The sequence below is a fragment of the Neolamprologus multifasciatus genome, chromosome 2 (genome assembly GCF_963576455.1).
Source record: "Neolamprologus multifasciatus chromosome 2, fNeoMul1.2, whole genome shotgun sequence".
NCBI lineage: Eukaryota > Metazoa > Chordata > Actinopteri > Cichliformes > Cichlidae > Neolamprologus > Neolamprologus multifasciatus.
Window position 1 is genome coordinate 30,008,764 of NC_140440.1, and position 142,506 is coordinate 30,151,269.

Sequence of the window (142,506 nt, forward strand, 5' to 3'; positions counted from 1 at the left end):
AGTTATGTTTCATAAATGTTTTCTACTTTGCTTTTTTCCACCTTTGTTTCCACATAACCCCCAACCTCAATTTTCTTTTTCCTTCTGCTCTTTATCATACCCCATTTGATATGTGTGTCGTGCTTTGTTTTATCTCCCTCTGGAGAATAAAGACACTGTGGCAGGCCTGCAGACTCCCCATACAGCTGCCATATAAAACCTTGATTCCTCCACCAAAGTACAGACTACAACAGGAAATGGTTAAAGCTTTCATTTTGAAGGCTTTTCTTATCTTTTTTATGTGCTCAAGCTCAACAAACCGCGCATTTAAAATCGTATCTTATTCTATTCTAGTTACAACATGAATGGTGCAGGGCAGCCTCACATTACTTGTCTTGTCAAGAGACTGTTTTCTCATTTTAACAGTCATAGGACACATGGGGGTCATAAAGGTTGGTGCTTAATGTGAACCTGTAATAGCACATGAGCCATATGACACTTTATCAAATCAATAGGTCTCCCAGGACAGACACAAGGAGAAAACTATCTGTGAAATGACCTTTGCTAACATCAGGTGATTCTGTTTCAAATGGTTTAATGACACATCATCTTCTGGCACAGGGATTACATTTAAATGTGTATATACATAAATAATCCCATTATGCTACAATAAGGGTCTGCTCTGGTTGACTTTCAGGGTGTTTATGATACAGAAACTATATTTGTAATTCTTTCCTGTAAGCTTTACACACTATCTCATGTCCCCTGGTGTGAAGATCACCTAAATATTCAAGTGAGCAGGGAAGTTTTTAGTGCATGAGGAGAGGGAAAAAAAAAAGAGCAAATCTTCAGGTGATGCTTGGAGTCATGTTTGACTTTACTTTCTGCTATCAAAAGTGATAAACTTTCAGAGGAAATGCTGGGTATTATACAGAAGTGAGAAACTCCAACAGATAAGAGTTACACCAGGAAAAATGATTGCATGATTGCAGCATTAAAAAAAAAATCTTGGAGAGAATTTTCAGCAACATTTTTTAAGCTTTATCTAAAGCTCTTCTTTGTAGGTTTTATCAGCCCATCTTTCACATATGGAATTATTAATGAGTCAGAGGTTACATATAGAAGACTGTAGTGTAAATTCCAATAGGTTCATGAATGCAGCGCCATCTGGTAGTGATAGGAAGCACTTTTCCAAGACTAGGTAATTTCTGTTGACAGTGACAAAGGAGAGACATCTGCAAGTAAAGCCCCATCTTTCACTTGTACACAGAATTATTGAAAATACAAGCTCACATAATATCAAGAACTTCATCCCACAGACAGTGAAACTGAGGAAATGCAATTTTCCATTTAAACTTTAAAACAAGATCAGTAACACACAGAAAAGTCATTTTTTTGCCATAGGAAGGGACTCGAAATTGGTTCAAAGTTATCCAATACTTCAGAACTGTATGGCTCTGTGTATCCTGGTATGCTTTTCGTGTACATTGCAAAAAACAATGACATGGCAGTGGAGGCTATTAAGGCCTGAGCCAAATAAGCTTTCTCACTTTACACACTGGTCAGATTCAAAGGTAAGAGATGTGTTAACTGCAGAAAAACAAAACAAAACAAAGGGCTACTTCTTAACCCTCTATTAATCACAACTTAGTGAGTCATGAGCGAATTGGAATAAATCTTAACATAACTATTCCTACAAGCCCCATTTAGATGCCTGCACTGCATAACTTGATTTTGGGACAAAAAACCCAAAAACAAACAAACAAACAAACAAACAGGCTCAGTCAAGCTACTTAAATCTCAATTCTACACTCCTGACCTTCAGACTAATTTCAGTGTCAATTTATTTGCCTTTAGCGTGTACACCTGTAGAACGGCTATCACACCTCATTAAACCACACTTCAAATATCAACAGTCATATGTTGATACAATATAGAAGAGAATTTTCCTTCACCATGAACAGTTTAACATCACATACAGCATTTGACCTGAGACGATCTGTAACATCTCCCTTTCTCAGTTGCCATCGCCCGCCTTGTCCTTGCTCTTGTCCCGTGGTATGCGGCCCAGGTTAAAAAATTCCAGGTTTGGCCTCATGTCTGTGAGATGGGCGAGCCTGTTAGACATGGCAAAGAAAGCAGCAATGGCGGCTATGTCCCAGGCGTCCTCGCGGTCAAAGCTCGCTTCCTCCAGAGATTTAAAGTGCTGCTCTGTGATGGTGTCGCAGCGACACACGGCCATGGCAAAGTCCAGCATGGCACGCTCCCGAGGGGCCAGGTCAGCATTTTCATAGTTCACAATGACCTGGAGAAAACAGAGCACCAATTAGACCTACAAGTGCGTTTTGCTGATTTATGGCAATTAAGAAAAACCAAACAGGAAGGTCACATGCAAACAGCATCTGTATTAGAGAGTAAAAAAGAGATGTGACAGGCAGCCTAGTTTTAATGTCGCACATCACATAATGAGTGTATATACACAAAATACCTTAAAACACCTTTGTTATAATTACTGGATTTAAGATTATACCTGATCACAGAGTGTGGGGTTCTTTGAGTAGATGCGATGCAGAGCACCGTGGGATACCACACAGTACAGACACCTGTTGTAGATACTGGTTGCCACTACAATCAGCTCACGATCTGCCTTGGTTAATCTACCTGCAAAACAATAGACATTTAAAACTATCGGAAAAATACTGAGTCAAAATTACATTTGCTGCATTTAAGGAAAAGGTGCAAACACTTCTCACAAAAGAACTTATTAATCTCACAAACATGTTCAAATAACAATCAGGTCCTGTACTAAAAGACTGAAGTGAACCTGATCTAGTTAAAGTTTTACCAATAAATCAGTACACCTGCTACTTGGACACCTGAACAATCTTAGGCGCAATCTCAACTCTGTTTAGAATTAAAGCCAATCTGCGCTCAGGCTGTGGTGCATTGTTCAGGACAGATTTTATTTTAGATGTACAGACTTGCAGACAAAAGGCTAATACAAATATGCCTACACCCGGAAAAGTTAATTTACATTGTAGCAACAAAATAGCCAAACAGTGAAAATGGCAGCGATTGTTAATGTTAGTGCTGGAATGAGCCATTTCCCACATTGCATCAAGTTTACGTCCCATCTTGAAGGCTTCTCATTAAAAAGAGAGTTTTTAACAGTGACTCTCGGGTTACACATTACCAAAATGATCTGAAATGAAAATAAACACAACTGAATTTTAAGTTAAGAAAAACAAAACAACCCCTGTTACAGGAATACTCCACAAATATATTGCAGTTGTGATTTCCTCATCAATCCCCTGCAGTGCATGCGAGTATAAAAAGAGCTCATTTTACGTGTGTTGGATATATTCATTCATACTAGGCAATATGATGCATTCTTTTTAAAGGTAGCTGCTAAGAATGCATACCAAATCTGCAGCTCTCCTTACTTTTAAAAAGCAAGGCTGGTGCACACAGACAAATAATGGCTTATGGATTCATTGAACCCAGAGTGCTATAGATATCCTGGAATGTGACAGGATTTACATGTGTAGTTTTGCAAGGGATGCAGGTTTTGAATTTTAGAAATGCTTTTCTGAAAGGAACAATTCATAAACAGGTCACGACTACATGGAGTCAGGGAATCTAACGTCCATCCATCCACACTTTGGCCAATTTAGACTCACCAATTAACCTAACCTCACTAAAAGGGTGTCTTTGAAGCCCGAGTACCCAGAGAGAACATCCAAACGCCACACAGAAAGGCCCTGGACCTCCCTGCTGTGAGGCAACAGTGCTAACCACCACACCACTGTAATGTCTGTCACACACAGTCACACACACATGACAATAAACTCCAAAGACTTTCTCATTCCTACTGAAACTACTAAAAACTCAAGTTGTGTCACCATGGTTCATGTCAGTCTGGGTGTTGTGTTTCTCAGTGGGAAGAGTGGGGCCATTACTGAAGTGTGTGTGCACCTTCCCAGAGTTTGTCCATGCCATTGAATCGCAGACAAAAACGCACCTGCTGCTAAAACAAAGACATACAGCACACAAGCACACCTGTGTCCTTGTTCATCAGTTCGTTGTAGTATGCAAAGAAGGCTCTGAACTCTGCTGGCCTGTGAGACAGAACTTTGAAGACATTAGGCAAAAATCCTCCCTGTAAGGAAATACAGGTTTAATGGGGAGCAGAATAAAGTTCAGCAGACTTAAAGACCTTGAACGCCTCATATGTAAACCTTTGATTCCACTTCCTCCATAAGCTCCACTATATCGTACGGCAGATCTTTCTGGTAAGGAATTGGGTATCGGCTGATTTTCTCTGGTGGAGAGCCACTGGAGGAAGATCTGGTGCACATCGCTGCTGCCACCTCCCCCTTCCCCCGTAACAAGCAACCTGAACGGAGAGACACCTGCAGGGCGGACAGCGCAGTCACGTAAAACCACCCATAAAGTGCGCTTTCTACAAAGTGGAAAAGTGTGGAACAACTTACAAGCTGTGTCAGATGAGGGCGGAACAGCTTCGAGACGAGGTTACTCGCCATGTCAGTCAGCAGAAACTGGAGGCTGGTGTGAGATTAATCTGATCGTCAGTCAGCTACTGCTGTATCCAGGCGGAGTGATTTTCAAGGAAGTCAGACTAATCCTTAAGAGGCACAAAGTTAGAGCTAATGTCGCTAAGTTAAGCAGGGATATTTACCTATCCAGCTTTCAGTCGACTTCACAGTGCGTCACATTACACAATAACTGAAGCAGTATTTACCATTAATCAGCTATCGTGTTAGCAAACATGTCGTTTTTGCTTCGTTTACATGTCAGATGTTAACGGTCTCGTGGAAAACAAACCAATCAAAACCCAGTATGGAGGCACGCCTGCTGCACGTCCACACCCTCACGCACTAGTCCTCCTCACCGACAGGGGTCAGTCTGTGACAGGATTGAAAAGGTTAGCCTGATTGCTGTGGGTCGTTTAAATAGTTAATTAAGCGATGCTTAGATAAGGCAGATAAAATATTTAAATTGTTATTAATATTTATTGTTTAACTTAACTTGTGATTATTACAGCTGACTTTCGTGTTTATCAAAATTAGTGAAGAAAAGAGACGCGCGTTCCTGAGAGACAGAACTGAGGGCATCAACTTCCCAATATCGACCTCTGACTCGGAAGTGACTTTGTTAGGAACAAACGAGCGGCTGGTTTTCGTTCAATACACGAAAAAACATATTTTAGAAAATATAATAAAACGATTTTTGAGTTGGGACTAAACGTAAACAGACCGAAATGTTTTACCATGTAAGTATTTGTATTGCTCTCTGTATATAATCACTAACAGCAGTCTGGTTCTGTTGTTGATACGAGTTTGGCTGGCGTGCTTGTAGCTACTGTAGCTTTGTAAAACTTTATCATACACCCTCAAAAGCTGTTATCACTGTTGCGCTTTTATAGTCGTGTGGAGATGCTACAAGTGTTTTTTCTCTTGTTTTTGAACGGCAGCAGAATAGGTTGAGCAGTGACGTTGTCCACGTCAAGCTAATTTACAAAAGCTTTCTTTTCACAGATTTCTCTGGAGCACGAAATCTTACTACATCCGAGATATTTTGGTCCAAATCTGCTGAACACCGTGAAGCAGAAGCTCTTCACAGAGGTCGAGGGGACCTGCACTGGCAAGTGAGTGACTCTTGTGTTTGACTTAAAAATAGTTTAAAACAAAGGCTAAAAAGAGGCTGAAATTTGACCAGTGGCTTCTGGAAAACAGATGGAGGTTGTTTTGCAATTTAAATAATTTGTTTAATTCTGTCTTGCAGGTATGGCTTTGTCATTGCAGTTACCACCATTGACAACATCGGTGCTGGCGTAATCCAACCAGGCAGAGGTTTTGTCCTCTATCCAGTCAAATACAAGGCCATTGTCTTCCGTCCGTTTAAAGGAGAAGTTGTGGATGCAGTGGTCACTCAGGTTAACAAGGTGAGTGGCAGGTTTAGAGTCTTAAACCACAGTTTTCATTCCACGCTGTAGGAAAGTATTTGCCCCCTTTCTGATTTCTTAGTTTTTTGGGTTTTTTTTGCATATTTGATAATCATAACAAAAAATTGTATCAGAGAGAGGGTTAATATTTAACTTGAGTAAATACAAAATGCAGTTTTAAATGAATTTATTTATTAAGGGGGGGGGGGGGGGGGGGCTATCCAAAACCTAGTTGGCCCTGTGTGAAAAATAATTCCTGCTACATTTTAAATCATATATTAAATATGACTAATCATTTTGGAATTTTTTTTTTTTTTTTTGGAAAGTTGAGTTCAGTTTCACTATCCACACCCAGGCCTGATCACTGTCAAACCTGTTGACTCAAGAACTCACTTAACTTGTTGGGGATTTCTATGTTTGTTTGTTTTGTTTTACCTTACAATATAAAGTGCCTTGAGGCAACTGTGGCACTAGATATATAAAACTGAATTGAATTGAAATAGGACTGGTCTGACAAAGTGATGTAGACTAAAAGATCTCAAAAAGCACCACACTAAAGAAACTCAAGAACAGATGATAAACAAAGTCATTGACACATGTCAGTCTGGGAAGGGTTACAAAGCCATTTAGAATAGAATAGAATAGAATTCAACTTTATTGTCATAGCACATGTCACAGGTACAGGGCAACAAAATGCAGTTTGCATCCATCCAGAAGTGCTTTAGCCATGATATAGATATATTACAATATATATTAGCAATAATATAGATATGTAAGTATATTACAGAAATGGGTCTATTACAGTATGTAATATGTACACGTATGAAGTATCTTATGAATATACTATAACTATAAGTATGTACAGGCTGTAGTGAGTACAAGCTATGTACAGGCTATGAACAGGATATAAATATGAAAAAATATTCATATTCTATACAGAATATGAGATAAAGAACTTTACAGAAATATGAGATATACAGCTATACAGAAATGGGGACTATGCAAGTTGTAAACAGTTATAGAATTAAAAATTATCGTATGATTATTTACACAGAACTATACAGTAGTCGTGTAAAATTTCTAAGGTTTTGGGACTCCACTGAACAACAGTGAGAGCGTTTAACTACAAATGGAAAAATGCATTCAGCTGTCTGTGCATTGAGGCTCTCTGTGACTTGGGTTATGCAGCAGGACAATGAGTCAAAACAAGTACACCTCTGGATGGTTAAAAAACTAAAATGAAAGTTTTGGAGTGGCATAGTGAAAGTCTGGACTTAAATCAGATTGATATGCTTTGGTATCACCTTAAACAGGCCATTCATGATTGAAAACCCTCTAATGTGGCTAAATTCAAAACAATTCCGGAAAGAGAATTGGGCCAAAATTCCTCCACAGCGATGTAAAACATTGCAAATGCATTAGTGGTACGAAAAGTTACTTTTTTACACCGTGTATTCCATCCATCCTATAAGATGTAGAAATATAAAAAAAAATTGTACTTCTGAATTTTCTGAATCATTTTAACAGCCAAACTGTTAAACTAAATGTGTCCAGTTTTAAGAATGAAGTCATGAATTGCTGAAAAGAAATAGTGTTCTGTCTTCCTTTTGAAATGTTTCTAAATATGTCTGTAATTCTTACAGGTCGGATTGTTCACAGAAATAGGTCCCATGTCCTGCTTCATCTCTCGCCACGTGAGTCAGCAAGATATTTACAATTGTGTTTAATTAGTTGTCATTTAGTGCACTTTGCAGTATTTATGTTGTTTGTAATTCAATCTCATGATACATTTCTTTTGCAGTCGATCCCCTCAGAAATGGACTTTGACCCCAATTCTAATCCACCCTGTTATAAGACAGTTGATGAGGTATTGTTTCATTGTTAAGTTGAAACAATAATTGTGTTACAGAAACATGTATTAAAATACATTTCTCTTCTTTGCCTTTTTTGGCTTTTAAAATAAAGTTAAAGTTATCATTATTATGTGTTTAAAAAAAAGTTTTCAGCAAACTCAGACATGTGTTCACATTATAGTGAAGATAAAGGTTAAAACACAAGTGTCAGTTTTGCATTTAAGGATGTTTCTTCCTCTTATTTTTAAGGACATTGTAATCCAGCAAGATGATGAGATCCGGCTGAAGATTGTGGGAACCAGAGTGGATAAGAATGACATTGTAAGTGTTTGTTCTTATTTTTTGAAGAACTACTTCACCCCAAGTTTGTTACTCTTCTTTAGTTAAGTACTTCATATAAACTTAAGCAGGAGTTAATTTCCTAGAAATATAAAAGATGTTCATAGTTACAGGCTCTGAAAAGTTAAGGCAGTGCAGAAGTGCCTTACACCTAGTTTTGGTCACAGGATTTATTGTGCCACGACCAACTCATAGTTTATGACTGGGTTGTGACTCTTCTCCTGAATTATATGTCTCACCTCAGCATCAGTGCTGGTGTGGAAACGGGAGAAATCAAAACACAAAGCAAAGTGATCGCTGAGTTTTCTCCAGAAAGTTTTGCTTTTTTCCAACTCATCCAGCATCTCCCTCTCTGTAATTGGGAAATCTCTGAGCTCCTGCACTAATATATTATTAAAATGGTGGTAAGGACTGACCTGCTTTTACCCTTGTGTCTTCAACCTGGGCTGCACAGGCTATGCCACGTGTGCCAGGTTACAAAAATCACACCTGGTTTATCAGGGCCAGTGTAATGTGTAGTTGATGGCACCATTGCGTCTTTTTGTGTATGTATTTCATTACAGACAAGCATACATCCAATGCAAAAATACCAACTGCATGTTGCAGGATGTGGATAACACTGTGTGTTGGTTGAATGCCGATTGGTTGACAAGTGGGCCAAAATGGGGAAGAGAGCGACCACAGAGTTCTCCACGAATAGGAGAAGTGTGGAAAAAAACCCTCAAAATGTCAACGATTAAAAAGTACAGCATTAAAAGTACAGACAGTAGCTGCAGTGGACACTTTTTCATTGTCTCTAGAACTCGGTTTCACTTCTTCTCATATGTTAATTTGGTCCAACTGGCTGATCAACATCGCAGGCAAGAGTTGCCCATAGACGGGTTGCACCACCCACTTTGTACTCTGTCTCCATCAACAGCAGACATTCTTTGCCAGTCGATGTGCTGTCTGCAAACTGCCAGCGCGCTACAACTGTCCTTGTTCAGGGCATACTTATTAAAGTGTATGGTTCAACAGTCAGATCACTTGTCACATCCAGTTTACAGACGCCAAGACGGTAACAGTAAAAAATCTCAGCTCAACAAATCAGTGTGGGATGCCATTGTGCCTTCATCAATCTTTTATACTTTAAACTAAATTAAAACAAAGTTTTCCTTGTTTTTCAGTTTGCCATTGGATCTCTCATGGATGATTATCTGGGTAAGTTATTAAACTACAGTACATTGTCAGATGGGTCATAGATCTGCTTTTTTTTGTTGTTGTTGGTTTAGTTTGGTTATGATTATTTGCACATAAAAACAACAAGAAAAAACAAAAATAATGGTGTATGTTTTTAAAAAAAAAAAAAATTACCATCTGTATTTTGTTTCAGGTCTTGTGAGCTGATTTTCTTCTGAGGAGCAAGAAACAGTGGGACTTTATTGCGTTGTATCTCAGTTTGTCTGTCTTAATTACTATTAAGACAGACAAATTACTATTTTTCTACTGTTCTGGTATAGAGATGGGGGCCAAGCCCTATAGGCACATCATGTTATTATGCTGTACAGCCTACATTTTTTTTAATGGAAATGTTGTAAGAGTGTTAACAAATTTACTTAAAAATTGCTAACGAATAGAAGTATCCATATTAGTAGTGTTTGTTATTTTGAATGCTCATCATTCCTACATATTTTTTGCTTTTGCGTGTGCTGTAATAAAATATTTAATTTGTTCTTACATCCTTGTGTCAGTGTATGTTTATCTCCCTGTGTTAGCTACAAATGCTATTTGTGAAGGTACTAAGTTTTTAAGTCATGTTCGGATGTTTTGAAATGTGACCAGGCAGCTTTATCCATGCCGTTCAGAAGAATTGTGAACGCGGATATTTCAAGAACGCGCACGTCACGTGGCCGTAAATACGTCAGTGAAGCGCGCCGTCGTTCTTTCTTTCTCTCGTCCTGAAGATGGCGGCAGGGGTGAGTAAGATGGAGAGATGGCCAGCTATAGTGCTTACTTTTAAGTTTCCTGCTGCAATCCGCTAAAAATCAGATGCATCTGCCCTCTTACTGAGTAGCTTTTCACACAGACATTGCTTTCTGAGTGTTTTCTAGCTTTTATAGGGGATATTTGTAAACGATACCATTCAGTATTCCTCCTAACACAGGTTAGCTGTTGCTAACGATGCATTGTAAGTGGAAGACTACGCTCTCTTAGCTCAGGGTTGTGCCACGTTACCTTACCTATTCATCACTTTGAAAACCTCCTCCTCACATCATACGCTTTTTTTTTTATTTTTTTTTTTACCTGAGGGTATCGCTAGAGTTCAGTTTATTTAGTCTCAATTCTGCCGTATATTTAAATTTATTCTCCGAAGTTAAGCGACTCGGTGTTAAGGAACAGCTTATTTGTCAAGAGCGTTTTAAGCCACGTGAAAATAATTTATTTATTTTAGATAACTGGTTAACAGAAATGCAGTCTTCCGTGCAAGTCAGCATGTATTTCAGTTTTGATGTATTTCAGCTTCATCATTCTCCATAGCCTAATCAGCCAGATTTTAATTGGTCCACCCTTTTAATTTGGATGGGATCCTTTTATTTGTGACCATAAAACAAATTAAATGCTGCCTCTTAACGGGTTGGATAGCTTGCTTACCAATTTTATCCAAGTTTGCATGCCTTAAGTAGAATTAGAAAACCGACAGAAGCCTGTTCAGGACTCAGTATATACATTAGTAAAACACCAGGCTATTTCCTGAAAGTCATTCATAGGCCAATCAAATGGTTAGACATCCAGCTTGAAAAGGTGTGGTGCATATATATGCAGTTTGCTTTTAAAAACAGTTGTCTTCCGTTCTTTCAGACTCTGTACACGTACCCAGAGAACTGGCGGGCCTTTAAGGCCCAGATTGCAGCCCAGTACAGTGGTGCTCGCCTCAAAGTTGCCACGAGTGCCCCTGCCTTCACCTTCGGGCAGACGAACCGTACTCCTGCCTTCCTCAACAACTTCCCTCTGGGCAAGGTAAGTACAGCTGGCTTAATCAATTCAATGAATCAATTCCCTTAAATATGCAATTTTGCTTTGCTTTTAGAGGCTCTCTTTTTTTTCCTTCCCACACGAATACGGTTGACTTGTTATTTGTCAAATGCAACTTATGAGCTGGGATTTAACCAGTTTGACAACACACCCTTTTATGTTTCGTAGCCAACAGATCTGCACATGCACCGCTTTGTTCTCTGACTAAAAACACATTGAATGTGTTCAAATGAGTAGTTCTGTCATTTGTGTAGGTACCTGCCTACCAGGGAGATGACGGCTTCTGTCTGTTTGAGAGTAATGCCATTGCTCACTACTGTAAGTCTCACATTTAATAATAATTAAGTGGCTTGAATTCTACACTCTTGTTTTAGAAAATTCCTCAGGGGTGCAGTTAATTCAGTCTAGTATTCGTGATGGGATACAGCACTCAATCAGCAAAACATTTAAATTCACAGGACATTTCTTGACTCAAGGGTTTATCATCATATAGATGGGTCAGACCACATTACTAGTTATATCTATACAGTTTTACCTCTAGTGTATCATTTCATTGATGTGCACAATGTATGATAATTAAGAAAATCTTAAAATGCTGAAGTTGTACTATAATTTAAAAATCAGAACGACTGTGAAACCATAACAGCAACTTTCCTTTTTAAAATCTTGTGTGCGTAGTGAGCAATGATACCCTACGCGGTTCCACTCCTCAGGCGGCAGCCCAAGTGCTGCAGTGGGTGAGCTTCGCTGACTCAGAGATCATCCCTCCTGCCAGCGCATGGGTCTTCCCCACTCTGGGAATCATGCAGTTCAACAAGCAGGTATACAGCTCAGTGTTTCTTAGCTGAAACAATGGCTTCCTAGAGGACTGCACCCTGTTGTTGCACCTTGGTACTGAAAAATAAGATTTACAGTCATTTTTCTTTCTTTTTCTTCCACTGTCCAGGCCACCGAGCAGGCCAAGGAGGATGTGAAAAAGTTCCTTGCTGTGCTGAACCAACACCTGAACACCCGTACCTTCCTTGTAGGAGAGAGGGTCACCCTTGCAGACATCACCGTGGCCTGCTCCATGCTCTGGCTCTACAAACAGGTTTGTCACAGGCGGCTGCACCTTGCGGTACCTTGGAGCCTAACGGCAACACTTCATCTCTGTAATGAAATTTGGGGAGAAAGTTGCACCAGAAGCCATTAACATCTTACTGTACCCTGTAGGTCCTGGACCCTTCTTTCCGTCAGCCCTATCCCAATGTGACCCGCTGGTTTGTCACCTGTGTCAACCAGCCACAGTTCAAGGCTGTCCTGGGAGAGGTCAAGCTGTGTGAAAAGATGGCCCAGTTTGACGGTGAGTCTCCAGCAGTTAGATCAGAAGGCATACATGTTAGACAGTATGAACTCGTAGCCCCAGTGTCTGAAATGTTTAAAAGCAAGAGAGATCTCAGAGTAGAACCCAATTTAAGAATCTATTATTACACCCAATCGTGCTGCCAAGTTTAAGGTGCACAGTGGAGTCGGGCCATACTTCACACTGACACCCCCCCCTCCAGCATTGTCTTCGAGGCTATTTGAAGTTAAGAAAAAAAAGTTTGCATATCTGATTAAATTCATGCCAATACTAACACAGCTAAAATCAGCCGTTGTTGGGCAAATGATTTGAGGGCAGGTTCCTTTCCAACGGATACAAAACCAAAGACGGAACATGACTTTCATTGTTTTGTTCCTCCAGCCAAGAAATTTGCTGAGATGCAGCCCAAGAAAGAGACTCCTTCCAAGAAAGAGAAGGGAGGAAAGGAGGCTGGCAAGCCCCAGGAGAAGAAAGAGAAGAAGAAAGAAGAGAAAAAGGAAGAGAAGAAGCCTGATCCTGAAGAGGAAATGGATGACTGTGATGCTGTTTTGGCTGCAGAGCCTAAAGCAAAGGACCCCTTTGCACACCTGCCAAAGAGGTAGATCCTTTTTCTTTTGTGTATACATTTCATCATTCAGAATTTGTTTCGCTGTAAGCTCACACTTTGTATGGTAATTAAAAATCTATAATGTGGAGTCAGTCTGCAAGTGTTGGGTGTGACCCTTTACCCCAGTAGTTTTCCCTAAATGCTTCTCTGCCTTTAAGAGTGTTAATCAGTTGGTGAAGGCCTATTTCTCTATTGTGCATCTGTAGCAGTCTTTGGCATATTGATCATTTAAAACTCGTTATGTGGTTTCACATGTTGAGTTTTGACATTCCTATGCTCTCGACTCTGTGGAAAGATGGTCCCCTATCATTTGGCAAGACTGTGCCCATTTAATGGCACCAAGTCTTAATCTAACAGGGGAAAATAAAATCAAGACCACATTCATCCCAGTCATCTCTGAATTCAGTGAGTAAAAGGCTGGTTCATGCTGTGGCCACAAACAGAATGTAGCTTTGAGATGCATAGTTGCCCTTCAGGGTTGACTTGTATATCTGTGGGTCAGCTGGCTTAGGTCTGATGAGTTTTTGGGGGGGTCACTGTGCAGACTTGTCTGCAGAGAATTTACATTACAATTTGCAAACTACGCGTATACCCCAGGCAGTGGACTTGGAGAAGTATAAAAGGAACGACTACTTGGTCACGTCGTCTCCAGCTGTCCATGTCTGCAACAGAATAGAATCAAGGCTTTATGGTATTTAAAGATTCTCTTTGAAGTAAAGATGGCAGAGTCATGTGGGTATTTATAAGCTCGGGTTATTGTCAGTGGCAAATCCTGGCTTTAAATGTCCTTTTATAGTCCTGTAGGACCCACAAAATTTATGGTTGTAGGCATTCAGTAACTGTTCCTACTTTTTTTTTTTTTTTCTTTTCTTCAGTGATCTCAACCTAATTTCTGCACCTCGTTCTCTTCACCTTGCATGTCCACGGATCACATAACTCCTGACATTTCCTTTTTTCATTTTAGCGCATTTGTTATGGATGAGTTCAAGAGAAAGTATTCCAACGAGGACACCTTGACCGTAGCCATTCCCCACTTCTGGGAGCACTTTGACCGTGAGGGCTACTCAATCTGGCACAGCCAGTACAAATATCCCGAGGAGCTCACACTTACCTTCAAGAGCTGCAACCTTATCACAGGTGAGACTCAGCAGCAGTCATTTTATAAAACGCCTTTGGTCTCATGAGTATCTAAAGTTACTTTATTATTATGGTTGTTTATTGGTTGGAAAGCAAACGCAGAAAAGGCTTTATTTTCTTCCCTGGTCTTACATCTTTGTCTTTGCTGCTTCATGTGCTGGCGTGAATTTCCTCCATCTGTTTAGGTTTGCTCCTATGGCCCGGGAACAACTTGGGATCAGAGGCAGTTCTGTGCATATGGGAATTTTTCTGAACGTCTGTAGACTTCTAAGACGGCTCTCATGTAGCCTTAAAGAGGGGATTAGAGGAGACAGTGCTGGGACTTGCTACACAGGACGGATCATTTTAAATGCATCTTAACTTGTGTTCTTGTTGACTGCAGTGGGTACTGCTGGTTTTCTCAGTCCTGGTGTAGATTTAGGTTTTAGTCTCATTTAAATCATTTGGACTGATTCTAATTCTAGGTTGGAATTTAATCTTGCAGTTTTTCAGGAAAGCTGATTACACCAGTTTTCAAAGAATGTGTAAATTGGGATAAATAAGGCTTGGCATTGCTAAAACCATGATTTGTTTTTTAAAAATAAGTGTTAAGTACCTTTTGTCAAATGTTAAATTGGTCATCTTCAGGTCTTCAGTGACGTTCTTGTAAGGAGTTTGGACATGTTTGAATCAACTTCAGAAACGGGTCTGTACTACAATTAGGAGAAAAGCAATTATTCCCCTGTCATTGGGCAAGGCAGTGTCCTGTCATGACACACAGTCTTAATCAGACGGGGGAAGAGAAACTGCAAGCCATATTCATCCCAGTCATCTCTGTTTTAAGTGAGTTTAAGGCTGGTTCATGCTGTGGTCACATTAAACAGGATCAGAATTGCCCCACAGGCATTTTTGTTTTTGTTCTACATGTAGAAAGACAGACGTTCCTTTAGATATGGATCAAATAGAAGATGTCCTTGACGTGTTGATAAAAATCAAAATGTCTCAAATCTCTGGTTGCACCTCACAGGTATGTTCCAGCGCCTGGACAAACTCAGAAAGAATGCCTTTGCCAGTGTCATCTTGTTCGGCACCAACAACGACAGCAGCATCTCTGGCATCTGGGTCTTCAGAGGCCAGGAACTGGCCTTCACTGTAAGTATTAGATTTTTAACATGCTTTGTTCAATGTTTTGATTTGATAATGTCCCCAGTGTCAAGAATGTACTGTTTCTCACATTGATTTGGGCATTTCCTCATGTGTCGAGGTGAAATGCATGGATTGCAGCTCTGTTAGGATTAACATTCCAGTCAGTGTTTTTAAATTACCCCTGTTTTTGGGCAAGGCAGTGTCCCATTATGACACGCAGTCTTAATCTAACGGGGGAAGAGAAACTCAAGACCATATTCATCCCAGTCATCTCTGGTTAAGTGAGTAAAAGGCTGGTTCATGCTGTGGCCACAAACCGTATTGCAGTTTAAGACAATTGTCCTTGAATAAAGACAGATTTGGTTGTGCAGGTATTTGTTGGTTACTGACCTAAGCTGACTTTTGAACTCTGTGGATTGTCATGTCTATTTTAGGCAGAAAAACATTGCTTTTGTGCAGTGGACATGTGCACACACCAAACTTTACTTTTAAATTTCGAACTATAATTATTGATACTGCTGTATTTAGGCTGTTGTCACAGAAAACCACTCTGTTTTATACAGTTGTTGTGAAAATGGAAAAAAAAAACATTTGAGGAATGTTGAGATCTGGCATTCATATAAAGTGTTCCGTAGCCTACATGGTCTGCATTTAAATGCATTCTGTTATGGTTCGTCTATCGCCTTGATAGGTAGGATGGAATGTGTCATCTAAAATCGGATAGTGATGTTGATGATACATTTGGATTAAAAGCTGAGGGTAATTAATTTGAATTCAACCCCCCCCCCCCCCCCCCCTTCTTTTCCTTCTTGTGACTTTCCTTCCCAGCTCTCTCAAGATTGGCAGATTGACTACGAATCATATGACTGGCGCAAGCTGGATCCAAACAGTGAAGAGTGCAAAACCATGGTAAAGGAGTACTTTGCCTGGGAGGGAGACTTCAAGCATGTGGGTAAAGCCTTCAACCAGGGCAAGATCTTCAAGTGAGAGGACACTGATAGTCAACAAAAGCACTCTGCGCTTCTGCTCTCCAACACTTAAAACCAATGGACATTGAGCCACACATGCTTACTTACCTGCAGGAATGACAGTATTTGAAGACAAGAAAGAAGTTTCTCTGTGGCCTTCAAAGTGGTTTTCTGGTTGTTTGACGTGCGAAATAAAGCATTTCCCTCAATGCTATCTCTCTCTTTAATGTCCATTGTGTGTGAATTCTATCTGAATGTATTTCTGTTAAGTTTTGTTTTGAGAATAAGCAAACAGAAATATTTAGGGTTTTCTTAACTTCAAATCATGTGTACCAAAAACAGAAAATGACCTTGCAGTCTATGGTACAACAGTGCCTGCACATGCTAATAGGCAGTGGTTAGGTTTTGAAACATGCAATGAAAAGTTCAACCAGAAGAGGGCAGTAAAACACTGCTTTTTGGCTTTATCCAATTACTTAACCTTGGGCTCAGTAGGAATCTTGTGACGCACTTCTGCAGCTGATTTTGTGACTCATCAGGTTTAATGTCTAGTTGTCTTGGAACATGTATAGGGTGTTTTTAAATTTCTAACTCTTGCAAACCATATGTGGGTTTACTATTCAAATGGTAAGCCAACTTAAAACTGTAGATTCTTCAAGTCCCTGTAGAGGGCAGGCAAAGACTTAACACTGAAGGCTATTGAATACACCACATCTGGTAGAGAAAATGGCTGGGCTGAATCTGTGGTTTGAGAAGATGGGAATGTTGTCTGCCTTAAACTATGGGTTCTTGTTTTGAAGTAGTCTGTGCTTCCCTATGGAGATGACTGAAACAATTCTTTATAAGGAACTCCTCTTGGATACACGAGGGCAAGAGCCAATCACATAAAATCTGTACTTTGTTACCATGTTTACGCCATGAAAACACCAAAACACTAAACTTGATAAGCATCAATAAAACGTGTTTCAGTTTTGGAGTCGACAGTGGTTGAAAAGGCACACTAACTCCAAAGTAAAACAATTCTTTAAGACTTAGAAGTTCAGAGCAGATTTTCACATTAAACTTGTAACTTGTTTAAAGCGCCAAATGCACATGTATATATGTAGTCTGTAAGTGGAAAATGATTGTTTGGTGTTTTTTTCTGACAATGATAAGTTTGCGTGCATGGCTGATATAAAAATGTAGAGAGAGCCACACCCCAGTCCAATGCTGAAATACCATGTTTCAGAACCTACTTCTGCAAGTTGGTATTGCTAGGGTAAAAAAAGAGGAAAAGAAAACGGGGATAACCATAATCCACAGTTTCCTGTGTGGTACATCAATTTACTTGTTCTTTTAACGTCTGCCTGAATGCCCAACTCAAAGCTAAACTCTTTCTTTTGTAATGGCAGATGCTTTGAATAAATTTTGTCTGTTGGCGTTGAACTGTGAGCACAAAGCTTTTGGCTTCATCGGACACACCCAACCATACGAAAGTTTGTTGAACACACTTGATCATTTGTTGTTGAAATTTCCCCACACCTGCTGCCTGGCGTTTCTTTGTTTGTCGCAGCATTGTCTGTTGCAGGTAAAACGGGGCACCTGGACGAGCCCGTGTAATGAATCCAGATTATTCAGGCACATATTGATTTAACTCCCCTTTAATATCAAACATGTGACACATTTAGTACGCTTGACTGTGGTTTGATCACTGTGTTGCGCATTAAACTTAAAAACTTCTCGGGTGGATGCAGGGGCTTTCTTTCTGACACACTCATCCACACACTCCTGGGAGATGCACAGGAGAGGACTCTCATCTCCGAGTGAGTCAGATGTGTGATTTTTTCCTACTTGCTAAGCGTGATTCAAGATCATTTTGGCGCAACCATCTTCCACCATGGTGTGGACTCAGGGAAGCCATTTTAGTTTGTTCTGTAGTCTCATGGAAATCAGAAAATGGAAATGTTCCCACAACAGCGAAGCACCCAAGTCCTTGAACACATGACTCACTCATCCTGTGGATCACGGTGGAAGAGGGCTGTAACTTGAGCAAATAACTTTGACTTCACTCGCACCACAGCGGCAGTTACAAAAGTGCTGAAGGATAACCCTTTGATTGCTGAAGGAGTGGCGTTACCAAAGCTGTTTTGTAAGTCAAATATGAAATGACTCTGAGCAGAACCCATGCAGCTTTAATCATTTTGAGGCAAGCTTCCTGCCAGATGGAGGCAGCATCAAGTCCACACAATATGCTGTGCCTGTTTTGTATTTAGAAGCCTCAGAGTTAAAAAACTAAACTGAAGCAAGCCACGAGAACAATGAGCTGTCTTATGCCAAAGAGCAACATTTTCTCTTCCAGTCCTGCCAACCTTCCTCCCCCTGGTCTTTATTTCTCACTTGGCCACACACTCACTACTTTTTCCTTCCTCTACTGATCCTCGTTTTCTGGACATTTTTTCTCTCTCTTCTGTGTGCTCGCATGAGGAGGGGTGGGGATTCTTGAAAGCAGTTGGATCAGCGAGGAGCCCTGTAAGGGAGGAACACAGAGAGCTGATGTATTGTTTCACCACACAAGGTCCCTGTGTGGCTGTCAGCTCGCAGTAGGAGCTCTGGGCATGGTATGCATGTGCTGAGCATCTGGTGTTGCGAGACACACATCTGGAAAAGGGTGAGGTAGTCAGTGGAGGGCTTGGAACAGCAAGGTGAAGCAATCTGACACAGTTTTCATGAAAGGAAAGCTACCACTGACGTTCCTGTTGTGTGGGTTAAGCATGTCTATGGATTATGAGTGTGTAGATTTTGTGTCTTTAAGTCATCTTTAAAGGCCTTACATGTGTCTATTTTACACATATTTATAGCTCTGCTTATTGTCACAGGCCAGCTGGCCAAAACAAGAGCACATCACTCTTGTCACAGTTGGAGAGACATCTCTGGGCGGATAGAAACAACACTCAGCCACCACATAATCCCACCCTTAGACTTTTATGGGGTTTCCCTACACTCTAGTATGTTGCTGGGTTTTAAATTCCTCTAACACACTCACACGCACACACACTAAATTTGAGCAATACAAATGAGGTCAGGAAGATGGATCCTTAGTCAGCACCCAGCGCGACTTCAAGTCAAATGTCCTCTATTTTTGAGGCAGGGCCAAGAAGGAAAATATGAAGTTTAAAGACTGCAACACTTTACAGATAGTTACACATGCATATATACATGCGGTATATCATATTATATCCTCTTAGATAAGAAACGTGACCTTGAGATCTTCTGTTTGGTGAGAGGGTCTTTTTATGGCTTTAGTGCAGTCAAAGTGTGCGAGCTGCACATTTCTCTGCAGCTCTATAGCTCTAAAACGCAGCCCTAGAATGGAATGAGGGAGGTCAAAGGTGAGAATGTTCAGGGGAAATAGCTAAAGGAGGCAGGGAAAGAAAAGATTAGATCTTTTGCAGTAGTCACCAAGCACTCCGGACAACATAACACGAAACATCCGCTGCAAGTACCAGCTTTAAGTTGAAGCAGTTATTGTCATCCGTGAAGAGATTATTAATAAGTTGTTTGTTGGTGAGTTTGTGTTGCCCTGCAACAGAGTTTGTCGGTGTGAAAGTAGAGAAGAAAGTGCGTGACACAAGTCAAGAGAGAGGTATGGAGAGAAAACAGACAGCCCCTGCACTTTTGGACATGAAACCCCAGAGTTGCTTCTGGCTCATGTTACCAGAATCTGGAGGTGGGGCGTGTTGTCAAACTAAGCCAAACTACAATAATGCACTGCCATGACTACTAAGGCAGAAATATTGCATGTTGGAAAAACATTCAAAATAAATAAAAATGTGTTCTCTTTAATAAACCTTTATAGTTGGTTCACTACCCTATAAGGGTGGAGGACGGTGCATTAGGAAATATTACTTTCAAATGTTAGTCATAATAGCTCCACAGTTGTGGTTTGGGTGTGTACTCAATGTTCAGTGTTTAAAATAGCCCTAGGCTATCTTCACACGAAAAAACAAATGTGCGTTGCTAGAAATGCAGAACTAAAAACAGGTACCACTGTTGTCTCACTTCAGTTCAAAACGTTCTGTTAAGAAAGAAGCCGTTTAGACTTGTATTAGCAGAGGGGTACCCCCCACTTCACTCATCGGTTCTTCGTGTACTGACTTGCTGGCCGTTTACATTATACTCATGTGAGTGAGCGCATCAACATTTTTAGCTATGACTGGAATGTGCAGCTTGGGATCATATCTGCCTGCACAACGGATGGAAGTGGAGCGAGAGATCAATAGCTGAAAACAGTTGATAGTGAATAGCTGTCAGACTCTGTGAAGAAAATGATCACAGTAATCTAATCAGATTCACAAAGGCGTGCGTCAGTAATGTGTCAGATCACTTGCTTAATTTTCTGGGGGCTATGTGTTACAATACACTTGACCAACATAAATTTACCGGAGGTTTCCAGGAACTTATTAAGCCTGCTGTAGGGTGGTGACAACAAGACCAAATGTGCGGAAGGCGTTCCAAGCATCGGGCTGTTTAGATGACTCTTTTGTGCAGACAAAAAGGTTTGTTCAGGCTGAAATGGAAAGACAAGACGGGAGGGGGATAATAATCTTCTTTAAAAACTGTTATAAACTTTGTGAAAAAAAGTGGGGCAGAGTTCCTTACTACATAACAAACTGCTTTTTGGGCATGTGATATTTATCCATACACACACACAGGGCATTGCTATGGAAACATCCCTGCAAGTACCTGCCCCCTTGCTTATTATGTTGCTATAGTAGCCATCCCAGAATAATCTTTTTTTTTTCTTTTTTTTTGACTCACTCCCTCGTGTTTGTGACTCATAGCTTGCAGTGGAAACCACAACTCGATCTGTCTCTTATTCCCCCTTTTTCCTGACATTCTCTTCTCTACCAAAGGAACAGCTTGTCATTCTGAGTCATCAGCATGTGCTCGTGTGTGCCCTGTAAGTCAGCATGTGCATGCGAGAGAGCAAGAACTGAGGGGAATTCCAAACAGATTACCAATAGACGAGTTACTATGGTGATAGCAAATAACAGGCAGCGTGACCTGTGTGTCGCAAGATAGTTTATCTTGAGTACTGCACATTCATGAGGCGCCAGTGATTTCTTTGTAGTTTTAATCTCCTCATAGATACACTCTGCTCTCAATGATTATTTGAGGTCCACTTTGTTTTGAGAAGCTGCAGCTTGTAGTCTACTTACCCACAGCGCTCTGGGGCTAGCGTAGCACAGAATTGCATACGTGGTAATACATTGCATCTGACGTAACAAATGGTGCATGTGGTAATTCAGTTATGGGGAAACTTCTTAATGATGGGGTGATCCGTTTTCATTCCACAGGTTTGCTAATTTGCCAGCAAGACGAAATTCAATTATCTGTGCTAATTAAATTGGTTAAATAGTTTTTTAAACAGGACTTTACCCAGTACTCAACTTGCAAAGCAATTTGAAAGGTGACATTCTACTTTTATTACAAGGATTTAAACTTCCCTGGCTTGAACAGTCTCAACACAGTTGAAGACAGTAGAGTGATTTTAGTCTTGTTGAATTGCAGATATGTTTGGAAATAATATAAGCATTAGAACAAGCCATGTACACCGTCCTTACAGAAGTAACAGCAGGCATCATCCCAGTATTCAAATATTCCCTTACAAGTACATGGTTTGTATGTAAAAGTTCTTACCACGACAATGACAGTGTGAAGGCTAACTGCAGAGCATTATTATGAAGGTACAGCCCCCTTAGCTTTATGACAGTTTAACATGAGCTCCCACTCACTGCTTACATTTTTGTTTCCTCATCGTACTGCTTTCATAGTATCATTTTCAACAGTAGCAGGCATCTGTTTCCTCAGCAATAGCCCTGTAAATGCATTCCACATTACCTGCTGTAGCCAGTCTGCAGCTCCACTACCATGGAACATTTAACAGCTAAGGACAAAACTTAAAATATTAAAATTTGTGCTGTATATCCAAAGTTCAAATACAACCCCAATTCTTAAAATGTTGGGATGCTGTGTGAAATGTAAATAAAAACAGAATGCAATGACTGTCAAATCTCATAAGCAAATTTTTTTTTTCACAATAATTCAAAGAAAGCTGAGACCATTACCGTTACCAAAAGTATTAGCTCATTTATGACCCCCATTTCAGTTGGGTTGGGGTTAACAAAAGACTGCAAAAGTAAGTGGCACTGCTGGAGGAATTTTTTGCATCTAGGTCAGTGAGATGACCTTAGAGAGGCAGAATTTTTCCCAAATAAAGATGGGCAGACGGTCAGCAATATGCAAAAAACTGTCCACTAAGTCTGGAACAATTTCAGAATAATGTTTATCAAAAATCATAAAGTGTTTAAAAAACTAATTTATGACAGTACAATAAGATCAGTAGAAAATGTTGTGCACAAGGCAAGGCAGAAAATTAGTACTGGATGCCTGTGATCCTCGTGCTCTTAAGCAGCAGGTGCCCTTAAGCAGCAGGCATGATTCTGTCATGGAAATCAGTGAATGGGCTCAAGAATACTTCCAAAAATTATTTTTTTCTGTGCAAAGATTTCACTATCCCACCTACAAATGCAGGCTAAAGCTCTGCCATGCAAAGAAGAAGCCGTAATTGAACGCAATCCCGAAACATTGCCACCTTCTCTGAGCCAAAGCTCATTCAAAATGGACTGAGGCAAAGTGGAAAACTGTTTTGTGCTCAAATGAACTGAATTTAGAAATGTATTTTCGAAAACATCGACATCACATCCTCTCGACTTAAAGAAGAGAAACAGTCATCTGGCTTGTCAATCACTACTCAAAAGCCTACATCTCTGCTGGTATGGGGATACATCAGTGCCTATGGAATTGGCAGCTTGCATCTGGAAAAGGCACCATCAATGCTGAAAGTTACATACAGGTTTTAGAGCAACTTATACTCCCATCCCATCTTTTTCAGAAAAGACCCTGCATATTTGATTTGATTTGATTTGATATACCTTTATTAGTCCCACAAGGGGAAATTTCATAAGGCTGCCGACCTATTGCACGCAATGGCGGCGCCATCTTACCCTCCGACCATACATACATTACACAAAACATCAGATGGGGAAGACAGGTCAGAGAGGTATAACAATGGAAAATGCACCACATGAGGAAAGATAAGGAAACAAAATAACTCCCCCCAGACTGAGCTCCAACAGGGAGATCAGTTTGAGAACAGAAAAAAACACCTCTGCACATAGCACATGAAAAAAAAAAACTCTTAATACACCAAAGAAACACATGACAAGCAACAGGGGTGGGTAAAGGGTGAGAGACAGCCGATTTAGACAGTACATCCGGGCCTGCAGCCTGTGCGCTGGTCTCCTTGATCCACCATCAGCATTGGAAGGGAATAAGCGTCGAAGGCGTTTGGAAAGGGAGGGAGGATGAGTGTGTGCATATCAGTGTATATGTATGTGTGTGCGTGTCCAGAGTTCAGCTGAGACAGTGTCCTCCGCCCTATCAGGCTAAGTAAACAGTCTCACCAATATTTCACCAATGCAATGCTAAACTGCACACTGCAGCTATGACAAAAAGCATAGTTTTATGGATAAAGAATCAGGCTGCTGAACTGTCCTGCGTGCATTTCCCAGTGACTCTGAAAAATTGGTTTATGCATGTATTACTTCTAGGCTGGACTACTGTAATTTGTCATTATCAGGATGCCCTAAAAACTCCCTGAAAAGCCTTCAGTTGATCCAAAATCCTGCAGCAAGAGTACTGATGGGAATAGAAAGAGAGGAAATATTTCTCCTGTCTTCATTGGCTCCCTGTTAAATCCAGAATTGAAGTTAAAATCCTGCTCCTCACATGCAAGGTCTTAAATAATCAGGGCCCATCTAATCTTAATGACCTTATGGTGCCATATCGCCCCATTAGAACTCTTCGCTCTCAGATTGCTTTTAAGATTAGGCTTAAAACTTTCCTTTTTTGCTAAAGCATGTAGTTATGGCTGGATCAGGTGGCCCTGAATCCTCCCTTAGTTACGCTGCAATACTTCTAGGCTGCTGGGGGATTCCCATGATGCATTGAGTGCTTCCTCTTTAGTCATCTTTTTCACTCACTATGTGTTTATACATCTCTCTGTATTTAATTATTTGTTATTATTAGTCTCTGTCTCTCTTCCACAGCTAGACTTTGTCCTGTCTTCCCCTCACCCCCAACCGGTTGCGGCAGATGGCTGCTCCCCCCTGAGCCTAATTCTGCTGGAGGTTTCTTCCTGTTAAAAGGGAGTTTTTCCTTCCTACTGTCACCAAAGCACTTGCTCATAAGGGGTCATATGATTGTTGGAGTTTTTTCTGTTTTCTTTGTATTTGTAATCGTTTTCTTTGTAGACTCTTTACCTTAGAATATAAAGCACCTTGAGGCAACTGTTGCTGTGATTTGGTGCTATATAAATAAAATAGAAAGACAAAGATAAACTGAGTAAATACAAAATGCGGTTTTTCATTTATTAAATGGGAAAATGCTATTCAAAAAACAACCTGGGCCTATGTGGAAAAGTAATTGCCCCTTAAAGCTAATAACTGGTTGTGCCACCCTTGGTGCCAAGAACTGCGATGTTTGCAATAACTGGTGATGAGTCTTTCACATCAATGTGAAGGAATTTTGGCCCAATCAATGATCTGTTCGATCACAAATGCCCCATTTAAGATTAGGCAGACGCATCTATTTGCTGAATCTCTAAGCAAATGAGGCCTGCTGTTCTTTGGATGTTGCCCTCGGTTCTTTTGTGACTTTCTGGATGAGTCATTGATGTGCTCTTTGAGTAATGTTGGTAGGACAGCCAATCTTGGGAAGGTTAATCAGTGTTCCCAGTTTTCTGCATTTCTGCATAATGGCTCTCACAGTGATTCCCTCAAGTCCCAAAGCCTAATAAATGGCTTTGTAAGCCTTTCCAAACTGATAGATGTCAGTCCCTTGGTGATCTGTTCTCGAGTTTCTTTAGATTGTGGTGTGATGGGTGTTTTTTTCCCCCTCAAACTTTTAGCCAACTTCACGTTGTCAAACAGGTTCTATTGAAATGATTTATTGATTCAGCAGGTCTGGCAGTAATCAAGCCCGGGTTTGGCAAGTGAAAACTGTATTCAGCTTTTAAAAAAATATGGTTAATTCATTCTCAGTTGTGGTTATTTGCATGACATCTCATTAAACATTTTGCTTTGGCTGATACTGAAAACACATTCTAGTGGGATTTCATAAGTTCAAAGCTCTGTATTTTCAGTTCAGTTCAATCCTCAATTCAGGAGTCCAGTCCATGTTAAGAAGCTAAAATTCCCAGTCTTATCACTCAGCCCGATCATTCACATTCATCTAGAGTTAAATCTGCAGCAATTCTAGCGAATCCTCCGCAGCTAAGTTCGCAGCACTTGCACCAACACATTCGAGTTAGTTTTCTCATGAATTGCATCCCACTCCTGTAAGCAGAAGGTGATGATTCCTCTCTTTAGCTCATGTGGCAGTAGTCCACATGCAATAATTTCTGACGTTTAAGTTTTTCAATACCAAGTAATATGAAACTGATCAAAGTTTATGTGTGGAATTCAGGTGAGGGGCGGAGTTGTTTTCTTTTTTCTTAATAGGGTGATATGTTTAGCTTTGATTTTTACATCTGCATAAGCCATTTGTACGGAAGTTCATTCAGTCCACTATAATGAGCCTTATATAATAAAAAAAGAAAAAAAAGAAAAAAACCCTTAGCCTCTTTCTGTTATTCCAGGAAGCTTTGGTTAGGTAAATCTCTCTTGTTGTTCACATGTTGGTGATTATCGGCTTACTGTTTCCTGTCTTGCAACTTTCAGCCTTTTGCAGGCTCTCTGCTCTCTGTCGGCCAGCCTGAGCCTCCATGCAGGCTCTTTTCTCTCCTGTCTGCGCAACTCTCAGTCTTATTGTAGGCTCTCTGCTCTCTATTGGCCAACAGCGGCTCTGAGTCTTAATGCAGGCTCTTCTCTTTCCTGCATTTTGCAACCCTTTCGTGTCTCCTAACATATTTCTGCTGCAGGTTGGCCTCCAGTGCTCCTAAGCTGGCAGCCTCTCCTCTCTGCCCTTCAATCTCTCCTGTCTCCTTTGCCAGCTCTCAGCCTTATCACTAACTCTCTGTATCTCTCCTGTCGTACCTCAGCTCTGAGCCAAATCAAAGGATCTCCGTCTCTGTCTTAGCTCTAGTCTGTCCTCATGCCTTATTACAATTTCTTTCCACCCTCCTGGCCCCCGATGGCCCTTGAGTCTTGTCGCAGGCTCAATTTCTACTCTGCTGCTTCATAAATTCATATGTTCCATTCCCTATAGATCAGATCTTCCTGCCACGGCAAGATTGCGTTCTTTTCTTTGGGTATCCTGCCCTAATCCCTAGCACTTCTGGGATTCTGTTCTGCTGTAATTGGCCATCGAAGTCTGACAGTCAAATACCTCAAATTGTATTTTCTACATCAATAAATCATGTTCAGTTCTTTCTAATGATCTCTCCTTATTGAAATGAAGCTTATGCATTAGTTCAATAAAGAAGATCTGTAGTCACACATCTGACTGCTTCCCAGGTATTGGCAGTCAAGGTGACGGTGACATCACTGGTCTACCCCAATCATCTTTCTGCCGGCCTTCTTCAGGCCAATCAGCTTTCACTCTGCGTGCTTTAAATCTTCCTGCGCATCCATCATTCTTCCTTGCAGATGCCTTTGTGCAACACACCCCTTTCCCCATCACCCTCTCTCCCTCATCACTCAGGCTCCATTCATGCCTCCATCTCCACCACCAGCGTCTAGACTCCAGTGGGTCCTGCCCTAATCAAAATCACAGCTGGGATGGCCATTGGAGTCTAACTGGCAAATACCTCAAATTTAATTCTATACATCAATAAATCATGTTTAATTCCTTCTCATGATCTCTCCTTATTAAACTAAACTTAACAAATATTGTCATTATACTTAATTATTTTTTGCGCACAGTATAATTGCAGAGGGTGCCTATATTAATAACTTTTAAAAAACGTTTATTCTTTAGCAGTGCAATGGTATACAATTCTTTTAGATTTAGTGGGTGTTTTCCTTAAAGAAGTTCTTACTTCAATTTGATTTGCTTTCAGAATTAAACCATAGAAAAAGATAAAACATCCTAAATAAGTAAATAAAAAGAAACTGGCAGCAGCTGTAGGAACATAAGACAGGTCAGTGTTTGTTCTGATTATTTTTGCAGTTAATTTGAACTCATCTTCTACAATAGTGCATTCATTCACCAAAAACACAAGTGGAATTTGTGGTGAATTTCTTTTGACATTCTCCACTACTGACAATGCCTCTTTGACAATGTTTATCTCACTCTGTCTTCAGCACTGGCTGGAAAAACACTCGACACAATATCGACAATGTTGCATTGTGTAAAAAAAATCTAATGAAGCTACAAAGAACTTCTATTTGCTCACTTTCTGCGTACTGACCGCCTGCTTTTGATAAGCTCTCTGAATGCAAACCAGGCTTTTAAAATATTTTTAGAGCAAACTTTTCAAGCAAGCAAAACTACAGAAAGTAACCTTGTCGTCAAATAGATGCGTTGAATTTCTTTTTTTCTCATTTTTTCTGGGATTACTGCCAGGGATAGTTAGTCATTACACTGAATAATCCATCCATCTTCGTCCACTTATTTAACAGAAGTTTGAAAAAATCATAACAGAAGCATTTTTACAATATCTCTAGAAATAAAAAGCATCAAACATTGAGTTATATCATAGTTTCCTTCGATATTTGTGATTTATTTTTTACAGATATACTATAAATTTTTTTCTCTTTTTCCATCATATACTACATTTTATTTGCAGCTTTCAAAGCCATTATACCATCCATTCAGTTTAAAAACCTGATATGTGGTTGGAAATCATTGATTGAGATCAGTCCATTGTGTATGATTAAGCCTGTGTTGCACAATGAGGTGTTCTACTCACACCCATCTTACCAATAGGCAGGTCCAAACAGCTGCTGAAAGAAATTTGATAGATTCAAAGTTATTTTGTCTGGTTGTTATGTTACTTTTATTCAGTCATATCACAAGTTACAGTTAGGCCAGTGGCATGTGACTTCCCTTATCCTGCGGGAGAAATTATTCATAACACGCACACAAACGATCACACGCAGACACACACAAGCACACACACATTTATTCAACCGTCCATCCCAATCTAATCCTCTGATTTTACTCATCTCTGCAGTCTGAGCTGCCCATGTTTTCATTGTAGTCATGGGCTGTGACTCATCGTGTGTCTGAGCCAAGCTATTTGCGCTGGTTCACACTGGCTGACACACCTAGAGTCAGGAAACACACCCATTCCCACATATCCTTGTATTCAAGTGAGTGACCTGCAACAAAACAGTGATACACAGAGGACATTGACTTTGCAAGAGCATGGAAGATATTTAGCACATTTCCAAATTATCCAGTTTGAACAGTCCACATTTGAGTTGTCCCAGAGCTAACTGACTGCTCTGCTTATCTTTGTCTCCCTCTGACCTGCTGCTGCGAGTTCATTTAGAATAAAAGCAGATATGTTTATAAGAAATGTATATGTGAACACCTGTATGATAGATTAACGTCATGAGTATCTGAAAAAATAACCAATGATATGATTTACTGATGAGTTATTAAATAACTGTAAACGTTTAACTCCTGCTGAAAAGTTTGTGAGCAGTGCATAGTTTTTGACAGGAGTAATGCTGATTGCTAGCAGACACATAACAGGAGTTGTCTGTCTGGAATCAGCATTTCTGGTAGCTAAGACTGTTCCTTAAAGGCCACACCCCGTTGGCAAGAAAGGGAATCAAATAGGCGCTGTACTTTGAAAGTGAGTGAAATCTTATTCTGTTAAAGTTAAAATGTTAAATTCTGTGGAAAATACTATAAGCACTAGATGATTGCTTTAGTAGTTGTGCACTCATTCACACAATATACTTTAAGCACTAAAGTAACGTTTTTCATTTTGAAACTTTTGAAAAAAAATATTTTTTTGAAACTTCCCTTGAACATTTTTAAACACTGTTCAATCCCAAAGAGTAAAGCTGTACCCCACTTTATACACAGTTCTTTAGGATCTCTGCATGTCTTGCACATGTTTGGTGTTATTTCTCCACTTTTATCTCAGTGTGCGCACAATTCCAGACATCTACACACGTCTGCGCACAAACAGCGGGCCTTCTTTTTTGTGGGAGAGCTGCACCCTGTTTTCGCAACAAAACAAAATCTGAGATCTCCTGACTCAAAGTTTCTAGTGTAGTAACGTTAAAATATGCGTGTGTGTGCGCACAAACACAAGGATGTGAGTACCACTCCCCGGTTCACTCCCCACAAAAACAACACAGTAACTTCCTCTGTATGTAATCTATTCCTTGCATGTTGCCTGCTACTTCATCTCGCTGAGTATGGATGTGGCATATTCAGAAGGACACTGCAGGAATTTCAAAGACACTAGATACTGTTGTGAGAACCGGAGATGCACATGTGTACACTTAAAACACACATGTGCATCCACAACCCACATATGAATTCTATTTTCAAAACTGGATGCACACATATATTCCCCCTAAAAAACCCAAACAAAAAATCCCATCCATCCATCCATTTTCTTCCGCTTATCTCGGGCGGGGTCGCGGGGGCAGCAGCCCAAGCAGAGAAGCCCAGACCTCCCTCTCCCCAGCCACCTCCTCCAGCTTGTCCGTGGAAACAGCAAGGTGTTCCCAGGCCAGCCGAGAGATATAATCTCTCCAACGTGTCCTGGGTCTGCCCCGGGGCCTCCACCCTGCCTCCTCTCCTCCGTGAATTGCTACATTATCGTGGTGGAGGGGTTTGTGTGTCACAGGGATCCCAGGGGCTATGCTGTCTGGGGGCTTTTGCCCCCTGGTAGGGTCTCCCATGGCAAATTGGTCCTGGGTGAGGGACCAGACAAAGAGCGATTCAGAGGGAACAGTTCACCCTCCCTGCCCTGGAGCCAGGCCTGGGGAGGGTACCCGAGGGCGAGCGTCTGGTGGCCGGGCCTTAGTCCATGAGGCCCGGCCGGGCACAGCCCGAAAAAGGGACATGGACCCATCTTCCTGCAGGCCCACCACCCGCAGGAGGCACCGTAGCCGTGCGGCGGCCAGGAGTTGAGGTCCTGACGGAGGTCCCCAGCTACCAAGACTGGCAAAAAATCCACAACCCTCCAAAATTACTGTTTGATAAAAGCATGTGGCACAAAATATCCATAGCTAGTTATGCTAGATGGTAAAAGCATCTAAGAGTAATAGCTAAAAGTCCCACGTGTGGGACTAATAAAGTCTTGTTTTGTCTAGCAGAAAGTGAACAGTGCAAAGTTATAGTTATATATAAAATTAGAGAACACTGGAATACAATAAGAATAAGATACTGTACACAACTGTACAGAATAGAATAGAATAGAATAGAATAGAATAAAATACTATATTCAATAAGATAAAAATAAAAATAATGGATAAGTGATGGTAAAGGTTAGCTTGTGGTGAGCTATGCAGACTTGAAGAAACCAGCACATAAGTTATAAATTCTGCTCTGCTAAACACTGTAGTAACAGCTTTCACACTTGCATTAGTAGCGTTAGGAACGCCCAAATAAACACTTTTCAAAACATGTCCTTGAGGGGAGTAGTTAGGTTCATTTAACAAAGCTGCTGGTGTACGCCAGGAACAAAAATGGATGGGAATACCTTCTTTTAAAACATAGTGTTAGTCATGGCTTATCAGATGTTCTCATCTATAAGCCTGTTGGTGACACAGCCATACCCATAATCCCAGTATGATCTGTCAGAGGAACCGCCCAGTGACTCTCGTAACAAGCTATCATGCCATTGCTTTGCGTGTCTCCATACCACATTGAAGCATTTCATAGCTATGATCATTTAGAATGTTTTGGTTTTAATTCATATTTGGCTTTGCAATACTTTTAATACAGTGGGATGAAAAAGAAGTACTCTGACATTAAGCTAGGACTTTAAGCTTAACATTAGCAGTTTCACTCTAAAAATAAGCTTTCATGTGACACACACAACATACAGCACACAGACAGTTACAACAATGACTACTGCAACTACAGCTTTCAGTGTATGAAAGTGAGCTAAAAAACAACAACAACCTGTGTAAAGCACAGTGAAAATGTGGAATACATTTTAATGTCCAAATTAGATGCAAAAATTATTTAATATAAATTATATTGCTACTGCAGTTCACTAGCACAGGGTGGGCCCCATTAAAGCGACAGACTTCTGTAAATCGTGTCTTGTAAATAGACACCTTGCCTTTGTGTTTAACTAAAGGCCGTCCTCCCGAACCATTTTGGTAATGATAGCTTTGTGTCAGTTTATGTGCGGCAGTGTAAATGTTTTAATAACATGTTGATGTCATTGTCTGTCATGATAACCATTTTGTGGAGTGCATCTCTTCTTCTCTGTGTACTTCATTGTTATACTGTAGAACAAAAACTGAAGTGGGCAAAAAACTGTTTTAAACAGAAAAACCATGATAAAAACAGTACAAGTTTCTTGCCTGAATAATTTGTTACATAGTGCTGATTACATTCGGATAACAAGAGTTTGAAAGCCTGACATTAAAGTGTTGAAAGTTCTTTTTTTCAAGCAGAGCTCACTTTTCCTGTTGCATGTCATTGCAACCCTCTTTGTGAAGCAGTGGGTGGTCCCATGAACACTAAGGACCACTCCCCGTACACGGGTCCCCTCCCCTGGATTCCCCTCCCTCTGCTAACCAGGAGCCCAGCCCAGCTCCCTGTCCAACCACTCTGCTCAGCCCAGAAGAGCAGCCACTCGGAAAAAAAGAGGTTAAAATCAACTCAGAGCGGTGGAGGGAGGGAGAGAGAGGGGGCAGAAAACGCCCTGGAAATCTGGTTGATCAAGAAATCGAGAAAAGACTGACAGAGTCCTAGCAGACTGCGAAGGCGTGACAGTGTGAAAGTGTTTTTCTTGGAGTGAGGAGAAGTGGAGAAGTTTTCAAGGATGCTCAAGCAGGCGTGAGGCTTCTCGGGCGCTAAGGCTGCGCACAGGTAAAGCTGCACTCTTTTTTATTTTCTTTAATTGAAGTTAAAAGTTTTTTTTGTTTTTTTTAAACTGTTCTTTCGGTTTCTGAACTTTAACAACTCTGCTGCAAGACAACAAATCAGTCGTTCCAACTTGGCCAAAGTTTAAATAACTAACTTGCAAAGGCGTCACAGTTATCTGTCCAGCATTCCTGTTCATAGCACCAGGCACTTGCAGTGAGCGTGTTTATCACTGTAAGATTATTATGAGTTGTTTTATATGACTAGAAAACTTGTCTCCAGAGTTTTTCAAGGACTTTTTATTTTCCCCTAAGGGAATGTTTTTGCATAGGAGCATCTTGGCTAAACATTGTTATTTGTTTTCACTGTAAATATGTAGAGTGGCAGTAACTTTGTTGAAAACATTCATACATGATAAATATTTAATTAAAATAGAGCAGGACAGAAGATGAGGGTGTGGGTACACACCCACCACATGAATGCAGACTAGATGCATATAAGTCATTCATGGTTATATACTTTATTGCCTTTAGATTATTTTGATCCTTCTTAGAGATAACAAATAAGAATAGCTACATTTGTGTAGTTATTTCACCTTTGTGCAGTGTGGATGTGTAGATGTACTTTGCATAGTGAGTGGGACTTTTTCTTTTGTACAGGACCTCAATAACCCACACTTTAAAGTTAAATTAAAGAGGTGCCGAAATGATTGTTGACAGTGTTGATGTTATCGCTCAGATGTCTCTCTTATCTAATCCAATGTCGTTTGCCAAGAAATGGAAGTTTAAAAAGTTACTACTACTTCCCTATGAGAGTGTACAGCAACAACTTTGGGTGTGGATCCCCCCTCTCTCCTCCCCCTTCTTTTTTTCTCTCCCTCCCTTTTTGTTTGCTGTCTCCTCACAGTGGCACACCCTTTAGTGCCAGTGAAAAAAAGGAAAACCATCCACGCTACAGGCAGTTTTTTGCAGTGGGTCTCAGCAAATTACATTTAAATGTCCTTTGTGGGATACTAAGGGTGTGCTGGCGAAGACAGAAAAGTTATGATTATGGCTTTTTCTATGTCTTTTCACTGGGTTCACTGTGTTGTTGGTTGGTTGTCTCTCTCTCCCTCTCTCTCTCTCTCTCTCTCTCTCTCTATATATATATATATATATATACATATATATATATAGAGAGAGAGATACAAAAAGTATTATATTTTTAAATGCAAACTGCTTCTGTTTATTGGCTAAATATGTATCAGCTTTTGAACAAAACCTTTTTGGTTTGTGTTGCGTAACATGAAAACTTTCACTGCTGCTTGGCTCTGAGGCATATATGCATTTCATGACTTACTTTTTAAGGTCTTGAACAGAGAAAGATTTGTCTTTGTCTATTTTACCATGGGTCTCTCAACCTGGGCTCCTGGCCAGGGCGTGCAGGGGGAGAAGAAGGGAGGAAGACAGGGAAAGAGAGTCATGGAGTGAGTTGGTGAGGGGGGATGGGCGGGGCAGGGGGTTGAGGAGGGGAGTAATGGAATGTAGTGGTTTGGAAAGACAAGCTAATTGAAACCAGGTTTGAGGCAGAGCAGGGGGGAAAGCTGAGACTTTGCACGTTTGGGGAAAAGAAAAAGAGGCATTTCTGAAACCCTAAAGTCAGGGGATTATTTTCTTGCCCATAATATATTTAAAGCCTAAAATGGCATCATTTCAGCTGTGGTTTAAAGTAGAATCACTACATTTAGTGCTGCCTATATTTTATGTGAAGTGGGTGTATAAGTTGAGAAACAGGAGTTCAGAAAGATCCTTTGTTTAATCTCACTTGGAAGTCAAATTTCATTGTGCTGTTGCGTGTCCTCTGCAGCTCCCTCCTGCCACACCCAAAAGGCACTTTAGAGGAGTGTTAGCGAGAGCTGATTTTTGCCCTGCTCTGCGTAGTCTTTTCTACAACGTGCACTTAACCCACACTGGGTGACCCACAGCTGTACATGTGTGGCATTTCTCAAATTGCTCTAGTCAAGGTGATTGATTATAACACAGGCTGCTTAAAGGGCCAAATGGCAACATAGCCCTGAAAGGTTTTGGAGTAGTGATTGTCATTTAATCGACATTATGTTTAGCCTTTTTAGCTTTACTTGGTGATAATATGGTGTGAATAACCAAACTAAACATGATATTTCAGGTGTAGAGTTTTGCTTCAAGCGAGGGTGTGGACCTTAAACATAATAAATTTGAAGCATGATTTATATTTCAGCTGCTCAAACATTCAGAGCTGCTCCTAACCGCCCCAAAGCTGAAATGCTCGTCAGTTAACAGGGCCTCATCTTGGCCTGGGGTGGATACTGTTTGTCTAAATACTTGCTCTGTCTACCAGTGCAGCAGTACAGAGGGTACATTATTTTGTCACCTAGCAATGTAGGTCACTTGGAATTCCAAAAAGCACACCTTGAAATTTTAAAGCTTCATTGATCAAATTTTTCTTTTTCTTTCACTCCGATGTTGCGGCTCTTCTCACCCATGTGACAATCAGCATCGTTAGTAGGAAGAACTGGAAGAAGAGCATGCCTCATGACAGTTTGGAGCCTTGACGGTGTTGAGATGCTTATCGCAGTTCTCTGCAGGCGCAACTGCGTATTCTCGCAGTGTTGACTGACAGCACAGGCGAGAGGAATGGTGTTACTCATATGTGCCAGTATAAAATGCAAGGAAACTGGTCTCTGGCAAGCTTCCTCTGCTATTTCCTCATGGGTTTGTTGAGCGGGTGGTTGAAGGGGTGGGGTGGGGGGTGTTCAGTAAGCTGAAAGAAAGCGTGGTGGTTTCAAACAAACTATAGCGTATCCTTTTCACACTTGGCTTAAGAAACCAAGCTGGGCTCTCAGACGCACACCCTGGATATTGGTTGGATAAAACAATGCAAAATGTATAGAGTGAGAAAATTTTCAATGAGCAACATTTTGCTTCCCTAAAGTTGCAAATAAAAATTTAACCATAGTGTGCAATTTCAGAACGTCTTTCTAGGCAATCCACCCAGCAGCCACGCCCTTCTCACTCACCCACTGCTGGAATGTTTCAGTGTGTACTCAGTATTCTCTGTGGAACGCCTATCATTAGCTTGCCTTGTTTTTGAGAAACAGTTATTTTAAATTTGCGATGATCACAACAAGTCACAAATAATTCTGTGGCAACCACGCACCTGCATGCAATTCAGACTCTTTCACTGTAGATTTTAGCAATGTGGGACCTTTCCAAGCATGGAGCTCAAAAAGGGCGTGAATCATTTCTGTCTGATAAAGCAAGAACTCGCACCAGTACTCCTCCAAACATCTCCTATATAAAAATATCAAAAGCCATCTGTTACTAAGCACTACTTGGAGATACATGCCCTAAATGTCAGGGCAACCATGCTTGGAATGTAAACTGAGAAATACATTCAACATAGTTTTTCTTTATCTGGCACAAGATATTCGAGGATGGAACTCACCATTCAACAGTCTCTCTTGCTCTAAACAATTGCGCTACTCTCCTGTGGTCTAAATAGAAGTGCGAATTGAAAGTACAATCCCGATGCTCTGTTTATGTTTCAGGTTCTTACAGCAAAGAAAGTCTCACATCTATATATACATTCTGCTATGGTTGCCACCTAACTCCTACTCATAACCTTGTCCCCTGTTCCGTGAATGGACTTGTATTTGTTCTCATTCAAGCAGCAGCTGAATATATTGGCATGTTAAACTAAGTGTGGCAATTTTTTGGCGTGACCTGTTTAATGTGTCAGTAAGCCTCTTGTGATGTTCTTTTTATATGGCTGATCTGTTCAAACTTGGCAGATCAGCCTCTTTGGTCTAACTTGTTATGCCAGTTCAAAATTTACATCCTAGCTGCTTGATAGTCATGCCACCGAAACTACTGTTGGGCATCAGCCCAGGATCACTTCTCATTTAATAGCAGAACAGATCTTAAAAAATAGTTCGAATAAGCTTTTTTTTTTTTTTTCAAATCAAATCAAGTTTTTTGTCTATAGCACAGTGTTACATATACAATCTCAAAGGCAGTTCTTGGTGTAATAATAGGAATGCAAAGGAACAGAATCTCTAAAAAACCTGTAAGAACCCTCGAGAGAGGAAATCTTAAATGTCTTGGTGTGTAATAGAGAACAAGCAGTTATGACAGAGCTGTGCAGAGCTTAAAACGTATGTGAAAATCAAGGCAAAGCTGAAGTATGCTTCAAAAGCAACCCCTCGTTTCTGATTTTTTAAGCGCAAGAGAGGAGGATTTTAAGAGTTTCTTCAATTTTTCCATTTGGTGCATGACTCCTGCCAAAGTCACAATGGTTTAATCAGAAGCAGGCCAAGTTAGCGTCAGTGGGCAGGCTTTAGTCTTATGTTGGACTTGTGGTTTGGTTCAGGGCTATGTGGACTATGGAGTGCAGAAAACAACCAATTATTTTGACTCTCGTTCCTTTTATACGCGTCACACGTGCACGTCCTATCTGCTTTTGTGAAGGAACATTGAAGGCCAGATACTGCTGCGTCTTCTTTGGTATTTTCTCGCTTTTGCTGTGTCTAAATACAATGCAGCAGGGGGGGAAAGAGAGTCTGTTTTGTTTTGACAACAAGACTGATTAGGTCACTGGTCTTCTCTCCGTCTCTGCCTTGCTGTACTGAGGTCTTTTTATCTGCTCATAATCAAATTTTATCAGAGCTCCACTCTGTGTGATACACTCTGAAATTGAGCCGTAATCATTGTCACATTGCTCCTCTTTTCTCATTACTAAATTGATTGGATTTGGCAATCAAATTGGTAGACGGACTAAAGCTGCTTTGATCAGTTTCCAGAATGTATTGACCTACTTAAGCACAGAGTATGAAAGTTAACAGTCCAGGTTTGGAGGTATCTCTTTTTAAGTGACGGGGTGATGAGCTGCCTGCTGTTTACTGCGTCAGTGAAGCACATGTTAACCCAAAAGACACAAATGTAACCTCTCAATGCACATGTGACACGCGTCTTGGGGTGCCATCACAGATGCACTGCTGACTTAACGTTGCATTTTTGCTTGTTTGAGTGGAACCTGGAGGTTGGGGGTGTGTGGTGGACTCATTGCAGGTGGGTGGGCGGCACAAAATAAAGCTAGAGTTAGTGTCAGAATGAGGACATTTCTTTGGAGTTAGTCACTGTAGGAGAGGTTGGGCTTTCTTCCAGCTGGCCTGAGGGCTCTATCAAGGAATGTGTGTGACTGGAGGCCTGGGTGGGGCTGTGCACTGTGCTACTCCCTCTGCAAGTAAAGCCGAGAGGCAAAGCGACACGATCTGTGTTTTTATTTGCTTCCTTCACTGTTTGTTGACCACATTTTATCTTCCAGAAATACCTGCAGATGTGCTATGTGTGTGTGGTCTTACCAAGACACTGAGTAAAGAAGGGTGGGGCAAACTGTCTCATATATTTTGATTTTGTTAAATCCGATATGCCTATTTCGTCATTTTCTATCATGACGTTGTAGCATAACACCTAAAAGCTTACACATATAAGAACTTTATCACTAAGGCAAACGCAGTGTCACATTTTCTTTAGTCTACCTCGTTGTATTCTGTGACATAACAGTCTGAATCAGTAACAGGGGCATGAGTACACACAGCTGCTGTGGTGCAAGTCTCACTTCACACAGGTAATGTGAACCCATTACTGGCTGGTATTTTATCTCAGCTATGTATTCTATTGGTGCAACAGAAAACAGGCCAGACTTTACTACGTTTTTTAAACTTTGCATCACTGTTAAGGGCTTTGTTACATTGCACAGGTATTAAAATCGGACTGTTCCGTCTCACAAATACAGTAATGAGCAATTTAGGTTATTGAACATAAAATGTTGGGAAGGGGGAAGTTAATGATGGGGTTGAAGAATTTTCCTGAAGGGCATGTTCCCACTGGTGCTGCATGTCTCTGTGCACATCAAGTCTGGTTCTGTTTGTACGGAGACTGACAAAAAGAGGGCTTTGTTTCACAATAACACAATAATTGGCATAAGCCCTGTAAGATGTTGGGCTAGTTACAGCATGTGTCTCACATTTTCAGCTTTGCCTTGATTTTCACAAACACAAGACTGACTTAGTGTGAAGAATGATGCTCAGAATTTAAATGATAGATTCAATTTAGGCAACAAAACTTTGCTGCTATATTTGCTATTATTGCTTTGCATTTCTGCCTTTCTGTTGTGGTTTGATATTTTTACAGTCCTCCATGAAGCAGTGAAACTAAAGCAGATCAATGCATTAGCATTTTTAATAGTATACTTCCTCTCTGAATTCCTCTATAGCCAAATTTGCTTCATTTTTAATCTTCAATTTCTAGCAAACCTACTTGTTGTAGTTTGGCTAGTTTGGAGACAAACAAGTGGTTAAATTTATTTAAAAAGACATATTTCCTTACCAGTGTCAACACTGCTTCCAGCTACTTGTTGGTTAATTATTAAAGCCTCTTAAGGTGATGATTGATCATCATCAGTAGTCTACTACATTAGACTACTTTATAAACGTATCTAAAAAGAAGTAAAGGAATGAATACCTGTGATTAAGTCTAGTCATGAAAGTAAAAAGTGCAGGGGCTTTTTTGTAAATATTTTCTTATGCATAAGTATGATAAGCTTGTAAGCTTCTAAAGTGAATCCCCACTTTTTCAGTTCTGCATTTCCCATCTCTTAATGTGTAGGCTAACATTCTATAGAACAGCTAAATTTCATCACTTAATACTGAATCCTACCACAGTGTTTGACTTTATCATTCATATGGAGATGCACCTCGTAACATAGCAGGGACTTCTATGTGGAAAAGACATGCATAGCTTTTTGTCATCTGTCAAGCATGTGACTGAAACTCAACTTTATATAGCAACATGGAATGTTATTGCAAAAGAGAGCAGCAAAGGTTTCTTTGCTGTCTTAGCAATACTTAATTTGTGTAGAAATCATACTAATTGTGTTTTTTTTTCTCAACAGAAGTCAAGAATACAAGAACAGAAGCAATAAACTGAAGCTCCTTGGCTTTGCTTGAGCAATCCAAGGTAAGTGAGTGCCCTTAGGATACAAAGAAAATATATGATAGACTACAGAAAAAGAAAATCAATTTTCTTACTACCATCACTTAGCTCAAACACTAACTAGTCAGTGTCACCACAGAGCAGCATTTATTTTATGGTCAGACTGCAAACCACTTTTGGAATGTTTGCTGCAAAGCCTCCAACGTAACTGGAAGGTCATGCTGCCGTCATTCAGCTGTGAAAGGCCTGCCTTGTGGAAACCTGATACATGGGTGCTTCTGCTCCATGTGTCTCCTTTTGGTATCCCGTCCCTCCTCCCAAAGTGACCACCTGCTTCACTCAAGTCCCTTTTCCCTTCTTGAGAAACGACCATGTCAAGAGCCCGCCAAAGATAATTTACTTCTTTTGTGTGTAGGGAAAAACTAGCAGTACTTTGACTGATTAGTGTTAAGTCTGTAGGCCAATGATACTGTATAAATGATCCATATCCAGCATTCGAGGTAACAGAAGCTTTTGTTTGTCTGGCTGGCTGCCCCCATATCTCCCCTTCTGGACAGACATACCAGGCCATAATAAAACATGACAGACAGACAAGCCCGTTGGTCTACCTTCGTATTTGGCATTGGATCAGTGGTACTCAGGCACGTTATAGAATTGAAAGAGAAAGAATAGAGAGCTGAATGACTGTCATGTACTCCTGGAGTCCCAGACTATTTGCTATGATTTCAAGAACAAGGGCTCATTCATTTGGCATATGTTTATAATCATAAGGTCTTTTTGGGTTAATTGTTAATTTTCCTAATTTAGTTTATGCTTAATTACACTATTTTCTAAGTTTATCTTAAAAGAAGCAAAGAAATTAATAATTGTGATTAAGTTGAGTAATGACAGTAAAAAGTGCAGGGACTTTTTGCAAATATTCTCTTATGCATATCTCTGAACTTGTAAGCTTCTAAAGAGAATCCCCACTTTTTCAGTTCTGCTTGAATGCCTTTCTTTAATGTTCTATAAGATAGCTTGACAACAATCCCCCCCCCCCCTTTTCAATTGCCTCAATTTAATTTTTTTTTAACTTCCTCGTTTCCTTATATCTCTTTCTGTGTGTTTCAAATTCCCCCTTGATTACTGTTGCATGCCTCAGCTTCCCCCCACAGCTTGCTGCCAGAAATATGTCAGAACGTCTAGGACACAATGGCCCAAATAGTTCAAACATGGTAAGCCTGTGTGCTAGGACAAAATCAAAATATTTATCAAAACTATATGATTATGCTTGAAAATAAACCTTTGAGGGATAAAGGGATAGTTGTGTCCCACGATTATGCGTATGAGTGAGGATGCATTCTTAACTTCTCACTCTTCTCACTCTGTTTTTGTAAACCCAATAATGTTTCTTATGCTTTCCCCTGTGAACATTTTTTCTGAACAATTATCTCATCTAGCAGTAATCTGTACAATACCAATAAGACTAGCAAAAGAGAAAAACAAGATCATGTGAAAGGTTTGTCGGTTATTTGGGTCTGTTTTTATTGACTGGATTAGGACAGGATATGGTCGGGCAAAATGAGCTGTGTTCTAGCCCATGGGGAAGACAAATTCCCTTTGATTTCTCCCAAATGCTGTGAGTGTGGGATCTGAAGGACACTTTAAAGATTTTGTAAATGGCTGCATCGGTTGGCCTGATTTGAATTTGCTCTACCCAAGATAATTAAATAAAGCTAGGTTTTTTGGTACTGTTTTTTTTACCCCTTCAGTTTTCACACATTTCAACTGATGCATATAATGTTGCAGCTTGAGGTCTTGATAGATTCGTGTTTCAAGGTACAATAAGGCCATGCGGAAAAGCACAATGTGATAGAAAGAAGGGAGGAGGACAGATGAAGCAACAAAGTGAAGATCAGGTTTTATATACCTGCAAGCGGCTGGAATCACCTTTGGAATGAGCATTATCCTATTCTCTGGCATAATCATGCTCAGTGGCTAAAGGCTACTTTTTGAAAGAATTTTAATTTTACCTCAAAGCATTGCATGCTTTCTTCAGTATTCCCAACCATGCAGATCCAGTCTATTTATTGACTTGTGTTAATTTGCAGAGGGCTTGTTATGTGACCTAGGACTGGCATCAACAGACTACAAATAACTGAGACAATAGTTCATATTACACAGAACTGTATGCACCACCTAGATCTGCAGTCTAATGGGTCACGTCTCTTAATTTGGACACTGCAGGAAACACCAGAACTGTTTTCTTCTAACGATCTCATTTGTTTGAAACACTGCATTTTAGCTGCATGGCAGGAGTGGCATATGGCTGCTGAATAAGTGATGCATATTACAAAACCTCTTAAAACTGTTGCTTCTTTAGCCTCGTCTCAGGTTCCTCTTGTTTCCAGCAACTTGTTATCTTGCAGAACAGAGAGGCAGTATCAGTGAATGAGGAAGGGATTCATGGCCTATGTGGTAACTGTGTTCTTGACTGTGGTGCAAAATTAGATAGAAAATATATTCATTTTACTGCTAATATTATTATTTCTAGTACATTGACATTAACATTAAAATATATATATTTGTAAGGTCAGACAAGATTATCAGTCTTATTTTTTTTCCCAAATTATTATTCCTTAAATCTTTGTTTTTAATCACAATCACAATAAACATAGGAAACTAATCACCAAAGTGACTCATATCCTGTTTCATTCATTGCAACTATGAATAGGCTTTTGCCATTTTCTGTTGGCCGATAGAACCTTTGATAAATCCTCCTGAATGGTTACAGTAGGCATTTGTAGTGATTGTCTCACTGAAATGACTGTGGTACTAGAGCTTTGCTACTGGCTAGTGGTGCAACATCATTAATCAAAAAGTACTTCCAATAGTGTTGTCACCAATCACATTACATTATCTCGAATTAAAAAAACAAAAAACATACAAATCCCTTTCTATTGGTAGAGACACATCATCGTGGAACAGCTTTGTATATTTCGAGGAGTGGGTGGTGGAGAGCTTGGTACTAACAAAACAATAGGTTCTGTGTTCCAAAAAGGAGAGTGGGTATTACCAGTCAGCATGTTTGTGGACACATGTCTAGTAATGTTGTCAACAAACTTTATCATTCATGTGATGATCCACATATACTTTATACATTGCAAACAGTGATAGTGACAGTTGTTGAAAAGCTAAGCATGAATTTCAGTTGGCCTAATTTAAAGTGATATAAATATGGTAAATTTGGTAATTATTTGAAGGTATAATGTATACCTTATGTACTCTGATGGCCTCACCCAACCTAATGTGTGCTACCACAGCGTAATGAGGTAGATCATTGTCATCAGCTTTTTAAAAACTTTCAGCTGTAGTCATAAAAAAATTAATAACAAATCTATGGTTAACTGCTGAAAAGGAATTCATAGCTCTTGTTATTGAACAGAACTACAAGCTTAATATGGGATCCTATACAAGGGTGCAACTGTTTTCCTATTAGATTAGTGTTTGTGGTTGTACATCTGTATTAGAGTAGTAACTCTTTTAGGTGATGTATTTGTTACCATACATTTCTCCACCTTGGTGTGTTTTTTGTTTTTTTCTTTAAATAAAGTACCCGTGACCCTCACTTTTGTTTCTATTGATGTTTGAGTTGATCTGTAGGCAGGGGATTTGGCTGTTTCCTCAGGGCAGTGAGTGCTCTGGCTTCAACCAAGTTTCCAAAACGTAGTGCTTCCTGGAGGAAAGGGAAGGCACTTATAGTTAGATAAGCTATGTTGTCTAAAGGAGTTTTAACACCATCTAGTGTTCACTTTTGGGTCTTTTAAGCCAGGCTCCTTACAAAGTGGGATGTGGATAGAATTTGTTCAAAGTCTGTCTTTTGTTTTTGCAGGAAAACAAAGGGAATTTGTGCTACAACGAGGCTTGAATTGAAGAAAACAAAAACAAGGTATTTTAGGAATTTAAGGTTTATGACTAGTATTCCATATTTTATGTTGTAAGGAGTTTTTACCAACTAACTATGATTTTTTTCTGTTGAACCTGCTATTTTTATGGCTATGTTTACAGATGGCTGACGAAGAGGAGACAAGGGAGGTACTCTTTCCAGATTGGGAAGGTGCTGACAAAACTGGCATGACCATTGAACAGACAAGTGGGGGACAGCTCTTTGTTAAGGAGGTGAAAGGAGAGTCACCAGCAGCACGGTCTGGAAAAGTATATGAAGGTAACAAATTCCGTTTTTGTTCAAATATGTAGCTTTCACCAAATGTTTAGTAAGATGTGCATGCTGACTTTTGTTCTTTTGTTTTTTTGTGCTGCTTCCACTTAAATCATAGGTGACCAAATTGTGGGTGCCACTATCTACTTTGAAAATATGAGTTCTGAAGAAACAGCAGATCTACTAAAGACACTGAACAAACACAAGGTTGGACTGAAACTACAAAACAAAGGAGACAAATCCCCTTACTACTCACCGCTGAGCACACCATGTCGTTCACCAGTCAGCACCCTTACATGGGAAGGAAAGACCCGCTTTGGAGATTCCAGTCCAGATATCATTCTTGTAAGTTCTTTTTAAAAAACAAAAAAGGGGGGAAAGCCCCCCAAACAAACAAAAGAAAAACCAACTACATTATCACTCGTATGTCTGCAGGAAAGCTAGTGTACTAAAACAGGGTGTGCTGTAACACTTGCATGTTTGTGTCATTCAATCAACAGAGTGGAGATGATGAAGATTATAAGCGAATATACACAAGAAAGATAAAACCAAGGCTGAAATCTGAAGACCTTGCAGAGGGAGTGGATGTTCGCACGGAGCGGCACAGCAGCACAAGCAGCGATGGCAGCACAATTACTACCATCACTCGTCGTATCACTACTTACACAGTAGATATGCCAAGTGGCATAAGTGAGCAACTTGAACTTTCAAGCCCAGACGTCAAAGGGCTAAGGGACGAATCTGGAGATGGATCTTCTCATATCAGAATCTCACATGGCAGCCCTTCAGGTAAAATGGGAGCAGAAGAAGGTGTTTTTGAGTCAGGCGACATAACTTACACTGGGCCAAATATCACTTCCACTGTGACACGCTGGGGCAATGGTGGGGTTCAAACTACAATGCATATAGGAGAGGAAAAAGAAAGAAGTGATCTTAGATTTAAGGTTCCTAGCTTTGGAGTAACAGGTAGTAAATGCCATGAAGGCACTGAAACTTCAAGAGGGAGTAGAGAGCAAGGAGATGAAAGTGTTCAGGATTCAGAAATAAGTGTGACACTAAGAGACAACAAAAACACTGCCGGCAGCCATGTTACAGCTGGGTCAGGGGGTGCTGGGATAATTTCAACTGACGAAAACGGAGGATCAGGTAGTCTGTCTTTACCAGGAAAAGGAATGAAAATTTTGACTGCAACCACAGAGAAAACACAGATGGGAAGTTCAGACAGTAATTTAGATGAGAGGACAAAAGTTAAGATATCTGGAATTACAATCAGTCCCCTGCAGACGAAAGGATCAGGTAGTACTGACATTCCACATATCAGAATAGGAGGATCGACAGATACTGATGCAAATTTGAAAGATGGCAGGATAGAAAAATCAACAATAACATTAGATAATGTTACCTCAGGACTTTCTTCAAAAAAATCTGAACTGGACATCAAAGGAGCCGGTGTTCAGATCAAGGGCCCCAGAGCCAACACTGAAGGGTCAGTTTTGAGTGTAAGACATTCAGAGTCTGAAAGTGACATCGGAAGTGCTGAAATCAACTCTAATATTCAAATCAAACTCCCAACAACTGATAGCAAATACAAAATGGATGTTAATGTTCCATCCATATCTGGGCTGAACAAGGTTGAGGGAAAAGGTGATTTAACTGGTGAGAGAAATGCAGCAGGACTGAAATTTGACATTAAAGGTTCAAATACAGACACTGAGAGGAAAGCGGGAACAAACGCTCATGTACAAATTCCTGAAGCTGACATTAAAGCAATAAAACCTTCTATTGACAGTAAGGATGTAAAAATTAAAGGACCCAGTGTTGATATTAAAAGAACACAAGTAAATGTCACAGTGCCTGCTGCAGAATTTGGAGTTCCAAAAGCAGAGCGTCTAGATGTTGATCTAAAACTTTCCAAATCCAAAACTGACACCAAAATACCTAAAGTTGAAAATAAAGCAGGGATAACAGGGGAGATAAAAACGCATAAGATTGATGTCAAAGGTCTAGAGATAAACCTTCCCAGGACTGGTATTGATGTTAAAGCACCTGATTTTGATATTACAGGACCACAAGTGGACACAGAAGACCTTGATGTGAATCTCAAAGGATCAAAAATAGAACTACCATCATTGTCGGGAACTAAACTGAAAGATTTGGACATGAGTGTGAAAGCTCCCAAAATGAAGGGAAATGTTGATGTACCAAAGCTTGAGAGGGATATAAAAGCTCCAAAAATGAAGATTGAAGGAAAAGAAATTGACAGTGAAGGCCAAACCAGTGGACTTATTAGGTCCAATATTAAAATGCCATCTCTTTGCATAAAAGGTCCAAAGCCTGAAGGTCAGGATGTGAATATTAACCTTTCAAAGACTGAAATTAATGTTAAAGCACCTGAAGTCGATGTATCATCATCACGGGGACCCAAATTGGAGGAGTTCAACAACACTGTAAAAGGGCCGAAACTCAAGGGAGATGTTACTGTATCAGCTCCAAAGATGGAGGGAGACCTACAAGCTCCAAAAGTGGACATTGAAGGAAGATATGTTAATATTGAGGGCCATAAAGGAGGAGTTAAAATGCCCAAAGTTGAAATGTCATCCTTTGGTGTGAAAGGTCCAAAAGTTGAAGGTCCAGATGTTGATGTCAGCGTTCCTAAAGGTGATATTGAAATCAAAGCTCCCAACGTTGATATTAAAGGAGCTGACATTGATGTTGAGGGTCCGAGTGGAAAGATCAAAGGACCACAATTCAAGATGTCAGGTATATCCGGGCCTAAAATTTCAATGCCTGATGTGGATTTCAATCTGAAAGGCCCCAAAGTTGAAGGTGAGGTGGATGTTCCAAAGATTGAAGGAAAAGTGAAAGCACCAGGAGTTGACATTGAGGGACCGAAAGTTGAAATCGAAGGTCCAAAAGGTGGATTTGAAATGCCAAAAATTAAAATGCCAAAATTTGGCTTTAAAGGTCCAAAGGTGGAGGGTCCAGATGTTGACATAAACCTTCCCAAAGCTGATGTCAATGTCAAAGCACCTGAAGTTGATATTAGAGGACCAGAAATCGAAGGCCCTGATGCCAAACTCAAAGGACCTAAATTCCAACTGCCATCACTGTCAGGACCCAGCCTACCAGATTTTGACATTAATTTGAAAGGGCCCAAACTCAAGGGAGATGTTGATGTGTCCGCTCCAAAGATTGAGGGAGACATAAAGGCACCCAAGGTGGACATTGAGGGACCAGATGTTGACATTGAAGGCCACAAAGGAGGACTTAAAATGCCAAAATTCAAAATGCCAGGCTTTGGTATGAAGGGTCCAAAAGTTGAAGGTCCAGATGTTGATGTCAGCCTTCCTAAAGGGGATATTGACATCAAAGCACCCGACGTTGACATTAAAGGAGCTGACTTTGATGTCGAGTGTCCGAGTGGAAAGATCAAAGGACCACAATTCAAGATGTCAGGTATATCCGGGCCTAAAATTTCCATGCCTGATGTGGATTTCAATCTGAAAGGCCCCAAAGTTGAAGGTGACGTGGATGTTCCAAAGATTGAAGGAAAAGTGAAAGCACCTGGAGTTGACATTGAGGGACCAAAAGTTGACATCGAAGGTCCAAAAGGTGGATTTGAAATGTCCCAAAATTAAAATGCCAACATTTGGCCTTAAAGGTCCAAAGGTGGAGGGTCCAGATGTTGACATAAACCTTCCCAAAGCTGATGTCAATGTCAAAGGACCTGAAGTTGATATTAGAGGACCAGAAATCGAAGGCCCTGATGCCAAACTCAAAGGACCCAAATTCAAACTGCCATCACTGTCAGGACCCAGCCTACCAGACTTTGACATTAATTTGAAAGGGCCCAAACTCAAGGGAGATGTTGATGTGTCAGTTCCAAAGATTGAGGGAGACATAAAGGCACCCAAGGTGGACATTGAGGGACCAGATGTTGACATTGAAGGCCATAAAGGAGGACTTAAAATGCCCAAATTCAAAATGCCATCCTTTGGTATGAAGGGTCCAAAAGTTGAAGGTCCAGATGTTGATGTCAGCCTTCCTAAAGGGGATATTGACATCAAAGCACCCGACGTTGATATTAAAGGAGCTGACTTTGATGTCGAGGGTCCAAGTGGAAAGATCAAAGGACCAAAATTCAAGATGCCAGGATTATCTGGGCCTAAAATTTCAATGCCTAATGTGGATTTCAATCTGAAAGGCCCCAAAGTTGAAGGTGAGGTGGATGTTCCAAAGATTGAAGGAAAAGTGAAAGTACCGGGAGTCGACATTGAGGGACCAAAAGTTGATATTGAAGGTCCAAAAGGTGGATTTGAAATGCCCAAAATTAAAATGCCAACATTTGACCTTAAAGGTCCAAAGTTGGAGGGTCCAGATGTTGACATAAACCTTCCCAAGGCTGATGTCAATGTCAAAGCACCTGAATTTGATATTAGTGGATCAGAAATCGAAGGCCCTGATGGCAAACTCAAAGGACCCAAATTCAAACTGCCATCAATGTCAGGACCCAGCCTACCAGACTTTGACATTAATTTGAAAGGGCCCAAACTCAAGGGAGATGTTGATGTGTCAGTTCCAAAGATTGAGGGAGACATAAAGGCACCCAAGGTGGACATTGAGGGACCAGATGTTGACATTGAAGGCCACAAAGGAGGACTTAAAATGCCCAAATTCAAAATGCCAGGCTTTGGTATGAAGGGTCCAAAAGTTGAAGGTCCAGATGTTGATGTCAGCCTTCCTAAAGGGGATATTGACATCAAGGCACCCGACGTTGATATTAAAGGAGCTGACATTGATGTCGAGGGTCCGAGTGGAAAGATCAAAGGACCAAAATTCAAGATGCCTGGATTATCTGGGCCTAAAATTTCAATGCCTGATGTGGATTTCAATCTGAAAGGCCCCAAAGTTGAAGGTGAGGTGGATATTCCAAAGATTGAAGGAAAAGTGAAAGCACCGGGAGTTGACATTGAGGGACCAAAAGTTGACATCGAAGGTCCAAAAGGTGGATTTGAAATGCCCAAAATTAAAATGCCAACATTTGGCTTTAAAGGTCCAAAGCTGGAGGGTCCAGATGTTGACATAAACCTTCCCAAAGCTGATGTCAAAGTCAAAGGACCTGAAGTTGATATTAGTGGACCAGAAATCGAAGGCCCTGATGCCAAACTCAAAGGACCCAAATTCCAACTTCCATCATTGTCAGGACCCAGCCTACCAGACGTTGACATTAATTTGAAAGGGCCCAAACTCAAGGGAGATGTTGATGTGTCAGTTCCAAAGATTGAGGGAGACATAAAGGCACCCAAGGTGGACATTGAGGGACCAGATGTTGACATTGAGGGCCACAAAGGAGGACTTAAAATGCTCAAATTCAAAATGCCATCCTTTGGTATGAAGGGTCCAAAAGTTGAAGGTCCAGATGTTGATGTCAGCCTTCCTAAAGGGGATATTGACGTCAAAGCACCCGACATTGACATTAAACGAGCTGACATTGATGTTGAGGGTCCGAGTGGAAAGATCAAAGGACCAAAATTCAAGATGCCAGGAATATCTGGGCCTAAAATATCAAGGCCTGATGTGGATTTCAATCTGACAGGCCCCAAAGTTGAAGGTGAGGTGGATATTCCAAAGATTGAAGGAAAAGTGAAAGCACCGGGAGTCGACATTGAGGGACCAAAGGTTGATATCGAAGGTCCAAAAGGTGGATTTGAAATGCCCAAAATTAAAATGCCAAAATTTGGCCTTAAAGGTCCAAAGGTGGAGGGTCCAGATGTTGACATAAACCTTCCCAAAGCTGATGTCAATGTCAAAGCACCTGAAGTTGATATTAGTGGACCAGAAATCGAAGGCCCTGATGGCAAACTCAAAGGACCGAAATTCAAACTGCCATCACTGTCAGGACCCAGCCTACCAGACTTTGACATTAATTTGAAAGGGCCCAAACTCAAGGGAGATGTTGATGTGTCCGTTCCAAAGATTGAGGGAGACATAAAGGCACCCAAGGTGGACATTGAGGGACCAGATGTTGACATTGAGGGCCACAAAGGAGGGCTTAAAATGCCCAAATTCAAAATGCCAGGTTTTGGTATGAAGGGTCCAAAAGTTGAAGGTCCAGATGTTGATGTCAGCCTTCCTAAAGGGGATATTGACATCAAAGCCCCCGAAGTTGACATTAAAGGAGCTGACATTGATGTCGAGGGTCAGAGTGGAAAGATCAAAGGACCAAAATTCAAGATGCCAGGAATATCTGGGCCTAAACTTTCAATGCCTGATGTGGATTTCAATCTGAAAGGCCCCAAAGTTGAAGGTGACGTGGATGTTCCAAAGATTGAAGGAAAAGTGAAAGCACCTGGAGTTGACATTGAGGGACCAAAAGTTGACATCGAAGGTCCAAAAGGTGGATTTGAAATGCCCAAAATTAAAATGCCAAAATTTGGCCTTAAAGGTCCAAAGGTGGAGGGTGCAGATGTTGACATAAACCTTCCCAAAGCTGATGTCAATGTCAAAGCACCTGAAGTTGATATTAGTGGACCAGAAATCGAAGGCCCTGATGGCAAACTCAAAGGACCCAAGTTCAAACTGCCATCACTGTCAGGACCCAGCCTACCAGACTTTGACATCAATTTGAAAGGGCCCAAACTCAAGGGAGATGTTGATGTGTCCGTTCCAAAGATTGAGGGAGACATAAAGGCACCCAAGGTGGACATTGAGGGACCAGATGTTGACATTGAAGGCCACAAAGGAGGACTTAAAATGCCCAAATTCAAAATGCCAGGCTTTGGTATGAAGGGTCCAAAAGTGGAAGGTCCAGATGTTGATGTCAGCCTTCCTAAAGGTGATATTGACATAAAAGCACCCGACGTTGACATTAAAGGAGCTGACACTGATGTCGAGGGTCCGAGTGGAAAGATCAAAGGACCAAAATTCAAGATGCCAAGTTTATCCGGGCCTAAAATTTCAATGCCTGATGTGGATTTCAATCTGAAAGGCCCCAAAGTTGAAGGTGAGGTGGATATTCCAAAGATTGAAGGAAAAGTGAAAGCACCGGGAGTTGACATTGAGGGACCAAAAGTTGATATCGAAGGTCCAAAAGGTGGATTTGAAATCCCCAAAATTAAAATGCCAACATTTGGCTTTAAAGGTCCAAAGGTCGAAGGTCCAGATGTTGACATAAACCTTCCCAAAGCTGATTTCAATGTCAAAGGACCTGAAGTTGATATTAGTGGACCAGAAATCGAAGGCCCTGATGCGAAACTCAAAGGACCCAAATTCAAACTGCCATCACTGTCAGGACCCAGCCTACCAGACTTTGACATTAATTTGAAAGGGCCCAAACTCAAGGGAGATGTTGATGTGTCCGTTCCAAAGATTGAGGGAGACATAAAGGCACCCAAGGTGGACATCGAGGGACCAGATGTTGACATTGAGGGTCACAAAGGAGGACTTAAAATGCCCAAATTCAAAATGCCAGGCTTTGGTATGAAGGGTCCAAAAGTTGAAGGTCCAGATGTTGATGTCAGCCTTCCTAAAGGGGATATTGACATCAAAGCACCCGACGTTGACATTAAAGGAGCTGACATTGATGTCGAGGGTCCGAGTGGAAAGATCAAAGGACCAAAATTCAAGATGCCAAGTTTATCCGGGCCTAAAATTTCAATGCCTGATGTGGATTTCAATCTGAAAGGTCCCAAAGTTGAAGGTGAGGTGGATATTCCAAAGATTGAAGGAAAAGTGAAAGCACCGGGAGTCGACATTGAGGGACCAAAAGTTGATATCGAAGGTCCAAAAGGTGGATTTGAAATGCCCAAAATTAAAATGCCAACATTTGGTTTTAAAGGTCCAAAATTGGAGGGTCCAGATGTTGACATAAACCTTCCCAAAGCTGATGTCAATGTCAAAGGACCTGAAGTTGATATTAGTGGACCAGAAATCGAAGGCCCTGATGCCAAACTCAAAGGATCCAAGTTCAAACTGCCATCACTGTCAGGACCCAGCCTACCAGACTTTGACATTAATTTGAAAGGGCCCAAACTCAAGGGAGATGTTGATGTGTCAGTTCCAAAGATTGAGGGAGACATAAAGGCACCCAAGGTGGACATTGAGGGACCAGATGTTGACATTGAGGGCCACAAAGGAGGACTTAAAATGCCCAAATTCAAAATGCCATCCTTTGGTATGAAGGGTCCAAAAGTTGAAGGTCCAGATGTTGATGTCAGCCTTCCTAAAGGGGATATTGACATCAAATCACCCGACGTTGACATTAAAGGAGCTGACATTGATGTCGAGGGTCCGAGTGGAAAGATCAAAGGACCAAAATTCAAGATGCCAAGTTTATCCGGGCCTAAAATTTCAATGCCTGATGTGGATTTCAATCTGAAAGGCCCCAAAGTTGAAGGTGAGGTGGATATTCCAAAGATTGAAGGAAAAGTGAAAGCACCGGGAGTCGACATTGAGGGACCAAAAGTTGATATCGAAGGTCCAAAAGGTGGATTTGAAATGCCCAAAATTAAAATGCCAACATTTGGTTTTAAAGGTCCAAAATTGGAGGGTCCAGATGTTGACATAAACCTTCCCAAAGCTGATGTCAATGTCAAAGGACCTGAAGTTGATATTAGTGGACCAGAAATCGAAGGCCCTGATGCCAAACTCAAAGGATCCAAGTTCAAACTGCCATCACTGTCAGGACCCAGCCTACCAGACTTTGACATTAATTTGAAAGGGCCCAAACTCAAGGGAGATGTTGATGTGTCAGTTCCAAAGATTGAGGGAGACATAAAGGCACCCAAGGTGGACATTGAGGGACCAGATGTTGACATTGAGGGCCACAAAGGAGGACTTAAAATGCCCAAATTCAAAATGCCATCCTTTGGTATGAAGGGTCCAAAAGTTGAAGGTCCAGATGTTGATGTCAGCCTTCCTAAAGGGGATATTGACATCAAAGCCCCGGAAGTTGACATTAAAGGGGCTGACTTTGATGTCGAGGGTCCGAGTGGAAAGATCAAAGGACCAAAATTCAAGATGCCAAGTTTATCCGGGCCTAAAATTTCAATGCCTGATGTGGATTTCAATCTGAAAGGCCCCAAAGTTGAAGGTGAGGTGGATATTCCAAAGATTGAAGGAAAAGTTAAAGCACCGGGAGTCGACATTGAGGGACCAAAAGTTGATATCGAAGGTCCAAAAGGTGGATTTGAAATGCCCAAAATTAAAATGCCAACATTTGGCTTTAAAGGTCCAAAGGTGGAAGGTCCAGATGTTGACATAAACCTTCCCAAAGCTGATTTCAATGTCAAAGGACCTGAAGTTGATATTAGTGGACCAGAAATCGAAGGCCCTGATGGCAAACTCAAAGGACCCAAGTTCAAACTGCCATCACTGTCAGGACCCAGCCTACCAGACTTTGACATTAATTTGAAAGGGCCCAAACTCAAGGGAGATGTTGATGTGTCAGTTCCAAAGATTGAGGGAGACATAAAGGCACCCAAGGTGGACATCGAGGGACCAGATGTTGACATTGAGGGCCACAAAGGAGGACTTAAAATGCCCAAATTCAAAATGCCATCCTTTGGTATGAAGGGTCCAAAAGTTGAAGGTCCAGATGTTGATGTCAGCCTTCCTAAAGGGGATATTGACATCAAAGCCCCGGAAGTTGACATTAAAGGGGCTGACTTTGATGTCGAGGGTCCGAGTGGAAAGATCAAAGGACCAAAATTCAAGATGCCAAGTTTATCCGGGCCTAAAATTTCAATGCCTGATGTTGATTTCAATCTGAAAGGCCCCAAAGTTGAAGGTGAGGTGGATATTCCAAAGATTGAAGGAAAAGTGAAAGCACCGGGAGTCGACATTGAGGGACCAAAAGTTGATATCGAAGGTCCGAAAGGTGGATTTGAAATGCCCAAAATTAAAATGCCAACATTTGGCTTTAAAGGTCCAAAGGTGGAGGGTCCAGATGTTGACATAAACCTTCCCAAAGCTGATTTCAATGTCAAAGGACCTGAAGTTGATATTAGTGGACCAGAAATCGAAGGCCCTGATGGCAAACTCAAAGGACCCAAGTTCAAACTGCCATCACTGTCAGGACCCAGCCTACCAGACTTTGACATTAATTTGAAAGGGCCCAAACTCAAGGGAGATGTTGATGTGTCCGTTCCAAAGATTGAGGGAGACATAAAGGCACCCAAGGTGGACATTGAGGGACCAGATGTTGACATTGAGGGTCACAAAGGAGGACTTAAAATGCCCAAATTCAAAATGCCATCCTTTGGTATGAAGGGTCCAAAAGTGGAAGGTCCAGATGTTGATGTCAGCCTTCCTAAAGGGGATATTGACATCAAATCACCCGACGTTGACATTAAAGGAGCTGACATTGATGTCGAGGGTCCGAGTGGAAAGATCAAAGGACCAAAATTCAAGATGCCAAGTTTATCCGGGCCTAAAATTTCAATGCCTGATGTGGATTTCAATCTGAAAGGTCCCAAAGTTGAAGGTGAGGTGGATATTCCAAAGATTGAAGGAAAAGTGAAAGCACCTGGAGTTGACATTGAGGGACCAAAAGTTGATATCGAAGGTCCAAAAGGTGGATTTGAAATGCCCAAAATTAAAATGCCAACATTTGGCTTTAAAGGTCCAAAGTTGGAAGGTCCAGATGTTGACATAAATCTTCCCAAAGCTGATTTCAATGTCAAAGGACCTGAAGTTGATATTAGTGGACCAGAAATCGAAGGCCCTGATGGCAAACTCAAAGGACCCAAGTTCAAACTGCCATCACTGTCAGGACCCAGCCTACCAGACTTTGACATTAATTTGAAAGGGCCCAAACTCAAGGGAGATGTTGATGTGTCAGTTCCAAAGATTGAGGGAGACATAAAGGCACCCAAGGTGGACATTGAGGGACCAGATGTTGACATTGAGGGCCACAAAGGAGGACTTAAAATGCCCAAATTCAAAATGCCATCCTTTGGTATGAAGGGTCCAAAAGTTGAAGGTCCAGATGTTGATGTCAGCCTTCCTAAAGGGGATATTGACATCAAAGTCCCGGAAGTTGATATAAAAGGGGCTGACTTTGATGTCGAGGGTCCGAGTGGAAAGATCAAAGGACCAAAATTCAAGATGCCAAGTTTATCCGGGCCTAAAATTTCAATGCCTGATGTGGATTTCAATCTGAAAGGCCCCAAAGTTGAAGGTGAGGTGGATATTCCAAAGATTGAAGGAAAAGTGAAAACACCGGGAGTCGACATTGAGGGACCAAAAGTTGATATCGAAGGTCCAAAAGGTGGATTTGAAATGCCCAAAATTAAAATGCCAACATTTGGCTTTAAAGGTCCAAAGGTGGAAGGTCCAGATGTTGACATAAACCTTCCCAAAGCTGATTTCAATGTCAAAGGACCTGAAGTTGATATTAGTGGACCAGAAATCGAAGGCCCTGATGGCAAACTCAAAGGACCCAAGTTCAAACTGCCATCACTGTCAGGACCCAGCCTACCAGACTTTGACATTAATTTGAAAGGGCCCAAACTCAAGGGAGATGTTGATGTGTCCGTTCCAAAGATTGAGGGAGACATAAAGGCACCCAAGGTGGACATTGAGGGACCAGATGTTGACATTGAGGGCCACAAAGGAGGACTTAAAATGCCCAAATTCAAAATGCCATCCTTTGGTATGAAGGGTCCAAAAGTTGAAGGTCCAGATGTTGATGTCAGCCTTCCTAAAGGGAATATTGACATCAAATCACCCGACGTTGACATTAAAGGAGCTGACATTGATGTCGAGGGTCCGAGTGGAAAGATCAAAGGACCAAAATTCAAGATGCCAAGTTTATCCGGGCCTAAAATTTCAATGCCTGATGTGGATTTCAATCTGAAAGGCCCCAAAGTTGAAGGTGAGGTGGATATTCCAAAGATTGAAGGAAAAGTGAAAGCACCGGGAGTTGACATTGAGGGACCAAAAGTTGATATCGAAGGTCCAAAAGGTGGATTTGAAATGCCCAAAATTAAAATGCCAACATTTGGCTTTAAAGGTCCAAAGGTGGAAGGTCCAGATGTTGACATAAACCTTCCCAAAGCTGATTTCAATGTCAAAGGACCTGAAGTTGATATTAGTGGACCAGAAATCGAAGGCCCTGATGGCAAACTCAAAGGACCCAAGTTCAAACTGCCATCACTGTCAGGACCCAGCCTACCAGACTTTGACATTAATTTGAAAGGGCCCAAACTCAAGGGAGATGTTGATGTGTCCGTTCCAAAGATTGAGGGAGACATAAAGGCACCCAAGGTGGACATTGAGGGACCAGATGTTGACATTGAGGGCCACAAAGGAGGACTTAAAATGCCCAAATTCAAAATGCCATCCTTTGGTATGAAGGGTCCAAAAGTTGAAGGTCCAGATGTTGATGTCAGCCTTCCTAAAGGGGATATTGACATCAAATCACCCGACGTTGACATTAAAGGATCTGACATTGATGTCGAGGGTCCGAGTGGAAAGATCAAAGGACCAAAATTCAAGATGCCAAGTTTATCCGGGCCTAAAATTTCAATGCCTGATGTGGATTTCAATCTGAAAGGCCCCAAAGTTGAAGGTGAGGTGGATATTCCAAAGATTGAAGGAAAAGTGAAAGCACCGGGAGTTGAAATTGAGGGACCAAAAGTTGATATCGAAGGTCCAAAAGGTGGATTTGAAATGCCCAAAATTAAAATGCCAACATTTGGCTTTAAAGGTCCAAAGGTGGAAGGTCCAGATGTTGACATAAACCTTCCCAAAGCTGATTTCAATGTCAAAGGACCTGAAGTTGATATTAGTGGACCAGAAATCGAAGGCCCTGATGGCAAACTCAAAGGACCCAAATTCAAACTGCCATCACTGTCAGGACCCAGCCTACCAGACTTTGACATTAATTTGAAAGGGCCCAAACTCAAGGGAGATGTTGATGTGTCAGTTCCAAAGATTGAGGGAGACATAAAGGCACCCAAGGTGGACATTGAGGGACCAGATGTTGACATTGAGGGCCACAAAGGAGGACTTAAAATGCCCAAATTCAAAATGCCAGGCTTTGGTATGAAGGGTCCAAAAGTTGAAGGTCCAGATGTTGATGTCAGCCTTCCTAAAGGGGATATTGACATCAAAGCACCCGACGTTGACATTAAAGGAGCAGACATTGATGTCGAGGGTCCGAGTGGAAAGATCAAAGGACCAAAATTCAAGATGCCAAGTTTATCCGGGCCTAAAATTTCAATGCCTGATGTGGATTTCAATCTGAAAGGCCCCAAAGTTGAAGGTGAGGTGGATATTCCAAAGATTGAAGGAAAAGTGAAGGCACCGGGAGTTGACATTGAGGGACCAAAAGTTGATATCGAAGGTCCAAAAGGTGGATTTGAAATGCCCAAAATTAAAATGCCAACATTTGGCTTTAAAGGTCCAAAGGTGGAAGGTCCAGATGTTGACATAAACCTTCCCAAAGCTGATTTCAATGTCAAAGGACCTGAAGTTGATATTAGTGGACCAGAAATCGAAGGCCCTGATGGCAAACTCAAAGGACCCAAGTTCAAACTGCCATCACTGTCAGGACCCAGCCTACCAGACTTTGACATTAATTTGAAAGGGCCCAAACTCAAGGGAGATGTTGATGTGTCCGTTCCAAAGATTGAGGGAGACATAAAGGCACCCAAGGTGGACATCGAGGGACCAGATGTTGACATTGAGGGCCACAAAGGAGGACTTAAAATGCCCAAATTCAAAATGCCAGGCTTTGGTATGAAGGGTCCAAAAGTTGAAGGTCCAGATGTTGATGTCAGCCTTCCTAAAGGGGATATTGATATCAAAGCACCCGACGTTGACATTAAAGGAGCTGACATTGATGTTGAGGGCCCGAGTGGAAAGATCAAAGGACCAAAATTCAAGATGCCAAGTTTATCCGGGCCTAAAATTTCAATGCCTGATGTGGATTTCAATCTGAAAGGCCCCAAAGTTGAAGGTGAGGTGGATATTCCAAAGATTGAAGGAAAAGTGAAAGCACCGGGAGTCGACATTGAGGGACCAAAAGTTGACATCGAAGGTCCAAAAGGTGGATTTGAAATGCCCAAAATTAAAATGCCAACATTTGGCTTTAAAGGTCCAAAGGTGGAGGGTCCAGATGTTGACATAAACCTTCCCAAAGCTGATTTCAATGTCAAAGGACCTGAAGTTGATATTAGTGGACCAGAAATCGAAGGCCCTGATGCCAAACTCAAAGGACCCAAGTTCAAACTGCCATCACTGTCAGGACCCAGCCTACCAGACTTTGACATTAATTTGAAAGGGCCCAAACTCAAGGGAGATGTTGATGTGTCAGCTCCAAAGATTGAAGGCGATATTAAAATCCCTGAAGTAGATGTCCACGGTCCCAAGATGGACATTGGCTCTCCACAGGGAAAATTTTCAGGGCCCAAGGTAAAGTTTCCAACAATAAGTGGCCCCAAAATGTCCCTGCCAGATGTTGACATCAATTTAAAGGGACCAAAGTTGAAAGGAGATATGAAGGGGGATTTTCAACTATCAAAACCTGAAATTGAGGGACCAGATGCTTCAATTGATATTCCAGAAACTGGTTCAAAGAAAATGAAATTCAAAATGCCAAGGTTTGGTTTCAAGGGTCCAAAGCTAAATGCACCAGACAGTGAGGTGAAATTGCCTCAAGGTGACATCAACCTCAAAGGAAAAACTGGCAGCCTTGAGGGTGTGGACCTTGATTTGGAACTGTCTACACCAAAAGCCAAAGGATCTAAATTCAAAATGCCAAAATTTGGATTTAAAAGCCCAAAGGTTGAGATTCCAGATGCTGATATAAATGTCTCAACACCTAAGACTGAAATAGAGACACCGGAAGTGAAAATAGAAGCACCTGATATTGATGTTGAGGGTCCAAGTGGGAAGATCAAAGGACCAAAATTCAAGATGCCAAATATCTCAGGACCAAAGATGTCCATGCCAGACGTAGATTTCAAACTAAAAGGTCCTAAATTTGAAGGTGATGTTAATATACCAAAGGCTGAAGGAAAAATAAAGGTACCTGAGGTGGATATAAAAGGCTCAGAGATTGACTTGGAAGGCCCAAAAGGTGGACTGGATATGCCCAAAATTAAAATGCCAACATTTGGCTTTAAAGGTCCAAAGCTGGAGGGTCCAGATGTTGACATAAACCTTCCCAAAGCTGATGTCAATGTCAAAGGACCTGAATTTGATATTAGTGGACCAGAAATCGAAGGCCCTGATGCCAAACTCAAAGGACCCAAATTCAAACTGCCATCACTGTCAGGACCCAGCCTACCAGACTTTGACATTAATTTGAAAGGGCCCAAACTCAAGGGAGATGTTGATGTGTCTGCTCCAAAGATTGAGGGAGACATAAAGGCACCCAAGGTGGACATTGAGGGACCAGATGTTGACATTGAGGGCCACAAAGGAGGGCTTAAAATGCCCAAATTCAAAATGCCAGGCTTTGGTATGAAGGGTCCAAAAGTTGAAGGTCCAGATGTTGATGTCAGCCTTCCTAAAGGGGATATTGACATTAAAGCCCCGGAAGTTGACATCAAAGGAGTGGACATTGATGTCGAGTGTCCGAGTGGAAAGATCAAAGGACCAAAATTCAAGATGCCAAGTTTATCCGGGCCTAAAATTTCAATGCCTGATGTGGATTTCAACTTGAAAAGTCCTAAACTTGAAGGTGACATCAAAATTCCAAAAATGCAAGGAGAAATAAAAGCACCGGAAGTTGATATCGAAGGTCCAGAGTTTGATGTTAAGGGCCCCAAAGGTGGATTTGAAATGCCCAAAATTAAAATTCCAACATTTGGTTTCAAGGGTTCAAAGGTTGAGGGTCCAGATGTTGACATAAATCTTCCCAAAGCTGATTTCAATGTCAAAGGACCTGAAGTTGATATTAGTGGACCAGAAATCGAAGGCCCTGATGGCAAACTCAAAGGACCCAAATTCAAACTGCCATCACTGTCAGGACCCAGCCTACCAGACTTTGACATTAATTTGAAAGGGCCCAAACTCAAGGGAGATGTTGATGTGTCCGTTCCAAAGATTGAGGGAGACATAAAGGCACCCAAGGTGGACATTGAGGGACCAGATGTTGACATTGAGGGCCACAAAGGAGGACTTAAAATGCCCAAATTCAAAATGCCAGGCTTTGGTATGAAGGGTCCAAAAGTTGAAGGTCCAGATGTTGATGTCAGCCTTCCTAAAGGAGATATTGACATCAAAGCACCCGACGTTGACATTAAAGGAGCAGACATTGATGTCGAGGGTCCAAGTGGAAAGATCAAAGGACCAAAATTCAAGATGCCAGGTATATCCGGGCGCAAAATCTCAATGCCTGATGTGGATTTCAATCTGAAAGGTCCCAAAGTGGAAGGTGATTTAGATGTTCCAAAGATTGAAGGAAAGTTCAAAACACCTGAAGTTGACATCAAAGGTCCCCAGGTTGATATTGAAGGTCCAAAAGGTGGATTTGAAATGCCACATATTAAAATGCCATCTTTTGGCTTTAAAGGTCCAAAGGTGGAGGGCCCAAATGTTGACATAAACCTTCCCAAAGCTGATTTCAATGTCAAAGGACCTGAAGTTGATATTAGTGGACTAGAAGTTGAAGGGCCTGATGGAAAACTGAAAGGGCCCAAATTCAAACTGCCATCACTGTCAGGACCCAACCTACCAGACTTTGACATTAATTTGAAAGGTCCCAAACTCAAGGGAGATGTTGATGTGTCAGTTCCAAAGATTGAGGGAGACATAAAGGCACCCAAGGTGGACATCGAGGGACCAGATATTGACATTGAGGGCCACAAAGGAGGGCTTAAAATGCCCAAATTCAAAATGCCAGGCTTTGGTATGAAGGGTCCAAAAGTTGAAGGTCCAGATGTTGATGTCAGCCTTCCTAAAGGGGATATTGATATCAAAGCACCCGACGTTGACATTAAAGGAGCAGACATTGATATCGAGGGTCCGAGTGGAAAGATCAAAGGACCAAAATTCAAGATGCCAAGTTTATCCGGGCCTAAAATTTCAATGCCTGATGTGGATTTCAATCTGAAAGGCCCCAAAGTTGAAGGTGAAGTGGATATTCCAAAGATTGAAGGAAAAATGAAAGCACCGGGAGTTGACATTGAGGGACCAAAAGTTGACATCGAAGGTCCAAAAGGTGGATTTGAAATGCCCAAAATTAAAATGCCAACATTTGGCTTTAAAGGTCCAAAGGTGGAGGGTCCAGATGTTGACATAAACCTTCCCAAAGCTGATGTCAATGTCAAAGGACCTCAATTTGATATTAGTGGACCAGAAATCGAAGGCCCTGATGCCAAACTCAAAGGATCCAAGTTCAAACTGCCATCACTGTCAGGACCCAGCCTACCAGACTTTGACATTAATTTGAAAGGGCCCAAACTCAAGGGAGATGTTGATGTGTCCGTTCCAAAGATTGAGGGAGACATAAAGGCACCCAAGGTGGACATTGAGGGACCAGATGTTGACATTGAGGGCCACAAAGGAGGGCTTAAAATGCCCAAATTCAAAATGCCAGGCTTTGGTATGAAGGGTCCAAAAGTTGAAGGTCCAGATGTTGATGTCAGCCTTCCTAAAGGGGATATTGACATCAAAGCCCCGGAACTTGACATTAAAGGAGTGGACATTGATGCCGAGGGTCCGAGTGGAAAGATCAAAGGACCAAAATTCAAGATGCCAAGTTTATCCGGGCCTAAAATTTCAATGCCTGATGTGGATTTCAATCTGAAAGGCCCCAAAGTTGAAGGTGAAGTGGATATTCCAAAGATTGAAGGAAAAATGAAAGCACCGGGAGTTGACATTGAGGGACCAAAAGTTGACATCGAAGGTCCAAAAGGTGGATTTGAAATGCCCAAAATTAAAATGCCAACATTTGGCTTTAAAGGTCCAAAGGTGGAGGGTCCAGATGTTGACATAAACCTTCCCAAAGCTGATGTCAATGTCAAAGGACCTCAATTTGATATTAGTGGACCAGAAATCGAAGGCCCTGATGCCAAACTCAAAGGATCCAAGTTCAAACTGCCATCACTGTCAGGACCCAGCCTACCAGACTTTGACATTAATTTGAAAGGGCCCAAACTCAAGGGAGATGTTGATGTGTCCGTTCCAAAGATTGAGGGAGACATAAAGGCACCCAAGGTGGACATTGAGGGACCAGATGTTGACATTGAGGGCCACAAAGGAGGGCTTAAAATGCCCAAATTCAAAATGCCAGGCTTTGGTATGAAGGGTCCAAAAGTTGAAGGTCCAGATGTTGATGTCAGCCTTCCTAAAGGGGATATTGACATCAAAGCCCCGGAACTTGACATTAAAGGAGTGGACATTGATGCCGAGGGTCCGAGTGGAAAGATCAAAGGACCAAAATTCAAGATGCCAAGTTTATCCGGGCCTAAAATTTCAATGCCTGATGTGGATTTCAATCTGAAAGGCCCCAAAGTTGAAGGTGAGGTGGATATTCCAAAGATTGAAGGAAAAGTGAATGCACCGGGAGTCGACTTTGAGGGACCAAAAGTTGACATCGAAGGTCCAAAAGGTGGATTTGAAATGCCCAAAATTAAAATGCCAACATTTGGCTTTAAAGGTCCAAAGGTGGAGGGTCCAGATGTTGACATAAACCTTCCCAAAGCTGATTTCAATGTCAAAGGACCTGAAGTTGATATTAGTGGACCAGAAATTGAAGGCCCTGATGGCAAACTCAAAGGACCCAAATTCAAACTGCCATCACTGTCAGGACCCAGCCTACCAGACTTTGACATTAATTTGAAAGGGCCCAAACTCAAGGGAGATGTTGATGTGTCCGTTCCAAAGATTGAGGGAGACATAAAGGCACCCAAGGTGGACATTGAGGGACCAGATGTTGACATTGAGGGCCACAAAGGAGGACTTAAAATGCCCAAATTCAAAATGCCAGGCTTTGGTATGAAGGGTCCAAAAGTTGAAGGTCCAGATGTTGATGTCAGCCTTCCTAAAGGGAATATTGATATAAAAGCCCCGGAAGTTGACATTAAAGGAGTGGACATTGATGTCGAGGGTCAGAGTGGAAAGATTAAAGGACCAAAATTCAAGATGCCAAGTTTATCCGGGCCTAAAATTTCAATGCCGGATATGGATTTCAATCTGAAAGGCCCCAAAGTTGAAGGTGAGGTGGATATTCCAAAGATTGAAGGAAAAGTGAAAACACCGGGAGTCGACATTGAGGGACCAAAAGTTGATATCGAAGGTCCAAAAGGTGGATTTGAAATGCCCAAAATTAAAATGCCAACATTTGGCTTTAAAGGTCCAAAGGTGGAAGGTCCAGATGTTGACATAAACCTTCCCAAAGCTGATTTCAATGTCAAAGGACCTGAAGTTGATATTAGTGGACCAGAAATCGAAGGCCCTGATGGCAAACTCAAAGGACCCAAGTTCAAACTGCCATCACTGTCAGGACCCAGCCTACCAGACTTTGACATTAATTTGAAAGGGCCCAAACTCAAGGGAGATGTTGATGTGTCCGTTCCAAAGATTGAGGGAGATATAAAGGGACCCAAGGTGGACATTGAGGGACCAGATGTTGACATTGAGGGCCACAAAGGAGGACTTAAAATGCCCAAATTCAAAATGCCAGGCTTTGGTATGAAGGGTCCAAAAGTTGAAGGTCCAGATGTTGATGTCAGCCTTCCTAAAGGGGATATTGACATCAAAGCCCCGGAACTTGACATTAAAGGAGCGGATTTCGATATCGAGGGTCCGAGTGGAAAGATCAAAGGACCAAAATTCAAGATGCCAGGTATATCCGGGCCCAAAACCTCCATGCCGGATGTGGATTTCAATCTGAAAGGCCCTAAAGTTGAAGGTGAGGTGGATGTTCCAAAGATTGAAGGAAGAGTGAAAGCACCAGGAGTTGATATTAGTGGACCAGAAGTTGAAGGTCCTGATGTAAAACTGAAAGGGCCCAAGTTCAACCTTCCATCACTGTCAGGACCCAGTCTACCAGACTTCGACATTAATTTGAAAGGCCCCAAAGTTAAGGGAGATGTCTCAGCTCCAAAGTTTGAGGGAGACATCAAAGGCCCCAAGATGGATATCAAAGGTCCAGAGATTGACATTCAAGGACCCAAAAGTGCACTTAATATGCCCAGTATTAAAATGCCATCTTTTGGTTTGAAAGGTCCAAAAGTTGAGGATCCAGATGCTGACATATACCTTCCCAAGGCCGATATCAATGTAAAAACTGCTAACATCTCTAATGATGATGAAAAGACTGCTGTTACCTTTCCTAAGTTTAAAGGTCCTAAGTTTGCAATGAAAACCCCAGTTCTCGAAGAGTCTAAATCCAATATCAAGATGCCCAGTACAGCACCAAAAAGTCTCAAAACAGAAGTTAGTTTCCCAGACACTGACGCAAGTGTTGATGCCGCTGATATTGACATCAATGTAAAGGGGAAAAAAGGAAAATTTAAACTTCCAAAAGTTAAAGGAAAGGCAAAGAAACCTGATGTTGACATAGAAACACCAGCGACAGAAATCAATGCAGACATAACAAACAGTTATGCTAAAGGAACAAAAACAAAGAAATCTCGGTTTGGAAAGCTTCATTTTCCTGATGTAGAATTAGATATAAAATCACCAAAACTAAAAGGAGAAGGATCTTTATCTGCCATTGATGGCTCTGGCAGTCATAGTGCAAATGTTAACTTGGAAGGGTCAAACATGAAAGTAAAATCTTCTAATATTAAAATGCAAAGCGGGACTGATTCAGAAATAAACGCAAGTGCTTCAGGAGGAAGTGCAAGTGGTGGCCTTCAGTACCCAGAGGGTAAAGTCACATTTACCAAAATCACAATGCCAAAGTTTGGCATTGTGTTGCCACAGGTGGAAACCAAAGAAAGTGGAGGAAATATTGAATCAGAACCTGCAGCTAGTGTAGACATCAAGACAGAATCTCCATCTATTAGTTGCCAAGTCAGTTCTCAAAATATTGAGGTTCCCAGTCCAGAGCTGAGACAGGAAGGCAAAGTTAAGGTAAAGATGCCAAAACTTTTTGGCAAATCAAAAGCGAAGGGCAGTAGTGTAGGTGACCTTCACGGATCAGAGGCAGAATTAAGTAGCAGTGGAAAAGCAGGTAAGACCTCTAAAGAGCTAAGTGTACATTCTGGGGAAATGATGGGTGGAAAAATAGAATTAGAGGGTGATCCTGGACTGGGTTTGTCAACTAAAGGCAAATCGGCCTCACTTGATCTTTTTAAGAAATCAAGACATCGATCTTCCTCTTTCAGTGATGAGGGGGGAGTTAGTTCTCCTTCAGCTCAATTAGAGGCTGAAGGTGGTGACATTTCTTTAGATCTCGGAAGCAAGGTCAAGGGAAAGAAAGGCAAGCTTAAGTTTGGTACTTTTGGAGGTTTTGGTTCAAAGTCAAAGGGCTCATATGAAGTGACACTGGGAGATGACAGTGAAGCACGAATGGAGGGGAGTGCAGGTGTTTCGCTACCTGCTAAAAAATCAAGATTGTCTTCATCCTCTAGCAGTGATAGTGGTTCAAGAGGTGGTTTCAGGTTCCCCAAAGTTGAGCTATCAGTTTCACCCACAAAGTGATAAAGAGACAAATTAAAACCTCAATTACAACCAAATGTATTCTCCTAATATTGAAAATTGCTCTTTGTTTCTTTAAAACCTAAGGAGACATGCACAATCATCTCAGTGTGGTTAATTATGAATATCTTTTAGTAATCAAACAGAAGTGCATGAGATTGTTTAAAATCCCTTCAAACTGTAAATAAGATTAATTTGTAATAATAAATATTGTTTTTTGTATATAGTCCAGATTTAATAAATATATGCCATCTCACACCAATAGTTTGTTACAGGGTTTTCTCACTGTGTTCTTTTTCATTCTATTAAATAAATGTTAATGAATGGTTGTGGTATATTTGTGTCCAGGGGTCTATTGCACAGAACCTATATGTTTGTTTTTTTTAAAGATTAAAATGTTGTTTATTCACTCAAATACAGTTACCTTTTTAAGTAGGGAGTGATTTTATTTTCAAACTTTAATAATATATAATCAGTAAGTAAAGATGCCTTTTTATAACACATTGTAAAGAGTGATAATGTATATACCAATACTGCAACTGTTTTTACATTTTCAAGTGCTGTCAGTAGTGTTCTGTTCATTTTAAACAAAATGTATTTGCTTAAATTTGCCGTTTAACACAAATATTCATTTGGTTCAGTTATTTTAAACAGGATCTCTTTCCTAATCATGTGTTATTGTCACTCATTAATGGTCTGTTTAATGATTTTATTTCATTCTGTCACTCTCTCTCTTTGTATACACACCATATGCTTGCATTAAGTGTCACAAATAGGACCCCCTTGATGTTAATTTGTTTGCATACAAATTCTTTGTTGATAGACAAAGAAATAGTATTGACTAGATGCAAGAGAGATCATTATTTGGGTCTATTTTTTTGTGTGCAATCTACCAAATAAACTAAATAAAAAAACTTTTTGAATTCAAAGTGTTTTTAAAAGAAAATCAGTATATGTTGCTATTTAGGGTAACACAACCATTCACACGTATGGGCAATTTAGAATCATCAATTAACCTAACCCTGCTAACGGCATGTCTTTGGACTATGGGAGGAAGTCGGAGTACTTGGAGTGAACCCACACAAACATGGGGAGAACATGCAAACTCCACACAGAAAGACACACACAGAAAATATATTTCTAATAGTGTTTGTTTAATCATTATCATAAAAAAAGTCACAATAAGGGAGAATAAAATATAATGAAACAGAGAGTAGTTTTTACAGATATGTAATATCTTAACTTGCTTATATACTTCATTGGAAAAGCTAACAACTGAAATTCTTATCTTCGTAGGGCTCTGTATCTTTTTGTTACTCACCCAGCGTTCACAGGTCTGACAGATCACCAGTTTTGTTGGGGTATTAAAGCAGTTCTGCTATTTAAAAAAGGAGATGTCAACTTTTACTCAGTCACATAATTATTATTACAAAATCCTGCTCCTCACATACAAGGTCTTGAATAATTAAGCCCCATCTTATCTGAATGACCTTATAGTACTGTATCACCCCATTAGAGCACTTCGCTCTCGCACTGTTGTTCCTAGAGTATTTAAAAGAAGAATGGGAGGCAGAGCCTTCAGTTTTCAGGCATCACTTCTATGGAACAAGTTTCCAGTTTGGATTTGGGAGACAGACACTATCTCTACTAGATTAGGCTTAAAACTTTCCTTTTTGCTAAAGCATATAGTTAGGGCTGGATAATAATTACACACAAATACACATAATTAAAAAAACACCTATGTCACTGATAAGTTGCTGAAGTGGAAGCTTAGTTTCATTATTTTGTTAACAGTAGTTTTTTGTTTTTTAAATAATGGAGGGTTTTGCACCAAATGCCTCCTGTCACATTTAGTTTATATTGGCTTTTGCCAACTGTTAATTTAAATTGCATTGTGTCGACCAGCTGAGGGAGAGTCAACAGATTAGCACATATATATACTATATATATAATGTTCTTCCTCTACCCCCCCCATTTTTGCACATGTCGAGGAGCGTGTCAGGTTACATTTCACTGTGTGTTATACTTGTATAACTATGCATGTGACAAAGACTTTTATTCGTTTTATATCCGTTATATATAAATTCAAATATTTCAAACTTTTTTTTATTTTTATTTTAATTAAAATTTTAAATATGACCCGTAAAAAAATAATATCTTTAGTAAAAATGATGAGCTTTTCAAAAAATTTATGTAAAAACAAAACACAACAAATTTATACCTGACTCCAGAGTTCTTAATTCAAATTCAGAAGGTCTGTAATGTGTCTTCAATTTTTATTATTAGTTTGGAGTTATTCTCAAAATGAAGCTTACCAAAGTACACACATTTACTCTTCAACAAAACCAAAGGCCTTTTGCATTAATGAAAAAAGTAAATAATTGCAGACCTGTGTCACTGCTTGTGATACTATGGATTGTACAGAAAGAAGAAATATATAATAAAATAAAATAAAACTGTTTTACTTAAAAGCTCCTTACCTGCCTCAACTATGTTTCATAAAACACCAAAAACAAACAAACAAGCAAAAAATACTGAGGTTTTACTTTTAGGGGTCTCTTTCCCTATTTTCCTTTAAAAAAAAACTTCCCCCCCCCCAAAAAAAACAAAAAAGCAAAAAGCAAAAAACAAAAAACAAAAACAATTATACTAACTTATGCAGCACACCTTAACAAAGCAAACACAGCTACAACACTGTAACATGTGTTGACGCTGGTAGTGATCTATTATGCTAACATGTATTATCATCTGGAAGTAGCATTTGTTCAAAGAGTTCAAATCCCAATGCCATATTTATCATCTTGCCAGGTCTCTCTTGGAAATGAGATTTTTAATCTCAATGAGATTTTTTACCTGGATAAATAAAGGATTAATAATCATCTAGCAACAAAAATGGAATTATATACAGTTTTATTAATAATGAATAATGAAAAAATATGACTAATGAAGAATTTTTTCCATCTTTATATTTAACACTTTAAAATAGCTCAACACTGTACTGAAACACTGCAAGTGAACTTGTGGGGTAAAACCAAGTATCTATTTCACTACTGATGTACTTTACCCCATGTTTCTGGGTTTGTAGCCTCTATAATTACCCACATCCTCACCCAGTAAGACTTACTTACTTTTAACCTTGTGGTTTATATCTTATGGAGACCAGTCTTACATTTTGGCTAATATTAAATCATTAACCTCTATGATATTGAGTATGGCCATATAAAACTAAAATGTGATTACACCCCCCAGTGGTTGAGTTAAAATACAACATCACTGATACTGATTATTCTTCAAAACACTTTTGACTTGCGCTTTTGTAATGAAATCACGAGGACTTGCGTTATTGCAAGATGTTTTAAACTTTTTTTTTTTTTATATCTGACTATTTTATTTAATGAGATTAGAAATACAATATTTATAAATATATACTATAAATACTTAAAATTTACTGGTAATTCACAAAAATACCATGTTTAATGGTTTTATATAATAATTGTAATATGTTACAGTTAAAATTCTATGACACATTAAATTTCATCAACACAAACGTAACAGACGCCTCTTATTGAAAAGGGCTTTGTGAAAGCTTTGCTTTAAACACAGGATGGGACCTGGTTGCTTGAATGCAGTTGTTATTGTCGTACAGAGGAAGGAAATTATCAGGAGTTTCCTTCAAAAGAGGAAAGTGCCCCTTTCCTTTCTGGAGAAGCAAACAATTCTGTAGTGAAAGAGTTTGAGCAGTCATGAGGATCATCCCTGTTGGCCATTCATTTTAAGAGATCATTCCACCATTTGAATGCTGAGGAATATACTTCAAATTAGTTTCTCAGGTAAGAAGAGCGATTACTAAATAAAACGATTCGGGCTGTTTTGTAGATATTTGCTGTAATTTAACTCACACTGTCCCTTTTGCCAGATGATTGTTTTGCCAAACAATATAAACTGAAAGCATAAACTAGTTTAGATGCAAGAAGATCCAATCATAAACAAGATGTATATTGAAAATATATGTTTTATGAAGTTAAATATATTTGTGATGAACATATGGAAAGTTAAAATATGTGAAGTGAATGTTGAAGAAATGAAATTATTCACAGACTGCCTATTGAAAGACCTTTGTCTTTCCTTTGCCAGACAGAACTAAATACTGTGTTCAATCCTGTCCAATAATTTCCTAAATAGTATGCCATAGTCCATATGTTTGCTATACAGCAGTCTTGTCTGCTTCTTCAGCCATAAAATCACAGACTAAACACAATTTTCTGGCTTTCATAGTAAGTTGACAACTGAATTTCCTTTTTACATAGACTGAGGTAAGAATGTAATAGCAAACTATTAGGTAGTCTTCTGTTTTAACGGTTGAAATCTATATTGTGTGGAAATTCGAAGTGGCTTTTGGTGTGTTAGTGTGTGTGTGGTTTTTTTAATGTTTTGACGGCATTTTCTTTGATTGGATCTCGGTAGTCTCTGCCCAACAAATCACATCACACATGTTGACATACAAGGTCGTCCTTACATTTTCAAAAGAAATAATTAGCTAGCATTCGTGATACATAATTAGATAGCAACAAACAAAAACAAGCAAACAAAGGAAAAGATCAAGGGATTTCAAGGAAGGCATTACATTAATCTAGTAGTTTGCATTTTTACACAATTTAATGTAATATATCTAATTTAAGACATTTGACTGTCTAATCTTAATGTGACTGCTACTCCAAACCGACTGCTTACATTCAGTGACTGACTAGGCATGCAGCTATGGTATGTGTAGTGGGGAGACAGATGTTGGACGATAATATAGTTGACCACGCCAATCTGGCATCACACATCTCATGTGTTGTGCAGTGTACAGCTAGACTGTGCCCTTGACTTCTGTGCAAACAAACGAAATGACCCATTGATGTCACTGTGCATTAGGTCATTATTATAGAATACTTGGACTTTCTAATGTATTTTTTCATTAAGAATCCATTCTGTTGTCATGATGCATTATTGGTAGCATTTTGAAAAACTGTTGGATTGAATGTTTTATGAGACTTTTTTTTCACACAACTGTTTTAATATTCCTTTAACACATCTAGTCAGGATACAATTCCCCACATCTGCACCTTGATTTTAAAAAATCATCTTATAAAACATTAAATCCAGCTTCTAGACTAAAAGGAATTAATATGTGGAGAATATATTTGCAGTGGAAAAGGGAAAATTTTAAAGTTTCACTGAGTCCTGTCTAAGCTTCTGCATTCAAATGAGGAGAAAATCACTGTCTGATGTATTCAAGTAAGAAACTGTCTTGGAGAAAGTTGCATAGTGTTTTGAAAGCTTCATCTGTAAGGATATACCAGACAATTACATTGATTAGACTGGGTAACCTTTGGATGCTCATGTCAGGGAGTAGCAGCCCAAGACAAGGTATTCTACTAATTTGACAAAACTGAAGACAAAAAAAATTTTTTTTTGACAAAACTGAAGACAACAAACGACACAAGAAGGAAGCACACATATCTACGGAAAAAGAAACGAACACTAGACAATTGGTAGCTTGTTGCACCAAAACTGAAAAATAAGCCACTAGGCCAAGGCTCTTCCAGCAGCCACCAGGCCCAGGATCCTCCAGCAGCCACCAGGCCCAGGCTCTTCCAGCAGCCACCAGGCCCAGGCTCCTGCAGCAGCCACCAGGCCCAGGATCCTCCAGCAGCCACCAGGCCCAGGATCCTCCAGCAGCCACCAGGCCCAGGACCCTCCTGCTCCACCAGGACCAGGATCCTCCAGCAGCCACCAGGCCCAGGACCCTCCAGCAGCCACCAGGCCCAGGACCCTCCTGCCCCACCAGGCCCAGGAGCCTCCAGCAGCCACCAGGCCCAGGACCCTCCTGCTCCACCAGGCCCAGGACCCTCCAGCAGCCACCAGGCCCAGGACCCTCCTGCTCCACCAGGCCCAGGATCCTCCAGCAGCCACCAGGCCCAGGACCCTCCAGCAGCCACCAGGCCCAGGACCCTCCAGCAGCCACCAGGCCCAGGACCCTCCTGCTCCACCAGGCCCAGGATCCTCCAGCAGCCACCAGGCCCAGGCTCTTCCAGCAGCCACCAGGCCCAGGCTCCTGCAGCAGCCACCAGGCCCAGGATCCTCCAGCAGCCACCAGGCCCAGGCTCTTCCAGCAGCCACCAGGCCCAGGCTCTTCCAGCAGCCACCAGGCCCAGGATCCTCCAGCAGCCACTAGGCCCAGGCTCCTGCAGCAACCACTAGGCCAAGGCTCAACCAACAAGTTAATCAACAGTGACTTCAACGGGCCATCACAAGGAAATACAAATCTCATCATTTTCAAAATGCCGCCTAAAAAAGCAAACCCAGGAGTTGAAGAGGAGTTGGAGGAGATTAGGAAATCGCTTAATTTCATGTCTGATGAACTGAGCAAAGTGGCTAAACAACAAGGTATGCTACATGACCTAATGGATGAAATAAAACAACTAAAAAACCTCATAAAGGACAAGGACAAGAAAATAGACGACTTGGAATGGCGAATCGAGGACCTTGAACAATACACAAGAATGGATGATTTAGTCATAAGTGGACTGGAGACGCAACACCGAACCTACGCCGGAGTAACAGCTGGGGGAGGTAAAGATGGTGAAGATGCCCCGGTAGAGGAGCTGCAAACGCTTGAACAGCAAGTGATAAAATTCCTTCAAACGAAGAATGTAAGTATTCAGAGCCATCATATTGCAGCATGCCACACGCTCCCCAGGAAAGACAGTAAAACAAAGCCATCAATTATTCTTCGGTTTGTGAGTCGCAAAACAAAGATTGAGTTACTGAAACAGGGTAAGAAGCTTAAAGGGACTGGTGTGTATTTAAATGAACATTTAACGAAAAAGACTGCTGAAATTGCAAGACAGGCACGCAGCCTGAGAAAACAAAATAAGATACAAGCGACATGGACGAGGAACTGCAAAGTAATGATAAGACTAAATGGCAATCCCGAAGAAGCGAAAGTTGTGATGATAAGAGAACTCAAAGACTTAGAGCAATATAAATAATCAGGAATCTGCTCTGGAATCTATTGGAAAAGTGACGATTGGATAATGAACAATGGGTATGGAAAGTGTTTCTGGCCTCACGGCTCAAAAAACAACAACAAAAACAAAAACACATAAATGACAAGTTTGGACACAGATTATAGGTTTCCATTCAGAGATATTGAAGAGGAAGAATTTGATTATGAAAAGGACTGTCAAGGTGGTTATTTTGCCACACACGCTGAGAAAACGAACTTCAAAACGTTTAACTATGCAGAGCACAACATGCATGACCCTGAAAGTAACATTGACCCAGATACCCACTTCTACAATAACACCAATAATACTTGTGAGTACTATACAGATGACCAATTCAATATGAATATTAAAATGGCAAATGCATTGTCGGTCATACATTTCAATAGTAGAAGCCTGTATAAAATTTTTTCTAAAATTACAGAATGTTTAAGTAAGTTAAAAAAGTTTAATATAATTGCAATATCAGAAACATGGCTCGATAATGAGAAAATTAGTGAAATGGGACTGGAAGGATACGAATTATTTACAATGAACAGGGTGAATAAAAAAGGAGGCGGTGTTGCCTTATATGTAGATAAAGTTTTGAAATGTAGTCTGATTGAATGTATGTCAAGCACCATAGATAACGTATTGGAATGTGTCACTATTGAAATCCATGTTGAAAAAGCTAACAATATAATTATAAGTTGCATCTATAGGACACCAGGTTCATGCCTTGAGACATTCAATGAAAAACTTGCTGCTATGTTTAGCAACCTAAATGATAAAAAAGTGCAAATAATTTGTGGTGATTTTAATATAGATTTGCTAAACCCAAATGGACATCAGAAAACAACAGATTTCATAAATACAATGTATAGTAACTCCCTTTTCCCTGTAATTATAAAACCAAGTAGAATAACAATTGATACAGCTACATTGATAGATAATATATTCACAAATAAAATTGACCATGAAATAGTAGGTGGACTTCTTATAACTGATATAAGCGATCATCTTCCTGTTTTTGCAATTTTTCAAAATTATTTTGGGATTAAAACTAAACAAAAGAATCAAATATTTGATATGATACGACTTAGAACAACAAGAGCCATTGCTGCCCTCCAGGTGGACTTAAAGGAACACAATTGGAATGAGGTTTTTGCAAATGAAGATTCAAATAGTGCATATGATGCATTCTTATCAACTGTAATTTCACTATATGAAAAACATTGTCCTTTAATGAAAATCACTAGAAAGCATCACAGATCAAATAAGCCATGGATCACAAAAGGGATAGAAGATGCATGTAAAAAGAAAAATAATCTATATAAGAGATTCATAAAACAGAGGACAAAAGATGCTGAAATAAAGTACAAGTTATATAAAAATAGATTAGTAAATATTATAAGAACAAGCAAGAAAGAATATTACCACAAATTATTGGAGCAAAGTAGAAGTAACACACAAGAAACATGGAGGATATTAAATAGTATAATCAAAAAGGGCTCAAAAAATAAGAATTATCCAGATTATTTAAAAAAAGATAAAGATATTGTGCTTGATAAAACTAAAGACATTGCAAATGAATTTAATGATTTCTTTGTAAATGTTGGCTTTAATTTAGCAAAAGAAATTCCAGAGTCAAGAAATAATAACGACCTAAATAAACATATTACTCAGAATGTGTCCTCCATGTTTATTGGTGTTGTAACTCATAGAGAAATAATTAACATTGTGAAGACATTTAAAAATAAAAAGTCCACTGACTGTTTTGGTATTGACATGATATTAGTTAAAAGTATTATAGAATATATAGTGCAACCTTTCGCATACATTTGTAATCTGTCCTTTCAAACTGGTGTATTTCCCTCACAAATGAAAATAGCAAAAGTTATTCCAATCCATAAAAACGGAGAGAGAAGTCAGTTTACCAATTATAGGCCAATATCACTGCTCCCACAGTTCTCAAAAATTTTAGAAAAGTTATTTGTTAATAGACTTGATAAATATATTGAGAAGCATAATCTCCTAAGTGATAACCAATATGGCTTTAGAGTGAAAAGGTCCACTTCGATGGCAGTGATGGAACTTGTAGAAGGGATATCTAATGCTATAGATAATAAGGAATATACTGTTGGTGTTTTTATAGACTTAAAAAAGGCGTTTGATACGATTGATCATTCTATATTAATGAATAAACTAGAGAGATATGGCATAAGAGGGTTAGCATACAAGTGGATGAAAAGTTACCTGGATGACAGATATCAATATGTCGAATTCAATAATGTAAAATCTAAGCAGTTGAAGGTAACTTGTGGTGTTCCTCAGGGCTCTGTGCTGGGCCCTAAATTATTTATATTATACATAAATGACATATGTAGCATTTCCAAACTGTTAAAATGTGTATTGTTTGCTGATGATACCACTCTGTATTGCTCAGGTAAAAACCTAGAACAGCTTCTGACTACAGCGGAAAAGGAGTTAAATATATTAAAAAACTGGTTTGATGTAAATAAGTTATCATTAAATATAAAGAAAACAAAATTGATTATTTTTGGCACTAGACAAATGAAAAATGTATCTAAAATCAGGGTTAATGGAATTGAAATTGAAAGAGTGTACGAAAATAAATTTCTTGGAGTGATAATTGATGATAAGCTGAGTTGGAAGTCTCATATAAACCATGTGAAAACAAAAATGTCAAAAACCATTGCTATTCTCTATAAAACAAAGCATGTCCTGAACAAAAAATCATTATACACACTCTATTGTACTCTGTTGCTTCCATATATGACTTACTGTCTGGAGATATGGGGTAATGCATATAAAACGAACACTCTTCCTATTTTCAAGTTGCAAAAAAGAGCTATAAGAATTATAAACCAATCAAACTATATAGAACCAACTAACATTTTGTTTATTAATCTGAATACCCTGAAATTTTATGATTTAGTTGAATATAAAATGGCACAGATAATGTATAAAGCACAAAATAACTTGCTTTGCCCCAGTACTCAGAAGCTGTTCAAAGTCAGAGAGAGTCAATATGACTTAAGGGGAACAGATTTCTTTAAAAAAAAACAAGATAAGGACAAATATAAAGCAGAGATGTGTTTCTGTTAGAGGAGTTAACCTGTGGAATAGTTATGACAGTGATTTAAAAAGGTGTAGTTCATTTTCCTTGTTTAAAAATATGTTTAAAAATAGAGTATTAGAAAAATATATATATCAAGAATGAAAAGAGAAGAAAAAAAACAAAAACAAAAAACAAAAAAAACTCTTGATTCTTTTGCTTTGATGTAGTTACTTACTAAGGTGGAAAGTTTTCTGTTTTTTTGTTTTTTTCTTGTTTGTTTGTTTGTTTGTTTTGTTTTTGCTTTGTTTGCCTTCTCTCACCCCAACCGGTCGCAGCAGATGGCCGCCCCTCCCTGAGCCTGGTTCTGCCGGAGGTTTCTTCCTGTTAAAAGGGAGTTTTTCCTTCCCACTGTCGCCAAAGTGCTTGCTCATAGGGGGTCATATGATTGTTGGGCTTTTCTCTGTATCTATGAAGCGCCTTGAGGTGACATTTGTTGTGATTTGGCGCTATATAAATGAAATTGAATTGAATTGAATTGAATTTTATTATTTGCTTCGAGCCCTGTGTACAGGAGCTGCATGCTAAAAGATCTTTTGTTAAAAGGGTTGGCGTAATAAGCAAATGCTTCAGCCAATACCTTTTGATTAGCCTTGTCTCATGCTTTCTTGCTTTGTGGTAAATCTTTGTTCTGTCTTCACTGAGATATTTGAATGCTAATCAATAAAAACATATCACTCAAAAAAATATATATGGCAGAGGGTGATGAAGAAGAGTGCCGCAGGTAGTTCTGGCTTGCATGCTAGTTCGCTTTCATGTTAAACTGCAAAGGAGAACAGTCATTTCCAGCACTGTTTTGCTACTGAAACACAAAAATTGCACAATGTAGTTTTTGTTGGTACACATCAAAAGTTGTTTTTTCTTATACAAATGACTCTTGTCTTGTAAAGTACATTAAATGGTAGTGAAAACATGGAAGTTTGACTATACTGATGCAAATCTGACAACATATTTAAGGAACTTTTAATCCACAAAACCTTAATTTTAACAGATGAAAAGGTTTGGAGAAAGCATTTTGCAAGTTAACTTTAGCGTATGGCTGTATGTTTGATCAGAGAAAAATGCCAAAGCAATTAAGAAAAACTAATAGAATATTGTACATGGCAGACCTCTGTTTTGCTTCTGCAATACATGCATTTTCCTCATAAAGGTCTGCACATTTAGCTGTGTGCACTGATGGTAACTGACAGTGGAATTTTATGGTAGATTTAAAGACTCAAAGAGCTTGTTTTGAAATAGACAAAGGAAACAGACAAGAATTCTTACTCCTTTGATAATGTCATTGGCAATGCACAACCTCCTAGAGCAATATATTTAAGCATATTTTAGAGGTAAAAAGAAATTTAATATATGTAAGTAAGTAAGTAGTAAGTAAGTAAGTTTATTTATTAAGCGCTTTTCATAGACAGGTAGTCACAAAGCACTGCACACAGAGATTAAAATAAACAGTACGATAAATAGCAAAATGCACAATATACACAATATAGAGTTTAAATGTAAATTAAAAATATAAAAATGTAAAAAGCATTGGTCAACAGAAAGCTTGTTTAAACAGTAAAGTTTTTAACTGTTTTTTAAACGATTCCACAGAGTCAACCAAGCGTAGTTGTAGAGGTAGACTGTTCCACAGCCTTGGTGCCAAAGACTGAAAGGCTCTGTCCCCTTTCGTCTTCAGATGTGTTCTGGGAGCAACCAACAAACTCTGAGTCTGTGAGCGGAGACGGCGAGCAGTAGTGTATTTTGTGAGAAGTGCAACTGCCCCAGCAAATAACCCATATTTTAGCTCGAGCTGATCAAGGAGGATAAAGGCATTTTGAGAGGAAAGGTTTCCTCTCACTTTTGTGAGTGAAGTAAATATTGGGCATAAATACACAAAGACATTGCTGCATTATCATTTTCATCTATTTCACAGTAGTAAAAGTGAAATTTGTATTAACTTTGTTATACAGCAATAAAATCTGTGAAAATAGTAGTGGGAAGCTAAGGTGCAAAACATTAAATCTGACTGAGCTATTCCATTGCAGAAATACATAAAACGTCCTGATCCTATCCAGATAAAAAAAGGTGTTATAAAGTATTCACCGCTAATTTTCCTAGTTTACAATGGGTAACAAATGAAATAAAAAATCTATAAGTGGTCTCCAAACATATACACTGTTGTTCTGTCACTTTTACTTTGAAATATGTTCAAGTATATGTTAGGAAGGAACAGTAAAATATAATGCCTGACTGTGGAAGAAGGTTTGTAATGACCTTGAAGGCTCATCAGTATGTAATCTTTTCACTTGTAATTACAGGGGGCTTTCAAGACAGTGAAGGGGAATATATTTTTTCTGCATTGGCACCTACATTGACACATTCTCCCATGAGATTCTGTTTGATGTGAAAATGGCAGACTGCACAAATGTGTGTATTAGTGTGAAATTAATTTCTCTGCCATTTAACAGCATGAGGTGATATGTAGTGCTTATTTGTTTGAGATTAATGTATCTCATATTTTCTGTTTATAGACAAGCATGAATGTGCATTCACGTAGATTAATGTAATAAGAGCTACTGCAAATTATCCTAGCATGTAGAACTAGTATATAGTAGTTAGCTAGCTTCCTGTGTTCCTCATTCAACAAGCAGTGATTTACTTTGTTACGGTGTGACCTCATCATCTAGGTTCTACGATACCCCACCTCCACCTCACAGCAAGAGCAGCCAGCTCACATACACATACAGAGAACATACTCATGGTCACCCTGAGACACACAGAACAGAATCGAAGGGGTCTACGCAGAGCTGGAGAGAAAGAGAGGGAGAGAAAGAGCGAGAGAGAAAGCGAAACAGACGAGGCGAAGGGGAGGGAGTGTGGATCATGCATGTGCATTAACTCAGCACAGCAGCAGCAGCAGCAGCAGCAGCAGCAACAAACAGAAACAGCAGCAGCACAGGAGGAAAAAAGAGAAAGAAAGACAGAGAGGGGGAACTGGAGGGAGGGTTGTAGTCTCAGGCACAAGAACAATAGCTGCAGAGGACTGCTTTCCATCTCCACTAAAAGAACAACGGAGGAGTAATAGAAGGAGGAGGGGGTGGTCATGATAGTAATGAGACAATAACGGAAGAGAAGAGGCACACTGTAGTCAGTGAGGACTGAAACCAAGGCTCTTCCCTTCTCTGCTCTCCATGTTTTTGGGGACTCAACGTTCCCTTGCCTTATTCTCCAAACCCAGAGGAGGATGTCTGTGTCAGGGAAGAAGGAATTTGACGTGAAACAGATCCTCAGGCTTCGCTGGCGCTGGTTCAGCCATTCATCCCAAGGTTCGGCTGGTGGAGGAGGCGGTGGGGTTGGTGGTGGAGGAGGTTACATTCAGCAGGATGGCCTGGACCACAGAGGAACGCCTGTCCAGGGACGACTGAAAAGTCACTCGCGGGAAAGAGGTGTTGGAGGTCTCCGGAAGACTAACAGCCCAGTACACAGCATCTTGGCACCAACGCCAGGCCCCACACCTGTCTATGTCAGAGCAGGTCATCAATCATGGCATCATCAGCAGAGCACCATCCAAGGTTCCCAGGCCAGCGAAGATTCTTCAAAGAACAGTTCTTCTCCCAGTACAACAAGGAAAGATGACACAAACACTGGCCAAGAAGATGTAAAGAGTTCCACAGAAGACCCTGCAGAGCTGGAGGCCAGAGAAAGGTATGACTGTTATTAGGTGTTAGAAATTAGGAGACTGGGTAAAGTGCTATAACGGTCACTTTTGATCATGTGCTCAGTTAGCAGAGACTGGTTATGGGATGCTCTTTTATAAATAGATGGTTTCTTCAGGTTTCACAGTGAAAATATAGCTACTGAATAAAATAAGCAACTGAACACATTAGGCAGTATCCCCTTGATTAAATTTTTAAAAAGGGTTTGTTGTTATCAGTAAAAAAAAAAAGAGCACAACCCAACTTTAAATAATAAAGATATAACAGTCATACTTAAAAATGGCTAAACATTATGAAACTGCATTTTAACTTAAATATTAGCTGTGCCATTATGCATGTAGATCCTGTAATTATGCAAAGATTAAATGAACTGCACAGCCATCATTTTCCAGTTTACTCAGGCTATTCAGCTTCTACCATGGCTCACCTGGGGACAGCTCACTCTCATTGTCCACAGCATGTTAGGCAGGATGAACCAATAAAACATCCTTTTAATTATTCATTGGACTGAAAGCTGAGGCTTTTCCTGCTCCTCTGACTGTGTTGTGGTCCAGGTTACATGCACAGTATTCCTTTGCAAGAGTGTTTTTGTTTTAACAAGGCACACTATGGCATTCTACTATAGAAATATAAAAGGATAGCTGGAAGGAGTGATTACATCACATAACAAGTACTGGACCTATAAAAAGAAGAAGCAGGGCAATCGCATGAATTATCTAGACTGCCGAGCACAACTACATCCACTTTATGAGCTAAAAGCTATTCAAGCTAGTGGCTGGTATATGATGTTTGATTTATTTTCTAGCAGAATGTTATTACAAATCCTATACTGAAGTGAGTTTTACAGGTATAAATCCTTCCCCCTGCCTTTTCATGTTGTGTTTTTCCTCTGACTTCCATGTGATCCTACAGCTTCTTCCAGGAAGTAAAAAGGTTCTATAGGAGTTCTATATGTGTGTTGCTGTGTGTGTATTTGTGTGTGTGTGTGCACGCGTGCACACACTGTCTGGCAGAAGACTAAAAGCCCGTCATATTAAAGATGAAAAGACCAAATTTCCTTTTATCTCGGCTGTGACATTCTAAGGTGAATTGGTCCTTAAGCATTGCTGATTCCTGTACGCTTTTGTTCTGTACACCTGGTGAGGAAGTGAACAATGAAAGTAAACCTTCCCCTATGTTTTTGTACAGAGCTCAGTGAGAAAAAAAAGCACCTAATTCCCAATACATAGTCTCTACCTACAGCCAAAAACGTGTCAATATGAATTGAATAGATATCACAGTCAGTGGATGGTTTGGTTCTCGGGGAAGAACATGAATAATTCTCAGCTAAGGTACAGTTTTGGAATCAATTCAACATCCTGCACTGTGTGTTGGCATAATTGGCAGATGTTCATATTTTTTGAGTCCCTATGTGTGAAAAGTGCATGCATAAAAGATGTGACTCACAGTAAAAATGTGTAACGCTCTGGCTCTCAGGGACCTTGAGTTCATGCTGGTCATGTAAAATACAGCACAGTCGTCACATTCACACGATTCTGAAATATTAAAATGCTTCTGTTTTTGTTGGAGCATATACTCTGCTCTTGTGTGTTTGATTGTAGCCTTATTCATTTAAGACATTATCGTGAATTATTTAACATTTTGTTTTGCCAGCCTAACCTGTGAAAAATCTAAACAGAACACGACTCTTCAGTACTGACAGACATTTCATCATTTCCCATGTTAAAATTCGCCCTGTGAGCAAATGCTTTATATGATGAAGAGTCCTATATTTTTTGATCATTCAGAACAATAAATAGTTGGAAAGTAAAATTTAGTCGTGAGCAGTTATTGCAGAAATAAATAGTTGCATTGCATAATGCCACTTTTCAGTCACGGCTGTGCTTAATGGAAATACACCAACTCAATAACGGTGAAGGAGTACTTGCTGGAAATGACTTTGGGATGGATGTATGATGTAGCCTGGTGAATTAAACCAGTGGCTGTGTCACACATCATGGCTCACATGTTCATCTGCAGCTAAGCAGATGTGTGGATGTCACTGAGATATGCACATTCATTTACTCTACCAGCTGGGTGGCCTTATTATGTCTTACATCATAAATCCTTGACACATAATTTGTGACAATCCCTCAGGCTGAATCTCACAAATGAGTTCTGCTGCCAGTGAAAAACACAAAAGTTTGGCCTTTTGCTACAGCTAGGAAATACCTGTCAGTCATTTTGAGATATATGCCACTCGGTGACTAGTTTTCATTCATATAATGTCTTCGTCCCACCATTTTCTTTCATTCATAGTAGAATTCACAACTCAGATTACTGTCAAACTGAATTATCTGGGAAATTCAATGAAAACTGTGCACCTCTTGTGGCTGTATATTTACAAGATTATATGTAACATGGTTATACCAAAGCGTATAGAAAGACAAAAAACTGACACATGCAATGAGTATTTAGATAATAAGTGGAGACAAAAAGTCAGTGACACATTTATGCTGTGGTTACAAAACATTTACTGTCCAAGTTACTTCTACATACTGTGTTTGGGAGCTATTGAATCAAATGTAATATAGTAAATGGGTTGCTGTTTCCCACACTTGCTCTTAATGCCCCAAATGCTGCATCTACATACTGTATATTTGCTCTGTCCTCGTGACTCTCATCCAGATAGCTTCTTTCTACAGTTGACAGAAAATATATGGCAGACGTTAACCTGAATGGAATGGAAACCCTGACCTTTCCCACATAAACACTAACAGTGGCTTGAGTCAGCGTGCTGTTACTATGAATGATATCTCAATTCCCTCTCCACCACCTTGGAAAAGAAATACCACCACCTTACCCCCTGTCAACAGCAGTAATTCAGATATTTGTCCAGTTCTTCATAATGGCGCAAGGCTTATTAGGTCTATGTGTGACACATCCAGTTGATGCATCCTTAAGATATTTGTAAACTGCAAAACACAAACTTTCTGTTGTAATCTTTAAATTACAGCCTCAGGGTTTAGGTGCTTGTGTTATTGCCTATAATAAATTGTGAATGTTGTTTGCCCAATCAGCGTTCTGTATGCCAAAGGCAATCTTAGATGGAAGCTAAAGATGAAGCCAGAATTATCATAAAAAATTTCTTTGTGCTTATACAAGGCTTTGAGCAATACTGAGAAGACACACATTATGTGCCACCCACATTTGGTAATTTCTGTTCAAATGAGACATGAATTTTTATGAATTTTCCGTGGATACCATAGAAGGGGCCATGACTTGGTTCAGCAGTTTCACTCACAGCACTTTGCACTGAAACAGATTAAGGAGGTTCAGACTGCGATCAGTTTTATAATTATGACAGACTAAAATATAAATTAATCACAATATGCACAATTACATAGCATTGGTAAGATTTAGGAAAATGCCACATTTACCACATTTAGGGGCGCCCTTCTAAAGTATAGAAACTTCAAAGTTACAACTATAAACATTATATAACAAGTACCTTTAAATATCCAGTATATACAAGGTTCAATACAAGATCACTGACTAATTTGTTTAGCCACAAACATCAGATTTATATAAATTATGCACAATCCACAATATGTCATCCTCATACCTTATGCAAGTTAACCTGCCGCCAGCAAAGCAGTAAAGAGATTTCTGCTAAGATCTGCACATTTTTTCACTTACAGGACGCCCCCAGCTCCTAATACACACATGTGCATGTGTTTGTGTTTGTGAGGACGCTCATCTTTTACCCTTACCACCCCCCCCCCCCCCACACACACACACACACCCTTCTGCTAACTGCATTCACCCTGGCCCATTCGACTACAGTCAGAGCAGATTTCCCAAGCTATGGTGGTAATGGGTATGCCCACAATAACAATGGCACAGGAAGTAAAAAAAAAAACATCACCAAAAAGCTGCAATCTTCAGTGACACAGGGGAAAAAAGCAGAGAAAAAACTATGTTTGTGCAAAAATATCATCTCAGTCTCGATGCCTGGATCAAGTTATTACAGCCAGTGTATAAAATCTTTCCAACATAAAGCCCAGTGGCAGTATACTGACTGTCAGAATACAGAAAGAAAGGGATCTCATCGAATATATAGAGCTGGCACAAGCTGTATAAAGCTTTGTAGGAATTGTTGGATTTTCCATACAACTCAAGCTACTCAGTAGAATTCTGGGGAAAATGGCTGCTCTAATCCATTTTCAAAGATTCATTTCACATTTGGCACTCACATAGAGAGATGGAGTTGACATCAGTTGGAATAAGAACGAGAATTTCAACAACATATCTGACACATAACTTTTATAGCTAAAGGGTTTTAAAAGCTGATGACAAAACTACATAAACAGCCTAACAATCCTTCAGGTATTTTAAATGACCTGCTCTCTATTATTATTTATTCATGTATTGTTTTTCATATATTTATCTGTATCTTGTGGTCAAAAGTTACACAATTGGGCTACAAGTCCTGACAAATGCAATAAATATTGCATTGCCTCTGCCTCACCTGCATAGTGGAATTTTTAAATATGCAGTGTCTCAGAAGCAATTAGTCACACTTTGGTGTGATAGCTCTGAGAGGGTGTGAGGAGCATATGACAAGACTTGGGGTGATATGCGCTCAGTGAAGGAAAACTGATGTAGTATAAGGTGTGATGATAAATAAGGCAGAATCTCCAATTGTGTTCTAGTTTTTCTTATTGCGCTTTGTCTTATTATTTAACTTCTTATAGTTTTGACTTTAAGTAGATGCAAAAAAAAAAATGCTTCAGTTTGTACAGTACAAAAAAATCTGGATGCTCGCTGACAATGCGGCTTTATGTGGATTGCTTTGTAGTGTGCCTTGTGCAATGTAGAGCATTGTCTGTACAGCAGCTTCTTTGGAGATGGGTGTTCTAGGGTTTTAGTGCCTCTATAAAAATGGGCTATACCTGTGATGATCCAGCCCACTATTGGAAGCAAAATATACACCTCACAGCAAATTTACTGCTCCCTAGAATGTGATACCAAAGCAATTAGTGTCGGAGAGATTGGTAGGCATGAAAAATCCTTACAGCATGCCTTGGAGCAATACAAAAGCAATGCATCTCAGTTTTATGGCCCAACTGTTTATTCAGTCTTGTTTGGTGTTCCTCTCCAAGACTCCGGAGTCAGTAGGGAATATCCTGACAGGGCAATAAATTACATTTGAATTTAGCATAAAGTCTCCCAATAAAGCTTAGACCATAGGATATGGTATAACTAGTGTGCTGTATAAACAATGCCTGGATGGAAAATGTTTTTGCTTTTAATAGTGAAAGAGGAGAAAGTCACACGCTCGGCTGGAAATTTTTATAATAGCGTATTAATCAGGATGTCAATAAAACGCCCTCCATCTTTCCTGCAGTATCAATCCCACTGCATGCCAATATATTGCTCTGCCAAGCTTTACAGGGTTTTCGGTTCATTTGTATTGACAAATCTGTAACTTCACCGGTTTATGCAGCTCTCATATCAGCATATGAGTAGTAATGAGCGGGGGACATAAAGTGTTGCTTAAAATAGCAGTGACATTTTTTTTCTTGAGCACTATCAGTCTTTACACAGTAGAAGCGCCATGAGATGACTGTAAATTCCCCCAGAGAGACGGCTTGGGTGTTTATGTAGCATAACAAACAACTCTAAATGTCATTGAGTAGACTTTTCCTGTGAAGGACACCAAAGTGACTGGGCTGCAATATTTTGCCATGAGTGTGAGGGATTACTCGGATGCCTATAAAACAGCATGTAATCTAGCAGCCTACGGGGACGGGGACTCAGCCTTGCCACAATGCTGTGAGAAACAGGCTGGTTCACTTGTTAAGTCGCTGTTTTTTTGGAAAACACACATGCACACCCAGATATGCAGAGGCACACAGGAACAGACAAAAAGGCATGCGCGCATTCTCGCTGCAAAGCTGTTGCATTGATTGTGCTGCTGGCTTGTCCCATTGGACTGCAGTGCTTAGTTATCCACTTATGTATGGAGTTTAGTCCATAAGAGTTTTAATTTCAGCTTAGAGTTGCAAGAAAGATGCAGATTCACTGCAGGGAAAAAAGGATTCAGGAGTGCAATGTGTCCAAATAAGCTCTTTTGTGTTGTTGGTAATTTGCTGTTTATCTCGCTGTGTACAGCTATTTAATTTTGTTTTTAGTTCATATTTGGACAGAAAGAGTTAACAGCGAGTGAGAGTAATACACTTTCTTGAATAATTTGTCACAGCGCTGCTAACTTGTGTTTCATGTCTTCTAGAAATGGAGTCGCTGCTCCTACATTGGTATTAGATTTCATAAATGACAAAATCATGCAAAAAAAAACAACCCATAAACAAGCAAAAGCAAATAATAAAAAAATCCAGATGAATGGCTGAATTAAACAGATCACAAGCAGATCCACTGAGTGAACACAATGGATCTGCTCATACGTCTATTCCGCAGCATATTGTGTTAGCTCAACTCAACTCAAACAAACAAAATATAATCTTTTTTTCCCATTTAAAAGTAGTCGATTAATATTTTTGCTTTGTTGCCTAGGCAGCTTTTGAAATTCCAAAAAAAAAGTCTCTTCTAATTTTCTGATGATGGGAAAGGTATACAAACTCAGTGTTCACTGGTTTATATCCTAATTTCTATTCCACTGTGATCTAATTACACCATTGCCCAGCCTTATTCCTGCATTACAGCTTATTCATGGACAAACCCTGTGATCCATTGCATGACGTTGTCAATATTGGAGCATCCGGCCCTTAGTTGAATGGCTGAATAAAGAGATCACATGAAATCTCTTGAATGCTAAGAACCATTGTGTTTCCTCAGTGGATCTCCCTGCATATTGTGTTAGTTCATCATAAACAAACAAACAAACAGACAAACATTTAAACATGCCTAGATTCCATACCTATGCGGGGGGGGGGGGGGGCAAACTATCTTAATGCTGTGTTAAAAATGCAACATGTTGATTATACCGCACAGACTGTAAAGATGCTGCAGTCATACAGTCAGGGTTAATTGTTTTTATATTTTTAAATTACACCACGTCTTTTTTTCTTCCTCTCTCTTTGCTCTTCTTCCACAGGTTGGTTCTGAGCACCTTCTCCAGAATGAATACCAATTCCTCAGATGAGTTTTTCCAAGCCACAAACCATGCGGAACAGACATTCCGGAAAATGGAGACCTACCTCCAGCACAAGCAACTGTGTGATGTCCTCTTGATAGCAGGGGACCACAAGATACCGGCTCACAGGTTGGTGTTTGTGCCTCTGTCTGCTTTGATTTCATTAATTACTTACTGCTTTAGATCAGAGTTAAAAAGAAGCTCATCTGGATGCACTTCATTAAGATAGCAATGCAGGCAGTCAGACTTTGGTCTGGACCACAGTTTGCAATAAATTTGGTCAGTTTGATCTATATGGGGGATAATTGGATGAGCTTTGAAATTCAAAGAAAGTCTCTTCTGATTTTCCGGTGACAAGAAAGGTATGCAAACTCAATGTTCACTGGTTTGCATTCTAATATCTACTCCGGTGTGATCTAATTACACCATTTCCCAGCCTTATTCCTACATTAAAATCTGTACATGGACAAATATTGCAATCCACTGCATGGCATCTCTTGACTGCTGAGAACCATTGTGTGGATCTGCTTGTATGTCTATCCACATGGTATATTATGTTAAGGATCTGGTATGTTCCACAGTGCCAGAAAGAAGTATCTTAGTAACTTAGTTGCTTGAATTTCTATAGCTGGATTTTTAAATTCTACTTTCAGATACAATCATGTAAAGCAAAGTTTAAACCATAAAAATCCATATTAGAAACCGTAAGGACGTGTGAATGTATGCTGACTGATTTATTCATTCACGTTTCCTTCATGAATCCACAAGCTTGTTGCTTGAGCTTGCTAGACAAATTAGTTAACATAATTACAAGTCTGACCATTGTAGCTATTAACATAACATACTGTATGTGGGATAAAATAATTTATCACAGGCTGACAAAGTGGAATCATACAGTGGTGGAAGGGGGCTATAAATCACTGTAAAATGGAATAAGTACACTGACAGTACATTATGAATATGGTGTATTGAGTCATGTGAGGCATGCTGTTATGAAGCAGAGCTTCATTTGGGGGCACTCTTAAAACCACAAGAACATAGATCTCCCACCAACATGTAACCCAATTCATTGATTTTTTTTCTTTATGGCAGATTGGTCTTAAGTGCTGTGTCGGACTACTTTGCTGCTATGTTCACGAGTGACGTGAGAGAGGCGAAGCAAGAGGAGATAAAGATGGAGGGAGTGGATCCAGAAGCCCTCAGATCCCTGGTTCATTTTGCCTACACTGGTGAGTGCTTATAAAGACATTCACTAGCCCTTGTAAGTAGTTATGAGACCTCTGAAATGCAGCATGATTAAAATGGATCAATAAGACAATTCATCATAGAGCTGGCAGACTGGGCAGGACTTCAACACAAAATTGCTTCTTTTTTTAAACTGGGCAAATGGCTGTTTGGGAAATATGCTTTAATCAAAATATCCACTTTTTACAGTTTAAAAATTGTGTGGTAAAACACATAATAATGGCTGTCCTTGTAAAAGATTTTAAGTGATTTCATTATTAATGCTATAATTTAGCTGTTGATGCCTTTTATTTGATTCAAATGTTAATCGCATAACTGCTTCCATGCAGTTTCGGTCATGTGTTGTTTTTCATGTAGTTTCCATGTTGTGACATTGCAGGTGTCCTTGAGCTGAAAGAGGAGACCATTGAGAGTTTACTGGCAGCAGCTTGTCTCCTCCAGCTTTCACAAGTCATCCAGGTTTGCTGTAACTTTCTGATGAAACAGCTTCATCCCTCCAATTGCCTGGGAATTCGTTCCTTTGCAGATGCCCAGGGCTGTGTGGACCTGCTTAATGTGGCTCATAACTACACCATGGTAGGACTATGAACAGAGCCAGACCACTTTTTTATGGTGGGCTGCATTATTCAGATCATAATAAATAATGGGACTGCACTCATCATAGCGCGCGCACGCGCACGCACGCACGCACGCACGCACGCACACACACAGGGGATTTTTTAATCATAAAAGACATAACTTTAATACAAATTTTTAAAAATTTAGTTTCATTACTGTGCACTCACAGGAAGTAATAACCAACCGAGTTCTTGACACCGCTTGTTAGGATTTATTTGTTTAAGATATGCAATTACTCTACATTTCTGTGAGAAATATTCCTGTTGGATTAGGATTCACCCACATGTTCGTCAGATAATTTCTTGCTGGTCATGCAGAACTGACAGCACAAGACAGGCGTTATCTCCTAAAGGACATCTGCTCACTCTGTTTACACAGTCCCCATCCAAGACCAGGAGGTTAATCTAATCATAAAACTGCACAAGAGGCCCAGCTTCCTGTTCAGTCACGTCAGTAATGAGCAGGGCTGTTCGGGCTTCCTGGAAGACTATCCTCTATCCCCTCAGCTGAAGATTTTTGTTTTGATAAGCTTGTTTTTTCCCATCACAGCACGGCAGCTTCCGACACCGTTTTCCTTCATGAAAGAATACTTTAATGTTCAGTATATACACGTTTAATATTATATAGTTTCATATTGCAATATTTTTCCAGCTGTAAAATACTTTGATTTCCACACAGGATTTCAATTAATACTTGACAATTTCAGTTTTGTAAATTAATCCTGATCTCAGGAAAGAATAAAGAGCAGTCTTTCTTGCAAACCAGTGCAAATTACATAGTAATCAAAGGTTTTTGGAAGGTAATTTTCCCAGCCTTGCATTAGTTTAAGCATTAGTTTTTCAATTACTCTTTCAATCAAATCAGTTAATAGCCTGTGCCGCTGGTCTCGCTTTCTGAGGAGTTTACTTGACTGCTGTGAGTCTGCCAGTATCTACAAACACATCCTTTTAAATGGTTATGAAACAAACTTGGCTAAGCTTTCAATTTTGTTGTAAGCTCTTCAGCATTTGCAGTTACAAATTTATTGGTTTAACGCCATGTCAAAGAGCTGGATTGAGTTTCTCCCTTCTCTTTAGCACCAGAGATCAATAGATGTCCCTAATTTCATTAAGGCTCTCCTTGCTAAGCTCTTAAAACCTGCCCTCAAAAGATAGATCAGACTAACACTGCAATGTGTCGCATGTTGATGATCAATAGCATGCTTGTTTCTTGTTTAATGCTTTCTACAGTGAGCACTCGATTTGTTAAAGATTATAATGATGAATCCTTTACTGCTTTGTTTAAAGCATAAACAGTGCAGAAAAATGGCCAAATGTTGGACATACCATAGATGCACATATGAGCAGGAATGTTTTATATATCATCTCTAATGGAACTGCCCAGAGACAAAGCCCTTGAAGAGGTAGCCATGCAGTGCTTTAATATTGCCTGGGCTTCTGGCCAATAAATGGAAGATTAATCTTTAGAAAGGCTATAGAAAACAGCTTCCATCAAACTTGGAACTGGGCACACCATTGGTGGGATTGTAATGGAGGTTTCCAGAGCCTGTTTTTCATTAAAGACTTATAAAGGCTTATTGGTATCATGTATGATCAGCAGAAAAAATGCCATATTAGCTTAAGAGGAGGCTTTTCGGAGCGAATGCTCTATACCAGATTGATTTGTAGTCTGTTGTTATGTGGATCATTTTATTTACTGAACTAAGTTAAACAGATGATGGCTTCATCTGTTCTTTGGAAAGAAATAATTTGAGAAATGGAGAGCGATTCACTGCGGTTATCGGTTATTGGAGATAAAGACCTCCAAACTGGCACTCTCTATCTCTTCACGTTCATTTTTCTTCACCTCTCTGTCCTTGTCCCACTTGGACCTCAGAGATGTAGAAACATACACAGACACACACAAAATGCTGCACCAAGCGTACTCCTCGGCTAATAACTGATGATTATCTGTCTCCTCTGCGTCTCCGCAATGTTCCAGGAACACTTCCTCGAGGTCATACAGAACCAGGAGTTCCTGCTGCTCCCCACAGCTGAAATTGTTAAGCTGCTCTCCAGCGATGACATCAATGTTCCTGATGAAGAGACGATCTTCCAAGCTTTGATGATGTGGGTGAGGTATGATGTCCAGAATCGACAACAGGACCTCGGAGTGCTTCTTGCTTACATCCGCCTACCCCTACTTCCTCCACAGGTGAGACAGCCGATCAGGACTGTAAGTCGCTTATGCTTGTGTTAGAGCTTGTGACTGATGATTCAGATGGTACAAGTCAGCTTGGCTTCATTACAGAAGGTGTGATTTGTGATCTTTGATACTCTGTCCAGGTTGTAACTCCTCATTTTATAACTTTGTTAACTTAAAATGAATAATGAAAGGAATAGAAATAATAACTAACACTGACAAACCAAGCTGAAGGTTTGTGTAATACAGCTATACCAGTCTAAAATTAAATTGTATATTTACAGACTGTAAATATGCTGTTTATGTGATGTAAAATTATGCTGTATTTCTGCAAGTAAGCACTGACTTACAACTTGGTCATCTTGATTTAAATAACCTAACAGGAAACAGATAAGCATTTTTGACAGATATGAAGCATGGACATATCTATTTTTTTAAACGCTATTTTATTTTCACTGACAAATTGCTTTCCAAAAGTAATTATGCTCAAGTTATTTTTTTTATTATCAGTATGCAGGAAAGTAACCTGCAGCATTATTGTTTGCAAAATGAAAAATATGTGGAAGATATGGTACATAAGGTTTTTCATCCATGGCTTGGGAGATGCCATTTGCTGCGAGGCAAATAAACAACAGAAATGAATCATTGTTTTTTTTTCTTCTCAAAACTGGTAAAGTTCTTTTTAAGTCTCGCAGGCATAGCGGTATCAATGAATAAATGCAAAAATATATGAAAGTGAAATGTCTGAAAAAACCCACATAAAAAGCAACTTCACTGCAGTTTCTGTGTTGTGCGGAAATGTAAGAGTGCTACTATTTCTCAGAATAGAAAGAAAAGTTTAGCTCTTCTGCAGTGCATTTACAAAAAAGAAGTAAAATCATGAAAATATGGTGTGTTTGTTATGTTTTTGCTGTTTTATCTAATTGCAATAATTGATATAGTGACTTCCTTTAAAGTAATAGTTTGATGATAGACAAAGATTAGATAATTTTGTTTTTGCGTTCACCCCATTTTAATTAAACATATCATAATCTTAATTTTCAATGCTGTTTTGCAGTTATATATATCTGACATCTTTTCCAAAGGGATTTAAAATCTACACATTATATTAAAAATACCATTCCACAACAGAGATTTCTATAAATACCATAAACATTTGAAATTTTCAGCACACATTATAATGCAGCTAATTTTTATTTTCTTGAAATATAGCTCCTTGCAGATCTGGAAAACAACAAGATGTTCTCTGACGATCTGGAATGTCAAAAGCTGCTAATGGAAGCCATGAAGTACCACCTTCTACCTGAAAGACGCCCAATGTTTCAGAGCCCAAGAACAAAACCTAGGAAATCCACTGTTGGTGCACTTTATGCTGTCGGAGGAATGGATGCTACCAAAGGTATCCGACATAGTAACTTACTGAAAAGACTCTGAAGATGGCTTTGCCAGATGTATAAAAAGAGAGAGCTAGCTTATACACAATTGTTCTAAGTGTATGGCAACACAGGTTATCTAAATTGCGGTATTTTGTTTTATTTCAGGCTCTACCACCATAGAGAAGTATGACTTGCGAACAAACACTTGGGTCCAGGTTGGAGTCATGAATGGGCGCCGGCTGCAGTTTGGTGTGGCAGTGATAGATAATAAGTTGTACGTGGTTGGAGGGAGAGATGGACTGAAGACGTCCAACATGGTGGAGTGCTATAACCCCGTCAGCAAAGTGTGGTCCACCATGCCCCCAATGTCAACACACAGACATGGGCTTGGTGAGTGCATATAACTGGCCAACAGCATATTGTTATTTACATCGGCATTCATGCCTTTTTAGTAGCGTTGGTACTATGTCTGTGTTCTGAAACTTACTTGCCTTTCCATGCACATACATGGAAAGAATAATGTAGGAAAAATGTGCCATACTTCTTTTTCAAATGGAAAGCTATAGGTAGGAAGAGCAGCAGCAAGACTTCCATACAGAACAGAACAGGAAGCAGTGATAACAGCTCTGATGCTGGTTAAATCAGGCACAGTATAAAAGGAGGACCTAGGGTAGAGGCGGGTTGCAAAGTAGCTTGCAAATGCCCAACAACTGTAGGAAGTTAAAAAAAATTAAAATAGCACATTGCATATGAGATTTCCCAAATGAAAGCATAGAGGGTATCAGCTGAACTCTTTGCTACTGTAGGCTGACACTGAGATCATCTTATCTGCCAGGACTGTGGTTGAATTCAACTTTGTGACTTTGTCTTGAATATTATGCTGCCTAATGCCAACTAACTGGAATGATCATTTCATTACAAACTGCAACCCATCAATTTTCAAAAAAAAAATAAAAAAAAAAATCATTAATTGCTTTTATTTCATGATGAAAAATCTTTTACAAAGACATAACACATATGGTTCTATATGTTTCAGGTTTCAGCTCAGTTAACCAAGCAGATTTTTTGAAACACCAAACAGGATACATGTTTAGTAAGGTCACAATTGGTAGGCTGTTCAGAAAAAAAATCTTTGACATATACCTTTGATATTTTTTCCATTCCACTATCAAAGCTTGACAAGCTGTGCTGGCCCTGCTCTTCCTTACCCTTCCCTGCCCAATAAATCTCATATCAGAAGCATTTTGATTCACAGTTGAAACAGGTCTGGGTAACAGAGGAGGGAGATCTTGTCAAAGCATTCAGCTCACTCACACAGTGTGGTCGGAGGTATCAGCAAGCCCAGGAGATCACACTGTACAGATTACCTGCGCTGCCTTTGATCTTTCACGTACCAAATATCTCTTGGTGCTTTGCTTATCTTGTGCATATTTTCATTCTGAATATGTTTTAACTTAGTGTCTACCAACATCCCCGCATAGCCATTTCCTGCTGTGTGCTTTATGGGTAAAGAAAAGGAAAAAAACGTGTTGTTTTTTTATCCCCAACCCACAAGCCAGTAATAAAAAGAAGCCTCACTACAAGACCAGTTTTCATTTGACAGTGTTTATGTCACTCGAGGTTCTCTGAATGCGGTCTTGTCCTCATGTTTCCTCTAAATAATTGAACTCTCACCAAAGGAAATAAGTGTTTTCATATGAAAATCCATTGTGCTAAAGCACCCTGTGCATTGACGCTGGTGGAAATAACCATTCCTATGTGACTGGGGGATGAGGAATAACAAAGCAGTTTTATAGTCTTCCTGTTTTCTGAATAGCTTTGGCCAGCTGGTTGACTCACTCTGCTCCGTTCTAAAATGAGAAACATATCTCTGCTCAGACTCTCTAAGAATAACATTCACTTGGAAATCTTTGGACTTCTTTCACTGATTATTCTCTTAGATGTGTTTAAGGTTTCCGTGTTCGAAAACCTTTTTCATGTAATTTTGGCAAAAATGTTTGTTTCATTTAACCTCAGTGAGGTAAACACATGAACATTTGAAACACCTTAATATAATTATGCAGACAAAATCACACATGATCGAAACACGTATATAAAATAAAAAATAAATAATAATTTATTGAATTTTAATAATAAATAAAAAATTCTCTTTATTTCGTTTTTTTATAGTAGCAAATATTTATAGCGTTTGATTTTTCCATATGCAGTATCTAATGGGACAATTCATCTTATTTATCTTTACAGCATTAATTGTTTGGATAGCATTCATTTCTTATTTCTATTTCTGCAGGTATTGCTGTGCTGGAGGGTCCCATGTATGCCGTAGGAGGCCATGACGGCTGGAGCTATCTCAACACTGTGGAGCGCTGGGACCCACAGGCCAGACAGTGGAACTACGTGGCCAGCATGTCGACACCACGGAGCACCATGGGAGTCACAGCACTTAATGGAAAGTAAGTTGCTATGACCCCCATCTTTGTCTAACCTGTTTGACTATCCCATCATAGCCTTTTAATTAAAATGTGCAACCTTAAACTTTAATGCAAAGTGTGCTATTGTATTTCCGCATGCCTGCCTCTGAAGCCATTGCCCTCTGCAAATTAGTACTAAGAAGGCAGACATTTGCAGGCAATTCACACTTAAAAAGGAAGCCTAATTGGAGTATGCTCTTTTTTTAGGGTGCTGCCGTCCATAAATTCTACTTTTCTACTTGACTGAAGTAAACTTGCATATAAGGATAGCACAGTTAGTCTTTATTCCTGCACCTCTTAGTCAGTTTTAGCTATTGATTTGCTGGAACATATGTTTTTGCAAGCAGTAAACGTGCAGCTGGATTTGAGCATGAAATAAAACAAGCATGGTTGTGTAACTCACAGTGCAGTGGTCCAGGAAAAGCTGGAGCGCAGTATTAATGCACTATTAGTTCGACAACATTGTACTTCCTTTGTGGTCTGCGTCAGATATACTCCAAGGTGGCTGTGCAACAGTGCAGCTCGGAGCAAAGGCTGCTCTGATTAGAGTGGTAATTTATACAGTATAATCTAGACTCCATAAATGCAAAACACTTGATGTATTTGTATGTATTAAATGCCTTACAACACAATTTAAAAGTAAATTAGGCAAATAACAGACCAGCTTTCGGTGTAATTTGAATATGTTTGTGTGCTGAAGTAGAAAAGAAGCTGCTGCTCCTTTGAGCTACAAGCTACATTTAACCCACTGATGTTATCTTTTCTTATCTAAGAAAACTATCTTTGAAAAATGTTCTGCTCAGCGCCGTATCATCTACAATCTGTCTTACTATCACTGTTCTGATAATGTTTAGATAACAATTCTGTTTCGAAGCACGCAGCGGCTACTCATTTGTCAAATATTCGTTCATAATTTTGCTTAATTTACTCGAATCTTTCAGATTATTTGCAGTTGGTGGTCGAGATGGAAGCTCCTGTCTTAGGTCGATGGAGTGTTTTGATCCACATACCAACAAGTGGAGCATGTGTGCACCAATGACCAAGAGACGAGGAGGAGTGGGTGTAGCAACATACAACAACTTCCTGTACGCCGTGGGCGGACACGATGCCCCTGCTTCCAACCACTGTTCTAGACTCTCCGATTGTGTTGAGAGGTCAGTAAATGCACGTCCTCATCTCTAGAGTACACAGAAGACAATGGTGTGTTTGGACTGATGTTCACTGAACTCAGTAATGGGTGGGGTCAAGTTAGGAAAATTTCTCAAAGGAACAAAAAGGAACTCCTCTTGATCCCCACCCTGTTCCTGCATTTGGAGACATGTCTGCATTACGCAATACCATATTGTAGAGACCACTGTTGCGACACATGGTTTTATGTTATAGTATCTGGCACCATCTGGTGGCCACAATATCCTCTTTAGTCCAAACCTGAGGTAGACCCATTGGCGTGATTTAAATACACGTAAATGTTTTGAGGGTTTTTTGGCATAAAATACAGACATCATTTTTTCTAGGACATCACATTTTACTCAGATATTTATATATATATTCCCTCTTGTCATGGTGATGCACTGGTCAGTACTGTATAACTTTAGAGGTTTATACCTACTGGTTGAGTAGGTCCTTTCAAGAGGCTGAAACTCCAGATACACCCCTAGTACAAAGAACAACTTTACTGTTCGACCCACATGTTTCAGCCTGTAGCTGAAACAGCCTGTAGCATTCTGGTATTATGCAGTTCTTCCACAGTGAGTGTGTCTAGATAAAAGACAAAGATAAAAGGTTGTGCAAACAGAGTAGAGATGTCTGGCACAACTTTCAAGGTACACAGAGCAGAGCAAAAGTTGAAAGCGGTACAATGTTATTCTTCCATGAAGAACGAGTCTAAAAAAGATAAAATGTTGCGAGGCTACAGGCTGAAATGTGCTGGTCAGGCAATAAAGTTGTTCTTCATACCGCATGTGTTGCTGGAGCTTCAACCTCTTTAAACTTTTGTTCTTTTCTTTGCACCTTAGTAGCAGATGAAGTTGTGAGTAGAAGTTTTCAGTCTTCAGTCTTCCTCCTACAGTCCAAACACACATTTGGTAGATTAAGTGGTGATTATGTACTTGAGTATATGGTAGTGTGTAGTCTCTCTGTGTTAGCCCTGTGACCTGTTCAGGATGTACCTTGCCTCTTTAACTTTGCCAACTGGGATAAGTTGGATGAGCCGTTACAAGAACAGGCAGTTATTCATCTGTTAAATTCAAATATAGAATGTAGTATCTGCTCAGCTGCATTATCATGTGATCGTGGCTGTTTCACATTTTCGATATACATTGTTACTGATGTACTTTTAACAAGCAGCACACAATACTTAATAATAACAACCACAATTCACACTTTTTTCCCATAGTGGACAAATTTTTTAACATTTGAGTGACTGTTTTGTTCATAAGCATAAAAAGTAAATCAAATGATGTCTCTTAACTTCCAATATGGACAAACAGATGAAAAAAAATCTTTCTGTGGAAAATTCTGTCTGATGAGTCAAGTTCTCCCTGGACCGAGCATCTGCCAGCTGCTTTTGGAAAGACAGCTTTGTCTTTTGCTTTAATGTTTCACTTTAGTTCTCTGTGACCATTCAGACATCTGTGATTAAAGAGGAGGAACATAAGGCCGTTCCAATTAGTGGGGATGAGATGCTGTTAGACTGACTGAGTAAATGAACTTTTAGAGAAAATGTTGTTTCGCCATACTGAGTAATGTAATGCAACGGCAGTTGTTCAACCAAATATTTTAATTACAGGTATGACCCAAAGACGGACACCTGGACCACCGTGGCTCCCCTCAGTGTTCCCCGGGATGCGGTTGGTGTTTGCCTGCTGGGTGACAGGCTTTATGCAGTGGGCGGATATGACGGCCAGTCGTATTTGAACGCTGTGGAGTCCTACGATGCACAGAACAATGAGTGGACTGAGGTAATTGCATTAACTCAATTTAATGAAACTGCAAAAACAAAGTTATGAAATATATTCCTACTATTTTAGATTAAAGAAGTATGAAAAAAATCCAGCTGAGAAAAATAAAAAGTTTAAAAAGTTATAAAAAGAATAAAACTTTAATAGAACTGCAGATATTTTGCTAGAACAGTTACAACCAACATCACCGCATCTGAAGTGACTGAAGCCTATCAATATTTTATAGTTGCTTTTCTTTTTGCATGTTTTTTTTGTTTAAATTTTGACCCTTTGACCTCCTTATCAGCATGAAGTAAAACAGGATTTTTTTTAAAAAGCCATTCTTACATGAAAGACTGATGTGTACCTATCTGCCTTTCTGTAGGAGGTCCCTCTTAACATTGGCAGGGCAGGCGCCTGTGTGGTGGTGGTGAAATTGCCTTGAGCGTTTTGTCTCAAAACAGCATGGGTAACAAATGAGGGAGCAGCAAAGAAGAGTGGACAAACAAAACAACAGATCAAGGACGGATCCTTTGAGAGTCATGCTTTTATTTTTTCTTACTTTAACTCGGCTCTCCAGAATTTTCAGAGGGAAACACAGACAGAGCCTTGCCCATAAACCAGTGTTGCTATCATTAGTGGACATGCCTGCCCACTGGGAAGGACTTGTTCAGAAACTGGAATGCACTGCACATTCTTCACATTCTCGACCAATCAAGAATTTTCATAGACTCGGCCAAGCTGCGGCGAAGCAGCGCCAGGCCTTTGTTGTACGGCTTTGTTATACTAGTTTTATGAAAAGTGACGTGAATGTCTGCAAGATTACATTTAAAACTTACAGTCTGAACAAATAAGCCAAACTCCAGGTTAGTTTACATTTCTACGCAAACATTTCGTACCAGTACCATCTCACACAATATATTTTTGGGATTAAATCTCCATTTATAGCCACTATAATGAAAATTGTTGTAACAAATAGAAATAACCGTACCAGTGTCTTTCCTCATGGGTGGTCAGAATCACTTCTGAAGCATAGGAGACCACTGTGAACACCGAGGGTTGAAGTAAAGCAATGAAATGATTTTTGTTTTCTGAATAAAATATTTAGACGTTTTATTGCTTTTATTTTGCTTTTTTTAAGCCTGTAGCTAAAAAACACCAAAGTCATTTGCTTGTTTTAGATGTCTTGTTACTAGTTACACGTTCTAAAGGTTTACAAATTTGTGAATTACAGAAAAATATATCATATTGATATTTCACATTGCTGTACAGATTTTTGTGAACTTTCTGAAATGACATCTGTGTTTATAGGATCATGCCTAAACCAGCGCCCTCAGATCACTACAGTCATTGCTGTTCATTTGGCTTCCTTCCTGGGCATGCTAGCCGAGTGAATGTTTCGTTTGATTTACATAATATTATATATGACGATCATTACCGTCCTGTCTGTATTTTTAAGGATATAAGACCTTCTGAGTTACATAGATCTTTTTTTTTTCATCACAAACCCTTGCAGTGGAATCAGGTGCATCTAAACCAGCTATGTGAATCTATGACAGCTTTTATTTTACACGTTACCTGCAGCACTAGGAAACCTGATTGCCACAGCACTTCACTATTGCAAATGTTTCGAATTTTTACATTTGTAGTTGGTATATCTGTTTAGAAAAACGAAACATTACGACCTTCTTCTTAATAATTTGTAACTGTAATTCGAACACGTTCTGGGGCCAAATGCTAATGTTTTTATCATAATTTTGTACAGCATGACAACCAATAAATAAACTGACTTCAGTCTTCTCTGCATGATCAAATCCATGTTTAGAGCTGTGGCCCCACACCGGGCACATTTTCATTACTCTTGTTGTTCTGCTTCAAGTAAACATAACTGATTCTTTGACTAAACAGGCTTGGAAGCTGCTTTGATGTGTGTCAGCGTTAACCTTAGTTTTGTTTTCGCTGCAGTGCCCTCTTCTTAAATCAAGCAAGCATGTTTGTTGATATTGCTGGTTTTTTTCAATCTCCCATCAACAGAATGAGGACCAAATGCTTTTGCTTGCCTTTGTTTTTTCCCCATTGTTTACCCTTCAAATAGTCCCTTCAGCCCACCATCCTCTAGCTTGTTTGGTAAGATTTCAATCACTTTCGCATACATAATATTGGCTTACGTGTCCACGTGTGCACTTTTTTTTTTTTTTTAATTTTCAGGAACCTGTTGGTGATTTTAAAATACACAGTATAGTAGACACATAACAGGAAAAAAAAATCCCTTTTGCACTTTCCTTTTTTTCACATCATGTAAAGATTAATCGTCTTCTCTAGCTTTCTATTTTTGTTTATCTGCATCTTTTCCTGCCAGAGCTCATAAGGGAAATCAATAAAAGGATAATAGCTTTGATCTAAACTCACCTCTCAAAGTAAAATGTGGAATTCCTCAGTATATATCTGTACATTAATTTGAGATGCAGTGCTGTGGAAATATGGGGCCATGATGATTAGAATTGCTTTATTCAATTTGGTCCTGCGAAGATTGTAACAAGATGCAAATATACAGAATTTCTGTATACTCATCTCATAGTTTACCTCAGTATTGCCTAATCTTTAACAGCACCGTCAGACTAAGCTGCTTTGCCAAGTCAATCTAGTAATAGGTTAACAGCTGCAGTACACACATGGCTACACACTGAATTGGCTACGTGACTGAACTAAGATTCACTGCCTCAAATCAAAATTTAATTCTAGTTTCAAGGGCCCAAGAAAATGTGTTTGTGCCACAACATGTTGCTGAACACCTCTGGAAAAATCTATAAAATATTAAGATCCCAATGGGTGGAGTAGCTTGACTGTTTCAGAGCTCAGCCGAGATTCGTGCAGATTTCAATGCAGATTTAAACAATGAAATGTTTAAATTCGCATTCATTTAGCTGAAATGCAATGTTTAGCATTTTCACGCTGCACATTTCCATGCTGACTCTACTCAAATACATGCTTTGTTGCCTGGTTCCTCTGCTTCTGAAGCATTGTGAAAGAGCCGATAAAACATGTATGACTTATAAAATGTGCTTAAAGCTCTGAGAAAAAGACAAGTGGATTGTATGCACCATGAGAAAGCACAGCACAGGGTAGTAATGGGGGATTGGTTTGCAGATGTTCCAAAAAGCATTTGCAATGCAATATTTAATTCACTGTTTTCTCAATGAGGTTTACAGACAAAATATGGAATATGCATCCCTTGCTTGAGTTTTGTTCCACCAGTATCCTGCACGCATACTGTAGGCTCTTGTACGGTGATGTAATTCTATCATAAATTATCAAGAGAGGGTGCTGTTGCACTGCAGAGGATGTACTTACCGAGGCTAACGGCAAATCAAAATCTCCAATACCATTACTGTTCATAATAAATGTCAACCGGCATTAAGGATGCCAAGGACAAATACTTGAGCTAATAACCCTGTATAATTATTGAGACATGATGATGAAATGTTTGGAAATTGGATGTTAAGGCAACTTGTTCTCTTACCTTCGAATGAGCGTTTTGCTGAGTTTTAAGGGGAGCTTGAAGCTTCTGAACGAGATGAGTTCTGACTTGTCAGGTTTTAAAAGGATTCTGGCTTCACAAAAGTTTGAACAATGTCTCATAATTGTGTGACAAAGCTTGACAGACTGTTCTATTTTTTTTCCTTTAGGTCTGTGCCTAGCTTTTGGGGGATATATATATATATATATATATATATATATATATATATATATATATATATAGTTTTAGGACTGAAGAAGCAGCTTTCCCTCATATTTTATTCTTTTTGTGACAGCAAACAGAGATGGAAAGTGATGGGAGAAAGATGCAACAACACAGCATGAGTTGCAAACATTCTACTATATTGATTGTTGGTTGCGGAGACAGAGTATGTTTACAAAGTTTCTTTCTTATATAATAAGTATTTTTTGGATTTAGGGGACATTCGAGTTCTTGTAAGTCATAAACCACTGCATCACAAACATAACATCTTACACAGAGAGAACTGTGGATTTCGCCAAACACATTTTTCTCCAGAGAAATTATTTTACTGGATAATTGTTTTCTGTCAAAATATAGTCTGATAACTTCAGAACAGATCAGTTAGCCTAATACTAAATGAAGAATGTCTGGGAAAAAAAAGAAAGGATTTTGACGGCTTATATGTCAAAACACAGTGTTCTTAAAAGACTGAGAATGAAAAAAACAGCATGCGAGAGATCTTCACCACGGGGACTAAAGACTAGATGGATCCCTCTACAAGTGCCACAACAAACTGTCAACTTAGAATAAGATTGTCCCGTCAAGCGTGCTTAAATAAGCCTGTTAACATGGCACTTTTGACATGTTGCAATGGAGTGCCATGTCAGGCAAAATGCTATGCCTTCTCTTCCCAGGTGATGGCAAATTGATTTTACACTGCAACAATTTTTTGTCAAACGACTGAATTCAGCAAGAGACGATGTATTTAACATATCACACGGGCAGCAGGACAATATGTAACCGCTGAGATGTGTGTTCATTTTCAGATAACAATCCAGGTGAGCTTGAAAAATCACCCGCTCGAGAACGCACGTACGCTACAAACTACAGCCTTTTAGTGACACTGACAGTGATAAAGTAGTTAGCTGAGCTTTTATGAGTCCAGCACTGATACAGAGAGTGACAGTTGCTTTTCAGGCTGATCAAAGGCAGCAGACAAGTGCTGTAGAACGTTTCTCCCTCTATCCTCCCCCCAAACCCTGTCTCTATCTAATGATAGTTGAATACATTGTCATCTCATTATCTTTGAAGAGGGGAAAGATCCCTCCCGTATGAGTGGGCACTGTGTCTCTTGCCATCAGTCGGGCCCTAAAATTGGTGAAGCGCATTCCCGTCTCATTATGTTGAGTGAGAAATATCAGACACATCCCATCTGCCCAACGCCTTCCACACACATGCTGCCATGCTTCAGCCATACAAGCTGGTACTGTTATGCTATAGTTCTATAATGCAGATATGAGATGGGTTCTCTAAGTGGATTTGGACAGTGCTGTTAAGGAAATCACTGCATGGTTAACTGTCTCAGTCCACCAACTTACATGGGTGTCTTTTTTTTCTTTTTATAGCAATAACCATCAAAGAGCCCTTGATTCTTCAAAATGCTTCTAGGCTGCGTCTCACACAATCACTGATATTGCAGCATTTTGTGTCGTTTACTTCTTAATGGATTTTTTAGTACACGAAAGACAAAACACATTTACCTCCAATAAATAACACTTTTGCCAGTCCCTCCTGCAGGCCCTCCTAATTCAGACACACACACACACACACACACACACACACACACACACACACACACACACACACACACACACACATGACATCTTCAAATTAAGCACGTTTTTCAATCAGACCTAGTTCGCATACCTTGGTGACTATTGTATAATGAATGAAAGGCACTCAAATCAGAAAGTCAACAATAACTTGACACAAATGCCAAATTGGTCCCAGATTCTCTTGACTGACTCTAACAGATGTCATGGGCCGATTGCCAAAACATCTTATCGTGGACACAGTACAGTGAAACCACAACACTGATCTACATGATGGATGTCAGATCAAAATGAATCCAGCCATGGTTTTACCAGCTTTGAATTCATGCATGGGGAAGCCTGTCAGGGGCGAGAGATGATGTGGACGCTGGCTCTCACTGTTTGTCAAGATTTTACAACCCTCCCCCTCGCTACTCGTTTGAAGCTAGTCATCTGCTGTCTAGCAGCTTGCTGCCAATACGCCTGAGAATCTAGATTCAACATTTACGGACTTCTCACAGGAATGAATGCAATTAGACTGTTTTGTGGGTGTAAAGCATCCCTTTGCATACACCATGCAATCTATCATTTTAATGGGCCTCAACTTTCCCAGGGAACACACTTTAATTTGGTAACTGCACTTGTATATTCCTTATTTCATGTGTCTAATGCAGACAGCAAACTAGTCACCCATCAATGGCACATTTTTTTTCACAGCAGTTTTGCTTCTTCGGAAACTCGTATGGCATAAAGAAATACAAAACCTAACGCAGACCTTTGAAAGTTGAGCATCAAATGGTGTTTTGACATCAAATGGAATAATGAGAAAACATCAAGACCTGAAAAAGATCACATACGCAAGCAGCTCAATTCTTTAAATGAGATGTGTTGTTTGTTTTCTGACAGATACAGACATGAGAACAAAGTTGCTCTGTCCAACTCACTTTCTAAGTCTTTGCAGCAGCCATAATTCAGAGAACATCATGTCCACTTCAATAACACAAGCATAGCTCCTTGAAGGACACACACAATATATATTTTAACAGCTTTTTTCCTTATAAATCCTTGCAATAGGAGAAAAAAAAACATCTAGCATTGCTTGTGTGCCACTCTTGCGTCTGCTATGCCTCTTACCCTATATGATCTTTCTCGGCACATTACTGCTGCCCGTGCAACGACCGCTTACGAATTGCCTCCAGAACTAAATCACTTCCTTTGTCAGACACGACTGCCTTTCTTTCCCAGACCCATTGCTTACTGCTATTGTTAGTGAAGATGAACAGCCCACGACAATTAAAGGTGTGGACCATTACTTCTGCTGTACGGAAGGTTAGACCTTATGCTTTACAGCCTGAGGGAGAACATCGGCATATCTTCATCTGTCATCCAGAGCCATAATGGAGAGCCTTTTGAATGGATAAAGAGCCAACAAATGTCCGACGCCCTGCAGACTTTGGGTCAGGCCTATGTGGGTTTGTCAGAGCTGAAGAATAGAGGGTGAGATTATAACAAAAACTTGACAAAACTCAGTTAAAAACACGTGGCCAACTGCAAACAAAAAACGGAGGTGGCAATTGTGCAGCAATTCTACATGTGCAACACAACAGAAATGTCCATGAATTAAACAGATAAATACTGTATGCTCAGAGTTTAGCTAACAGTCTGTATTTTTGATGCAATCAAAGTCAAAAAGGAAAAATGTCACTCCCAGAATCTGAACCCCGATCTTAATTCTTAAAACCCCATTATCTTAACTCACATATATTTTACCTACAGCCTTTAGAGTTGTTTGAAGGCATCTTTGTCACTGTTTCCTTGGAGACAAAAGGCAACGAATTTGTTTTCTGTAGAGTAATTAGTCAACTACTCTTCAAGTCAGTGATAAGTAATGAGTTACTGATAGGATTTAACCTAAACAACACTGTTGGAAATATGTTTTCTTACTCTAAATTAACTTGCAGTCATTCTAAACTGGTTTCCCTTAAAATCACATGTTCCTTAATACTCAACACTCATATAGTATGTATTTACCAATTATATTTACAATGTATTATAAGTGAATCTTAAAAATTGCTTCTTTACTGCATCGAGAATAATTTGGAAATGTGCAGCATGCCTTGAACAGACCTCACTGCAAGTATAAAAGAAGAAACTATTAATGATATTAATGCTTGGTTTTAACTCCCATAACATCCACAAAAGGTTTCTGAACATGAACAATTCAAAATGAATATTAATAAAATGCTAAACATTAGTTTTAAAAATAGTAAGTTCTTCACAGATTGTTGTGCTGCTAATGCCACCTTCCTATATTTAGAGATATATCAAAGATGAAAAGCTGCTGGGTACAAAAAAAAAAAACACATGCTGTAAACTGAATGCTTCCTGCTTTGCTGCTCGGTCTAAATGGAACCGATATAATTCCTGACATAAATATCACGACAGTAGGGGAAGCGCAAGTTGTAGAAATTCATGTGTGTGGCAACACAGCGAGTCATCTTTGAGAAACAAAAGTTCACAGTGGAAACCTACATGACATATCCAACTTGTTAGTGATGTTTTCTTCTGGTATCATCTTTCCTACCAACCTGTTGTGTTTTTCTGCAACTCTTCCCAGACATTTTGCTTTGAAGGAGGGTAAGAAATTGGTATAAAAGCTGATGTTGTTTCCCTTCAACAATAGTGGCTAAAGCTGCTGTCTTTGTTTTGCCTTTCCATGGCTCACACATACACACACACACAGAATCAGACCCATGCAGGCACACATTCTATCTATCTATCTATCTATCTATCTATCTATCTATCTATCTATCTATCTATCTATCTATCTATCTATCTATCTATCTATCTTAATTCATTTTATTTAAATTATAAATTACATTTTCTTTTCTTTTTTTCTTTTTTTCATTTTATTTTCACATAAATTGTAACTTTTTTATTTTATTTTATTTATTTTAACAAAGCAACAACAGCACAAGACAAGCACATACAACATGAAAAACAGGACAAGCTGTAAAAGGATAAATGATGGATAGACTGTTTGGCATCAGGATGTAATCAAATAAAAATAACATAATAACAATGATGTACCTTATCCTGATATACATGTTATTCTGCACATATATAAACAATACAAACATATTACAGTACAAACATAACACATTATATGGGCACTGAAAAAGACAAATCCGTGAAAGTGATACAAGTGTGACAGTTCTAAAGTAACAATACTGTGCAAGTGCTGTAAAGCTATGTTGCAAAGCCCAGTATTTCAGCTGTAGGGAATACTCCTAAGAACCTAGATGGGGTCTGAGCAGAGGCATACCAGGGTTGATTTTATCAATTTTAGAACATTTTGTTTCTTGCTTAACCCAAGGCAATAAGCATCATACTGGTAAAACCCACAGAGCAGTCATATTGCCCGGAGGATTGCCCACGGTGGACAAAAGTTGAACCTTTCTTATCCTCCTATGGCCTGGTGTCTGAATCTGATAGTGTATGTATGCAGATAACAACTTCAAAAGATTAATTCTCTTCTTACCAGACATTCTTCTAACAGGAAAATTTCTTGTTCTCAAAGTAGCTTAAGCCTTTTGTTACATAGCCTTTAGCTTCATAAGAAACTTTCCCTTCAAATTCATCCTGAGGCTCATTCCTGATACCCCTGTTTGAAATGCAGAGGTGTTAAATTATTTAGGGTTGAATCTGTATTTTATTTTAGGATGGGGCTGGAAGGAATACTAACTAATACTTAGTTACCAGCTTTGAAGGCCACTTGGAATGAATGTAATACAAAATATTGACCTTTGTAAACAGTGGGTTTACACACCTGATCATTACATATCTTAATGTTTCCCCTGACTGCCCCTAAGCACAACCTATTTTAGAAAGAGAAAGTGTGAAGAGAGTGAGCATGTGAGTTGGTTTTTAATAGCTCTAATAGTCAGTGCACATGCCAGATATTTGACAAAAATTGCCAAAAGGGTCAGGATAATATGTCAGTGCATGCGTTAGTGTTACAAAAACTAAAAGCAAACATGTAGCTAACAGGTAAAATAAAAATTCACTGTTGTGTTTAATTTCCCTTGTCCTCTCTTGCAGCGTACTGCATGCTCTGTATGCTTTATGTCCTGCACTGCATAGGAAACTAGGTATCCCAGCATGCCTCAGCCATTCCAGGATACAGTTGCCAGCGGGATGCAACACTGCAAAAAGTGCTGCCTCTTTAAGTCTCCTGTGTGGCATGTTAAGCAACGGTAATCTGCCGCAGTGCAGACAATAAATTCCACTGCATAACTTAGCGTCACCATGACATCGTACCTGGATGGAATATCATATGGGCAGATGGAGGGCTAGATGGAGAGAGGCCATGCCTCTCGCAGAATAAATATGTGTCCCCAGTGTTGACACAAAAGGGACAAAATCTGAGCAGTAGTCACCACTTGCTCATGCACTGCATTTGAGGGGAAACAAAGAGGACTGTGCATTAATTATTTCCTCCAGCTCAGTCCTGGTTTGGTCAACATGCGATTCATCTGTTCAGGGCAACAATGGAGCTCAATGCTATGACAAATCTGAAGGACTGGGCTGTCTTCCCAGTTCCCAAAAGGTTAATAGTGTGCCATGTGGAATGATGTAATGCTAAAACACTGCAAAACTTCCACGCTCACCAGCTTTAGTCAGGCTAGGGGAAAAAGGGAGAGACAGACTAGAGAGAGACAGGGAGAGAGACAGTAGGAGACTCAAAGGGCCTGATTACTGCATATCATCTAGAATACAACTTGTACCATACAAATCTCCAGCGAGATCCCCATACTGTTGGAGTATGATAACAGAAATGAAAAGCTAGTATGTGCTGGGGCTCTCTTAACGCAGCTGCCTCACAGTGTTAAGGAAACTGATGTTCACTGCATGACTTAGACAGCAACTCTGCAGTTATTTGACAAACTGAAAGCCATTTCAGGCTGTCACAAGCAAAATTTGTTTGGAATACCCTGTTGCAAGGACCTATAATCCCCAACAAAGAAATGTCATTATTCACAACAGTGTGAAAAGAGACACACCAAAGCTGCCCCGTACTAAGTATAGGTTTCGCTTTGGGGTTTGATCTTTTTTTTCTCATTTTTTCATGAAAGATATTAGACCGGCTTTTTAATTTTTTCATGTCTTTCAACTACAGAAGATTAAAGGTCGGGACTCTATAGCAAGCACAGGAAAACTTGATAACGCCTGAAAAGCATGGATATTGCTTGTTACATATAAAACAGTGCAATTTTTTAAATATGTAATGGCGTACGCTCAAATATAAAGAGAAATGCTAACTCAGGTGAAATAAAATACACATACCAATGTGTGATCACAGCGTGGATTTATATTGTATATTTAGATGCCACACTATATGCAGCTATTTCTAAAAGTCTGCTACAGTAACATGATCAGTAATAAACTGATGAACACGTTCCTGCCTTAAAGCAAATGGTTAAATCATTTCTATAAACAGAACATCTAAGAACAAAATTTTGCTCATACAACTCACATGAGTATGTCATTTATATCTCTTGAAATGAAAATCTGATTATTTTTATCTACCACTGTAGTCTGTGGATATATTTCAGTCTTATCTCATCCGAGCAAAATGCGCACACAGAATACATATCAGGACTCCAACAGAGATTTACAGAGAATAATTGATGTAAGCCATAATTTTTAGTACATCACCAATCAAATTATATTATATAATTAAGCAGCGTAATTGCAGTTTGCATTTTAAATTATGGTTTTGCAAAAAAGAAAATGAACAAATAAACAAACAAAGAAAAAACATTAGATCCAAGGTGTAATGAGGTCTGGTTGGTAAAAGGTCTCATAAGAGTATTTTTCTTCATGGTAAGTCTTTATTATTACACGGCACAAAAATCAATTACAGTTTTATAGAGAATCACGATCCCTTTTGGGGAATTCACCAAGGAGTGCCTTGCATTTTTATAGGGCTCGATGATTTTGACAGCAAAAAAAAAAAAAAAAAAGGTTCACCGATAAGATGTGTTTCAAAGTGAAAGTAATAATAAAAACAAAAAAAGAGACATCCAACACTATACGATAAAACGCTTTTTCTGTGAAAGTGCTTTGACAAACTTGGTGCCAAACATTCAAGGTTGATTTTCTATTTCTATTCAGATCCCAGACCAATTTGTTGCAGTCCATAGAAACACACTCTTTACTATGCATGGCGTTCTAATACCCTTGGCCCTTTTTGGACAAAAAGCAGAGCAGATAGCCAGGGGCATTTCATTTCATGCTCTACCTCCTCAACCCCAGATGTTCACCTCAAAAACATCTCCACTGATACAGGTAGAAGCTTAATGGCCTGCAAATTGCCCCGAGCTCAGGTAATGAAATGCAACCTCTGTATAATTTTAATTGAGAACCCTGGATGGAAATCAAATGATAATGTGCTCCATGCATGGGAAGTTTTCAAGTAACAGTGAAATTTGTGTCTGGTGTGTAAGTGCAGCGTGGGCTGAGGTAAATGACTTTTTCCTTGTGAGCCTCTCTTCATTTTAATTGTGGATTGCACGGTGTAATAAACGAGCTGGTCATGACTTAGCATCTGGTAAATGAAGCAGACGATGTACACACCTTTGAATGCACAATGGTGCTCCATATTTACAATTCAATCCGACAGGGTGCCTATTAGAAGCCATAAACCTGCTCAACTGTTAGATAAGATACCCTCAATAACCCCCTCCTCACCTCCACCCCCTTGCAGTCACACACACTCTTAATTTCTACAGTACACGCTGTTAAGTCAAAGTATGTCCTCATTTATTTTACATGTTTTCTCCATGTTGCGAATTCCAAGTCTCCTTGATTAAGACCAAGTACAGAGCAATGCCTGTATGTAGATATGCAGTCCTTTTACAGCAGGGTTGGTGCTGCACGAGAATAAAAAAAGGGCTGACGGTCCCAAAAATACATCCTCAGGAGCGAATCAAAGTGTCTCCAAAAGTACTTGTCAGAAATACATATTAGCATGCTACTATTTTCAGCTCAGTCAGTCAAGCAGAGAACTCATCATATTCCGGCTTGTTGCCTTTTCAATCTACTCCTCTGCATTTTTTGATGCATGTGATTTAGACATCATGGATAATATTGTAATAGAAAATGTGGAGGGAGTGTCCCAGCATGAACTTGCACCTGACAGTTCGTCATGTTGGGAAATGCAGATATCATTTAGCGTTAAGGAAAACACAAGGTCATTCGTGTTTTCAAGAAGATGAACGCAGGCTTTGTGTTCAAGGACAGAAAAACTACGAGGGTCTGTGTGTAGTCTAATAACAATCACAGCATCACGAGCTATGATACCCACCCACACGCATGAGAAAGAAAACAAAGACAAAATGGGAAAGCCAAAGCCACTATCACATGTTTATCATTAGATCATGAGTGAGAGATAGACCTCTGATGTATTTCCACATTACTATTTACTAAACAATATAAACCAGACTAGCATGCTTTAACCGCATTAGCCACCATAGCTCTACATGACTAATTAGCGTAGGCAACATTGGCCCATGGCTAATTAGCATATATTCTCCGGCAGCTTTGACAATGCTCACCCCGTACATCTGCTGTGCGTCTAGCGTCACTCCGCAGCTTGCGGTTTCACTCAAGGTCAACTTTACATTTGGTCCCAACATCTCATTTGATTGGTGTGACAGCTCACCAACAGCATATACAAACAAACAAATGCAAAGACAGACTGTCTAATATCAAGGGTAGTAAACTGAGCTTGCTGTTTTTATGTGCTCAGTTAACAAGCCATTTGAATTAGCCTCGACTCTAATTACAAGGGAAAATGACGTATTGTTTCTGATTTACTGTGAACTTTATGTAAACACTATGTTTTTAAACAAAAAAACGTAGTTACTTTCTTAAAAGTAACTACCAAAAACTAAAATTCTCAAATATCCCTGTCACATTTTTCAGTCATCATCCTAATTCTAAATTCTAGACATCGCTGTAACATAATTCTGCACAAATGATGTCAAGACTCTAAGGATGATGTTTTGATCATAAATGCTAGCATATTCATTGTACATCTGTATATAAAACATGGATGTAGCTTCCAAGTCTGAAAAGTAAAGCCCACGAAGAAGTGCCTTAAACCTGCGTTCTTTCCATGAAAGAATGGAAAGATGATTATTGAGGTTGCAAAAAGAAGTCTTATTATGGGAAAATGACACTCGACGGTCTGGTGAGTTTATGGGCTCAGTCTTATTAATACAAAAGTATTAATAAGTAAATTCTGGTATGCTTGAGATACTAGATTTGAAAAACCTAGGATGGTGATGGCTTTAGCCTGAAGCATCAAAAACTGGACTTGGCATACCAGTTGATGATGTCAAGTTGGCTATGTCCATCTTTATATTGACTCTCTGACCCAGCAAAATGAGTGACATGCTTTGTGTATTGATTGATAGTGACTGCCTAGCAACAGGGAAAAGATGCCTAAAATAAGATTACTGCTTATTCCAATGACCTCAAAGTCGACATTGTGCTTTCTTATGCCCCCAGCAATACATCGGCCAAGACTTTATGTGGGTTGGACAAATAGAGAAAAACACACACATATATGCACATCACATAGACAGACATACAGAGATTCCTGGATTTCTTGGAGGGCTTTATTTCTGTTACCCTTGATTCTAGTCAATAATTATAATTTCAGTTTTTGCTGCTGGAGGGTTATTTTGAGAGACACTAACCAAATAGCGACATTTGTGAAAAAGTAAACAACACTGTTTATATGATAGACTTGAGTGAGAGATCTATTTAACAAATTGTGAAATGTACAAGGAATATGAGCGTATGAGTATTACCGATATGTTCCACCCAGGGTCACTGGGCGCTCCAGGTGAAAGGATTATCAGAGGTAATGCAGTCACCACTGTGCACAGTGCATCCTCCTTCTACTCGTTATCCTGTTTTGTTTGGCCATTATATTGAAGATGGGAGGCTTACTGTGCCTCCCTGGGCTGAACTTAACACCTACCAGACATGAGAAGAGAACTGAGGACCTCTGTCAGAAACTATGTCAGATAAAATCTCACAAAGCTGGAAGAAATGATTCATCCAGAGGCCCACACTTTCACTAGCTAACGGGGTATAGCAATAAATGCGTGGCTTTGAAAACAAGATCAATAATTGCAAGTATGAAAGTGTTAACATTGTAAGTGGAATTAAAAGACCAGATCTAGTCTGGGTTGTTATTTGTAGCAAACACACATTGGAGTAAGAAAAACCAGATATTTCCCTAGTAGGCCATCAGATCTGTAGCTGTATCATTGGCAGGTTTAGGGAACCACACAGTCACGATCAACCCAGTAAGATGAATACCCGGCCCTTTACAATGATGTAACATAAGAACAGTAATGAGGAAACATGATCGTGTGCTTCTAAGTTCTGGGAAAAGATCAAAATGTGATTTGGACACAAAGACAAAATCATACACGATATCATATACAAACAGGGAACCCAAAATGCTTCAAGGGGTATTTTCCACTCATGCAATTTTGCTGCCATATAGAAAATATGGTGTAGATAACATAGTAATTGCTGTTGCTGTCAGTAGTGCAGTCACACAGATGGCAAGGCCTGTTTGTTTATTTAAGACTGGGGCAAGGTAACGACACACCCGAGGAACAAAGAAAAGTTGGTCAGGAGAATCTGGCTGGGCCTACTGTTCAGACAAAGCAAGGGCTAGGACAGAGAGCAAATATTGTAATAAAATGGAACAAACACTATAGACATATGGAGTTATATGTCTTGAATTGCACTATGGTGACTTTGGTCAATCAAACACCTCTTGGCGGTTAGACATCAGGACTCCAGAAATCTTACACAAGAATACTACTGTTGCCCTAGATGAGGTAGAAAAAGCTTATGGCCCTGCCTTTTCACATACAGAGTGATCAAAAACCTGCATAGTTGGAGACACAGCTCTCCACCCGTTGTCTTATCACCTTTGTTGTTTGTGATCTCTAAATGCTGCTCTTTTCTGTCTTCCGGCTGCCCCTGCCTGAGCTGGGCTCCAACAAAGGTCGAGGTCTTCTAAAAATGAGATGTTCCATCCCACTGTTGTAGGGCTATACCTTACAATACAAGCCCAAACACAAAAACTGTGGCATATAAATAAAACGTAATGCAGCAGAATAAAAATTAAACTGACTTGAAGTGAGTGCATCATGGTGTTACTGTGGTTAGAACAGTAGCATCACAGAAAGAAGGTTTTTGGTTCGAATCAGATGTTTGCCTCGGGCCATTTTTTTTTACCAAGTTTACACAGCCTTCTTGTACATGTGTTCTGGCTTCCTCACACAGTCCAAACTAGGGATGTTTCCTGTGAATAATTTAGTCTAACAGAAAGAAAAGCTTCAGAAACGCGTAGAACTGAAAACACTTCAAATGGTCAAATTTAACCATCGGCCACCCAAATTCTTCTGTTGTATTTAAGTAACTATATGAAACTGTTAATCATGTTTCTGTTAAGCTAACCGTAGCTGTGCTAGCAGCAGGTTTCCTTTTTCTTGTTTACACATCTCTTCAGTTATCTCTCATCCAAGACCTTTTCAGTTTTAAAATAACTCAAACCATTGGTTCTCAGAGGACATCTATGTCCACTGTGAATGACCACTGAACAGAGGTGGTGACTTACAACATCAGCTATTGGCCAGCAACAATGCAGTCTTGAGATCCCTTCCACTTTCAACTCCGACTCACACCTTGCCTCATGTGACCTCAGTGTCTCACAGAGGTTCGAACCGTTCACTCCGGTAACAATGACCCATACCCATGCTTTTTTCACACCTTGGATCATGTGACGACTTACATGAGCATTAGTGGGCCAAAGACCTTCACAACAACCTCTAAAGGGGACTGCTCCTACTAAGAGTTAATTACCCAGGACTCTTGGATGAGAGGCGAAACATCTTCACAAACCGAAAAAAGTCCAGTTGCCTTCTTTCAAACAACATCAGCAAGAATGAGGTGCAGGGTTATGGCTTTCAGGGCTGCAGCTAATGGTAGTGACAGGTAACCTTGTAACAGCTTTAAACTGGCAAAAGCTGTGATATATTAATGAAATAAAAATAATGCATTTAACCAACTGGCATTTCTGGCATCAACTAGCAAGGGCAGTAATGTTTAAATATACAGTTTACTAGATGTGTACATCCCTAAATGATTCTACACTGACTGTCGTATTTATGTTTGAGTGAGTGTGTGATTCTGTCACAAAGTGTTAGCACTGTATTAGACTGGCAAACTGTCAATAGTGTACCCCATTCAAGAGACTCAATCAATCAAGAGACTAAATCAGAGAGGCAAGAAGGTTTATTTACACATTTGGTGAATGTGCAAGGAATGACTCAGCTAAAAGGCAGCCAGGGAGGGAGCTGAAGGTGGGCCAAATGGCTGGATGCATAACTGGCTCTAAGAACAGAGTCTGTGACCTTTTGGAGAGTTGAGGTGCCAGTAAGTTTTTGACTAGCTGTCAAATGTAAGTCACGAAATTTGTCTGGCAGCAGTTTGGTGCTGACCTGGTAAGTTACACAGAGTGTGTCAGAGCTTTTTCACAAAAAAAAAAAAAAAAAAAAAAAAAAAATCAGTGTAGTGAAACAGAACTGTAAAAATCTAACTCAATATCTAGCTAGTATTATATGCTGCTATTTTTTGTTTAACAGTATAGATAGGTGCCACAGCATGTTCTCTAAACAGAAAATTACTGCCAAAAGTAGGTCACAGTCAACAGGTGTCATCTATGCAGGGACTCGGTGCACTGTAGTGTAAGGTCTTGGAGGACGTGTGTCAAGCCATATGTTGTCAAACTGTCCAAATGAGTCCCTGCTATTCTGACAGTTAGTGTTTTGGATTCAAGCTTGAGTGACAGTGATATGATTTTAAAAATAAGGCATGTGTTAAAATATAATTAAAATGATTGAAAAACTGCAGAGATTTAGGCTTGTGTACAGTTTACCCAAAAGCAATTTCTATACAGAAAACGATGTGTCTCCTTGATTATGTCGTATGTCGTGCAGAACCAGAAACCAACTGAAGTGTTGGTATAATCGTCACTCACTATTCCTTATTCGTCATGTGCCTCACCTCTTCCAGATGTTCACGTGAGCTCTAATGATTGCACTCTCACTGTTTCTCTCTACAGCTTTTTAAGGAAGACGATGAAATTGATACTCTGTCTCAAGTTGACTCTCAGTTATGTTGCACACGTACACAAGCAGACGCATACGCACACATAGATACATACACTTAGGGCATGGATGGACCATATTCAAAGCCTTCTGACAGGCAGCAGGTGATGGCGCCAAGGCCAGCTGCTTCTGCCCCACCTCTGCTCAGCTGTCTGAGCCCGGAGCAGCCTTTGAACAGCCTATTACCCCGACACAGCACCAGGGGAAAGCAATCAGCTCCAGAGGTTCACCACTCTCAGACCAGATGGTGTGGGAGATGAATCGAGCCATTATATTAGTGCTGGATAATTCCTCAGATGAAGCTAATTAAAAAGAAAAATAAGTGCTATCCTCCCTCTTCTTACCTCCTTTGCAATCTGAATAGAAGCTCCTCTGACACGCTTTCACTTCATGAAAAATGGAGAGAAAAAAGTTGTTTTTGAGGTTGCTTCAGTGATCTCTCCACTAGGCAAGACGAAAAGTTTCTTTATAGCGTGAGATAGCCGGCGTTTGAAAAACACCTGTTCTATTGAAATGACTGATAGCACAATCTGATGCTTGTCTTTCATACAAGAAAGAAGGATGTTGACAAAGCAGATACGCTTGCAGTGGAACTTTTGTATTTTAATTAAACAAAAAGGGTTTAGTCAGCTCATAACTGCTTTTCTCACCTCAATATGTTTCAAATGCTTTGGGATTTTAACACTTCTCCTGCATGATGAACAATTGGATTATATAAAGACCTTTTCATGAAGCCACTTAGCATATTAGGAAATAGGAAATTGTTTTGAAGTGCTTTCTACATCCTCTTCACAGTTAAGATTTTAAAGTAACTACTTTTTGGGTCATTTAAACTAAATGTCAAAGCACTCACTAAACCCAAAACAGAGGCACAGTGTCTTCTTACATGCATCTGACTTATTTTAGTAACTCTTGATGTAGTTGAAGTTTATGTGGCTGGCGGTGAAATTAACTTTGTCCCCGTGATCGTTGAAATCACGCTCCTTGAAAAATACAGCTGAAAAAGTATGTTAAAGAGCTCAGTAAATATGATACCTGCATTGGCTTAAGCCCAGGCAGACAGAGCAGATGGAGACAGGTGACACCGGAATATGAATCTCAGTTAGCTTTAAAGGATTTAGGTAAACTCTGAAACAGTGCTTATTGCTCTCTTATCCACTTTTGTGTTAATGAAAAGCATGTCCTGAATCTGTCAACGGAGATTAGGTGAATATCATTACTATTGTCCTTTTGCCAATGTAGATTCACTGTATCCGCAGGGATTACAGTCCAACCCATTCCAGCTTGTGTCACCTCTCTCCAGCAAGGAAAGTTAAGGAAGGCTGAGCTCATGATAAGGACTAGAACTTGCGAGTCAGATGAAATTCAGACTGCATCAAATTCTGAGAGGTAGATCTTATTTTTGACCACATCAGTTTCTCCCAACTAAAACCCTCAAACGCGAGATGGAGGGGAAGACTCTTTGATTATTCTCTGGTTTCACATGAAGCAGTAACCAAACAATTTTAGCTGGATTTTAATTGAATTATTACAGGTGAGTTATAATAAAATGAAAATAATCAAACTAAAGAGTGTTGCAAACTACTGCAATGGACAGTCAACTTGTCCAGAGTGTACCTTGTATCTCTTAGACTGTGAGCTGGGATAGGCTCCAGTTCCCCTCTGTGACCCCAGATGGACATGTGGTTGAGAAAATGGGAGATTTGAGAAAAAGATTACTGCCATTAATGAAATACGACCAAGAACTGTAACACGAAATGCAAAGAAAATGGTTATGTTGAGTTAATTCAATTCAATTCAATTCAATTTTATTTATATAGCGCCAAATCACAACAAATGTCGCCTCAAGGCGCTTCATAGATACAGAGAAAAGCCCAACAATCATATGACCCCCTATGAGCAAGCACTTTGGCGACAGTGGGAAGGAAAAACTCCCTTTTAACAGGAAGAAACCTCCGGCAGAACCAGGCTCAGGGAGGGGCGGCCATCTGCTGCGACCGGTTGGGGTGAGAGAAGGAAGACAGGATAAAGACTAAAGTTATTGCTGGTTCGTGAGTCGTTATCATTATCTTTGCACCTCTCAGATTTTCTTTGTGCTTCTTACCTTCTTCACTTTGAGGCCGTGCTTCTTGTGCATGTACATGTTCTATGAAACGTAATATTCAGTCATACCCTGCAAAAACGTTGATGCTCTTAGTACTGGGGCAGCACTGCCTCAAAAATATTTGTGATGTTGACATGCCCAGGATGAAAGTTAAGCTTCAGCTCAGCTGAGTATAAATAATATTGCCTTGATACAATTTGGTGGCTTTTAAGAAAACATCAGCACTATAAGACTGCTTTTTGGCATTGGGCCTCTGAGCCGTAGAGAAGGACTTTTGGAGCAGCTAAAAAAATTGAATTTGCGAAAAAAAAAAGCCTGTGCAGCTTATTATTGAGGGGTGCCAATAAGATGTTTCAGCACAACACTAAGAAAGCAAGCTTAGCCACAGCGATATTTGCAAAAATCAATGTCTGACGAGACAAGATGTAACTTGTAATGAATGTGCTAAAGCATTTAAATCACAGGTTGTATTCCTTTTTTCTGCATTAAGCTTAATGTGCCTTTCTTTTAAGTCGACTTAATTAACAAAGTAAATTAACAAGTAATTTACAAGAGCTTTTTTTTGTTGGAATCTACGGGCATCTGAAAGAAACCATGGTGTTATTAGATACTGAGACACTGAGCGATAACATTTACTTTAAGTTAGATAAGTCACAGGTTTGACCTTAGATGGTTCGTGTGCTTTGTTGTTTTCTCAATTTTTATATGGACTTTGAAAAATTTCAGTTATTCAGTGCATTTAAATGCAATGTAAAAAGCTTCTTTACGTGGAAGAAGTAATAACTTGTGATAAGTTGGGAGTGAAACACTCATCACTAGAGCTTAGTCCCAGTAAATCATGCCACAAAAGCCAAAGAACTCTTTGTGCATAACTTTGAAACGCTAGTTCCTTTGATGAAATGGTGGTATTTGCCACCCTAGGAATAAGAACTGTCTGGCTCTTCTGGTCTTCTGTTGCATCAACAATGTGTCTAGGAATTCAAAGTAATCACAAAACTCTGATGCTGCTAGTGTTCAGGCAGACTTTCAATATCTACACAATTTCAGCTGTTCTGAAAGTTTTAAAAAACAGACTTGGGGTGTTAATGCTTAGTTTAACTTTCATTAATTTTAAACCGATCCAAAATTATTCTTATTAAGAGCTGTGCTGCCTGTTTAAATCTTTTATCTCTAGCTCTTGCTGCATGACATTTAAAATCAGGGGCAGGCTCTTTTGCCAGTGCCTCGAGATAACTTGAGGGCCTTTCACAACAAATTGCAATAACAGAATTATATTTGAAAATTAACAAATTAAATTGACCATGTGATACTTTGCAATTAGCAATTATGAAATGTATTATTAGGATGAAACCATATCTAGACTACAAACCTTTTTTGTACCGTAGTTTAATATTTATAATCAGATTTATTTTATTTTTTACATTTTCCACAGCTTAAAATGTTGTGATTTATTATACAAAGATTAGATGAAACTTCAAATTTTATAGAAAATATATTATTAAAAGGTCTAAAGTGTTTTTCCCTCTCACATCTTCAATAATGAAAGAACTTTTTTCACTGTATCACATGTCCGTATAGAAGAGTGTGACGCCCACAAGTGTATGGTCACAATTGTAATTTTTTTGTGAATTGTTTTGATGTAAAAGACCTGATTTTATGGTGGTATTGCACTTTTCATTTAGAGTTATGGACAATGTAATTGCGTGGCATTGCCACAAATGGGGAGATAGTGGTGTGTGCGATAGGCCGTTGCAACGCTTCTCTGCCTCAGACGAGGAAGAGCCTGCAGACCGAACGCAACTGATGTCTCCTGTCTCTGCTTTTCTTTGAAAAAAACAGGTTAGTAGTTCAAGTTTGCTCACTGCAATGTACATATAAAGGCAAGAAACCATTTTCTGTCTTAGTTTAAAGACCGGAAATGTTGTGTGAGAGTGTGTTTTCACCGATTGAGAGAAAGCTAACTATACCGCCATTTGTAATGGAAGCCGCCAAGAAAGTATAATGGCGACATAACCAGGTTAATTACAGTGTTAATGGTCCTGCACAGAAATGTTTTTGATGCTGAACAGCAGTAGAATTTGGTTACAGATTTATTGTAAATATGGACACTCATATACAAAGTTTATTCTTGCGAGAGTGCAAGGTAACGAAAAGGGTTTGAGCGATGGACCTAATTGAATGTGTTTGTGTTGTTAAAAGAGAAAGGTGTGCATCTAAATGAAAAGAAAAGGACGTTGTTAAATTCTGTTAATAAATCAGACGAGGAAGAGCCTGCAGACCGGACGCAACTGATGTCTCCTGTCTCTGATTTTCTGTTAAAAAAACAGTTTAAAAACAGACCCCATTAAAGGCCTGTAACAAGAGTAATTCCCAGCATTCAAAGTTCGTGTTACTAAATAGCTAAATAGTGTCACTGCAGCGAGTTCGATGTGTAGAGTTGAGGATGTCAAATGGAAATTAAAAAAAATGCAAAGCAGCTAATTATGTAGTTTGTGTACGTTGGCCCAAAAATACATCACAATTGTGCTGGTTGCTGTCTGTAAGTTGTTACACTTGCCAAACTTTAATTTAAGGTGCATCTGCAGTGGTCAGCATTTAAAACAATTCAAGAAAAGATTTCACCTCCAGTATGTTATTGAAAAACTACTGTATTCCAATGCCCTCTAAAGCTTGCACCTGCAATTTATAATGCTTCACTTTTCATTTTACTAAACTGGAACAGCGTAAAACTAAATCAAACCCTCTGCACTGCCATTTTTCAATTATTGGCAGAAGTGCTACAGCTTTTTTTTACAAATCCATCTCTAGCACTTAATACTTATTAGTCTGAACACAGGGGAGAGCTGACGTAATGAATACAGTGGTCTTATGTGTATGTACAATGCCTACAGAGTGCAGTTTGTTTTAAAGCAACAACAAAGGCAGGAAAATCTGTGTCCATTATTAAACACATTGCAGATCACCTTTCTGTGGCTCATCAATAGAGAAGTTTTGTAGTACAAATTCAGAGCTTTGGAGAAGACTTAAGGCATAGATGAGAGTGTCAGTGCCACAGGTTACAGGCTATCCCCGAAGCCAAGATGAGCTTAGAAATTCATAGAGTATTGATCCTTACACTTGAGCAAAGTAAAATAGTGCAGGCAGTATTAATCTATACACTACCTGAAGTACAAGGTGCAAGTTCAGAAGACTATATAGCTTATTGCAGGTCCACAAAGATATCAGAAGCTGAAATCCTTTAATGATACAAAGAAAATAATTTCTGCATTAAAAGTAAAACGAAAATGTATATCTATATATATCTATCTATCTATATATAGATAGATATATATAGTATTTTTTAATTATATTCTTACATTATAGCAGATCTTTCCAGCAATGCTCAATCCTAGAAAAGTATTAATTTGCTCTTCATACTCAAAATAATGGTGTTTTTAAAATCACCTGTCAATGGAATATATCCCAATTGCTCATACCAACCACCAGGTTAATGCATATTGTATTGTTACAACAATATTCAGTCTAATGGTTTTGGTAATAATGCTGGATTCCTCCTGGACTGAAGGAGTATCTGTTTAGGTAGTCATCTAATGTAATTATAGGGTAACAGTTTGACTGTAAAAGTTCTTTATAGTTGAGTCACATCTGAAAGATTTTGATTGATAGTGTTAAAGAAAACTGCAATCATCCAACCTTACTTACCAACATACAAAATAAATAAATAAGAAGCTTTTTACAGTCAAAAAAGTGCGTTCACGTGTTTTTTTAGTTCAAACAGGAACAATGACATTAGGTCTGTATTTACATGTGTGTTATTTCTATGCACAGAAGCATACACTCAAAACCAGCTAAGTTTTTGTAAACAAACACAGATCATTAGTTTACAGAAATATAAATCGTGTTATTATGATTTTTCTTCTAAGGTGCAAAAACCCCCAATCGAACTGGCCGTTTTGTTCACTCCCTACAACTGTAATTTCAGGCCAACGCTTTGCCCTGTTAAGCAATAACAACTAATCATGCAAATGGCATCACGAGTACCACTTTTGTCTCTTTTTGAGTGTGTCCGCGCAAAATAAGCATTTACACAAGCAAACACACTTCTTCACAACTCTAAAAACAAGCTTATAGTGGAACATACATACCACCGACAAGCATCAGGAAATTTTCATAGAGTTAAGATTAACAGCAGTTCCACTGCGTAGAAACTGTTGTACACGCGGGACATGATTGGTGTACAATCAGCGGTAAAAATGCCTTTTAAAATAGCTGTGGACTTGTCCAACGTATAATTTCCATTTAGAGATGTGATTACATACAGTTGCTGAATAAATTGGAACTGAAGTTATTTGTAATTCTTTTCTCGAGTGACTTTTTTTCATCACTATCACGATACCGCATGATTGCATGATTTCTTTTTCTTGCATCTTACTTCACAAGTGTCACGTATTGAGTTTTTTTGTGTATTTCGGCCTTTTTTGTCAAAAAACGGATGTTATTGGTATCTAATGTCCAAGCAATTTAATGTATAAAATATCAACCCTCTGGCTTTGGTCAGAGATATAGGAAACCATATAAGTGTAAATTAAGAACACATAAAAATAGTACATGCAAAATAGATATGAACATGGTGTAAATACAACCTTGAAATGCTAATATTTTGCTAGTCTCAAGACTTTCCCTGACAGATACTCGGTAGAATAGTTTGATGTTTATGTAAATCATATCTTGCTGACAGATGTAATGCTGTCTTTGGAGGTGCAAACAAAGAAAACAGGGAAGGGGAAAGTAAGCACTGAAGAGCATGTCTATTGTTTCGACAGCTTGTGTCCCCAGCATCTGGCATCAAGCAGGAACAGCATGTCAAGATTAATGAAATGTTACTTTTATTGATCTACTGCATGCAGTATATAAATATATACTTCTTTAGAAAACACACTCACATAGTGCCCAACTGTGAACGCAAGCCCAGTTTGGAAAGTTTCTGAAGTTTTAGGGCCACAAACTCAAAAGACAAGATTTCAGCCATACTGTGCCGCAATTTAAAAACAAATGTTCAGTGAACGGTTTAGGGAACAGATAATCTTAATGTCTTCCTTGCTATATTCTGGGGCTTTAAATTCTAATCAATGAAGTGAAATTAAAGACCATGTGAATGACTTTCAGCGCGAGCCGACTGAGCGGACTTGTTAGTGGGAGCAGGGGCACGGTGACAAGAGCATGGCAAAGACTGCTGCCTCACTCTCCTCTCCCCATTTAATTTTCCAATCCACTTCCTCCACATAGTTAGGAGAAGTGAGTTTTGTTCTGGTTTGATACACCATCTAATGAGAGCTACTAAGAGCCTGTTGAAATCATTCCCTAATAACACATTCTGAGGACTGCGGATGAGGAATATTTTTCCTCTATCTCTCCATTCAGGTCTTAATATATTCTTTCAAACACCTCTGTTCTATTTCCTTTCCTCCACTGTGTTTCTCCACTTTCATTAACTGCATTTCTGAAAAAAGAGAAAGAAAAAGACTCTTTTTTTTTACAATCATTACACTTTGACTTCTTGAGGTTTGATGCATTTTGGTTTCGCACTAGTCCTCGCTGGCTGCAGATATATGAGCACAAAAACATGAAATGCAACACAGGATTTGAAATTTTCTATGCGGACAAATCTCTTATCTCAATAAGCCCATAGAGTTTTCCAAGTAACCTTGAACCTTTGATCCAAAATTGGTCACACATCTACCATGACAGTTTGTTAAGATTATGTTTACCAGACATACTGTATGGACATAAGATGCTTTTGAGAGAAATAATTAATTATTCACACTATGTGTAACAGATGCCCTATTGAACCGAATGGTACATGACAGGATAGCTTGTCCACCCTTAATCCATTTTACTTGCTTGACACACTCCAGCTGTAACAAGAACAAGTGACCTGACCTGTGCTGCTATATGCCGTCTCCTTAAAACTCCTCTGTAGTTTTAATGTTATCTGTTCCAAAGCTAATGCACCCTTCCCTCCTCTTCCTTGGGCAGTGGGTATTAGTTACAGCCGCAACACTGGTTGGTATTCCGCTTTGAATCCCGGAATTGTGTCAGCACCTTGATGTTTGATTGGATCTGTGCAAATACATGTATATGCAAATTTACCAGATATCAGTTCTTGCTTAGGGTGAAATGGGGAAACAGTGGCTGCATTCTGACGAGCCTTCCGCATGGACTTTCCCTCCCTCTTCCCTTAGAGAGCAGCATTTGGTGATCTATAAATTCCCACTAAATCGCAGAGCCTGGGTACCTTCCCTGACATTTCCACGCTTCCACATAGCATATTTTTAAGCAGGTAAAATCCATAATCTGTGTCAATGGTATCACACGGTGTATTCACAGGGGGCCCTCCACGCACTAAACTGGCCAAGGATGCAGTGCATAAGCTCAGAGGAGGTAAAAATGTTTGTTCTTACCTCTGTTGTCATACCCATGCCTTAGGGCCTACACCACAGTTACTCATACCCCAGCAGAGACAATGCAATATTCTGCTTACTATTCTGCAAAGCTTTAAATGCAATCAAAAGAAATGTAACAATGTTTATAGAAATTATGCAAATATTGGGATGATGAAATTCTCCACTTAATACTCTTTCAGAGTAACAGAAAGTGTATACTATTATATGCATACTAGTACATGGCTACGCTACGAATTATAGATGCATTGAATTTGGCTTCATAAGTTAATATGTCAAATAAGGTAAACTGTCATAGATACTATAAACGACACCATAGTTGGGAAAAAAAAGCACGTTATTGTATCATAGATGGTTGCTTGGCAACATGATATATCATGTATAATTTGAGTTCTGTGTTAATAAATTAGAAGTTGCTGCCAGGGAATAAACATTATAAACACAATGCTATAGTGGTGTCGTAGTTGCATCAATGCTAGAGTGGGTTATCTTAGCCCGTTGGTACGTTGCTAGGTTAGGTGACGTCATAATATGTGATATTGATGACAATCTTCAGAGGTCTAAGATGTACCTGTGTGTCAGGTTTGTTTGCTCAACACCTGATTATGTAGGAGGAGTTTATGGAAAGCCAGACAGACCAACCGAGATTAAAGTAAACTGAACTGGATAGATGACATCTAATGTTTGACCGTTTCACATTCTTCAAGATCATTTTTTTACTCTGTATTGTTATTTCCACCTCTTCCTTTCCAGAGTATCCTGATATAACTATCTTAATATAACTAATGTATATATTGTATAACAACATATTTTGCCCCAACACAACTCAATACATCAATTACTTTTATGAATATTAGTTATATTTGTTATGCCATACCGGATGTACCCAATGATGATTATATTAAATCAGCTACTACACATGTACTGTATGCTAAGAAAGAAGGTAGTGTAAATCACTTTATGAGTAACTGAACTGAATAAAAAGAGCTTAGAAACACTTTGTCACCAGTGTCCCATTATTCTGCGACAGCGACTGAACACATTCTAATCATTTGCAGTACTTGGATTAGATGCGTTGCTACTTTGATATTCATTCTTGCAGAGAGGAACAGATAATTTTATATGATACCCGCTAAAAAGCAATTATGCTGCTGTGTCTGCGCGTCTATGCATTCTGACAGTGGTAATCATTGGTCTTTCAGCAATCTTTGCAATTAATCTATCTTGACGTGATAATTTGTGTCTGTTCTATTTGAGGTGTTTTTGTGAACCTTTGCTCGGCAGGGTGGCGCGGCACCGTGCATCTCCAGAAGAAACAAGAAGCAGATGCATTCAGTGTTCCAGCCTGTTTGCACTACACAGAGATTAGAACAGAACAGGCCTTGCAGGTTTTATTGTTTTTGTCATCAGCTAATATGACAAGTGAAGGGAAAAATCGTGTGATTGATTAACAAAGTAATTCTTTACATGTAATTAATACACAGCTAATGGCTGTCCATTTGTCTTGCATGCTGCTAAGTAAAACCTAGGGGAAAGTAGGGCAACATATTCTGATAAAGGCTCCAAACTGAACTCCCTGTGATGTGAGAGATTAGGTTTCCTCCATGAGATTTTGTTACTTAATGGCTTTTTAGGAAGCCATAGGGACAATGTAATGGACCATGTAATGGATAAAGAATGGTATTGATGGGCATTCTTGCCTTAACAAAACTGATCTGGAGAATTTATATTGATGAATGTAAAAGCATTTTACAGCATGAAGCTAATGCAGTTTCTGTGATGCTTACAACGAGTAGCACAGAGCTAAAGTGATAATAAGTGATATTTCCTCAGACATAAATGTCTGTTTTAGTACTCATTAACAGTACATAATATTAGGGTAACCTGAGAGCTCTTAGAGTGTTCCAGCCCAAACACCACAAATGTAAGAGGTAAAAGCACAGAAGGCAATGTTTGGGATGTTTTTTTACACTGGTACCAACATTTGTTTAGAAGAAACTGAGAAAAAACTGAGAACTAACATGCTATAATGAGCAGTGAGAGCAGCTAAGCTTTAGTAGACAAAAGGAAAAAAAAGAAAAGAAAACTACATACTAACATTTAAACTTTATAAATGAGAAGAGATAACAGAGCTAAGCCCACTCGTTTACTAAAAGGTATCTCCGGGGAGCTTAGTTCAGTAGCACCTCAGCAATAAGCACTGGCACTGAATACAGAGTCAAAGTAAAACAATACAATAAAAGCTACAGTCTTTAAACTTTAAAAGGAGTAACATTACTTTATCAGCTGAAAACACATAGATAGTTGTACAGGTCAATATATCGTAGACGTCTGATCAAACTCTTTCAGCATTGCATGATGTTATAGAGGGAAAGAGGGAAAAAGTGAAGAGAATAAGAAGAGAAGAGAGATTCTGATAGATGACACAACATCCAGCATAGTATCATATCTCTGTGGATTAAATGCTCTGGGAAGCTGGCCCCGGAGTGTGCTTGTGCATATCATTAAACCCCATAAAGAGGAGGAGGAGGGCACATTGGAGCTGCTGCCAGGCCAAGTGCATGGACAGGCCACATCTCACAGCTGCCTATTAGACTCGAAAAGCAACCGTATCCAAAGGGGGTTGGATTTTATAACTTGTATATGTTTTTCACAGAGTATTTGAGGTGATAAACATTTCATCTGGACAGAGAGAGAGTGAAAAAAAAAATCAAAAGTAGCCCTGCAGGACTCAGTGGTTGTTTGTGTCTGAGAGTGTGCACGATTTTGCACACGTATTCACATCGGCTTTAGCTTGTGTGCAGTTACCTGTGTAAGTTGGTGTGTCATTCTTCCGGAAGGCAGTTTTAAAAACACACTGTGTCAGATATTAGATGACTACTGTATAATTTGACGGGTCCGTGCAGAGGGCGGCTGTGGTATGAGTCATTGATTACACATCAGCTTAGTATGCTGCATTGCAGGCCCCTACATTGGTGGAGAGGCAACCTGAAGCCCCCAATCAATAGCTGCAGCCTTGTGAAGCTTTCCGTCAGGTCCAGAGTGAAGGACTCCGTTCCCCTCCTCTGGGCCCAGGCCTAACCTTTTGCAAAGAGAGGTGATGAAGAAGCTCATCATTTCTAATGAGGAATTAGTGATCGGGCCAGATGAAATGACTGTCAGCAGCACACTGAGGAGTCTAAAAGGTCTTGCAGACTGGGAAGTGCCCAACAGTATTCATTAGGGAGCCGGACATTTCTTTATCAGCTGAAAAGCGCAATGATAAAATATATATGTGTGTGAGTTCTTTTCAAATTTTTCATGTTGTGAATTGGGAGAAAAATGAATATTGCTTTAAGATAATCCCCTTGTCTCCTCTGCAGAGGGGAGAACAAAGCAATATCAAGAATTATTAAAGAGACCTATTTTTTAACGACAGAACTTTTAACCCAGAAGACATACTCTAGTGCTCCAAAATCAGAACAAATGCAGTCTTTTTGAAATCACGTGATTCATTTCATGTTTCAGAGATGAATCACTCCAATTGACAGAAACATATTCACAGCTAATTAAAAACGTAATTGTGTGCACTTTAGCCATTTAGTGGAAGATGAATGTGAAATCATTAGGCATCCACTGAAAACCAGATGTTCATTAAATTATGTCTATACAAATGTCATTGTTCAATAGATTGCCCGAATATATGCTTACAGTAAAAAGCTGGGTAATTCATCCCTTAAAGCGCTTTAATTGATTTAAGTCTGCAAAAATAACCCATTGCCTGCACAAATAACCCATCACTGCAGCACAACACTGAAAAACCAGAGCTGCTATGACAGTTCACTGTTATTTTCTCCTTTTCTTTTTGTCGTTCTATAGCTCATCTATTATTAATATCCATTTTAGAATCTAAGATGAATAGTAAATGAATAAGAAGTCTGATTAGTCTTAAGAGAATAATCCAGTTGCCAGGCAATGTTGCTTTTGAATAAATAATATCTGTAACCTACTAATACTTATGAGTGTAATCTGCTTTTGATGCATGGTAATCACAGAAAAGACAAGGCGACATTCTCCTTCGCCTGGCCTTAGACAAAACCATCTCTGGAGAATGCAGCAATCATGCCCCAGTCTGTCTCTCTCTCAATTAGCCCCCACTGTGCAATTCATTGGGTTTGCTGTAACAGTCCCTTAACAATGCTTACCCAGCCTAGTCATTACTCAGTTCTACAAGACAGGGACTGCCATCTGCATATTTGGGGGACATAATGTACGGACTGATAAAAATGATCCAAATCTGATGGCTCCTGATGAAGAATAAGAGACATAAAAATTTTCCAAATTCCTCAAGCATGACTGAAAATGGTCTCGTCTCTTGGTGAAACCACCTACATATTATTTCTTTCTTTCTCTTCTTGTCAACTTAAGCACAAATGTTGGCCAAAAAACACAAAATCTCTGTTTGCACTGCCAAGTGGCAGGGACAGGCTGGAAAATACAAATCATCACAATGTCTTGCTTCCGTCTTCTCCTTTCTTTTTGATTTTCTTCCCTTTTTTTCTGATATAAAAAAAGCTCAACTAACCATAAACTAGTTCATACAAATTCTTACATGCATTTTCTTTTCTGAGGAAGGATTAAAAGGCACTGCTTTAGACGAGGGGTAAGAGTTCCACTGGGAGATACAGGGTCTGTGACCTTTCTTATATTGGTACTCCCTTTCACTCCTCCATATTTCCTTCTTTTATTCAACTGGCGAAACCTTCGTCTTTGTATTTTGAAAACGATTCAGACACAAGAGAAATCCAAATCACTGAGGTTTATGTACCTTTTAAAAGCCATGCTAAGTAATTGAAGGGTTTCACTTTCTCTGAAGGCTTAACAACAACCATTGGCTCTGCTTTCTACATTAGACAACTCATCCACTGACTGCAGATTGCCCTAATGGCAGTAAATTTCTTGGCATTTTTTGGAAGGAGGAAGAAAAACTGGAAAGTGGAGGAAGGGAGAGCTGAATGCAGAGGATCATAGATTTGCAGACGTCCATTATTTATTAAATAGAGATTTCTACATCCATAACTTATATTCTGACTAATCTGCAATGACAGAAAAATTACCAGCATTCTGCAGTTTTAATTACTCAAAAACTCTCTGTTCAGTTTTTATAATAACTGGAATGTATCACAAAGAAACCAAGTGTCTGGATTTGTTAGTGATTTATGCAAATTATCATTCACTGTGTCACTGCTACTAAGATCCTAAATGTGTTGCCATCAAAAGAGTCTGTAAAAGACAAGCTTTGACACCTTGCTCAAAGCAGCTGAATCGATCCATCATTCACTTCTCTTGTGGAAAGTGTGGGGACCTTTCGTGAGCCTTCACTAGGTGGCAGTATAGTAACATTAAACCTACGGACTGACATAAGCCTGCATGCATACATCTAGATAAGAGAGATGAGGCGATAATATGGATTAACAAGATTTGTCTGTCTTACAGCTGTATCAGAATACATAATTTAAAGTTGTGTTTTTTAAAAAAATTCAATTTATTTCTCGGGTGCTTTGACTGTGGTGATCAAGTTTCTCTTTTTATAGATCAGCATTTACCGATGTGCCTGTAACGGATGGAGTCTAGGCTGCAGTGGGTGGGGATGGTGGGTCGGGCTTTTTTTTTTTTTTTTAAGTTTAAGGATCTGTAAATTGTCCAAGCTGTGTTCTTTCCTCTGATACCTATCCACCTGAAACTGCTGTTCCTACACTTCACTGAAGCAATTATAGAGAAGGACTTTGGCAGATCAATGAAATCCCCTTTAGATGAGAGGAGCCATACAGGCATTTTGATCAATTCCAGATCAATTCCACTGTTTTGCCCAAACCTTGGACAAATAAAAAGTACGACTTCTGGTTGAGAACTAACACTTGCCAATAATAATAACAACATCTTTGTCGATGGCTGCCCGTATCGGTTTCCAAGCTTTTGTCTGGCTACAGTATATTGTCTACGCTGCTAGGCTTAGCACACACCTGCTGGTCTCTCAGTCTGTCTGTCTCCCCATCTTCCCTCTTCCGAATGTGAAATAGTGACAGGTGCTTGAATGCAGTCTGAGTTGCCAACTCACATCAAAGCTCACAGTAAATTCAAAAAGTCGTCATTAAAGAGACTCTGCATGGCTAAATCTGACAAGACTAAGTAGTGAGTGTAGTTGAGAAGGCAGAAGATTGAATGATAGAGTGGCTGTAATTTCTCACAAAACTCACTGTCACTGTACAGTATGTTCATTGTCAAAGAATGCCATCAGTGTAACTGTCATGCACTGCCACGATGTGACTGTAATCAGTCACATCACTCCTAAGTTTCACAGCCGGTAAGCTGTTTACCATGTTAGACATAACTTACGCTAGACATAAGAGGATTTTTGAAAACTGAAATAAAATCCAAATCTAACCTTTGTGCTTTGGACAAAGGTCGACAGCTGTAAAATTTAGTCTGACCAGTGCAGTCTAGATCAATTTTGCAACTTTTTACATGAAAACCTGCTTTATCCAAGCTATTGCAGAATATACTTGTTGTGCTTTTTGCTACTGCGACAGCCGCCTTGTTTGCTGACTAAATCCTCATTTTACTATTGCCATTAAATGTATGTTTTACCCCTATATGTTAACCCTCTGGTCATTTGAATCTCTGTACTCGTCACAGACTTAACATAACAAGTGCGAATGATGATTTCACACACTTGAAATATAAACTCTGCTCTGATCACCACACAGACATGCGAGCATTGCCTCCTCTCCAGTATACAAGGGGAGCACAGGCAATATTTGTAGAGTCAAGCATACTCATCCTGTACTTTGCACCGGAGCAAGTCGGGAGCTGTTAATACAATGTGCCGCTCCAGCTCTCCACAGCTTCATGATAATATATTTCCATCAGCTGAAAACAGGAAAAACACATCTGAGGCCTTTAATAATGTAGACAAGAGATCCACTTTGCCACACCCGCACAATGCATCCAAAAATTAGAGTCAAATGCATGCATCTTCTGAAATAGCTTGACTGCCAAGCAGACTGAAAAATAAATATGTCAAATGTATTGGCGTTCTGTATGAATAATGGATATTCTAATACATCAGTGTGTTGTATTGTATTGCAAAAGAGCCATATGAAATATACATCATCTAATTAGACGATGTTCTCGGACGTGGCACAGCCTCTTTTTGATCAATATGTAATAAGATCTAGTATCAATTAGTAATGCTTGGGGGTAGAGATCTAGCAGCAGAAAAATTGTAACTTAAAAGGTAAATAAAATTGCAGTAAAATCACTGCAGCACCAAGAATAAACAAATCACACAATAAAGATTTAAAAGTACCATTTAGAAAGCAGAAAATTAAAATCTTTAGATTTATGGCGTCAGCTTGCTGTGGCTCAGCTAAAACCTCTTTATTGATCAAAGGAAGTATAGCTGCCTCGTTTTCTGTTCACATCTTCTGTGCTTGAAGAATTTTCCATATGTAAGAAGATAGCAGCTGAAAAGGTGACGCAAAATGCCAAATGACTGGAGTACAGTGATAAATCCGGTGATTAAATACACCAGATTTATTTACAGTTGGCATTTTATCTTAATTCTGTGGGATTTTTTTCAAAAGAAACAACACAAAAAACATTTTTAAAAAAGCAAGTAAAAGTAAAATGTGATACTTTAATTAGTTGACAAATTTATTCACTTATACGAGGCACATGTGGACTTACACATACACAGTCGAACTCTCTCTCATTTTTTTCTTTTCTTTTTTACTGGAAGATTAATCCTGAGTTATATGCGCATCTGTCAATCCACTCGTAACAACAAGTCAGCCCGGCACAAGGATCTCAGACCGGGGGTATAGTAAAGCGCGATTGTGATCTAACCTGTTCTGCCGCTGGTGGTGGCGGCGGCAGGCAGCCTATCTCTAACACGGGGGCAGTGTGCGTGCCTTGGTATGTGTGTGTGTTGAGGGAAGTCACTGAAGCAAAGACAGAGCGTGCACTTGAATGATTGAGGTTACCTAGGTGACCTCATAAACCAAAACCCATGGCAGTCTCCCAAGGTGAACGCTGAATTATGCCGTCATTAAAGGACAGGCCCAGTTGCCAAGGTTAGTATGTAAAGTATAATCATCATCCTCCCCGTTCTTCCAGTCACTCATTAGTCCCCCTCATGGGCCAACGGAGATTATACCTTGAACTTGCTTGACTATCACTATCTGCCCGCTGGGAACGGTCCGCTATGGGCCATTTATATCCCCTCCCACTATCGCCAGTGAGCCAGTCCTACAATTCTGCAGGTGCAGTGTCTGCATGTGCCTGCAAGAGTCTGAGTGTACTTTTGTGTGTCTTCAAGCCCACACTCGGCACACAGATCATCGAGTTTGTCCCATAAAAAATGAGGGATGCTTTGACTTACTGCTGCATTATGTCCCAATTTATAAAAAGAACCACTGGGAAGAAGCCCACTGGCATTACAACAATTTGTTAGAATTAGGATCATTTGTTTTGTTTCCCTGGGCACTCTGTGCTGATTCAAATCCTTTGCCTCCAAAAACGTCTCAGGACAATTTTAAGTGCAACAATACCGACAATATCACATAAATATGTGTCAGCTGGAACTTCCCCTTTCAACTGTAAAAGATGAAAATCTATTAAAAAATAATCACAGTGCATTGCAATCAAGCATAGACACTTTTGGTGCACTTCATCACATTAGTATGCTCAGAGACAGCCAAGTTTAATCAAACCATGTGAAGAACCAACGCTTTTGTTTTTAGAGGTTCTCTGCGAAAAATTAACCTGATCATTCATTAAAATTGATTTCCCTTTGTCTGGATGACATTAACTACTAAAAAATAAGTGTCATTCAAAGTCCAAGCAATAACTAAAATTACTAATTTGATTTTAATAATTACATTTTTTTTTCTTCCCAGTGTTGCCTCTTTTTAACATTCAGAGGTATTAGTTTGAGAGAAGTAATCTTGTTAAATGCTGTAGCACTAATGTGAACAGACTGTTTATGTTTGTATAAAAGCAATAGATAATGTTTATCCACTTTCCCATTTACTCTAGCCAATTGCCTACTAATGTTGGTATCGGACGCTAAGAGAGGGTATTCATTTCGAAATTGGCAGTGACACTAAGCACACTTCAAGCTAAGAGTGCTTTTGGTCGGATGTACAGCTGCTAAAAAGTAACACATTCTGACTCAATTGATGTGTCTCCTTTGAGTTAGTCTTACACTGCCATTCCATTTAGTCAGCATCATTTGCTTTGTGTAAATGGTTTTATAACAACAGAGAGCTTTGTGCATCAGGTAACCATTCTGTTGTCGCTGACAGTATATTTCAGTCCCTAAGAGAATAAAAATCTGCTTTGTTCATGTAAAGTTGGAAAAAAGCAAGGATGATCAAGATAACCAAGTTTTGTTTTGTTTTTTTTCCTTTGCTGGACAGTGACAGGAAGCACCAAAGGAAAAGAAAAGGAAAGGTGTGCCACATCAAATAATACACCATAACTGTAAAAAACAGAGACGTATTCACAGAAATTTTTTCTTTTGTCTATTTCAAAATGTTGTCTTGTGATGTAATATTAGTTGAAATGGATTAAAGGCAACTGACGGGTGTTGTGAGGCAAAGACTACCCTTTCCATGGTTCCAACAAGCTTTGATATTCTGGTCTTTGAACATACTGCACATATATGCCTCTGCAATGTGTACTGCTGAACAATGACCATCAAAATGCAAAAGATTACTTGTTCTCTGCATCACAGCTCTTATGTAATCATTAATGTACCGATGGTAGTTCAGTGTTTATTGGTGGGGCAATAGCACCAGTACCCCAACTCATTGACTCTACAGGATTAGGACTCTAGGACTAGGACTTGACTCCTAGAGTAAGGTTTAGTAAGATGCCAAACAACAATATTTCTTTGATTTATTACTTTCTTTTTTTAGGGGGGGGGGGCACCAAATTTGCAAAATGATCATCAGAAGAACAAGGGTGAGCCAAAAAAGGTTATTAGTGAAAAACCTGTTTGTTCACAGAGCGTTGCATCAAAACATATTAATGCTGACAAGGAGGGAAAAGGTACACGAGCAACAGGGATGAGGGTGGCCTTGTGTGGATTGTCAAAAAAGGCAATTCAAGGACTTGGGAGAGCATCACGAGGAGTTGATTGAGGCTCTTCCTAAAGCACAGTCTCAGACAGAGCATCAGTACATCTGCAGCTATCTCGAGGAAAGGGATGTAACTGTTGTATTCCTAATAACAGGTGATGCCAGTGTCTTAACCCTTGTGGTCTTCCACTCTGCTGGACCTGTTTTGAATGTTTACCAAAAGACAAAATCTGAAATTTAAAATTGCTTGTTAAGTGATGACATCTCAACCATGCTTTCAAGTCAAAGCTCCTTCTCCTTTTGCTAAGTGTGTTGTCTTTTAAAACGTGTTGTAACGGTTTTGTATTTTGTTTTATTTAATATAAACAAGCTTCTAAAAATAATCCATGTTTGCTGTAGGAGTCTATGGCTTTTTATTAGCACTGTTCAAGTGCATTGCATCTTTAAGCTCACTTTTTAAAACCTTACAATGTAACTACAGCCAATAAGCTCACAGTTTGCCAGACACCAAACATTTGAATGCTTCAACAAAGAACTAACCACTCTGAGGATAAATAAGATTTGAAAGGGTACACGAAGCTGAAGATCAGCGATTTTTCATAGCAAGCAATCCAAACCATGCAGCAGCATATCAATGACTAACCTCACGTTGTGGATGAATCATCACAGGTGTTCTCTTGACTGAAAATTGGTCCATTTCCATCGTGTTTTCCGTGCCATATGATTGCATTCGTCTCTGCCCATTGAGCACCCTCACATGAGCTATTATTGAGGCAGAAAAAGTTTATGTTCATTCGCCATCTTCGCTGTGCTAATCTGTTTATATTATCCTAACCATAGCTCTGAAGCTAACCATCAAGTAGCGCTATATGCCATATAGTTACAGTACAGTACAGTATAGGTACAGTTATATGTTTTTAGGATTATAACTTCAATAATCTTAAAAACATTGCTGCTGTTTTGTTTTCTGTCTTCATTTATGTCTGAAGTGATAAAGTGATAGAACTGTACTTTTTTATTATTTTAGAAATCCCTTGGTAAGAACTTGGTATATAATTTTTAGCTAAAAACTAGCGAGCTAACTTCCTGCTAACTTCAAACTCTGTTAAACTCGTAAATCCTCTTTTTCACGGATGCCTGGTCATTAAACTTTATTGTAACAGCTGGGAGAGCAGCCACACAGAACAATTTATTGGAGATGAAAGAATTTGGGCCATTCGAACCTCACAGTTATACCACAGTGTTTATTTGAATTTAGGAATCGAAATGGCTAATGACATTAGACTTAAGAGCCGGATTATTTAAACCCTCGGACTCCTTGCCCTTGGTTCATTTTCATTTTCTGTGAAGAAAACCTAAAACAACATATTTTCAATGTCTTCACATTGTAACCCCTCCCATACACACTGATATTAAACATGTGGTGTTTAGGTCCACTGGACCCATCTATCTCATTAAATAATGGGTATGCTGTGTCCCTTTACTCTGCCCTTCTGCTACAGGCCTTGCTGTTGCCGTGTGAGTAGTGTGTATTTGTTTGCATATGTGTGTAGGTGTGTCTTGTCTTTCTTCTTCTATTTTTTTTCCTGCGCAAGTCTCCAACATTGTTAAATTTCAAGCACCTACACCTGCTTGCTTCCACATTACCACGCATCTTAGTCTTTGTCTTGTGGGAAACACTTTATTTTCTCACTCTCTATCCCAGCTGCAAATCAGTGGTGGGACACAGCAAATAAATAGCTTTGCATGTGTGGCTCCTTGTCCATCAGCATGACAAAACGATTCACTGATTAGAGGACCTCAGTGATTTTAGAAGAGACAGGATTTTTGGAAGATTTTTCAGAGCATGAGGCCTTTTGCTTTTATTTGATAGAACAGTGCAGACAACAGACAAAGGGTGAAAGTGAGAAGAACAGGCACAGAGGAGATAGTATAGGGCAGATTCAAATCAGGCTCAGTAGTGAAGACTTACCTGCTCAACCAGGTGAGCTACAGTGGCACCATCAATTTAAAGTCTGGTGGTGCTGAACGTCATTCTCACTACAGCCACCTCGTGTGACTACTAATGTGGTGCAACCAGGCCCCAAAAAATGGTGGCGAAGATGAAGTATTAAGTATTTTTATATAAATTGTTATGGGTTAATTGATTTGTCCACCACAGGCAGTAAGATTTCCTGAGTAATAAAAATATGAACAGCACACAAGAGTTAAAGAGAAAAAGAACAGCATTGTTGCTCAGTGGTCCAAAGTAAGGAAAGACAACATATTGAAATTTTGCATTTCATTTGGAAGTCAAGGTCCTAGAGTTCTGATTTAGTGGAGTAAGAGTCAGGAGGTGCATAATCCAAGGCGTTTGAAGTCCAGTGTGAAGTTTATACAATCTGTGATGATTTGGAGTAGCATGTTATCTCCTGGTGTTGATGGTGGCTAGTCCACTGTGCTTTATTAAGTCAAAAGTCAATGTTCCCATCTACCAGGAGCACTTCATGCTTCCATCTACTGGCAAGATTTATGAAAAAAATTCCGATTTTCTTTTCCAGCAGCACTTAGCACCTGCCCACAGTGCCAAAACTACTACAAAATGGTTTGCTGACCATGTTATTACTGTGCTTGATTGGCCAACCAGCCCCTCCGACCTGAATCCCTCAGAGAATCTCTGAGTTATTGTGAAGAAAAAGATGAGAAACACCCAACCAAAAACTACTGAAGGCCACTATTAGAGCAACCTCGGCTTCAGTAACACCTCAGCAGCGCCACAGGCTGATTGCCTCCTTGCCGTGCTGCATAGAAGTAATTTGTGTCAAAGGAGCTCCAACCAAGTTATGAGAATAAAAATGAAAATCGAAATGATCTGAATTATTCTAAATTGAGCATTTCTGATTTTCATAAGCTACATCTAAGCCAAAATCATCAAAATCAAAAAGGGTTGAAATAGTTCAATTTGCTTGTAAGGAATAAGAAATATGTGAAAGTTTGAATTAAATTTTGAAAAAAATACCTTTTTTTTTTTTTTTACAACATATGATTTTCTTTTAAACACAAACATTTCTGTCAATGTTTGTTTTAGCATGTAGCTAAAATATAACCAAACACTAACACTTACATTGCCTTTGAGAACTAATGCCTTTTAACAAAGTGAAGCATTGTCCTGCTAAACTTAATTGTAAGAAAAGCAGCTGAAGCTACCTTCTAACCTACACACTGTCCCTGACCGTGTTATTAAGACAGCTCAGACTGATGTCAAACTGTTCTACTTTTCTCTAAAGGACTTTGCTCTTCTTCTTATTTCCATGTATTTATACAATGTCGTGCAACCTTGGGTTAAACGTGAGTTTCACTTTCAAGGTGAAACAAAAATGTCCTTAAATATGTCTTCATCCCAGTTCACCCAAAGCAAATATGACTTGGTTACATTCACATGTGTCTTAGCTTCAACATTACACTCAGATTGCACTCTTTCTGAACACACCCTAGGACTATTGCCATCAGCCTTTAATAGGATCATACTTCTTTAAATGGTTGAGGCCACTGGCTTCATTCAGTGCTGCAGTGATACTCTAATCTACAGTATCTATCCTGCTATACCTAAGGGGGCTTCCTGACCCCACACATTGCATCAAATCCCAGTTGACACAGAGCATTAGGTTAGCCAGTAATGATTTGTCACTCCAATCCTCTCCTTAGCAGAAGCTGGCCAAGAACTAGATGGCCCAGTCTTGGCCAGTATTCTGAACCTTCAAAAGTACATTAACACAGAAAGCTTCTCATCCAAGTTTCTCACTAATATCCTTTAATGCTAAGCACAGACCTTTAGAAGCCATGATACACTGTGCAGGTAAAGGCTGATAAATCAGCATGGGAATCAACCACAAATCTCCTCCACCCGGAATGCAGTGAACAATACTTGAGGCCTGAACACCTCTTGAGGAAAGCGCACAAACAACTGTAGGAGTATCCCATTTTGATATGCCATCTTCCCGGCACAAATTATACAACCTCTTTGTCACTGTCCCTGTCACAATTCTAGGTGGGAGGATTGACTGCATTGTGTAGATGTGTTAGAGCTAAAGGTAAAGGAGGGCTGTATTTTGTTTGAGGCACTGCTTAGACCTCCCCTTCTTAATATGATGCTCTTTCACAAAAGGTATACAAAATACTCTTTCTTTGTGGAGGGCAAAGCAAGTACTCACGCCATCTTATATGCTAGTGACTTGAGAAATGTGTCAAATGGGCTTGAAAGGGCCTGCAGGAATTGTGATGCTTAAATGGTATTAAGGAGCGTAAACACAGAAAGAGTGGCAGTGATTTGGTGGCTCAGTTGTAGCAATGACAGGCAAAATAACAATTACCAATGCTCAGCCGGTGGGCCAGCGATTGAAGTGACTACCAATAGGAACGGCGGATGTTGATGACGGACATATTACAGGGTGAGAAATATATATTAAGGTTATCTTTGCATCCAGAGCCTGAGATGTCCACTTCCCCATTAGTGATGGTTGACAGGGAAATCACTGTGTATGTGCAGAGGCCTTTAGCAGTACGAGAACAAATTGTAAAAAATTACCACGTAACTTACATATGGCTGTTAAGTGAATTGCCTCTTGCATGCAATCCCATTCAAGGTTAACGTTGATGGCAACCAAACACAGTGGCTGACTGACTTCTAAAGGTCAGTGATGAGAGGGTTAAAGTTAATCCGCATTGTTGATGGAGCCCACAGTGGGATGTGAACCAGACATTCCGGGCTGCGGGCTCTTAAGCGGCAAGAGGCTTGAAAGGTCAAAGGTGGAAGGATCAGTGTCTTTTTTAATTGGTCACGCTGGAGATAAGGGCTCCCTTATCTTGATCCTCAGCATTTGCAGGATGCTCTTAGTGAAAGTTTGGGAGGCTCACTGATTTGTTGTTAACCTGCATCTTGCCTTGTGGTGAAGATCAAAGCTGGTTGTTCTTCAATAGATGTGGTCCAAATGTTTTAGTACCGTTCCACTTATTTCCAAATTTTATCCTGAAGTAAGTTTCCGTCAGTGTGCATTCCTTTTTCAATATAACAGATGCTGATTAAAAACAAAGAAAATAAAAATGCAATTTTTAACAACACAAGAAAATGAAAAACAAAAATATCAAGTCTTTTGATCACTGTAATCGAATGCGTGTCAACTGGTAATCTAGTCCAGTCTTCTTTAGCTAACTGCCTTTTCCCAAAAGCAAATTTCAGCTTGTTGCCGGATGTTCATTTGGATTAACATCAGGACCGCATACCACTTCAAAAGAGTTGGATGTTTTCGGCTGTATCTTCATAAGGTTCATTATCCTCTTGTAGTAGCCAAGACCTCTAAACGAGACAGGGCTCTCTGACATTGGGCAGTATGTATCACCCCAGAATGCCTCGATAATCCTCTGATTTCATCCTGCCCAGCACAGTTTCAAGATACTCTGTGCCAGTCACAGAATCTCATATTAAGCAAGTTCTCTATTTAAAATCCTGTTTTTTCCTTCGAAAGATTATTTCTCTTCTGCTGTAAACATAAAGCTAAGCGACTCACCATGATTCAATCTGATTAATCTTTACAAAGGACATTTTCCCTGAAATCTTTTGACTTTTTTAAAGTAGATTTGAGCTTGTTTAATGTTTCCTTTTTTTAAGAGATCTTTCTGAATTGCCTTCCATGTAGAAAAGTCCCCTTCAGAAAGCAACATACAATGCAACTGGCCACAGTTGATCTTTGAGGTCATCTTTTATCTGATTTGAAGTTTTCCTTGATTCTTTTTCTACCATTTGAAGTATCTTGCTGTTCAATCTGAGGTCAATTTTACTCTTGCAACCACATACCTGAAGGTTAATTCGGTACCACAGACTCAAAACTTGTTAACAATATTACCACCCGTGGTCAAAGAAAAGCCAGGCTGCTTGGAGAAGGTCTTGTAGCCTTTCCCTTGACAACGCTCAGTAAGTTTTTTTTTCTTTTTTTGTGCGGTTGCACTTTACAGTAAGTGTTTTGAAACTGGATGTTATATCACCATATATAGTCAGCAGTAGATCTGGTAACACACACACACACACACACACACTCATACACAGAAAGGAAAGAATTCTGGTGCAGACAGATCATATGGGAGGTAGGGTTCAGCACGCCCAGTTTGGACATGGTTGTATTAGGCCAGCAACACTTTGAAACATGTTCTGAGAAGTTAGGGGAAAACCATTAGGTTACCATGACAACTTTGATATTGTTATGGTCGTTGTGTAAAAACAGAAAATTGAAGAGATGTTACAGGCTCTAACATCTGCAGATGTGTTTGTCTAGGAAGCTCCTGTTCTGTCTTTGCTGCAGTAAACAGTGTCTTCACCAAAGGGCTACTGCCTCTTAATTCTCCTAATTTAAATCATTAAATTCTTTACATATATATCCAGTGAACTTTTGTATTGTTTTACTACTGATGTCTCTAGAACTAAACAGTTATTTATTTTATTTTAAGTTTCTTTCAGGAGATATGGTCCATGACGGTAGAAACCCTTTTGATCCCATCTTTAATGTGAAAGAACTTTCTCCTGAAATTCTTTTTAAAAGACTATAATAATTAAATAGCAATTCTAACAAACTTTCTTGGCAGCCAAAGCCCCATCAAGGCAATATTAATTAAATTTACTATTTTATTCTCCCAGCAGAAGATGCATATGTTGCATTGCACATCTGAGCTACAACCACGTGATCTCAGTTTGTTTGCAGGGAGAAGGAAAATGGTATAGTGGTTTTAAACTTTCAAGGAGAGCAGATGTGAACATTAATTCATTTTATTCACAAAAGGACAAGAGCGCATCGGTAAAGTGCAAAGTGCATCCAGGATACAAACAACTCCAGGGCTGCTGATACAGCAGTGGCTTTTTACAAGCATCTGCAAGGACAACATGATGCAAACACAAAGTAACAAAACCCAGAGTGATGCTTAAATGGAGTGTATGCTGACCCCAACCAAGCAGCCAGAGACTGCTCATTAACAGTTAACAAAAGCAGTGATGAGATGTCTGATTCAGAGTATTGTAGCTTCCGTTGAACCCTGTTTCTACAGTAGAATCACAGCTGTTTGTTGCATTGCCCTTTGAGCTGTTGTTAGTATTATTATTTATTTATTAATAAATAATACTGTGACACCAATAAATGTGCACACAGTTGTAATTTGTCTTAAGAATTTTTGGGGGGTGTTTTGTTGCAGTATTGCACAGATTTTTAGCTCAGGCTATGGAGATGTAATTGGAGACAAGGCCACAAGTAACAGTGAATGCAGTAGGCTCCTGCAAAGCTCCCATGCTTCTGATGAGGAGGAGGCTGCAGATGGAACATAAATATCCTCAGAAAAATATCCTAATTTTTCTGTATAAAACAGGTTAGTAGTGTGAGTTAACTAATTGCAATGCATATATGAGGAAATAAAATCTTTTTTGTGTGTCTGTTAGTTTAGTGACTTAAATATCAGAAAGTATATTTTAATGCTCAGAGAAAAAAAGTGAACTTTCAACCCAACAGTTGAAATGAGTTGATTTTGGAAAATTAAGATACATACATACACACATACACACACACACACATATATATATATATATATATATATATATATATATATATATATATATATATATATATATATATATAAGATATTAAGGTAATTTACAAAGGTAAGGTAAGGCAGGTTAATTGCAGTGCCAATGCTACTGCATAGAGATACTTTTGAAGCTTTTCACTAAACAAATGACCAAGAGATTAAAACCTGAACCTGATTTAATGTGATGGTTTTTGTTACAAGAGCAACGTATTGGAAAAAGATCAGTGTATATGTAAATGAACAGAAGGATGGTGAAACATTCTGCCAAAGACTGATTATTATTATTATTATTATTATTATTGCTTTGTATTGTTAATCTCAATTATGATTAAAACAGGATGAATAAAAATTTCTTTTAAAAATGCATTAATAATTATTAAGTTAGATATTTTCTCTACATTTATGTTTTCTTTTTCAGTGGGTGTGGACTTGTGTTGAGAAGAGTCTTTGGTAGCTGGGTCAAGCCAGGTAGCCAACTCTTTTCTGCTCAGTTGCCAAACCAAAAGAGCAACAAGAACCGGTATACTGTGAAAGGTCACTGCCCCTTAGGCCAAACAGAGAGAAAGCTCAGAAGGCCATGCCAGTCAACCTGCTGCTGATATGTGGAGACAACAAAACAGTTATTGTTAATAATTCCAAGAGTTATTTTTGGCAGCAACCCTAAAAACCTCCAAATGTTTTCAGCATCACTGTGGTTCCATTATCAAGAAAAGTAGTCATTAAAGCTTAGCTATTAACATGATAGTGATGCAAAAGGATGCGCACACAAATAAAAAGAAAAGAAAATCCTGATTGCTGTGGTCTGGAGATGACTATAAAGCTGTGCCATGGGCAGGGAACCGTCTGCCAGCATACAGGAAAATACAAGCACACACAGAGCCGTGGGTAGGTTTACCTAGACTTGTAGTCAAGACCGCCTAAACCGAGACCAAGAAATACCAAGACCAGAGGGTATCGAGACCAAGAGAACACCAAGACCAAGTCAAGACGAGACCAAGACCAAGACCGAGACAAAAAAGTCTTTAAACTGCAGCCAGATGCTGCTTAGTTTACGGGTGTCAGGCATATTTATGTGTTTTTGCGATGCACTGGCACAGCCCTCCTCACCGCTGTCTACTGTCTCACTCACTTACTGAGAGGACAGACGCACGCTCCACTTGACTGTCGTGTGTCTCACCCTCTGTCTGTACACATAATGATATTATTCTATATCCTTGCATGTGATTGGCCACAATATGGAGGGATTGGAGCATAGCTGAGCCACTGTGTGAGAGCAGAGCAGCGAAAGGACATTAAGTAAGGAACCGGCTCTCGTTCAATGGGAGTTGACTCTTCTGATTCACTACAAAGCACTCTCTAAGCACGGCTCTTAGAGCTGATGCTTTTGCGCATGACACATTATCGAACGTTACGTTGTGTGTCATGGATACTGTTGACTCCAGAGGCGGAGCCAGACATTTTATACATCCGGGTATTAGCCCTAAATGGTACTATGCATGTCGGGATGGGGGTGGGGGATGGAAATGACTGAAAGATTTATTAGGCTGTGTTTTGAGTTTTGTTCAAAAAAAGAATGACTTCATATAGGAAAAAAGTATATATCACACATGCAGGA

General features: G+C 39.5%; 5 protein-coding genes and 1 long non-coding RNA gene across 7 annotated transcripts; 4 read left to right on the forward strand and 2 right to left on the reverse strand.

The window, feature by feature from the left end:
* Positions 1-835: 835 nt before the first annotated feature.
* LOC146524775 (uncharacterized) lies at positions 836-4,894 on the reverse strand. Its single transcript, XM_085135561.1, has 5 exons — positions 4,473-4,894; positions 4,218-4,391; positions 4,039-4,138; positions 2,510-2,640; positions 836-2,284 (listed from the first exon to the last, which is right to left on the reverse strand). The coding sequence occupies exons 1-5, from the start codon at positions 4,521-4,523 to the stop codon at positions 1,997-1,999; spliced, it is 744 nt and encodes a 247-aa protein (XP_084991687.1). The 5' UTR covers positions 4,524-4,894; the 3' UTR covers positions 836-1,996.
* A 148-nt stretch (positions 4,895-5,042) lies between these two features.
* polr2g (RNA polymerase II subunit G) lies at positions 5,043-9,852 on the forward strand. Of its 2 annotated transcripts, XM_085135575.1 has the most exons (8): positions 5,050-5,272; positions 5,538-5,647; positions 5,785-5,944; positions 7,588-7,638; positions 7,746-7,811; positions 8,047-8,118; positions 9,303-9,336; positions 9,509-9,852. In XM_085135575.1, the coding sequence occupies exons 1-8, from the start codon at positions 5,261-5,263 to the stop codon at positions 9,520-9,522; spliced, it is 519 nt and encodes a 172-aa protein (XP_084991701.1). In that variant the 5' UTR covers positions 5,050-5,260; the 3' UTR covers positions 9,523-9,852. The 2 variants fall into 2 exon arrangements, with proteins under 2 accessions (XP_084991711.1, XP_084991701.1); XM_085135585.1 differs by lacking the exons at positions 9,303-9,336; positions 9,509-9,852 and adding an exon at positions 8,419-9,283 and having other exon boundaries at positions 5,043-5,272; positions 8,047-8,150.
* Positions 9,853-9,991: 139 nt separating this feature from the next.
* eef1g (eukaryotic translation elongation factor 1 gamma) lies at positions 9,992-16,541 on the forward strand. The gene is made up of 10 exons (XM_085135550.1): positions 9,992-10,091; positions 10,975-11,133; positions 11,403-11,466; positions 11,827-11,969; positions 12,095-12,238; positions 12,361-12,490; positions 12,872-13,088; positions 14,062-14,234; positions 15,241-15,365; positions 16,188-16,541. The coding sequence occupies exons 1-10, from the start codon at positions 10,080-10,082 to the stop codon at positions 16,344-16,346; spliced, it is 1,326 nt and encodes a 441-aa protein (XP_084991676.1). The 5' UTR covers positions 9,992-10,079; the 3' UTR covers positions 16,347-16,541.
* On the reverse strand, positions 16,396-24,749 carry LOC146524778 (uncharacterized). The gene is made up of 2 exons (XR_014869820.1): positions 20,747-24,749; positions 16,396-18,833 (listed from the first exon to the last, which is right to left on the reverse strand). It is a non-coding gene; the product is annotated as an uncharacterized LOC146524778 (long non-coding RNA).
* A 7,404-nt stretch (positions 24,750-32,153) lies between these two features.
* On the forward strand, positions 32,154-67,838 carry ahnak (AHNAK nucleoprotein). Its single transcript, XM_085135502.1, is given in 8 exon segments — positions 32,154-32,389; positions 39,353-39,417; positions 43,265-43,321; positions 43,441-43,597; positions 43,710-43,936; positions 44,092-47,217; positions 47,219-47,318; positions 48,015-67,838. Coding segments are annotated over 5 exon segments (20,793 nt in total). The 5' UTR covers positions 32,154-32,389; positions 39,353-39,417; positions 43,265-43,321; the 3' UTR covers positions 65,198-67,838.
* Positions 67,839-76,033: 8,195 nt separating this feature from the next.
* On the forward strand, positions 76,034-98,818 carry klhl4 (kelch-like family member 4). The gene is made up of 11 exons (XM_085135512.1): positions 76,034-79,048; positions 86,156-86,323; positions 87,287-87,423; positions 87,819-88,015; positions 90,038-90,250; positions 91,451-91,637; positions 91,780-92,004; positions 93,905-94,067; positions 95,027-95,239; positions 96,874-97,045; positions 97,410-98,818. The coding sequence occupies exons 1-11, from the start codon at positions 78,588-78,590 to the stop codon at positions 97,467-97,469; spliced, it is 2,196 nt and encodes a 731-aa protein (XP_084991638.1). The 5' UTR covers positions 76,034-78,587; the 3' UTR covers positions 97,470-98,818.
* Positions 98,819-142,506: the final 43,688 nt, after the last annotated feature.

Coding starts and splice junctions, on each gene's coding strand:
- LOC146524775 (XM_085135561.1), bottom strand. CDS start 4,523: ATGGCGAGTAACCTCGTCTCGAAGCTGTTCCGCCCTCATCTGACACAG. Junction 4,139..4,217: donor TGGAGGAAGTGGAATCAAAG/GTTTACATATGA, acceptor ATTTCCTTACAG/GGAGGATTTTTGCCTAATGT. Junction 2,285..2,509: donor ACCCCACACTCTGTGATCAG/GTATAATCTTAA, acceptor TGTTTTCTCCAG/GTCATTGTGAACTATGAAAA.
- polr2g (XM_085135575.1), top strand. Junction 5,648..5,784: donor GAGGGGACCTGCACTGGCAA/GTGAGTGACTCT, acceptor TCTGTCTTGCAG/GTATGGCTTTGTCATTGCAG. Junction 7,639..7,745: donor CCTGCTTCATCTCTCGCCAC/GTGAGTCAGCAA, acceptor TTTCTTTTGCAG/TCGATCCCCTCAGAAATGGA.
- eef1g (XM_085135550.1), top strand. Junction 12,491..12,871: donor AAAGATGGCCCAGTTTGACG/GTGAGTCTCCAG, acceptor TTGTTCCTCCAG/CCAAGAAATTTGCTGAGATG. Junction 14,235..15,240: donor GAGCTGCAACCTTATCACAG/GTGAGACTCAGC, acceptor TGCACCTCACAG/GTATGTTCCAGCGCCTGGAC.
- klhl4 (XM_085135512.1), top strand. CDS start 78,588: ATGTCTGTGTCAGGGAAGAAGGAATTTGACGTGAAACAGATCCTCAGG. Junction 86,324..87,286: donor CACAAGATACCGGCTCACAG/GTTGGTGTTTGT, acceptor TCTTTATGGCAG/ATTGGTCTTAAGTGCTGTGT. Junction 88,016..90,037: donor TGGCTCATAACTACACCATG/GTAGGACTATGA, acceptor GCAATGTTCCAG/GAACACTTCCTCGAGGTCAT.